The 129,254-nt window shown below is 34.4% G+C and overlaps 6 protein-coding genes across 6 annotated transcripts; 3 read left to right on the top strand and 3 right to left on the bottom strand.

Annotated features, from left to right (window-relative positions):
• The first annotated feature begins 7,756 nt into the window (after positions 1-7,756).
• On the top strand, positions 7,757-13,396 carry LOC132560158 (kxDL motif-containing protein 1-like). Its single transcript, XM_060224810.1, has 4 exons — positions 7,757-7,896; positions 9,554-9,706; positions 10,527-10,573; positions 11,589-13,396. The coding sequence occupies exons 1-4, from the start codon at positions 7,757-7,759 to the stop codon at positions 11,705-11,707; spliced, it is 459 nt and encodes a 152-aa protein (XP_060080793.1). The 3' UTR covers positions 11,708-13,396.
• A 3,951-nt stretch (positions 13,397-17,347) lies between these two features.
• On the bottom strand, positions 17,348-18,112 carry LOC132560153 (uncharacterized). Its single transcript, XM_060224805.1, has one exon. The coding sequence runs from the start codon at positions 18,110-18,112 to the stop codon at positions 17,348-17,350; it is 765 nt and encodes a 254-aa protein (XP_060080788.1).
• Positions 18,113-22,044: 3,932 nt separating this feature from the next.
• LOC132560168 (arrestin domain-containing protein 3-like) lies at positions 22,045-30,763 on the top strand. The gene is made up of 7 exons (XM_060224819.1): positions 22,045-22,159; positions 22,769-22,888; positions 23,329-23,549; positions 24,820-25,002; positions 25,988-26,170; positions 29,897-30,128; positions 30,633-30,763. The coding sequence occupies exons 1-7, from the start codon at positions 22,045-22,047 to the stop codon at positions 30,761-30,763; spliced, it is 1,185 nt and encodes a 394-aa protein (XP_060080802.1).
• Positions 30,764-35,737: 4,974 nt separating this feature from the next.
• Positions 35,738-45,308, bottom strand: LOC132560161 (N-acetylgalactosamine kinase-like). The gene is made up of 9 exons (XM_060224813.1): positions 45,259-45,308; positions 44,204-44,292; positions 43,789-43,915; positions 43,195-43,432; positions 42,255-42,353; positions 41,345-41,497; positions 39,439-39,649; positions 38,547-38,748; positions 35,738-36,710 (listed from the first exon to the last, which is right to left on the bottom strand). The coding sequence occupies exons 1-9, from the start codon at positions 45,306-45,308 to the stop codon at positions 36,506-36,508; spliced, it is 1,374 nt and encodes a 457-aa protein (XP_060080796.1). The 3' UTR covers positions 35,738-36,505.
• Positions 45,309-46,987: 1,679 nt separating this feature from the next.
• Positions 46,988-58,515, top strand: LOC132560169 (calcium/calmodulin-dependent protein kinase type IV-like). The gene is made up of 12 exons (XM_060224821.1): positions 46,988-47,082; positions 50,198-50,276; positions 50,490-50,561; positions 52,386-52,468; positions 53,750-53,822; positions 54,215-54,253; positions 54,884-54,935; positions 55,502-55,576; positions 55,948-56,023; positions 56,660-56,774; positions 57,127-57,285; positions 58,441-58,515. Exons 1-12 carry the CDS (start codon positions 46,988-46,990, stop codon positions 58,513-58,515), a joined length of 993 nt encoding a protein of 330 aa, XP_060080804.1.
• Positions 58,516-72,986: 14,471 nt separating this feature from the next.
• LOC132560164 (neuronal acetylcholine receptor subunit alpha-9-like) lies at positions 72,987-90,750 on the bottom strand. The gene is made up of 6 exons (XM_060224816.1): positions 90,681-90,750; positions 80,621-80,784; positions 80,066-80,110; positions 79,761-79,870; positions 77,028-77,563; positions 72,987-73,549 (listed from the first exon to the last, which is right to left on the bottom strand). Exons 1-6 carry the CDS (start codon positions 90,748-90,750, stop codon positions 72,987-72,989), a joined length of 1,488 nt encoding a protein of 495 aa, XP_060080799.1.
• Between the last annotated feature and the right edge of the window lie 38,504 nt (positions 90,751-129,254).

Below are 129,254 nucleotides of genomic sequence, written 5' to 3'. Positions count from 1 at the left end.
TAATATCACAGCCAGAAAGGAAAATTACCTGTCGTGAAATTAAATCACATCAACAGCTTAGACATAATTGAAATTAATTACTGCACAAAATGGCGTTTCATAAAGCCACACAATAGAAAAGTTTTAAATGATAGTATATACATATGATTAACAGGGATGTTTGAGGTATTTAATTAATAAAGGTATATTAATTAGAATGGGTTGAGAGCAAATTCAATTTTGGTTTATGTATTAAGAAGCGCCTGATAAAAGACATTTTTTACAAATAGGTGTATTTCCACAATCATGAAAGCAAATATTCAAGTCAGATAATATACAGCGTGTAACCTGATAAGTACAGCACCGGTGAATCTACACATTACATCCTGCGCTGTTTCTAATCAAATGCGGGTAGGATAGAAATTTAAGATCAAATGATTACAAATTAGATAAAGGAACGAAGACTATCTTCAAAATCTAGAGAGACATCAAAACATTTTATTTTTTTTAAATTTTAAATGGTTACTTCGTAAAAGTTGACATTGATACTAAAGACTGGGGAATCAAAACCTTTGAAAAATCATGTTTCAAACAGATGCCTGGTCATAACATGCAGCAAAACAATAATAAACAACAAAGAATGATTCATTCCCCCCTCCCCGTATTATTTTCCCTCGTGTTGTTTTTTCTAGGGTTTAGGTAGATGGAATCTTTCCATGGTGGACTTGAAAGACAACGGAATAGTAAAGCGACAGTAAGGAAGGTAGAATGTATTTGTGAAGGTATTGTTTGTAAGCAGCAGCGGTTATGTTAAGAATAAACCTTGTCCGCAGTTGTCTCTTTCATAGTTTAAGTAACAATATCGGGGCTCTGATGGTAATTTTGTATAAAGTAGTATGGTCTATGATTGGTTAGATTGACCAGAAGAAGCTCAACAACTTGTCTACTAAACAGAAAATGAACACACAGCAAAATCGTTCTGACAAAGGGGCAAATGTGATTTTAAGATCTTGAACGTAACAAAATGGAAGAAATATCGCTTTGATTCCAGAAGACAGTTACATAATAATCGCAGGCAAATTATATGATGTCAATGGTTGTAACATCTTCACCAGTAAGTCAGCATTGTCGCTTCAAAATCAGTGTGTCGTGGATGTTTAGATAAATATCACGTACCATTCTATTCAGTAGTCTCGATAGAATTCTTTATATTCATTTCTAAGGCCATCCTATTGTGTCGCTTGACATCAAATGCATTAGTCTCTACTGTTCCGTGTATACATATAGATCACCTTATAAGATAGATCGGTAGGTCTCAGCAATAATGTATAGCTGAACACCCTTCTCTGTGTACATTGTACAACATCAACTTTCAATTGCATAAATAATGTTCGGGGTATATTTAGAAGAAAATTCAGGGATTAAACTGACTGAAACTTACTTTGCTGGCATGAAAACATTGTTGCGCGATCAATTAATGAAAAATATAATTTCTCATAGTACCATTTTCACAATGGCGAATGTCGTTGTGGATGTAGAGGGCGCTTTGCCAAACTGGTCTTATTTTCTTCTTTTTTTTTTTTTTTTTTTTTCCTTATTTTCAAAAGTCCTCGTTTAAATTATTTCTTTGTTCATTTTGGTCACATTTTAGCGATTGGAGTCAAATAACTTTTCTAAATATTTTGCTGACAGGACTGAATATTCTCTGTTTGGATTTTGTTAAGATAGCATGTCTTGCATATTGCATTATTTCGGATTGAAATAGACAATATGTGAATATTATATTTCATCAACAATCGCACACTTGTATGCCAAATCTGAATTTAAAGTCCAAATTTGTATCCTTAAATCAACAAAAGTAAAACATCTCGTGTCGTACCAGATTTTCGGCTATTCTATTTTTCAAAACAGTGTACGTAATTATGCTGTTTAAAAGTCTAGTATAATGTATTTCATTGATAGGTTTGACAGAATACTGAATATATGTAACGTTTATCTAAATATTCTGTTAAAACCATTTAATTTGCTATTTATAAATGAATTCCTCTTAAATGAGCTATGCTATAGACTCAATTACTTTAAAGTACTAAATCAGCTGTGCATCTCAATGACGTCAACATTGCCGTGCACACTATTTTAAACGAGGTGATCCGGCAATTATTTTTCTAAACATTTGTTTCCAATTTTTTAGAGGTGAAGTTAAAAGAAAGCTTTTATTTAGTAAATATTCAAAAGATTACTAAAACAGACATTGAGATTGATGGAATTTGCAAAATGAACTTTGCCTGTAGAGATGCGAAATATTGAACAGTAAGACATTTTATAAAAATTTCTGTTATTTCGCCCTTCAGCAATGTGTAACTTTCTGAAATCGAAAGACTCTTATCATTTTCAAATTTGAACGATATTAGTATCATAACTTGAATGGAAAAAGAAAGGCACTGGGCACTATTGTATCAAACTGAAGTCGGATATAGAAACGTTACATTTTTTTTCAGTACCGTTTTGAATCAATCATATCTAAGTTATATTCACTAAGTTTTCATTAGAAAAATCGACAAACTAAAAGTTAGTTACAGTCAGACAGATGATGTACTCCCTTAATTAACATTATTAAATACTGGACACTCATTTATTTCCGTTTGATAATTGAATAATCAATTCAATAAAACGATTCTCTATTATTTTGGATTTTGTATGCGAACAACTTAAAACTTAATGACAGCAATTCTAAGTTACAATTACATATAAATAGCATTTTATCATGTTTTCCTTAGTGCCGTGAAAGGCCTGAATATTAGTGACTACGAGAAAGCCGAAAAAACATGGGATACACCCCAACAAGTTTATTTACTTCAACATGTCTGCATTTCTACGACACAGGTGGTATACACTACTAAAACAGAACAAAATGAAAATAGAACAAAAATTTATATCGCTTTGAATCCCGAAATTAGTCTGTACAGTGTATCTGCCCCACAAGACATGTAGAGTTATCTCCCTTGTTCGTCGAGATTTAGTTTCAGAACAGGAGGGAAATGTTTCAACATTTATACAGATCTGAATGTGAAACTTAGTATCGAAGGAAAAATGTACTGATCTTGAATAAGATGCGAAATAGTAGAATTGACATTTAATCTGTATCTAAATCAGACTAAATGCGTGTCAGTCTGAATTTTGTAAACTCAGATGGGTAGTGATAGCCACATAAATCCCATATGAGTTTAGTATTTTATTGCAATACATGTATATGGCAATGACATTGAGCGAACTGACCATGAGAAGACGTAATTGCTATTCAAATTATCAAACAATTTATACATGGCACATTGAAGAAAAATCTTAAATCTTATAGGAAACAGATTTGATTCCATCACAAAATTTTGAACATATGTAAACAGGTATATATTTCTATTATCCAAAAGCGTTTCGATACCTCAAAAAAACAAATTCTGTCAGTTGTATTCTAGTAATACCTGCGAGCGGAGAATACTTTCTAGGCTGGCCTTTCTATGTAATCGCGTTTGTTTAAATGAACACTTATTATGTAACAGCCTTATTGTTGAAGTCTTTTGGAGCACGTTTTATTACAGACATTTTGAGATAACAGCAAGTGCATTTAATCTGGAATGATGCATAAAATAAAGTGTTCAAAATTAGTGTTATTAACATATATGTTACGATTGTGGGATCGCACAACGTTACACGATGCACGATGTGCGCACGATATATGCATGATGTTCGCACGACAGGATAATTGGACGAAATAAGCTATCGCACATTTGTGCGCGTTTTGTGCGGTTCTAATGCACAAATATCCGATTATAACGTGGTTGATATAAATTTAGAAATGAGTGCGGGATAGAGTTTATTTATTTTCTAAATATATAAATATACAACTGAGTATATTTCCTAATCAATCCATTTATAGGTTTGACGCTTGCAGATAAATCAGATGTTCACAGAATAGTTAGATACACTCGTAATTTTAAATGTTTGTTTACAAGGAGCCTCACGTGACCAGCCTTAGTGTACGGACACTCATTATAAATACATTATATATGTAAAATTTAAATGAAGGTTTTTTTTATGTCTACAACAATGAAGCATCTAAAATCTCATACCATCAGAAACGAAATTTTATTTTCATTACTGCTGTATAACTCTCATTTTTCTTTCATTTTCTAAACAAAATGTTACTCAGGTAAAGGGTTTAAGAGTGATGTTTTTACACAGCGAACCAGCCGGTATAGATCCGGACCTGCCACCTATATACCCGTATACAGGTAAACTTTTGTTGCCCGAGACACTACTACTCGCCACTTTCTGGGATGTGAAACTCTTTACGATAAGACTAATTAATGCAAGACAAATGTTATTTCGATAACTGTCGAATCAAACATGATTTTTATAATCACCGATCAATCTTAATGTTCATGTGATCGCTATACAGTAACAACTTCACGAATTTTCCGTTTAATTTTCAGTCCGTAATATTAGCCAACCATTTTGCCAAACAGCACAAATGCGCGATCCTATCGTACAATTCTGCGCACGATACTGGATCGTGCGTGTGTGCGCACGATGTATGCACGATCTACGCACAACGTTTTTGGGTGTGTTGTGCATTACCAAAACTGTAGTATTGCCACGGACTTAGTTATAGATAGACTTAGTCCTTATTAATTATTAGTCTGGTGTCATGTAATTACATGTACGCACGGTCATCATTATAAAGATGTATAATTCGTTTTATCATATACACACGAAAGTAAAACATCTGGAACTATTTTGTTGAAAATTTAAAAACAATTGTAACGTCCTTCTCTGGGCTTAAAGGTAATTTTGTGCTGGCATAAGACACGTACAGCAACCATGCCTGATGGGTGCTGCCCTCGAAGTGAACGTTTTGCAGCGATGTTCGTACATGTATGACATGAGTCCAACAAACACCTAACAAACATTTAGCAAGATACCGTTATTGATTATTTGTAGAACGAGTACTGACATCAACATATATGCATCAAATGATAATTGGAACATGCGACATCTTTACAAGTATCAATTAATCAAGAAATCGATATTACTAGGCTCAACTGACAGTTGTTTGACTGTCTAACAAGTAGTACACTCGATAGATGTCGCTCCGAGGTCTCATAATGGTGATCTATATTAGACTGCTGACGAAATGTGATCCGAACGTTAATGACGTAATATACTATGACAGTGACATGGTTACTGAAAACGTTATCTATAATCTGTATGTCTGTATAAAAAGCAGTGACGTATTTATTCACTGTTCATACTCGATCGGCAGGGTTTTCTATAGACACGAATCATCGTATGTTTCTTACATTCATTGCGATACGACAGTAGTCAAACAGTTATCATAACATTTAGACAGTTAGATGTTTTATTTTATTATTCATTGGCAACTAAAAAAATGTTTAGATTGATAGGTCACAGTGAACTTCGGCTACAGGTAGCAGGAAACAGTTAATTTACATTTTTCCAGAAATTATTAGTCATGTTTGAGATGCACAGGAATAGCAGATTGGTTATGAAAAATACATCATTACATGTTTATATCTTTATAAACTACATAACAATTACATTAATAGTAGAGAGAATAAATTTGTATAATAAAAATTCCCTCTGATTTCTGACATGTGATTGCTATGGTTACCTATTGGAAAATTCCAACCTAACACTACAACTTTCTAGAAGAAATTTATTTCTAAACACCTATCTTAAAATCAACAACACTGTCATGGTAACAAAGTACTTACATTTCAGCAAATTCCAACTCGGAAATTCTTCATAACATGACCACATGTAAACACTATGAAAATTTCACTTCTTGTAAATCTGGGATTTGGTGCGTAGACACAGATTCAAGACTGCCCAAATAGTAATCTCCAACACATAGCTAAAATATCATTCTGAAAAAAATGAAACCCCACATTGACCGCTTTAACACGACTAGACCAATTTTAGCAAGGATTTTTTGTTTCAATTTTAATTAAAACCTTTATAATGGGGTAATCTAATGAACAAAAAAAATCACCCATGGCCACACCGAGAAACTGTGAACAGCTACCACAGATTTTGGTTACAAAAGCCTTCATTATGCAGATATACGGTAGCTGACCGATCACAAATCCAAATGTTAGCTAACTATATATATATAGAAATTGTCACGAAATTGAAACGCATCGGGTGCCTGTTTTGGCCATTAGATGTCCGTCATCGTTATGGTTTATCTTGAGACCTTTCATGTAAAAGTATCTAGTCCATAACTTTTGTAAGAGATAATTATTCTAGGGAGATAAAATGTATGGTCCCAGTGATTAAAATGTAAGTAAGGTAGCGCATTCAGAGAAGTTCTGATCTTGGGGAAAAAAGTTGCTAAAACATCAATATATAGCCGCTCCACGTTTTCCAACGACTGTTTAAGTTTATATAGGCAGATGGGGAAATCATTCAGGATTACCATCCTACATTGTAAACAGCGAACACGTAAATCCGTGCTTAAACATTGTTCTTGTGTCACCAATAACCATTCTCGGGCCCGATTGTCTGTGGTGCTCATCTGACAAAGTGAAACGAAGGGCAGTAACTCTTGGAGATCAAACACCAATAACAGGCTGAGAATAAAACGAAACCGGGTTCAGAATATCAATCCGTGAAATTTTTTAGGACATATAATTCACATGTACATTATGTAACACGTGTAGCTATGGGAATTAATACGATTTTACCACTTGTTTCTAACGAAATCCATAATTGCCTAAGTCAAACCATACATCACCAAAATTGTCGGAACGTCAAAGAAAAACAAAAATACGCGTATACAGCAACATACTTAATTCTAAAATTTTGCATCGTTATAAATATTGATTTTTTTATTCAACGACAAAGGAGTTAGGTGTTCATATATGTCGTATCAGAGTGAACTCCAGCAACATTAAAGTTACAAATTACCTCGGATAACTTCGGCTGTGTATGATATTTCTGTCAGTTATACATGTATATGTTCTATCATTATTGATTATCTAAACACTATACATATATATCTAATAAAAAGACGAGAGATATCTTATGTTTCTTGTAGGTAAAATTTATATGGTAACCCTGGCAATCCTCATATAAAGTTCAAATGCACCAAAAGAAAATACAGACTTAAAATACACGACTAAAATAATCTAATTTATTCATATACAAATACATTTTGTCTTCTACTACAATATCTCATTATCATTGTACTAATCACTAGTAGTGTATATACTAGTCAATTTGTAGGAGATTACTAACTCTGAACTTTGAGAGGGTACAAGCATGTTGTCAATTCCTTTTTCGCTTCTGCTTATTCTGTGTCTTCTTCTGGTACTTCATCGTTGAAATAATATATTATTTAAACTTGTATACTCCGTGTACAAATAATCCAGTACATCATCGTATTCTTCGCTCAGCATCAAATATCTCGAATACTGCATTCTGATTATCCCAGTCAATGTCAAATTCATAGGGCAGAATTTTGTTCAGTGCCTATTCTAGGCACATAAGAATAATATATATATACATATTTTCTACTTGCCAGTTTCTCATGATCAATATTGTAGAGAATGATAGCCAAACAACACTTCTTTCCGTTTTATATTCACAAGTTCGACATGCTTCCAAATATCCGGAAAAAGACGGGTTTACTTTTATAGTTTGTCATTAAACGCTAAAGAGATCTAGATCTAATCGCGGTCACATAAACACTTAAAGCAAAATGGAAACTGAAAGTGAAGGTTTATCCCGAATCTCTGACGATGAAGGATGCTGTCCGTCCTCTGTAGCATTCACCGAAGCCTTAATGGAACAAATTAAGGGAGCTGACGTGGCAGCTATGGTAGAACTACAACGAGACATGTACGATTAATCTTCTGACTTGCATGAAACATTTTTAGCAGAAAATTTTGAACCCCGTTTATCAGATTGAGGAAAACCACGAATTTAGATGTAATATGCAAACTGGCTTTATTATGCGCCATTTGGATTGTGAATTTGTATTTGATAACACCTAAATTGTTTTTATCCCAGATTTGTGCAGTATTTTATCAGAATTCGCATTAATTTATGAAAAGATAGTTACTGAATGTGTTGCCTTCTTTGAAGCTTGATGTAGATTCATCCCCGTAGTAGCTGTAATATCGTAACAAAGGCCAGAGGTACTGCCTATATTTTCGGTACCTTCCCACATGTAACAATTCGAGTTCAAAGTGATTTTTGTTATTTTTGGTCACAAATCTCCACCCAAATTGGCATATGATAGACTAGTATGTATTTGATATGCAAATGTGTGGTTTTCACAAACTTACCCTGGTCACGCAAATATCCTATGGAAATATGACGATTAACTGGAAAATTCAATGCATCCCCTGAACTCCATTGCTAGTTGTTAACCAGACTTACAGCTTTGACAAATAACAAATTATTTTGAGTTAACTGGCCTTGCTGTATTTAGATATCAATTTCCTCAAAAAGTGCATATATATATATATAACTTATTCAAAATGAACAGTAGTAGAAAGCTAAATGGTTTTGAGATTGAATTATGTGATGTGTGTATGTATAACTATATATATAGCTTTACATGTACATGAATTTTGATTTTCCATGTTTCACTAAATAATATTACAACAGAGAACACCAGCACAAAAAAACAAATTCATTGAAATATGTACACAAGGTACTTTGTTCTGTAGGTAGTGATATAAGAGGTGGCCTTTTTAACGATAATTCCAAATATATGATCTTGTCTTCATTTCATGCTTTGGTTACAAGTGATGTCAATACAATGTTCACCAATGACTGCAATTTGACTAGAAAGGGTATAAAAATAAAATACCTTCTTTCTTCATTCTTTCATTTATAAAAGGTCACATACTTTCTCCTTAATATTACTTTTACAATCACTTTTCTATAAAAAAAATTCAGCAATACTTTTCTTTGTTAAAACATGATAGAATGTTTGTGTAGTTGCATGGCATCATTTCCTAAGATTTTTTATCGTCTCATTTTTAATTTTAAAAAGAGATGGTGAGGAAGACAGAAGACATTGGCTCAAAATTGCCATAGTTACTATTAAATACTTATTGATTTTCTTTAAAGGGATATTAGGATTTTATTAGATGTACAAAATTGTCTACTTATATTCATAAGAAAATTCATACACCTCAATTTCTCATTTGAATATATATATATATAATTTGTGGAAATTCTTTATAGCTAGGTCAATTTACAAACATTCAAGCAACCCTACTTGAGTCATTAACAATTTGTGTTGTTTTAGATGAACAGAATGAAATATTGAGGTAAATTATAAAATCAACAGAAAATAAGCCTGCTGAAGTTATCAACTTGCAACCCCAGCAGATATTTTAGTGAACATCATACACACTTATGTATTTACCCAATTTATTGGTATATTGCAGCTGGTATTTTACAGGGTTACATATATCTAAATGTTATAATGCTTTTTATCAGTTATGAAATGAAATTCTTACCATATTCTACTGTTTTTCAGGCTATCCAGATATGAGAAAACAAACGAAATGCTTATCAACTTTAACATGTTGTCCTCCACACGATTTGATGCTACTAGTCAGGCATTCAGGTCACACACTCTGTTGCTATATGATATGAAGAAAGACCTAGATGCTGTCTTCAGACGAATCAGGTAGTATTTATTTTTTCATAGGGTTGAATTACCTCCCTTGGCATAGAGTAGTTGCATTGGTGTAATTCTTGCATAATTTTTTTCCTTTAACCTTAATTGTGCTACTGACCAAAGCAAGTTCCCTATGTGTATTAGATTAATGAATTAGATCAAAGTCACATGTGACAGTCTGTCATACACATAGAACAACATGTTGGTACATTTAAATTTTCAGCCCTGATGTATACTGTACAGGGATGCAGCCATGAAGTACAAAAACCAAATCAGTACTTTATTTCATATTCGGAACATATTCATGAAGAACCTCAAAAATTGAAAATTTATCATTTCATCTCTATCTGTTTAATTCAAAATGGCGGTTTCCTTTAGAACTTAAGCAAATTTTTTAAAAATGTGATTTTTTATATGAAATCCTGTATGTTCTTAATGTGTTAATATTCACCAGCAATGTGATTTCATTGTCTACAATTACTAGTTGTTTTTAAATTATAAAGTTAGTTTACTAGGCAAATTCAATATCACAAATTTCAAAAAGATGAAGTATTATCATTAAATTAGCTTGATTTAATGTAAAGTACATTGTACCAGGTCAGGCAATCCGAGTGACATTAATCGGCCATATTAAGTCATATTATAACGGGGCAGTTGGAAGCAGTAACAGGATATTTAGTACTATTTAAATTTCTTCAATGATTCATTATGCCTTTCATGTTTATCTCAAGAGCTTGAAATAAGACAAGCAATGACTAAGATTAATTATCAGCCAACTCAACATTGAACTTTTGTTGTTTTTTTATACTTCTTTTCATATTTTTTTCAGATCTTTAAAACAAAGACTGAGTAAGATGTATCCTGAAGCTTTTTCAGGTAAAAAAAAATGATTTTCTTACATTGAGTGTATACATGAAATTTGAATTGTAAAATGGAAACATTATCTTTATACTGCTGTAGTTTTGTTATAAAGTTAGAAACAAACAATCCAATCATGTAATTTTTTTTCCAAATGTTTAGCTCAAAGGATTTGTAATGATTCAAGAAAAGGCAAGATAAGGTGTTTGATATAGACATAAAATGTTATGCCTGTACTTATCTACATGTATATGATTAAAGAATAATTTTCAATGCCTTATAACAAAACAAGCAACAAACTTTTTGTATGTTTGAGTGATGCTTTGGCTTGACATATTGTGTCATCATCTAAAGTTGATATTCGCCAACAGTGACCAATACCTGCTTTTCTATAGTTTGTTTCTGACACACATCTCAGTGTGTCACAGAAATTCTGACACACATCTCAGTGTGCCACAGAAATTCTGACACACATCTCAGTGTGTCACAGAAATTCTGACACACATCTCAGTGTGCCACAGAAATAAACATAAAACAACCAAACCAATAATAAGAAAAGTTAATTGTTTGTTCACTTTGATTTGTCAATCCCATTGATGAAAGTTTGAAAACAAACATGAAAGAGTTTGCCAAGTCGCTTTATATTGTCAGGAAATAATCTCTTGTTTCTGTCATTAACCTGTTTAATGCTTTTATGCTTGATGATGTTGTAAGAAAATACAGATGATTTGATAGATATATAGGCCACAGGGACTTGGTACAAATTCACAAACTTTATTCATATATACCAGGTACGTATTATAGTGATATCACTATAATATGGATGGGAATTCTCGCCAAGTCATTGTGATATAGGCATAATATATAGCAGAGCTTACAATAGCTGCATACAAAATTCACCTGACCTTGAACTCAGGTCAGATGATATGCTATCCTGGGCCTCAGGAATTGTTCCATATTTACAGATATCCTATTCGGGAAATGAATTTTTAAATTAATGTTGTAAATTGTTTTTCCTTGTCCACTTTTTCAGCCTGTAGTGACGTATATAATGTTTTAGAAGATGGAGAGGAAGAATTTAAACAACCGAATGATGACGAAAAAAAAGAGGAAAGAGATGAAAATGATTCAGCAGAAGATAATGGTGGATAAACAATTTGCAATATTAGATATCGAATATAGTTTTATTACAGAAAAATGTTAGAATAGATCCAATGAATTAATATTAAGTCCTTGTACAACGCAACTCGCCCTGCTCAGGGCTCCATTGTAGACTGTATTGTCGTGATCTTGTTTTGTGGGTACTTTTGTTAGTTGTTGAGTTAATCCATTATGAATTGATATCATTCCTAACTGCTCTTAATTGTATTTCATTTAATTATTGCTTTGAATTTGTTTACTTCTGAAGGGATCAGAATTAGAATTCTGGAGATGTCCAGTTTGAAATCTTCCAAAAAACTAGAGATTGTTCATTATGTTGATTAAATTCAATCATGTTTATGTTTAAACATTTTAATACATGTACTACCTATGTACTGAAATGAAGTTTGTTTAAAAAAAAAGACATTTAATTTCCCCATCAACTGTCAGGGTCATTTTGAATTGAGGTCTCCTTGTGGTAGCTGATGGCTCCCTTACTGAACAACATATGAGAGGTCTGTCACACGCCATCAAGCACTATTGGAGTAAAGTGTTGTGCCAAAGAACACAACCATGACAGCACAGGACAATTTAATTTTTCAGCTTCCACAGAAACACAAATCAGATTATGTTGGTGTGAAGAAAAAGTAATATGTATATCAAAAGTGTTACTGTGTTGTATATAAATATCAAAAAAGAGCATTTTAGATAGAAATATGTTGTTTTGTTTATTTTTTTTTCTATTTATATGTATGGTATACATTTAGAAAGAATAATTGATTTTATGATGTGTAATGACACTACATCCCCTGTCCGTTGTCTATCCATCATCTGTCAAAAATTCTTGTGCAAGATGGATCTTTCTCAAATTACATATGTAGGTTCTCCGTAGTCCCTATTTGTGACCATGTGACAGGAAGTTATGTTATATTTTGATTATGAATGTTCATCATTACTATTTCTTGAGAAGTATTGCGTATCCTTTTTTCTAAATAGTTCCTTCATGTGTTATCCTTGGTCTGTATACCTGCCATGCTGAATTTTTGGAATGATGAGAGAAATAGAATGGACAATCATTGATTTTTTGACATTTATAGATTGTTATCCTGATTTGTTAAGTGGAAATATCAAATCACATGTAATTCAGAGCAAAAGCAAACGAAAGAATAGAAAAGAAAGGGAAAGGTCCAACGTTTACGGAACTTTTGAAGACAAAGCAAAAGAGGGTGCCAGGAACTTTCTAGGAGCCCTTTTCTTTTTTGTGTCCTAAAGGTTTACAAGTGTGTCAGAATATCTGCATTGTGTGTAAAGTAAAAATGTGTATTATAATAGTTATATGTTGAAGATGTAAATGTACAGTAATACATCTTGATACTTAAATGTGTATTAAGATGAAAATGTATGCCTAAACACAAAAATGTTCATCATGTATCTTAGAAACATCCTGATACAATCTTAATCAGAATATCTGTACATGTATCTTAAGATGTAAATGTGTCTGAATATCTGTACATGCATCTTAAGATGTAAATGTGTCTGAATATCTGTACATGCATCTTAAGATGTAAATGTGTCTGAATATCTGTACATGCATCTTAAGATGTAAATGTGTCTGAATATCTGTAAATGCATCTTAAGATATAAATGTGTTTGAATATCTGTACATGCATCTTAAGATGTAAATGTGTCTGAATATCTGTACATGCATCTTAAGATATGTGTCTGAATGTGTTATAAATGTGTTTGAATATCTGTACATATATGTGTCTGAATATCTGTAAATGCATCTTAAGATATAAATGTGTTTGAATATCTGTACATATATCTTAAGATTTAATGTGTCTGAATATCTGTACATGCATCTTAAGGTATGTAGGTGTGTGTGTGTGAATATTGTTATAAGTATCCTAAGATATAAATGTGTGTTGGAATATTCATACATATGTCTTAAGGTATACATGTGTGTCTGAATACTTGCCTATGTGTCTTAAGATATAAAGGTATCTCTTAATATCAGTATTTATCATAGGATATGTGTGACTGTAAATGTGTCTGAATATTTATTGGTGTGTCTGTGTTGAGTGAACTTGAACCAAAAACATAAGCCACCCACATATCATTTTTTTCATAAGAAATGATGACAATGTATTTAATAAATCTATATATGAAATTATGAATTTTTAATCAATTTGAACCAACGTGAGCCAGGTTTCTGACAATGGTCACCTGAATATTGTTTGGATGTTTGTTTTATCGCATTTCTTAATTGAATAAATATGTGGTTTTAAGAACCTCTTCTCTAGTTTTGCTTGTATGTGTATATTAGGGGATCAGTGTGTCACTCGATGTACACGGTGTATCTATTATCTGTCTGTAGCTCTCATATTACCATTAGTAGATGTCAGATGAAAGTCACAAATATGTCACTTTTTATTTGCATTCTAAAGTTCTTCTGCTGACATACACTAGATTGCTTGCAAAGTCGTTATCCTATCTCAAATTAAGAACGAGAATCTGCATTATATGCTGCCAGTTCTGTTCTATATCAAAGGGGTTTGGGATCACTTCCTATACACCATCTCATCTGTGCACTTCTAGAAGAAACAGCATTCACAAGGCTGTAAACGCAGTGAAATAATCATTGTCATAGAGACACCAATCTCACGTAGAGGTACAACATCGATCTATTACCCGTTATAGAGACACCAGTCTCACGTAGAGGTACAGCATCGATCTATTACCTGTTATAGAGACACCAATCTCACGCAGAGGTACAGCATTAACCATTACCTGTTATAGAGACACCAATCTCACGCCGAGGTACAGCATTAACCATTATCTGCAATAGAGACACCAATCTCACGCCGAGGTACAGCATTAACCATTACCTGTTATAGAGACACCAATCTCACGCCGAGGTACAGCATCGATCTATTACCTGTTATAGAGACACCAATCTCACGCCAAGGTACAGCATTAACCATTACCTGTTGTAGAGACACCAATCTTACGCCGAGGTACAGCATTAACCATTACCCGTTATAGAGGCACCAGTCTCACGCCGAGGTACAGCATCGATCTATTACCTGTTATAGAGACACCAATCTCACGCCGAGGTACAACATCGATATATTACCTGTTATAGAGACACCAATCTCACGTAGAGGTACAACATCGATCTATTACCTGTCATAGAGACACAAATCTCACGCCGAGGTACAACATCGATCTATTACCTGTTATAGAGACACAAATCTCACGCCGAGGTACAACATCGATCTATTACCTGATATAGAGACACCAATCTCACGTAGAGATACAGCATCGATCTATTACCTGATACAGAGACACTAATCCCACGTAGAGGTACATTGCTAACCCTTTACTTGGTACGGAGACACCAATCTCACGCAGAGGTACAGCATCGATCTATTACCTGATACGGAGACACCAATCCCACGTAGAGGTACAGCATCGATCTATTACCTGATACGGAGACACCAATCCCACGTAGAGGTACAACATTATGACTTTACCTGACAGAGAATGTAATTCTACTGTAACAAAACATACTCTCGATTGGCTGACATTTCTTTTCGGACTTTTGTCAATGTAGATCTCCCAAGTCGTACTCACGAGATCCGCCAGTATTTAGAATTTATGTTATTTTTTTCTAAAATCTATTTAGTATTTCATATGTGCATTTGCAAATAATGTTGATGATTTTACGGCACATTTGAAAGAAAATGTCGTTTTTATCTATGATAAAGAAAAACTAATTTGCAGTTCATGTCTTTATTAATTATATTGGTACAATCTTGCATTTCTTTACAGAAATTCTTAACAATCCATTGATCCGTCTGGTACCTTTTTGACCTCACACTGAAAGAAAGAAAAACAATCATATTAGCATAATGATAACTCTAAGAAAAGATAGACAGAAAAATAAAACGAAAAAGAGAGGAGGAAAACAAACATGATTCTGTATGATTTGGGTACACTATAACCTGATAATAAAATCTATGTGTGTTTACAGAAACTTTTCATTACAAATAAAAGACGAAATAAATGCTAAAAAATAAAGCTGATTAATTCTGAAATGTAAAAAATAACCAGCTCCGCATAAATATTACAAAACACGAACTTATTACAGAATATCCTTAAATATGGCTGAAGATTTATACATTTATTTGCATTGTACATGAAATTTGTAACCAATTTATTTCAACTGAGCGAAGAAATAAACTACAAAAAACATACCCAAGTTATGTTCTATGTATTCATTGTGTGCCGAGATCTTAAAAATCTCGTGTTTCATCCAAAACATGGTGCCTATAGTGTAGGTTAGAGAAAACTCTTTCGCATATTTTTGGAAAAAAGTTAATGTTGTTGAACACATCAGTTTCATCGCTGAATATAACTTTATATCAGTCAGATGTTCCGAGTGTTGTTAACATGAAATAGTGAACTCGTTGTCATACTTCTGTGGCCTATTTTCAGAAGCTGATATTACTTTTCCATTTATATGGCGGTAGCTGTTCAGTTTTGTGTGGTTTGTATAATCCTTCCGAAGCCATTTTCTCATTTTTAATGACAGTTCCTTCCTTTCTACAAGTGCATGAAATGTTCATTGTATTTCTATAATGTGGATAATTATCAAGTATCAAGAAGCAGTAATTGGCTGATATTTCAACAACGTCAACCGTGAGGTCATTATCGACAAAATGACGTCACAAAAGAGAGCATTTTTGGTGTTTTGAGGGGTTCTTTTGCTTGTTTGTTTTTTTTCTTCTTTTTTATATAAAGATTTTAAAGCAATTAGCATTAATTGTAAAAAAGTGAAAACTAATATGTTTTCCATTTCCTGTGATATTCATGTTAACGAGCATAAAACGTTTTGTATATTAAGAACGAGGTAAAACGAAAAAAAACTTGTTGCGAGTTTCACAAGATCACGCCGCAAGATCTGATATACTATTGCAACCAGTCATGACAAGATTTAGATTGACAATATTCTCACTCATTTTTACGCGCGTAATACTGGTCTGTCCATGGCAGTACACCCATGCTCGCTGCGTTCGCATCACACACCCACCATGCAGAACAGGTACGCGCGTGTAAACGTGTAGAAATGTGACGTGTCCCTTCCCAATTGACGTCATCGCCTGATACAATGAATACAACATCTAGGCAGAAGGAAATGTGAGAGAAAAATACTCTTCTATATGTCGGGGTGAAAAATGGGATATTTCACCCTCGAGTTCACAAAATGTGTAAGAACCTTTGGCAGAGCCTCAGGTTGTCAACATTTTGTGTCATATCTTGTGGAATATCCCTATCCTACACCCCGACATATGAAAGAGTCTTCTAACATGTTTCTGTTCTGATGTCACATTATATATGACGTCATTAAGTTATGACGTCACAATTGATACAATCACAATTTTCAACCAGTCACAGATCCACTAGGTGCTGTGACACATATTACCAACACAATTAATTTGATATGTAAAATGATATTGACAACAGGTTAATTCTATGATAAAGGTTAAGATAACCTTAAATGTATTAGATATATTACCATGTCATTATTTCAAACTTACCTGATCTATGATTGAGGTTACGGAGATTGTCCATTTTTTTTGGCGAGTCTCAAACAGTCGGTTTCCTCGAGGCTATTAACTGGGCTTTTAATGTTTGGATTTCGTCTCTGTTACGCCTGTAGGCCATAGTGAGGGTCGACTGGAGAAGATTCACTGATGATTTCAGACCTTGTAATTGCGATGAGATGGGTGGGTTAGTTTCCAGTTCATGTAACCTATTACGGAGGTCGTCAAGTATTTCCTGTTGTCCAGCATTTTGCACTTTGAAGTCCTCTGATTCTTTCTTCAATAATATGAGATTTTGCGCTTGGTGGGCCAGCTGGCTTGTCTGAGCAACGATCATTGCTTGAGCATGATCAGATACTTTGGCAGATTCATTCTGAAACTTCTCCACAATTGCCATCATACGTTCTTGCAACGCCGAGAATTTTGGTTCCAAGGATTCTTTCGAATTCGTTATCATATCTCGAAGACTTTTCACCTCCTCTGCAAGAGGCGCCATGCCAGTCACCATGGATTGGATTTTTTGAAGATCCATACGGAGCATTGTGCTAACATTTCTCATGGTTTCAGCTCCAATGTCCAGTTTTGAAATTTCTCTCGAGAATGATTCTGACATTGCTTGCTGCCTGCGTTCAGCGATAATGAGTTCACCATTGATATGATCAATGGAAGACTTCATTTGAAAACTCTCTTCTCCACTGCATTTGACGCCAGAAGATTCGGGTACTGTGAATTGGTAATTACAGTTTTCTGTCTTCACATTTCCTACCATAATGGTAGCCAGAAGAAAGAAGATCGCCATCCGAAGCATTGTAGTCGCTCAAACGTCTAGACCCGGAATGACACTTCCTACGCATGGTCATTGATAAAGTAGTGGTGGTGCTCGTTTGTTTGCGTCGACAATCATCTTATCTCTTTATGGAACCGATGTTAAAAACGGTCACTACAAATTTCAGTGAAGATGATACTCATAAATGACTACAACATATATTATGCATTTAAAGATGTTTAAATGAATACAAATATAAGTCATAGTTCACACCAATGCCAAACATCTGTTTCGAATGCAAAATACTTATCATATTTGTATATCAATTTAAATAGTTATGGGCGTGTCTTTCACCCATCAGCAATTATTGGTATGTTTATAAAAAATGGGTGTGTTTTTTTTCATTTTAAAGGCAAAAGATTAAAACGAAAGTGATGTGAGATATCGTATACATTACAATTAACATTCGCATAATCTAACTTAAACAAACATGGGTGGAACGCATGTCTGTGTCGACAGTCACTTGTCTCTGTCCAGTCTATCTACGGACGGATTGGAGATTTCCCTTCGTGAGATAAGAGTCATATTTAGGTGTCTCATATAATCCGAGTCACGAAGCAACAAATATACCATCAAAATATTTCAGATGAAATCGTTTCAAATCCATACCCATATACACAGCGTATCAAACGTTGCCAGTGTTGTAAATCTTACGGGTTTGATTTTAAACTCAAAATTTATAATCAGAATTTTTAATATGTAAATCTTCCTATTCTTATTTCTAATTGTTTTTATGTTCCAAAATATGTGTTTTGCCTTTATTAAAACAATGAAGAATAAAATAGCACAATACATGATACAAATAAGATAAAAAATAGATAATGTGATTACCAGAAAAAAATAATATAAGAATATACAAACAACGTATACATATATAAAAACAACTCTATTTTCCGCCCCCGCTAGAATGTAATGTAGCACTTTGTGGAAAGTTTTAAAAGCCTCCTGAAAGGAAACTGATGGAAATAAAATCTATCTCAACTTGTAGACAAGGTAAATAAGCTATACATAGGAACTCAGATTTAAAAAGATTTGGAATGGAAGCAGGGATTAGCGTGTTTATTCTCCGAACTGAAACATTATTGGGATGACAATGGTGTCTAGTTACGATTTACGGCTCACTGATGGATGATAACACGAGCTTCAAGAGCTAGCAAATGACTTGTTTTGATAGAAAACCAAATAAGGTAGAGATACCATAGGACTCACAGAATACTTCCTAAGTAACGGTTGATCGCTATAGTTATGTACCTGTATTAACATACATATCAGCATGTTCTAGATATCGGCCACAACATGTAGAGTAGATAAATGACGACAGAAGCCAGGATGACAGGAATGTAGATTGACAAAACAGAAACAAATAAGTCTCGCTTGTAAAAACTATTTAGCTTTCAGAATGAATTCCAAACATAACGATTGAAGCGTCTTTTGAAACTTTCGTGCTTGAATGCCGCAAATTTACTTTTTATTGTTACGTATAACACCAATCTCTCAGATTTACAATGCATTTAACGTATCTAATTAGAAGACAATTACTGTCCTTGTTTATCTTCTTGGGCGTTGCTAATGATCTCTGCGTAAATATTTTGTTGTTCATATTTTGCTCTAGTTTCATCGCAATCCAATTCTTTCAAGATTATCACATCCAACAAGTATACTTTAAAATATTTACGTATTTGTTCATTGCATTTCAGAAATTCATTAATGTGTATATGATTGTTTCTATTCAAAATATAGTATTTTCAACAGGTCGGAAGTTCATGGTACGTTTTTCAGAAAGTTCCAGCGGGCCAGTCGTCCAAAGTATCTCACATGTACACTTAATTAGGTTCTGTTGAGTTCTACATTCAACCACATTGAATTTCTTAACTTTATACATACCATTAACAGCTCACTTCCCTCGTAATGGGTAGATAAAATGAGGTCGATTTGGTGATAAAAAGTTAACAGTTTTTGGTATCACTGAAAGATACTCGGCATAGGGTTTTAAAACCTTGATAATTAGTAATTAAAGAATTAATTGAATATGCTGGACAAAATTCTATATAATGCAATCACTTCGTGCATGCATTTATTTTCACTGATGACATTTTTACGTATTTCCCCTCTCACTGTTGCATAGCATAAACATTGTATTGAAAATCTTAATGATAAACAATACCACATACTGTACCTATATTGTAAATATATAGAGGCAGTTTGGTCATGAATGGGCTACTTCATAGAGAGATCGTTTATCATCAAGGGCTGAGTTTCCCTATCGGATGTGAAACATAATGGGGTCACGTGAATCAGACCTTGTAAGTTGATGTTCTGAACCTGCAACCACAAGAACATCCCCAAAACATTAGCACGCGAATAAAGATTGATATTCAAACTCAGAATCGATAACATGAGGATAAACTATGACAACGGAAAATATTTACGTAGCGGCACTTGAGACAACAACAAAGATCAAGTAGAATTTTCAGGAAGGTTAAGCGTCTTCTGCTTCATTGGCGACATCTGTCACGTGATTCTATAATTCAATCCGAAGTCACGTGTACATGTGTAAAAAATGACACGTTCTCAAAGGTTGAGCCGGGTTATAAAACGATATAATCATCGATCACATCGCAACGCATGTCATTCAAGAATGGAGACTGTTTCTCAGTCCGTCACGTAATTTTAATTAACCCCTTCAAGCTTAAGTTTTTCAGTGTCAATAATTTGAGAGCCTTTTTGGTGCAAATGTTAAAAAAGAATTTGTGTTTCTACGTGATTTTAAAAGTATTTCCCATTTGTGTTACACATTTATTACTCAAAGCATCAAAGATCACTCAGTGCAATACTATCACCCATATATAAGGTTGACTGTTGTATCAGGTTATGGTTATAATGCCGCATATCAAGCTTTTTGTGCACTGTGCTTCCATTCCGTGACATGACAGGTGCGTTCGTTCGAAACAAATTCTGATATGACGGAAAGTTCCTAGTTCACGAGTAATAGATTTCAATAGCGTATGCCTATAAAATCTTTTCGGTGTCTTTTCAGATGAAAAAACAAGAACAAAACACGACATTTCCTTTTACAAACAAACGAAACATGCTTATCTGTACATTATGCATTCGACGCGTTCGAATAACAACTTGTTTACTTCCGGTTTGAACAGATTCACCTATCTGAAATGTGTCTCATGATAATTAAAGCTCGTACCTGGTATGATGTCATTAGCGTGTATAGAAGTTGAAGTAACTTATATCTGGTAACTCAATCTACCAATAGTCTGACTGTTGTAATAAGTTTGTTTTCGTTTTGATACACGTCTCCTAATGAGTCAATGCGTTAATTCAACGGAAATAACAATTATTCAAATAATTTCTAAAGTGGCAGTACTAACCTCATTTTTTTACTATTTTTTCAAATGTAAAAAAATCTTCGGGGGCGGGGGAATCGTCGTTTACGAATTTATATTGAATTAGCTCACTTTGACTAATTATGCTTAGTTCATGTTTAATAGATTAAGCACATGTCTTTAAATAAATAGTATGGTTCATAAACATGTATGAATTGACCCATACCAGCTGAGTATTAAGCGCAGGGACTGTGATAGTGATTATACAATGCTGTATATACATCTGTAAGGGCCTCAAGATATAGACAAAAACATTGTTACATGCCCCAAACATAATCATATAATTACATAATTGTATATGTTGGTAAGTTAAAATCTGGTGTAAGCCAGTAAAATGTGTCACAATATTTTATAAAAATGTATAACTTGTCTTGATTGTTGTTGAAAAATGTAACATTCAGATTTATTTGTTGATTTTTGGAGTTTAAGTACATGTATATGTTAATATTGGTGCAGTCTTGTTTTTTTATCTATCTAGATATTAGCCTCTAAGACTAGTGGATACACCTTGACACCATGGTGGTAAATCTATTAATCAAGATAGAGAATAATGAGAGAGTGGTATATTTTCCCGGACAAACTGTGCAGGCATGTGTTCAGTTATTCCTAACAGAAGGAACTCATGTGAAAGGTGAGATTGCATTCTTTTCTGTTATACTTCATGTGACATTAAGATCCAAGGGTTCTGCATTTGAGTTATCATATTTTCTCGTGGTATATCTCATGACATTAGATGAAAAAGGTGCTGTATGATTCTGACTATCTATCTTCAATTTTATTTTGTCTTTGCTGCAGTTGACCAAGACAACATTTTAAAAATAATGCAGATGAATTATTAGTCAGAGCCTTTCAGACTACTTATGGTTGTACTGTTATCTAAATAAGATTTTTTATTCACTTCCAAAAATAAAACCTTTCACTTGTCAATCTGCAAGTACAAAATATGGATCTTTTATAAGGGCAAATTTTTAACATTTTTTGTTTGGTTTTTTGTTTTTGTTTTTCTACCAACCTGATGTCTATACCTAGTATATGTTGTATACTTGTATTTATATGATGTAGGGGTCATACAAATCTTTGAATCCACTATTAAAAGAGAAAATGTCTATATGTGGGACTTCAAATGCTTATTTTCAGTCAGCTATTATTAAGATTTGTTTTCCATATTCTAATATACATCATGCCTGTAAATGGACAGTTGTATTTAATTATAAATAGCACAGTCTATAATACCTTGCAGGCATATATGCAAAATTTAAAGGAATAGCTTGCACAAGTTGGACCGAAGGGACTGGGGACACCAGAAAAAGTCACAGAGAAACTGAACAATACTTCAAAACAGAGATACCACTAGTACAAGGTTTGATATATCTTACAGTGCCATGTCTACCCCCCAACTAAACCCAAACAGCCGGAAAATATCCGACTCAAACTCAGTGGAAGTGCTATAGTTCAGTGAAATTGAGTGTCTGTTGAAAGATAAATATATATGTGTATAGATATCTTTTATATATATATATTATCAGGTATAAGGGCTTATTGTTAGACATATGTCTTGATTTTGTATGAGTTATCTCCCTTATGATCTCAGTTAACATTTGAGAGTGACAGTTGTCATTGCCAAGGTAGGATTAATTAACCTTTATTTTGTAATGAATTTACTTTGGAATAACCAGCTGATACAAAAATAAAAAATTGTTACAGGTTTTCCTAATTTGAAACTCTTATAAAAGATATGTGAGACTACAATATCCACCTCTAAGGCTTGGTATGTCAGCGGTCCAGTTTCTTCTGTTTCAGCTGTGGATGGTGACTATGTGGACACACAGCCTGGTGATTATAAATACCCTGTTGATTATGTATTACCTTCACTTCTACCCTCTTCCTTTGAGGGTCGCCATGGCTCTGTCCGTTACATGATCAAAGCCAAGATGAAGACAAGGGGTGGAAATGTGTACAGAGTCCAGTATCCATTCACGGTCATCTACAAGCTTGACCTCAATGCAATATCAGGGGCAAGGGTCAGTGTGAAACCTTATACATTGAAAAAAAATTATTATTAGGAATCACCATGTTTGAATTACATAGGTTAGATGATAATTACAGAACCAAATATAGAAGGAAGGTGCACGTGGTGAGGAACTGGATGAGGTATGGGGTTGAGAAGGGACATGACTATGGTTTTAAAAACTCATCTGTTTCAAGTTATTATGCTATAATGTAATATCTGACATAATTTTTTCCCCATGTTAATATCTTCATGGTGCAGAGTACTGATATTCGGCTTGTAGAATTTGTTTGAAGGTAGGACCTAGATCCACTTTCATGGTCAAAGGGATAACATGTATTAAAATTTCCAAACACCATCTTAAGAAGCACAACACCCAGGGTGCTGATGATAAGCCTATTAAAAAGGGCTACCAAGTTAGTTCAAATGAATGACCTTGAACTATCATTGTTGTCATAAGGGTCAAAGTTGTTCATCTTCTCAATATCCAAGAGAATCAGGGTTCTAATATTGTAGCATGCTTCAATTAAGGACTGCTAAGTTATGTCAATGAATGACTTTAGCCCTTTTCCAAAGTCACAAGGGTATAATTTGTTAAAAACTTAGAGCAACATTTCTCAGTGACTTAAAGGCTAAGGATACTTATATTGGATCTTTAGCATGCATGGAAGAAGGTCTACAAAGTTCAAGGTCACAGAGTTCAGAATTTATTTTTTTTTGATATCCAGTTAGGTTCTTTGTCATGTTTGTATAGTATCATGCTTGAGAAAGGGACTAACATGTTTGTAGAAACTGCAGAAACCTTGCTTAAAGAAACACGGAAGTCTTCTTTGAAAACTGCAGAAACAGGAAAGGGATTTAGGCCCATTAGGTCTCTTGTACTTTAACTAACAGTATCTAGTTTAGAAAGTTTCACTGAGAAATTTTCAATTAATTTCAACCATGTTTGCCTAGATATCATAGGAAACTGATTCTAAATTATAGGACTTATTCTTGTTACGGAATAAGTATAGAATATTAAATGAGACTTCATTTCATAAGAGATTATGTGAAACAAATCTTTGAAGTTTTTATTGGGTTAGCAAAAATTAAAACTTTGAGACATGTTTCATAAAAGAACATATGAAATAAGAAAAAATTAAAGATACATTTTGACGAGTTTTAAAGTGAAAATAATGAAGACGACACTAAATGGAGGCAGCCATATTGTTGCACTATTTATAATGTAAAATCCTTGTCCATATTATGACATCATAATCGACACTTTAAATTATTTTTACTAGATGCCGACCCAGATGCAGGACACTAAAACTGGATGTTGTTTGTGCTGTAAAACAGGTCCTGTCTCCTGTATGATGTGTTTGGACAAACAGGGCTATGTTTGTGGAGAGAATATCAACATCAGCGCTGAGATAACTAATAATGGTTCTTCATTAATACGAAAAACGACAGTTCAGCTGCTCATGGTAAATTATCAGTTAGAACCTATTTTGCATATGGACAAAGTCTCATGGTAACCTATTGCGCTCGCCTTTTGTCCAGTGTCATACATCTTTAACATTAAAAATTTTTGACTTTTTCTGGAAAATCCCAGAACCGATTTTATTGGAATTTTATGGAAACCTTCCATTGCCAAAGGTGCAAATTTTTTTTTGATTACATGGTTCCACCTCCCAGAGGTCGGAGTGATGAGGCCAAAAAGGGTCAAATTGATGGAAGCGTTGAAGAAATCTTCTTCTCAATAACCAAGTATCAAAGTACTCTTCATGGATGGAGTTGCCTAATGGTACTTTACCAAAATGATAAATTTCATGACCTTAGGGTCTCACATTTCCCCATAGGGAGAGTGTAAAGTTTACTATAGTTCATATAGGAAAATTACATAGAAATAAATAAAACATATTTAGAATTGATATTATAGAAAGACAGTTTATGATAGGCGTATATTGACCCTTGCTGACCCCATGGGCTGATCGGAGGGGCCAAAAGGGGTCAAATTTAATCAACTTTCAAAAGATCTTTTCAATACCCAGATATGATAGAATCTATTAAATACTGTTGATGGATGGAAGAGTCATAGGGAAATGACACTTACGACTGTACTGACATGCATAGCATAGGATGGCAGTTCATATTATGCACAATTTACATTTACATTACATGTACAATGTCATTCAAGTTAACATGATTATTTCTATGACATGTTAAAAGAAGAACAACAATGTTGTAACTCTGGTGACCATTAAGGCCACTGAGCCTCTTGTTATCATTTCTTTAAAGAGAGAGGAGAACTACCTTTGTCATAAAATACTTTGAAAATTGATTAAGTAATTTCAGCAATCAATATGACCTTTGTCATAAAGTTCTATAAAAAATTGATTAAGTAATTATTAGCAATCAGTATGAATTTTGGAATTACTCAATATACATGTCCACTATGGTCTGTTTCAGAATACAACATTCAAGGCCTACGGTAGTTCTACACACGATAGAAAAGTTATATCAACAGTTTCCCATGGGACCATTGGTCCAGGAGAATCTGACATTTGGAATGGTGATGTGCTTCCTGTTCTTTCCACACCACCATCTTATTTATACGGATGTTCACTCATTGATATTCAATACTCATGTGAGGTAAGGGATTTCAGGCCAGATTGAAGTGACTGATTGAAGTGAAATGCTGTCTCCTGGTGTGACATTTTTGTTTGTATTAGTTAAAGCAACAAAGATACAATATCTAAAGTTTAAGGTTGTGTTGTCAACAGATTCCAAATACAATACACACGAAATAAGATCACTGCAGCCATTTTTTATACTTTAATAACTAAAATAATTTTTGGTTATATTTGCCTTTCAGTTGCAATAGCACACATGTAGATCATAACCAAATTTAGCAAACTGTGTTGTTATAAGGTCAATATTACATTGTATGTGAGGGACTTATTTTTGTTGCTTCTGTAAATATCTCTTTCTCAATATTCATAATTTTCTTTCATATTAGTTGATAGTTCAATAACAGGTTTAAAAAAGATATCATTTACATATCAGAAAGATGTGTTGCTCTGAGGTCAAAATTAGGTATATGTTACATATGAACTAAAGTCACTGTGACCTAGTTTTATTGCTTAAGTAAATTCAATATTCCTTAATGTGCATCTCCTTATTATTTCAGTCATAGTTCACTAATGTGTACATTGAATAATATATACACCTATCAGTTATGACAGGTAGTACCTGTGTACATTGAACATGATATACACTGCATCAGTTATGACAGGTAGTACCTGTGTACATTGAACAATATATACACCTATCAGTTATGACAGGTAGTACCTGTGTACATTGAACATAATATACTGTATCAGTTGTGACAGGTAGTACCTGTGTACATTGAACATAATATACTGTATCAGTTGTGACAGGTAGTACCTGTGTACATTGAACATAATATACTGTATCAGTTGTGACAGGTAGTACCTGTGTACATTGAACATAATATACTGTATCAGTTGTGACAGGTAGTACCTGTGTACATTGAACATAATATACTGTATCAGTTGTGACAGGTAGTACCTGTGTACATTGAACATTATATACTGTATCAGTTATGACAGGTAGTGCCTGTGTACATTGAACAATATATACACCTATCAGTTATGACAGGTAGTACCTGTGTACATTGAACATGATATACACTGCATCAGTTATGACAGGTAGTACCTGTGTACATTGAACATGATATACACTGCATCAGTTATGACAGGTATTACCTGTGTACATTGAACATTATATACTGTATCTGTTATGACAGGTAGTGTACATTGAACATTATATACACTCTATCAGTTATCACAGGTAGTACCTGTGTACATTGAACATTATATAATGTATCTGTTATGACAGGTAGTACCTGTGTACATTGAACATGATATACACTGCATCAGTTATGACAGGTATTACCTGTGTACATTGAACATTATATACTGTATCTGTTATGACAGGTAGTACCTGTGTTCATTGAACATGATATACACTGCATCAGTTATGACAGGTAGTACCTGTGTACATTGAACATTATATACACTCTATCAGTTGTGACAGGTAGTACCTGTGTACATTGAACATTATATACTGTATCAGTTATGACAGGTAGTACCTGTGTACATTGAACATTATATACTGTATCAGTTATGACAGGTAGTACCTGTGTACATTGAATATTATATACTCTATCAGTTATGACAGGTAGTACCTGTGTACATTGAACATTATATACACTCTATCAGTTATGACAGGTAGTACCTGTGTACATTGAACATTATATACTGTATCAGTTATGACAGGTAGTACCTGTGTACATTGAACATTATATACTGTATCTGTTATGACAGGTAGTGCCTGTGTACATTGAACATGATATACACTCTATCAGTTGTGACAGGTAGTACCTGTGTACATTGAATATTATATACTGTATCAGTTATGACAGGTAGTACCTGTGTACATTGAACATTATATACTGTATCAGTTATGACAGGTAGTGCCTGTGTACATTGAACATGATATACACTCTATCAGTTGTGACAGGTAGTACCTGTGTACATTGAATATTATATACTCTATCAGTTATGACAGGTAGTACCTGTGTACATTGAACATTATATACTCTATCAGTTATGACAGGTAGTGCCTGTGTACATTGAACATTATATACTGTATCAGTTATGACAGGTAGTACCTGTGTACATTGAACATTATATACTGTATCAGTTATGACAGGTAGTACCTGTGTACATTGAATATTATATACTCTATCAGTTATGACAGGTATTACCTGTGTACATTGAACATTACATATTCTGTATCATTTATGACTGGTAGTGTCTGTGTTACAAGAACTTTCAGATTATGTTGTATGCCATTTGTGTCATTGTTCTAGAACAAATTATTCATGCATTAGCAACACAAAACATTTAGGCATTTTGTAACCTCATACTTTTGTCAAGTAATGTGAACAATTGAGATTTTGATGTTAATTTGCATTTCAAATAATTTGTATGCTTAATAAATCTGTGTATAGATTTTTGAGGTAAGAGTGCCAACAACATACAGAATTCAACCAATCATTGTTTTACAACATCAAGTCTACTCTGTATTCATCATGCATCAAATCATAGCCCTGTACACACACCCACGTAAACACACATACCACTGCACACGCCCACGTAAACATACCACTACACACACCTATGTAAACACACCATTACACAGACCCACGTAAAAACACCACTACACACCACCACAAACACCCACGTAAACACACCACTACACAGGCCCACGTAAACACACCACTACACAGACCCATGTAAACACACCACTACACAGGCCCACGTAAACACACCACTACACAGACCCATGTAAATACACCACTAGACATGCCCACATAAACACACCACTACACACACCCATGTAAACACACCACTACACACACCCATGTAAACACACCACCACACAGGCCCATGTAAACACACCACTACACATGCCCACGTAAACACACCACTACACACGCCCACGTAAACACACCACCACACAGGCCCGCGTAAACACACCACTACACACACCCACGTAAACGCATTACTACACACGCCCACGTAAACACACCACTACACATGCCCACATAAACTCACCACTACACACACCCATGTAAACATACCACTACACATGCCCACGTAAACACACCACTACACACGCCCACGTAAACACACCACCACACAGGCCCGCGTAAACACACCACTACACACACCCACGTAAACGCATTACTACACACGCCCACGTAAACACACCACTACACATGCCCACATAAACTCACCACTACACACACCCATGTAAACATACCACTACACATGCCCACATAAACACACCACTACACACACCCACGTAAACACACCACTACACACACCCACATAAACACACCACTACACACACCCACATAAACACACCACTACACACACCCACGTAAACACACCACTACACACACCCACATAAACACACCACTACACACACCCACATAAACACACCACCACACACACCCATATAAACACACCATCACACACACCAACCCACAAACAAACTCGAACTCGAAGTGGACAGGTGGACTAAGTGCTTAAAATGGGTCTAATGGGTTTGCTGGATGAATATATTTTCTTGTAATATTTCAATGCATTGTTATACTGGTAATGTTGATTGATATTAGTTGAATTCACATTAAACTACATATATGTACATGTAGGTACGATGTGTATTTCCGTGATCAGTATAACATGTCACCCACATTTTACCCAGTCTTCCTGCTGGTCACAGCTTGTTGCAGATATGGATGGGTCTTTGCTAAATATTGTATTTGATTTGCCAATCATAATCGGCACCATTCCATTATGTCCCCTGGAACATCAACCTCAACCGCCTGTCTTGCTACGCCAACATCCGACAGATCGTGACTGGGCACTAACCAATGAACAAGCTGGCAACATCTCATTGGATAACATCACAATTGCTGAACCAATCACATCACAGATAGTTCATCAACCTGCAGGTGATATACAGTATACAAGCATTGCCTTTTATTCTGAAAAAATATAGATTATTGCAGCTGGGACTGACTTTATATTCCATGTAGACCTGCAACAATTCACAAGCTTGTTGACCAAAGTTTCTCAACTTAAGACAAATTCATCGCCTTACAAAATTTGTTGACTAGAAGATTGGACACTATAATTGAAGTTTGGAATTCTGTAATAGTTTTCTCTGGACATTTTAAGTAAAGATACTTTCAGTTCAGAAGCATCATTATACTGGAAAGTGCTTAATACCAATTACCAAAATGTTCGTAAAGATTAAAAAAGTTGTAATTATTCAATTTATCATTCAATAACAGATAAGCCTGGTGGTGTACTGTGTGTTATTCCGGAGAGATCTTAGATAAGATTTTCATAACATTTTCTGTAATTCTTCAGTGAGTCAAATCTAACTGACCTACAAGGTATTTTCTTTTGAAACCAAGCTGCCTTGATTTCTTTAATCAGTTTTGTATTTACAGCCCCACCAAGCTATGAGGAATGTATGACAACAGATAGAGTCCGGATTATGCGTCAAAACAGCAACAGTACAGACCAAGAAGATCAATTCACCAACTTCACACCCTCCTACCCATATTACAAGCAGAATTAAAAGTTCAAGTGCTTGGTTGTAGTGGAAACAAGGACCATAACTCCTCATAATAATGAACATGTGGAACTTTTCCTTTTTGAGGTAAATAATACATGTAAATGTGATAAATCCATCTTCAAGTGCATTCCATTCAACCTATATTACAAGCAGAAGACATGCATGTAGTTCTTCATTGACAGAGAAACAAGTGCAATTGCTAAATGTGCCATACAAAGAACACTTCTGTGTTTTAGGGAAGTTAAGTGTTTTATGAAATATTGTTCTTTTCGTTTCCGTTTATCATGCTGATTTGTGAACCTGTACTTGTGATGATTCTGCACACCTTAACATGTCTTCATATAAGACAAACAGAATCACTCAAATATTCCTGATATTAATGTAGTGTGCTGGTGTTAGATCAGACAGTGAAACAACACCTGATCCATATATTCAGAATAGATATGGTTTTATTACAGTTTGCATTGAATCTGATGCACTTTATTATACATGCATGCCTGTATGCAAAGACACCAATGTATGCACATGCACAAAATTTCATCCTCTGAGCTAATCCTAATTGCAATGACCGAAAAATGTATGCCCCCTTTGAAGTTAAACAAATTGACAGTAGCAATGGTCTAAAACTGAGAACAATTCACTTTGTATATAGTGATTACTTATCCCCAGGCATGCAGGGAGTATTGCTATATATATCGATGACTTATCCCCAGGCATGCAGGGAGTATTGCTATATATATGGATGACTTATCCCCAGGCATGCAGGGAGTATTGCTATATATATTGATGACTTATCCCCAGGCATGCAGGGAGTATTGCTATATATAGTGATGACTTATCCCCAGGCATGCAGGGAGTATTGCTATATATAGTGATGACTTATCCCCAGGCATGCAGGGAGTATTGCTATATATGGTGATGACTTATCCCCAGGCATGCAGGGAGTATTGCTATATATAGTGATGACTTATCCCCAGGCATGCAGGGAGTATTGCTATATATGGTGATGACTTATCCCCAGGCATGCAGGGAGTATTGCTATATATGGTGATGACTTATCCCCAGGCATGCAGGGAGTATTGCTATATATGGTGATGACTTATCCCCAGGCATGCAGGGAGTATTGCTATATATGGTGATGACTTATCCCCAGGCATGCATGGAGTATTGCTATATATGGTGATGACTTATCCCCTGGCATGCAGGGAGTATTGCTATATATAGTGATGACTTATCCCCAGGCATGCAGGGAGTATTGCTATATATAGTGATGACTTATCCCCTGGCATGCAGGGAGTATTGCTATATATGGTGATGACTTATCCCCAGGCATGCAGGGAGTATTGCTATATATGGTGATGACTTATCCCCAGGCATGCAGGGAGTATTGCTATATATAGTGATGACTTATCCCCAGGCATGCAGGGAGTATTGCTATATATGGTGATGACTTATCCCCAGGCATGCTGGGAGTATTGCTATATATAGTGATGACTTATCCCCAGGCATGCAGGGAGTATTGCTATATATGGTGATGACTATAGTGATCCCCTGGCATGCAGGGAGTATTGCTATATATGGTGATGACTTATCCCCAGGCATGCAGGGAGTATTGCTATATATGGTGATGACTTATCCCCAGGCATGCAGGGAGTATTGCTATATATATTGATGACTTATCCCCAGGCATGCAGGGTGTATTGCTATATATGGTGATGACTTATCCCCAGGCATGCAGGGTGTATTGCTATATATGGTGATGACTATATATGGTGATGACTTATCCCCAGGCATGCAGGGTGTATTGCTATATATGGTGATGACTTATCCCCAGGCAAGCAGGGTGTATTGCTATATATAGTGATGACTTATCCCCAGGCATGCAGGGAGTATTGCTATATATAGTGATGACTTATCCCCAGGCATGCAGGGAGTATTGCTATATATAGTGATGACTTATCCCCAGGCAAGCAGGGTGTATTGCCAGACATTACAGTAAGAGATGGGTTTATATTTAGTATTGTTTACTAGTCATTTACTGTTAATTGGCATTTGTTTGTTTTGTTTTTGTTTATTTGTTGTTCTCGTAAATATCTTTATATATTGTAAATATCTTTATATATTTGGTTGTGAACAAATATCTACGAGGTTTTTCTTCGTATTTTTATTACTGGTGCTGGAAAAGTTGTTTATACATTTTATACATGTTGCTGGTTTTTGATTTTTTGATATTTTCTTAATATTATTATTTGTATACACATATTTTAGAGAATATGACTTACAGCTTATTCTGTGGTGCTGCATGTGTCATCCAACATTGTCCATCCATCTCTTTGGTATCAACATTTCCTTTTGAATGACTTGTACTCAATATTCAAAAGGCCCAGTGTAGCAATATTGGGTAAGTTGTATAAGCATACTGGGATAATGTGCGTTTTCAATGTCACAGGAGTGAAATATCTTAAAAAGACTTCAAATGACTCTTTGTCAATAGTAAGATGAAGGTTTGTTTAAATAAGTCACACAGGTCACAGTATAAAATGTTGTTAAAGGAGCATTTTGCCATTAAAGCTCTTTGAAGTTACAAGAATATAAATGAAAAAAACTTTATTTTTCTACGATTGTGAAGGTTATTTACTTTACACTAATGAACCATTTAAAATTTTAATGTAATCCTAAGTTCTTAAATCACAAAACAAATTTTGAAATGTAAACTTTGACCAGAAGCATGAAGATTAATCCCACCAGCAACTTTTTTGCTTGTGTCAGCCAGACAACAGTCTGAGAACTAGAGAAAATTAATCCATAGTTAAGCTGTTGAAAGGTAGACAATGATTGTAACAATGTATTTTCTGTGCAATTCAATGCTTATTTCATCACTGTTAAGCACGTGTATTAACAGGTCCTGATTTAGATACTGTAGACAATGGATAGTATAGCTTATTTCGGACAATGAACAAAGGAATACTCATTATAATATTAGGGTAGTAGCATTCTGAAATGAAAAGCTATAAATTTTGTATGAATGAACTTGAACCACTTTCATAATCACAAAAGTTGAATTATTAAACAATTGCTCCTCAAGGGACACATGAAACTGTTATGAGGCCAATGCTGTGCTTGAATAAAGGGCTAACCTAACCCATTTTCAAGGACACAGGTCAAATGCGTTCAAACCTTTTAATGATTTCTCCTCAATTAATAATAAGCACAGGGTGATGATATATGGCCAGTATATATCATGCTTGAGATGAAGGGCTAACAAGTTTGTTCAAATGAATAAACTTGTACCACTCTCATGGTCACAATGATCAAACATGTTACAGAACATGAAACTTCTTCCATGAATCTGCTGTGGCTCGAGGTATTTGTGTAGAAACAAGTTTGAAAAATAGACTTTTTGGTAAATTTTAAAGTAACTGACAAAGTTTCATTTTCAGCTGCCGAACAGGCGAGCAACTCGGGGCCAATAGGCCTCTTGTCTCTATGACTTAATCGATCATATGGAAATTGTATTAATGAATATTTCTGAGTAGATTGTAGCTGTAATGTAGACATTCTTTTACTTATATAGTCTACAGTTTCTACGCTTTTATTTATATTTTTATGAATATACATGTATGTGCAATATACTGGTATTAGTGGTTGTATTTTTATCCTACAACATGTGTATCTGAGTGGGATTGTTTTAAATCTCCAACATATATATTTTATTGATAGATTCCTCAGCTGTGATGATATCACTTGAAGGTTGTTTGGAAATATTTAAATATCATGTTACTTTCAGAATATTTTATAAATTAAAGATTTGACTGTTAGTATTAGAAATGTGTCTATTTTGTCAATATGTTAAATTATCAACTGATATCTATATTTTAGTGAACAAAAACATTGTTTGTGGTTTTATATACAGAATAAACCATAAATTGAAAAAAAAAGAATATAGTTTCTAAAAAAAAAAAAGTTTTCTTTCTTTTCTTTTTGTCTGCAAACTAACTTTAAGTTTGAAACTGGAAGATTTGTTATTGAAAACTATGCTTAACCCTTAATAAATTAAATTAACACTCAAATAGATGAAATGTTGACTAAGTACCAAGCAGAGTTCCATAATTGTATGCTTCGTTTCAGCCGTTTATCATGATAAAAAATATTGATTGTGTAACAGCTCATCGAGTAATACCTTTTTAACATAAGCTTGGATCAGAGTTGTTCTGTTATCAAAGATTGATTTCAAAATAATTTTTTTGCGGGAAAATGCCCAGTCATTATTCCATTGTAATTTTTTGTCTGCTTATTTACTCTTAGATAAATGCTGTATATCATTTTAAATGTATATATAGAACTGTTATTTGTCATGTAGTTGTATACCCAGGTAATGATAATATATACAGTGAAAGTCAAGTTCGCATTTGGTTGAGGGAAATTCTTTTTTCTAGTTATGGTCACTGATCATTAATTTTCAATTAAAATTTTCACAACAACTGTAAGACTAATATATCAGAAAACCTAACTCCAGTAGGAACTAAGTAGTAAGCAGATTTCAAAATTCTTTAACACTGCTTATCCAGGAAAGACTTCAGTTGAATTCATAAGTCATTAGCTAGTATAAGTAGGTACACCTTGTTGCAAGATGGCTGCCTGCCAGCCATTTTGTTTTTCAGATCAGTCAAAATCTAAAGAGCATGACAACGGACCTAGGTGAAACTACATCTGAATTTCTTGGAGATTTGTCCAGTACTTCTCAAGAAATAGATATAACTTTCATTATAAGAATGAAAGAGGACTCAAAATATCGCCACCAACATCTATGACATAAATCAGTTTTGTGCTTGAATTGTGTTACTTTTAAAAATAGATCACCAGATATATTGATGTAAAGGAACTGGTACCTGCATTTTGTGTATCAAAACGAAATGAGCAAAAAAAGATTCAACTAAGAATTTGATAATCAATATATTTTATCAGTGCAATCTACTTTTTTTTTCTTCTCAATTTATTGCGATTACAAACCAAATCATCCCTCTTTGATAACACCTTGGCCCCAAAAATCATATAATATCAATACAAAATAAATATATACTGATACTCAACATTTTGTTGTAAAATATAAATGCAAGTTCATCAATTGATAAAGACTACAATAACATGCCCACATATAAGACAAAAACAAATCCCACGTCCCAAACATTAGGAAAGTATATGAGGTAAGGCATAGAAGTTTTCCCACACTACACAAGTAAATATAAATCCACTATTAAGTCATTCTCCTTTTCCATATGGCACTTTTAACATACTAAAATTGATATAATCTCATTGCTTGAATATTTCTATACAATTAACATAGTGATGAAAGGCAAAATTTCAAGTTCCATCAATGAAACTGGAAAATCAAAAATCTACTTAGCAACCCCATTGTCTGAATTAGAAATGTTTCCTGTTTCAACTTAAACAATATCAATATTTAAGAAAATCACATTGCTACGTCAAGAATCCTGTCAACTGGGTAGACATTCACAGGAAATGCAAAAGTTTATATTCAGAGATAAACAATTTCAGTTTTTTGGTTGATTTTAGAATTTTTCTGGGAATCTAAAGCAAAACTAGAAATAACGTGTACACAAGTAAATGCTGCAGAAATGTTGATATTTCTGATGAGCAAATTAATTGTATGAGCTTTACACATGTAATTCAAAATACTGCAAAAATTCATTTAGAGCTTCTTTGCAGTTTTCATCAATCACTGATCTACACTTTATAGATGGCTGCCCCTCCACCAGGCTGAGTGGCAAAAACAGCAGACGACACTTTGGCAGATCTAGATGGCTCAACAGCATAGTATTTGTCCTTGACTTTTGAAATAAATTGTTCCACTTGATCCACAGGTACCATAGAAACAGCACAACCTCCCCATCCTGCACCAGTCAGGCGTGACCCAAGGGCACCTGACTCTCTGAAAATTGTTATATATATATATACCAATTGTGAGTTTACAATGTTTACAATTGTACAACTTTTGTGAGCATATTTATAACAAAGTTATTTGAGAAGAGGTCTATGTCAATACGTTCTCTCTCTTTTTAATGTCTGGGTAGATTTCCACCAAATTTGAACTTAAATATTGTTGCAGGTGGGTCATCATGTCTTAAATTCAGAAGTTGATTTGACACCAGGGGACCTGGAGAAGGGGTCCAAATGAGAAAGTTAGTCAACTACAATTTTGCCTCAAAACGCTATTCTGCCATAATGTTTGAATGGATTTAAACCAAAGAAGGCCTGAAATATCATTTAGGGAATGGAGTCATTTCTTCAATTCAGAAAATCCATTTGACCCTAGTGACTTGGGGGCAGGACTCCAAATGGGGAAGTATGTCAATATTTTGTTCCAAAATGCTGCTCTTCCTTAATGCTCATTGTAAATGGATTTAATTCAAATTTTGTCTGAAACAACAATTAGTTTTCAAATTCAGAAAGTTGATCTGACCTCTAGAGACTTGGGGAAGGGGCTCCTACAGGAGAAGTAAGACAAAATTAATTTGATCCAAAACACTATTCTTCTTAATGCCTCGATAAATTTTAACCAAAGTTGGAATGTAGTTACCTCCCCTCTTATTTCTATGACAGCTGAATACAGTACTGGGACAGGGGTGATTAAAGTGAAAGTTAGTCGCTGGCCCTGTTGGCAAGCTGGTCCAAAATAAGGAGGATGCAGACCTATAGGCAAGAGAAAGACTATTTTTTGATGGATGTTGGCCCGAACAAGGGAAATTCTCTGGGGATTTGTAGGGGAGGAGAGGTTCGCACTTGATGGATGTTGGACTGAACAAGGGAAATTCTCTGGGGATTTGTAGGGGAGGAGAGGTTCCCACTTGATGGATATTGGCCCGAACAAGGGAAATTCTCTGGGGATTTGTAGGGGAGGAGAGGTTCCCACTTGATGGATATTGGCCCGAACAAGGGGAGGAGAGGTTCGCACTTGATGGATGTTGGACTGGACAAGGGAAATTCTCTGGGGATTTGTAGGGGAGGAGAGGTTCGCACTTGATGGATGTTGGACTGGACAAGGGAAATTCTCTGGGGATTTGTAGGGGAGGAGAGGATGGATGTTGGCCTGAACAAGGGAAATTCATTTGTAGGGGAGGAGAGGTTCGCTTGATGGATGTTGGACTGGACAAGGGAAATTCTCTGGGGATTTGTAGGGGAGGAGAGGTTCGCACTTGATGGATGTTGGACTGGACAAGGGAAATTCTCTGGGGATTTGTAGGGGAGGAGAGGTTCGCACTTGATGGATGTTGGCCTGAACAAGGGAAATTCTCTGGGGATTTGTAGGGGAGGAGAGGTTCGCACTTTAAAACTTTCTAACTCCTAAATGACTGAAATGGTTTATCAGTACTTTTGAATAACAAATGACTGCAACATACACTAGACGTGATGAAACATAAACTGGACAGTTAAATATGAAGATAAGGCTGGGATGATTGGTCCAGTTAACTGTGAACCTAAATGAGTAAAAGCAACAGGCCAGTTCACAACACACTCCCCATAAATCGTATTTTGTAGCTTTTTGAAAGTCTTGACAACAATGTAACATCAGAAATTTAGCCAGTGATTCATTAACCTGAAATTTTGTTAATATATTCATTTATGGAAAATTTAATCAAAGTTTCATTTTATGTAAGAGCATCCTTCAAACAGAAGTCAGATCTACAATACAGAAATTAGCATTATAAGGTTCTGCTATAATCAATGGACTGAGCCTTAACTAACCAGTTAACAGTTTTATACTTACAAACAAATATTGACCAGCTTGTCTAGATCAGTACAGCTGCACTCGTACATGTCTCGACAGCTAGCGTGGCTTTCACTCATAAGAGTTCCAAGACGCTTGAGGGCGTCGCTTGGATTCTCATCACAGATGCGCTTAAATTGAAGGACACGGTTGGCTTCACTGAACACATGGGTTGCTCGGTCATGTAGTTTGAAAGATTGCACTGCATCAAAAACAAAAAAAACTTATGCATTGACAGTCTCATGTTAATGTGTTTATATTCAGTGATAAGTCTAAATCAGGCAACAGGTAGCTTATAATCCATCCACATCTATTGCAGTTTTACATGAATCCCCAACAAATGCTACATTGTTCTAGACAATCCTGTTTCCATATTTTGAATCAAAGTTTATCTTTTTGCCTATCCATTTTTACACTTATACAAATCAGGGATTTTGGTTTCCATGTACAAGAAATATTAAATCTATTAAAAATCAGGTCAGTATTTTTTTATTAATCTAGGTTTTAGTTAATGGACCAATTTTTCCTTATATCAACAGAAGTGTAATTGAATCAATAAATGGATATGATTTCCATCAGAAGATAAGCCTATATCCTATTTACAACACAGGAAATTTAAATCAAAGATTCACTTTCCATTACTGAGAAAACCTAATGCTGTTGAATTACAATGACATGGTAATATTACATGTGATATTTACCATTTGCTTATTACATACATTTACAGGACAAAATGGCAACTTCTGTTGATAAACAATGCTTGATCAACACTCTTTGCCCAACATACACAAATAAGGCCTGTAATACACAAAGTCATAAACAGACCTCATCAACTTATTGCCTTATTATATATAATTTATTTTCAGTCAAACATAATGATAAACTTGATTACCTGTTAGAGTATTGGTACTGAGGGTGGTTTCCGCTAGTTGTTCAGGTGTAACCTCCAGAATTCCACACACCTCTTCTTTTGTGTATGGCTCCTTGTGAAAAATTTCCCCTACAATAACTAAAGCTTCTTCCAGACTCAGACCAAGTGTTTTTTGTACATCACCAATACGTTTGAAATCCTGCCAGGTTAACCCCTTTGACTTGGCAATGATCTACAATAAAAACAAATTATTTGTATATCACACGTACTGACTTTTACTGAAGTAATGGGCCTCTGTAAGTGTGTGAAGTTTGATCGTAATCTTGCAAGGAATGAAGCCATAAGAGTGCTGATCACAATTTCCAAAAAATAGTAATGTAGGCCTTGACCTTACCACCCTGAAGCTCGAAATAAATTAAGACATTTAAGTGTTTTACAAGTATGTTAATGTTGATGAGAATTCCTCAAAGAATGAAGCAGTTAGACTGCTGACATGATCTTTGTTTAAGAAAGAAACCTTGACCTTAACCCAATAACCCTGAAACTCAAACTTGACCAAGAGACTTGGACACTTAATAAGTGTGTGAATTTTTATAAGAACCCCTCAGAAAATAATCTGCTGGAGTGTATTAACATTCCAAGATCGAGGGACAGCAGACAGAGAAGGAAAAGTGAATCATATTCTTCCCTCTTCCTCCTGCTTCAGCAGCAGTTGACTTAAAAAAAAATGTTTATATAAGGTTATGGCAGCTTTGAAAATTATTTCAGAAAAGTTTCTGGATATTTTTCATCCTTATTTTTACTATAAATGATGTAGCTTTATAACATGGCATCTTAATAAAACTGAAGGGTGATATCAATATTGAAGATCTCTTATCAAAGCACTAATATTTATTTGAATGAAAAATATAATGTTTCAACCTCTTTGTGATGTGAACCTTATCTCAATCAGAGGGTAATATTTTAGTATAATTAACTCTGATAAGCGCTAAACTTCAAATAAAAATCATTATATCGTGAGGGCTGAGACAACATTATGTCCATTACATAGAGTTGATTGATTATTTTCCCTAAACTCTCCTATTGTTTTAACTAAACTATTGGAAGTAAGATTAATAAAATCTGTTACAATTGTACCTGTAACTGAGTCAGATCGGGTTATCTCAGTCTCGGACTAAGTTCCTGCAACATAATCTCAACAGAGGCGTTAGCCGAGGTTAAGATGTTACAGGATCTTAGCCTGAGACTGAGATACCCCAGGTGATAGATTTTTTCTCGCACCTACTACTCTGAAAATTATTCAATATTTCATCAGAGTTTGGCCTATCCTGATGGAGCATCAAACTACCCACACAGCCTTTTCACTTTTAAACAATGTTTGGATAGTGTCACATAAACAATGTAGGCAGCACTTACAAAAAAATATAGCACAATTTACAATGAAGATCTTATTTTATCTACAACATCAGGAATCTCAACAACATCAAAAAGTACAATTTTAACAATGACAGCATATGATTTTGTTGAAATGTACAGGTGTAGGTGCTATCTACGCCTACACGAGGATGGATTTACTATGCGTAAAAAAATCCATGAAAACACATCTAAGAATACTAGACAGATCGGGCAAGATAGAAAAATGTAGGATTGGGTTTTAAGTGGGATATCACTGTCTGAGGTGCGAGAAACATGTGTCTTGATCAGTACATTGTCCTATTAGGAATGGCCCATGAAGAATTGCATGCTGAAATTGATACCTGTAACATACAGTGGGTAAAGAGGTGATATGGCTCTGCTGTAAGAGTTGCTTATAAAAAAAATCCCTTGAAATAAACAGATTGATCTTTCTGTAGCATAAATGGGGATGCACCTGTGAAGTGTAAAAATTTTTTGTCTGTCATTGGTTGTTGAAATAGGGTGTACACACCTGAGCTACAAGACGACATTCCACCACACGGATGTTGAAGAACGAGGTGGCAGCTTTATTCATTTCTACACAGCTGTTGGTAATTACAAATGCAGCATCACCTGGTAGCTGTACATCAGTGGTACGCAAGGGAGAAAACTCTATGTGCTTGGCCTGATTTATGGAAACAATGCAAACAAATGAATAAAAAAGGATTTCACACACAGAAAATACTACAAATATTGTCAAAAACAAAAACTAGAGGCCCAATGTGCCTGCATCGCTCACCTGGTATTCAATGGTCATCAAAAAAAGAAACTTTGATAATATAACAAATATATTGACATACACACCTTTGGCATTCAAAGTGGACATATCAAATTAATTCTAACAAACTCAATAACTAACAGCTGATCATACTTAACTCTAAGCAGTGACAGTTAGGACTTGGATTATAGGTAAATACAATTTCTTTCTCAGAACTTGTTGGGGTTTGACCTAGAAATGACTTTCCACCAAAATCCACCCGCTTCTCAGACTTTTGTTTCAGCATACATGTTTTAACAAATTTGATCCCTGTGACTTTCAATATGGGTCACAATGATTTCTTTTCTTAAATGTTGTCAGGTGTCATCCTTATAAGCCCTTTGGGTCAGGTGAGCCAAAAACAAAACTGATATACTTGCCTAGCTATTGGATAAAGTCAGCTGGAAATCTAGGTACTGATGTCCTAATAGACGTGAAAAGGCCACAGATATTGATGAAGCCTACCTTACATTATGCATTTTCTTCCAATGAAGTATCCCTGTTTCTGTGAATGCCTAAGCTGATTCACTGCATAAATAATGCAAAAATATAACTTGTCAAATAATGATATGTGCATTTATTATTAATTGAATCATTGATGTCTTATTTCTATTGGAATATTTACAGTTCCTTCTTGAGCCATGAAAGATATTGCCTGATCCATTCCACCACCTTCAGTTCCAATATGACACTCGCACTGAGCACAGATCTCTGACAACTCTTTCTGTTGACAAAATAAAATAATTAGGAGGGAAGTAATATATATGATAGTCATATTATATACTCATTCACACCCTACATCCGTGTGGAACATACTTATAAACACCAGCTCTGTATATAGTATTGATGATAATACCTGATGTATATATATACAAAGATATGGATGTCTACGTCTATATTTTGTAGCTTTCACATCATCATTCTGTATAGATAAGCAAATTTGTATGTATTAGATAATGAACATGTTTTCATTTTGACCAAGATTTCATTTTAAAACATTTATAAATTAAAAATACCTGTCAATTGTTGTGTTTTTTTCTTTTAGAGAAGAAGAAATAGAGATAATTTTAGGTAAACAAAGACAAACAAAATCAATAGACAGACACACAGACAAACGCATATATATCGACTGACACACAGACATGCAAAAAACTCAATTAACACAGGGATAAGGACAGATAGAGAAGACAGTGACAGGCTTTGGAAAATCAAAATATTGAAAATAGATAATTGAATTTTTTTTTAAATATTTGCTCAAAGATAGTACATTGACATTGTGATGGTCTTTTGCAGTATTAAATTGATTATAGAATTTATGTTTTATGGGTGAAATGATAATGTTAATTTCTTTACCAATTTTACTGCACTTATTTTTGATTCACCAGAAAATTGATTTTAGGCCTGTAATTTATTGAAAAGAAATTGTTTTAAGCAAAAGTTAACTCTATGCAGATAGACAAATGATGGATAGAAAATGATTTCCATACCACAAGATGATTCAAAATTAATTTTCAAATAAATTTTGAGGTGGAAAACACAATTTTATTGATATGTGACCGATTTACCTTAGATATGGAATAACCATGGGCATACATTGTGACCAGGGCAGAGCAGCAGACTAGAGCACTAGAACTGGACAGTCCTGAACTGGCTGGAATATTTCCACTGACCATACAATACATTCCTCTGAGTGCATTGGGCTTGGCATACTCTAAAATGCCTTTCACTCCACACAGGAAGTAATTGAACCATTTTGGGTCTGACTTACTAATTGTAAAATCTTTTATACTGCACTCAAAATCTCTGAAATCAGAATTACAGACAAAACACCTTCAAAAACTTGAAAACTGATTTCATAATCATTCTAAATTTTCATAATAAAAATGATTCATAATTTCTACTGCACCAGTACTCCTAACAGAAAACTTTCTACTTTACCATGGCAACAGAAATATGTACAATTTTTTTTGATCCTGTATGCACTTATTTTTGTGTTTATTTTTTGTAAGTTTACTTTGCAATAACCTCATGATCACTGCCTTGAATTTATTCATACAATTTATAATCATCTAGATTGTAGATTGAATTCCAATAAACAAATACAGGAGATGAATTAAACCATTATGTGAAGGCGAGGTTCCACATTCAAAATTACTTACTGATAAGAAGGATTCATGTTTGAGAGTATGATCTTGTCTGATGTGCTACTGTGCGACACTGCTATAATGATGTCCTGTTCTATAGCCATTGGCAACACTGAATAACCACAGTAGTCTACATGTTCTCCTGTAAAAAAAAAATGGTTTAAGATGGCAGAGAAATTTCAGGGGCATTGTTCATGATAATTTAAATATTTTCTTCAATCATCAATTATTGTTGTTAACCTCTGATCTACGTGTGATTACACAATGTTATATTGCTTGATGTGCATGCAAACTTTGTGGAAATGTACCACAAAATAATAGGAGTAATTTAATTACCACATTGATAAAAATTTCAAAGAAAATTAAAACAGGTTAGTAAAGTAAGACATAAATTACATTTGATGCACCACAAAATACATGGATGACATACCTATGATATTCACTCTGCCAGAGGCTCTGGCAAAAAATTCTGGGGGATTTCCAAACTTCTTGAGAAAATTATTTTTGATATCATCATATCTGTAAGACAAAAGTGGTATTGGTAATTACTGTATCACAACATCAAGATAATAAAATGCAGAGTTTGTCTTATTACTATATCAAACAGATTATTAATCACTTTATGGGAACTGATTGAATATATTTGTTGAATGAAATACTATTGAAATGTACTAACAACAAAGTCAAGCATCCCTGATTTGAGTGTTAACATTTATCTATGCAGAAGACATAGCTCATCATTTTAAAAACCCAAATAGTTCATAATTGTAAAATTATTAAAATCATTAAACTATTTTAACTTTTTAGATACTTACAAAGCTACATATATGTACATGTAGTGAAAAGACTATATTTAACAATTAACAAGATCATTAACACTATATACTGCAAGATATTTTACCAATGATCAATCTACATCTAAATTCCAAGTCCTGCACTCAGGCAACTTTAATGACACTGTAAGAATTTCTGGAAATATTTAAGATTTCACATTGTGAGAGCCATTATTTTCAGCAATAAACTGGATATTACTCAATAATTAAGTCATATGTCGATTAATGTTGTACATGTACCGTTAGGCCTAGTACAAAGGTTGAAAACGCCCCATCATTAAGTACCAATACGCACAGGCACATGTAACCAGGGGGACTGCCCATATACGGAGGAGTTGACGCTATAAAGCGGCATTATGCGTACCTCACTTGTGTACTACTAGAGCCCTGAGTGTGAATATTAGTCTACAATAAACTGTAGGTGTTCATAGCTACATAAAACTAGTATAAAGTTGCAATGTGGAGAGAGTGCTATATATATGATATAGCTGATAGTATACATGTACATGTAGCTTTGTACACGTTTTAACGTCAGTTCACGATCTGATACAAAACAAGTGGGTAACCTTATGCAAATGCAATAGGGATGTGCAGTTCTAAGTACATGTACATGATTAATGCATTAATATCAAAGCATACTATCACAGCATACCGTTTCTGTTTTTGTTGTGGAATATCAGACACCGGCGGTACGGCCTCCATCTTGCGATCATGTGATCATATTTTCATGGTCACGCAGACGCTTAAACGAAGAAAGATTGCAAAAAAAAATTATGAATAAGTATGTACAGGGACGTATATATATCACAGACTATCAATGACCATCCGAACAGGCTTACGCATTATATTAATGAATAATTTCTTCAAATTGGCCCAAATACATTCCTCATTATAATGCGAGGTCATTGTTGTAAAATGGAAATCGGAATAATAATTTAAACCAATGCAAGTCATATACTAACTTCCAAGTTCGTCGTGCCAATAAAAAATACCCCCTGCCCACTTTCTGACGTCCCTGTCATACCGTGGCACAGGTATAAAAGTGTATATTGATAGAGATGGATAGACAGCTGCCATTTTGTTACGCAAATTTTTTCAAGTCTGTGTGGACTATATGAACTTCCTCGTCCGGCAGAGTTTCACGTGATTCGAAAAATTGGCGGGGGGAAAAAATCGTCGACAGTATCCATTGTCGGCGGCCAATCGATGTATAGTTTGACCAGTCGGACCTTCTGATTTTATTGAGATATTTCCTTTCTATAAGCACTGGTTTTAGCATGCCCGTCCCTTTATGGCCTTTATGTCTACATCATAGGCGCTTAACTCCTCCAGAAAAATAAACTGCGGCATGTACAAGTAATAGAATGTGGTCCGCAAAACAAGCAAATATTGATTTTTTTGTCTGTGAAATGCAAATTTCTTTTGAGCAAATATAAATGCATGCATGTACATGAGTTGCTATTTGATGGGAACATAATTTGATTGATATATTACGTTCAGTCTAACCAACAGGAAAAACTGATTGACTGATACCTGTAGACAAAAAAAGGCCAAACTTTAAACTGTACCATACATGTTCGTTCAACAATCCGATCAATGTCAGGTTGTCGGAATCAGAACCGAGGTATAGGTAGTGTCAGCTAAGCTACGAGAGACACTAATTGTAAAAAACATAGAAGATCTTAGAGCAAAAAGAAAGCGGATGTTATGATTTTGACCATTAAAGTTTCCCTTAATCAAAGGTATTAAATTAGATATACTATTAGATATTGACTATACTGAAATTAGTAATGCTCTGAATGTCAGTTTCGTTAAATGACCAATGAACTAAATACCTATTTGTATTTTCAATAAAGTCGGTGTATTTCATGCAGATAAAACTATCATCTTGTTTTTTTTTTTTTTTACACGAAAGAACATAATATAAACATACTTATTTATTTTAATGATTTGAATACATCGAGGAAGATTATCTCAGCGTGGTACAATAGGAATTTTATTCTGACGTGTATGGAACGTGAGTTGGGAATTCTAGCCAAGTCCCTGTGGTCTAAATCGATTTTTTTTCCACCACATTGCAGCTTCTCGCCAGTATCAGCAGACTTACAGCCAACAACCGATTTACGATACACTTGGTCGATTGCCTTCAGCAAGTTCTTTTAAATTCAATCACCAGATGACATACACTGTAAAGCCTACTTCACAGCACCAGCCGATAAATATTTATTTTGAACAATAAACCACGTGATTAAATATTCGGTTTCACCTGGGATTTTACCTGGTGTGTATACTGTTTTGAATCCCGTAGCGACTCGACTTTTACCTGTAGTACATTCGGTTACAACACCTGAACTACAGGTATATACAACCCACCTGTGAAAATGTCGAACAGTTCTGGCGGAGGATATTGGATAAACGAAAGCATCAAAGATGAACTTTTTGAGGATCGGTACACAATTGGTCCTGAGCTGGGGAGGTAAGCTGTGAGACTGTATTTGACAGTGTTTACCCGGATGTTAAAAACCGTTTCCCCTGGTGTATATACAATGTACAGTATATACCTCCAGCCCTTACATATTCGAAACGGTGCACGATAGGCATAAAAGCGTTTGAGATTTTCTCTACACAGCAAGTCAGTAACCCACATGTTGATGATAATTCCTTTATTCATTGAAAAAAAATCTGTTCGGTCACCGAATCATTTCTATGGCAACAAAATAATATACATAGGGTTCCCAAATATGACGTATCTTAGTTAATTTGCTATCAAATCTCAATCCAGTTCACGGTAGATTTGATTTTCAGTTCTATTAATTGTTGTTTGTATTATTGATTCAATCTTGATCTTAAATTGTTTATTACGACAAGCAATAGCACAGGGAAGATAGGCTCAACCGTAAACAAGTTAGAGAAAGGTAAATAATCTTACACTGCTTACATCTGTCACGTGTACAAGTGTGTACACACGTGTGTGTAGTGTTGGTGGTGGCGGGGAGGGGGTGGGGGACTTTTATTGAAGGTTATCAAAATACCTATATATCCCTGTAAAATATTCTGCACTAAATACATTTCGTATTATCATTTGTACCGAGAGTATGTACAATGATGTAAGTGTATGATAGGTGGGAGAGGAGGGGGTGATGAGGAGGGAGATGGTGTCAGATTACAAATCAATGTATCAAAATTAAAATGTAAACGCAAATGAGCATGCATGTACGTGTACAGCTATACAAGGAGAATGTATGTAGCGAATATCTATATACATATTGGACATACATTATATCTACCCTATACTTATACATATTGGATATATAACATCACAAACCAGCTAACACATACATTATATCTACCCTATAATTACATGGTTGACCACTAAATATACAATCATTGCTTAACTTCGAAAATGAAAAAAAAGATAAATGAATAAATAAATGAATAAATGATAAATAAATAGATAAATAAATAAGGATACGGCATAGACCGATTCTACCCCTAACTGTTCACTACGTCGTACTTTATATATGGATAAATGATAAATAGATAGATAAATAAATAAGGATACGGCATAGACCGATTCTACCCCTAACTGTTCACTACGTTGTACTTTATATATGGATAAATGATAAATAAATAGATAAATAAATAAGGATACGGCATAGACCGATTCTACCCCTAACTGTTCACTACGTCGTACTTTATATATGGATATGGTAAGTTTGAACTTACTTCATTTAGACAGATTTCACGGTTGCATGTTGATCAATACAAGATTACAAAGGCTTAAATTGAATTTTAAACTTGTAACCATCTACCTATGTGTAATAATAGAGTCCTCGTGAGGAGTTGTTTATCTAATTTGTAAACGCAGATAAATACAGTTTTCTTGTAACTTAAATAGGAGTTTATAAATATTCTCTTGTCAAACTTGAAGGCTTGTATTTATGGACAGGTAGGATAAAAGGTTTAAATATCCCATGTTAGAATTTTAGAGTGACAATGACGTCACAATGTTCCCAATCAAATTAAGTACGTAGTAAGGTGAAACTCCCGATGGAATTAAACCTAGCGTCTAATACTTTCTACTTACATACCTACATTGGTATCTGGGGTCACACTAAGCCCACTTAATGCCATACATAGACACCATAGTGTACCAATGAGCAAAACATTGTTAGTTTCAGAGGAGTTTGATAAATTTTCTCTTTTTTACAATTTTGTTTAATAATTAAAACAAAATGCACGTAGACGAGTTTCGAGCAAAATAATACAAAACAAATACTAGTACGCCAAAAAATCATTTTCGCTCGAATGATTGAGTAAAAAACATTTACCTAACAAGACACGGTGAATTAAAGGTAGCTATGAAGTTCAGAGAAAAAAACTCGTTTAATATAATTATGATTTTTGAGTGCAGAATATTTACGAATCTAGTGCGCTCGTTTACATTAAACGGAAATAAAGTCCACATTCGTTGATTTCAGTTATCAGTAATCTGTGTATGATCGGCAACCTTCGATTCGAAAAAAATATCCATACATACCATACACATGTAGGGTTACCACGTCAAGCACTCGTAAATTATTTATTGTGTCATGATATTTTCAGACAAAATCGATTTTTTGTCACCATGTGCACGTGAAATGATTTAATCTTGATGCGATTTATCTGCGACGGAATATTAAGTTAGGAATATGGCAGAATTGATTTTGTGTGGACCCAACTGGAGGTCTATAGTAGTGAACTTAATAGTTTTCCTGGAAACATAAGTTAGTTCAGGGTTTTATACTTAGTCCAAAGGCAGATTAGACCATGGAGCTATATATAAGCGCCCCCCCTCCCCCCTCCCATCCCCCCCCCCCCCCCACACACACACCCGGGGTTTAAATACACCCATGCCACTAATTTTGGTAGAAAACGCACCCTTTCCTTCAACATTCTAGAGATAGGTTGCCACAAAATCCTTCTTTTCCTTCAGTATTCTGAGGATAGTTTGCCACAAAATCCTCCTTTTCCTTCAGTATTCCAAGGATAGGTTGCCACAAAACCCTCCTTTTCCTTCAGTATTCTTAGGATAAGTTGCCACAAATTCCTCCTTTCCCTTCAATATTCTAAGGATAAGTTGCCACAAATTCCTCCTTTCCCTTCAGTATTCTTAGGATATGTTGCCACAAAATCCTCCGTTGACCATAACAGAACCGCTTTCATTTTTGGTAATTTCAAGTCATATACGTAATACTTTCTGAAATTTTGTATAGTGTTACAAGAAATAAAATATATATGTAAATTCACCCGACTATTTAAAAAGGATATAAATGCATACATTTATTTTTTAACCTAGCAGTTTTGTTCGGATTGGGAAAACGAAGCCTGTATATACAAATTGGTGTTCCGAAAGTAAAATAAAGCCCACGCTTTTACGAGGTTGCACTCAATTATTCATTTTTCCATATGTTTACGGTTCTTCTGTTTAGGGAGACTTACTAGCTTAATTAAACAACCACGTTAAACACGACCCCATTCATTATCTCTAAAAATATTTAACGATCCTCTATTATTGTATGGTAATCTTTTCTTTTTCTTTTCATCTGCAGAGGCACAAATTCAGTTGTCAACAAGTGTACTAGTCGGCTGACCGATGAAGCTTGGGCGGTCAAGACCATCAACAAAAGGGTACGTACATTTGTGTTTATCGTTACTATGGCCTGAGTTGACACAGAGATGTTGGTCATCTCCTAAAGAATGTCGCAAATTCAGGAGTGAAGGCCATCAACACAGGATTTATGAGAAACAGGATTAGGACTTTGACAGTATCAGAGGTCAAGGTTTTGAAAGAAAATTTAGGATAATGTGTGTAAGTTAACACTTATTTGATGTTTGTTGTAGACACATAGATGTAGCCGAGGCGAAGTAGAGAAGGAAGTCGGCCTGCTGCTGATGCTAAGTCATCCGAATTTAGTGAGTAAAAGAACATTTCACTGTTTTGTCTTTAGGATATTGCAAAGATAATCACTTCTATTAAGTATACAAAATACCTTTCTAATGATATATTGCATATTACTTACATGGTGTGTAGTTGTGATATAATTTTAACTTTAGAAATTCCCACAAAATTTAGACACCAGAATTATTTCAATTTTCATTTTTATTTTATTTTCATTTTGGGGAAGAACAGCCTTGAATTTGTTTGTATTTTACATAACATTGATGTGGGTAGATCGCCACAATCTTGCCACACGGCCATCTCAATTTATAGGAGGAAGAAACTTAAAACTTTAAAGATCCAATCATAAAATGAGAGGAAATAATATTCGACGTATTTATGAACGCCCCATTACACACATACAATGTGGAGGATTTCACACTGGGTGATGTCATGGTATAAACACATAGAGGTGCTAATATTCATTTATATAGAAATATCTCAATATTGTAGGTGTTGATGTAATTATGCATGTCGCCTTTTCCAGACTTTTAACAAAGTACCAGACTTTGATGGAAAAAAGAAAATTGATAATGAAAATGAATATTGAATATAGGTATCAAAGCTGTCTTTTTGAAATATTACTCGCAAAGCTCCGATTTCTTTGAAAATTTTTCTTTGAGTTGAAACCGGATTTAACAAATGGTATTTAAAGCTCGTTTTATACTTTTGATATTAATATTCGGTAGCGTTTGTAACTTGTAAGGTCAAAATTAAATATGTTAATCTCAATATGAAAATCTACTTATATCCTGTAATAAGTGTAAAAAATCGTTTACTTACTCAGGACCATGGCGGCTAACATACACTTATCCAATATGGATTAACGATAAGTCATTTTCTTACTCATACCGTCGACCCAATTTTATTACAACGTTCCCTTAATAGTTTTACAGACAAGTTAGCATGAAAGAAAATTTTAGAAAACAATTTTACCATTTCAACCTTGACCCGAACAGGAATTTAACATGCATTGAAATAGAGATATATGTATAAAAATTATTCGGTGTAACAGAATAATATACATTGTAGTTTGATAACTAGATTATCTACATTTTCGCATATGCGGAATAGATATTTCTCGATTATGAACTTAAACCTTCTAATTTTAGCAATTAGTGCTTGAGAAACATAACGCCTCATGTCACGTTTTCAATGGTTTGTAAATTATACACTGTAGTTGGTGATTAACATCTTACAATATACAGTACCAAGTTCACATTACAGGATTTTTTAACTATCAAACATTAGTTCCTGTCAGGTTTTCCCACAGATTCTCTCGATATTCTTATTGTTTATTCAGGATAATTTTTTATTTCCCTAAAGTTTACCATGGCAATTTATTTTAAAGTGGCTGCTTAGAAATGTTTATTGATAAGAATTGGCAAATTTCTTATCTACCCGTGTCTGGTACTGAAACATTTACATGTATTGCTAATAATCTAAGTTAACTTCGACTACGCTGTAGTTACATTGTGCTAGTGATAACACAGTTTCGTAGATAAGGTGTTCTACAAGGAGATTCTGTTTGACATCTAGTGTTTTATGGAAGTATGAACAGATTTTTATCTATCTAGAAAAAAATATATATATAAAGCGATATTTTCAAATATTTTGAACTAAGAAAAGATAGGAATAGATATATAAAATTATCCCGTTGACCAAATATCATTGTCTTAAAATGTTTTCCATATTTAAAGATTGATCATTAGAAAGCATCGTATGTTGTTTTTGAGGAAACTAGTTATGTTACGAATGCCGAGCCAACGATAGATCAAGTGTTCCTCTTCCTTCTTTAGATACGTCTGAAAGAAATTTACGAGACACCAACACAACTGCAGCTGGTGTTGGAACTTGCTAAAGGGGGAGAACTCTTCGACAGGTAAGGACTGATTATCTTAACAAAATCAACTAAATAGGGAGATTAATCGTGTCGCTCTGATTTTAGCTAATTCCACAAAAAGTCAAAAAGTTGAAAAGAACTAATCTGACAAAAGTCGTCGAATAAATATCTAAATAAGAATAATAAATAAATACAATTGCGAAACCTCGAAACTCGTATAAGTTTAACATTAAGAGATTTTGAAGCTATTTTTACTGCGTACTGCATTGGACTCAGTTATCTATAGATCTGTATTCACAGAGTTTACTTGGCAATTCCCATCTATGAAATCAATACTTTTCTTTTGAACAAGTCTTCTATAGATAACTGAAAGAAAGTTTATATCTGTATCATTACAAATATTTACAATAGAAACATACCCAGGGTTCCTATCACAGCAGAAGTACAGCTGATTGATACTCGAGGATTGTATATTCATGATACACTATTGTTACATTGCATTACATATTTATATGACAAAATAACACTTCTATTGTTCTGAGATATATTGATCGCAACTTTCCTTACAGAATATAGATGGAACGATCTGATGATCACACACAAAGGCATTGTAAACTGTGGGTGAACGATAACATTTATATCTTTCAAATAAGTGAAAAATACATGCATCCCAACCTATGGATGAAACGGTCTGAGGATGTGCTCACAATTGCAATCTTTCAGTAATATTTTAAAAGAATAAAGAAAACAGTTATTGTGCTCATTCAGATTAACTTTTTCTTAATATTTTAACAAATTAACACCGTTCCAGCAATACTGCTAATGCTGAATATCTTGTGTCTTGGGCAAACCAAACAAAAATGAGAGCATGCAATCATGTTACATGTAAAACAGTGAAGTTAATGGAACACGAATACTCTGAACACGGTGTCACATATATTTCTATGCAGAAATTGTCCATATGTTTGATGCATTATTAGAGCTTGCAGGTGGTAGCTACGACTGGTAGATTTTATACCCAGATGTTTGCCATAACCTGCATTCTAGGTTTTGATTCATTAGAATAATGGTACGGTTTAAAATGTAAACTTATACATGTTCTTTCAGTTCTTTGAAGTAGTTCAATATTGACAAATATTTTGACATTGATTTCGACCTATTTCGTTTGTCCCTCCGATATTTGATTTATTTTCACTGCCGAGTCCAAGAAAGGTGAAAAAACATGATACAGTATTCTTCATTATTTGACTCTACGTACAATTTTCTAAGAAAACCTGTCATCCTGTCTTAACTAATTTTGGTATTTGGTTTTTTCTAAAGCATTGAGACTCGTGGTACATACACTGAGAAAGAAGCGGCACATGTCATGAGAGACATTCTGGAAGCTGTGCGGGTAATTACGTCATTTATAAATTCGATCTCACTTCGCGTGACATATTTGTTTTCGATCATTGAGTTTTTCTCATAGTTGCCTTATAGGTCCTTAAAATCACTGACGAGTCCTAAAAGGACGCACCAGCTGTATGATGCAGTTTTATTAATTATTTGGATCCAATTTTTTTAACAATATTTAATCTGTTAACTTGACTCAAAGATTCAAGAGATGACTATCCCAACAAACAGTATGTTAACTAAATAGAATTTATTTGTCGATTCAGTCAATCTTAAATGATGTAAGAGCTTTGTTGATGAATGTCTTCATTTTGAATTGGCAGTGGACATTTAAATGACAAGAATGCTAGGATATGGATTACACTGTGTAATTTGGGATTGTTTATGTTTCAGTACATGCACGAGAAAGGCATTATACACAGAAATATTAAGGTAATATACAAATCCCTGCCTCTCTATATTCTATTAGGAGATGACAATTTGCGGTTGCTGAATTTATTTTCTTGTTGACCAGTAAAGTAAAAAGTTATATCCGATGATAAGGTCTGTACCCGTTCACTTCAAATTTCACAGTCCAGTCCCCCTACCGCTCTTAGAAAAAAGAAAAAAAACATGGTCTTCCAAATTCTTTGGAACTCATTTTTGCGTTTGGAGTGTTAACTACATTTATATATTACTTTATATATTTTCCATTCCGCTGGCGCCGACATGTTCAAACTCTACCACACCATGGTTGGAACCAACATTGATCAGTGGGTGTATGCGCCTTCTCAGAATAACCCATTATGATAATCCATAAAAAAACATTTTGCATTTTGAACAAAACAAAACAATGCATCTAACTTACTGTTGTCATCTTCTGAATTGCACTATCAAGTGTTATACTGCACAGCAAACGATATGTTGTGGATTTAGGAATTTTTGCTTTGTTTGTGTGACTTTGTAACTGTTTTACCATCAACATCCACAAAGAGGTAAACTTTTCGTCGATTAATTATGACATTTGTTTTAGTTTGAATGGTTGATAACGGAAACAACACAGTGTTTTATTTTTAATTACAGCCCGAAAATCTTTTACTAGAGGATTTAAAAGATATTCCAAGAATAAAACTTGGTGAGTTTATTACCATTGTTTAATTAACATATACAATCACCTTTTAAGGGGTTGCTTGAGATTCAGGTTGAATAAGACTAGTCCACCTTATTTATGGTTCTCGGTCTGCACTCGGTTTAGTTGTCGCTGACTCGTTTCCTATTTAAAGATCCTGATATTTCTCTGATTTAGATAGGTTTAAATAGTGTGATATACACAAGACGCGGCCCTTTATTTATTCTCATCGTACTTAATATAATTTCTTTGTGGGAAATCTTGACTTTGTCCAGAATTATTCTGACATTTCTTCATTAACTCTGATTTACATGACCGTTCTGTATACTTGTTGAATCGGACAAATCATAATAGTGGCCTAAATGTTTTTTAAGCCATTCTTTAACTAATGTATCATTTCTATATTTCATACAGTATTCCAAGACAAAACAGATTCGCGTGATACAGTAATTCTATGTAATGTTGTATTCTAAAAACTGGATATGGTTGTTTTAATTAATGATTATGTGCGTCAGTTCCATTATTTAAACGTTTCCTGACTAAGAATTCTATTATGATTTCTCTGCTTTTAGCTGATTTTGGCTTGACGATGATTCAAGAAAAAGATGTACAAATGAACATGGTGTGTTCCTCTCCAGATTACAGTGGTAAGTGAATACATACTGATTACTACAAGATCAAGCCAAACATTCTTCAACTGACAAGTAGATAGGTCAGATTAACTCATTCGTGACCATTCATGGCAAAATTGACGACACAAGCTAAGTAATTTGATTGGCTTAAAGGAGTTTAAGAAAAAAAAATAATACACTCCTTAGAAATGTACAAAGGTGCGACACCTAACTTCAATGCCAGTACAACATACCGTTATGCGACATTGAGGTTCTTTTGATGTACATCAAAAGGTCAAACTGATCTTCTCGTCTTATTTAAATCAAACATGGATCCTTCAGTTTTGCCAGGGATTCAAAGGGATCGTAGCTCCTAACTGTGCTTTGTTTTTCATTTGTATTTACAGCTCCAGAAATGCTACGAGGGATATCGTGTTCTAAAGCTGTAGACATGTGGAGCTGTGGGGTCATAGCTTTTGTATTGTAAGTATGCGAAATATGTTCAAATGTGTTTCCCATTTCCTTTACATATAGGATCAGGATTCGAACAAGAATTGAAAATACAGTAAAGAATATATATGTAATACCCAGATGAATGTGTTCCATAGAAATATGTCAAATTTGAAGCAATGATTACCCTATTCGATTTTCTGTTTCGCATGAGAAACATGTTGAGGTTTGTAATTCTCGTCAGAAGATGTTGCTTCCTTCCCTTCTCTAAAGGGCCGCGATGGCCGAGTGCTTAAGGCGTCTGACTATTTTAATCACAAACCCTCAACCTCTGGGCCTTCATGACAGTTGTCAGGTAGTGACCGCAATTTGGAGGCTTTCCTCCACTACCTAAACCTGGCACGTCTTTAAGTGACACTGGCTATTGGTAGGACGTAAAGCAATTATAAACTAAACAATTAACCCTTTGATTGCATTACCAAACCTAAACAGTTATATGTCATAAAAATGTCATTTGGACTGTCTAGCTTTACAATAGTTGGGAATACGGAGAAATATTGTGAATCATACCTCTATTAAGTTGCAGAAACATATCAAAAACTCTTTTTTATAACTCGTTTGATATAATGGGTGTGAACAAAATAGTAATGACTACACATGTGTTACTAGACTTACTGGCTACGAACCTTTCCTAGAGGTGAATGGAGACACGTATAAGCGTGTAATAAAGGTAGAATACTCCTTTGATGACAACATCTGCTCAGAAATCAGTGAAAACGCAAAGGTAAGCTGTCCATTTGCAAATTCGTATCACGTCTACATTTGCGTGCCTCACATTAAATTGTTTGATGAAAAACCGACTTTTTTATACATTAAAAAATTGCCAGTGATTGGAGTTCTTGGAACTTAAACATACTTTGTTATTATCACTTGTATTTTTGTGTTAATATAAAAGGAAATGAAATACTATGATAATATCGTAAACTGTATAAATACAACGATTAAATAAGTGAACTGACGACTCTGTGATATCGGGATCCGGTCGTTGTTGTTATTGATATATATATACATCAAATATATATAACGGTTTAAGTTTTTAATGTATTACATCGACTTTGATGTTTTATTCGTGGCAGGACTTCATACGCAAGATGCTTCAGAAGGACCCGAAGAAACGATTGACAGCGACTACCGCCTTACGCCATCCCTGGGTACGAGGAGTAGCTGCAAAAAACACATGTCTTCTGCAGACACAGGAAAGCATAAAAGACTTTAATGCTAGACGGAAATTTAAGGTATGTTCTCATCTGTACAGGGTGTTGTTTAATCTGGAATCCAGATCTTTATTATTTGACGTAATTCAAGAAAAAAATTCATGTTAAGGTATTAGGTGCTTTCTTTATCTAACGTATTATCAAACACACGCAATATAGTGTCTTACCATGGGTACGGTAAATGCTTTACAAAATAACTGTTACAATGTAATCAAACATTCAACATAATTGTCTTGAACAGACTCGTATATCTGTAATGTAAGGTGTCATAAATTTGAAGGCAAACTGAGGAAGCCAAGACTAGACATTAAAAAAGATATTTGGTTTCCATCCTAATCTGACTAAAAGAGCCTTCGATTACTGTAGTGGAAACTATGGAAACGATGATAAATTTCTAATAGATATCATACTGCTGGGGAGTTTAAACTTCCACGCTGATCTAGAGTTGAACTTGGACACGGAACATAAATTTTACTGACCTGTTTTAGAAGCCCGAAGATATAAGTATGAATATCAGAAATGTTCAAACTCTGTGTAAAATTGAATTACTTGTCTGAAAGACATTTATGTATGTTATATATAAAGCATGATCAATAGTGTTTCACCAATCGCTCTTGTATACTTTCCATTTACACATACTGTTAAATTTTCACATTCGACACGTTAACAAGAACCAAATTGAGCACACGTATGGAGTTTAAAAAATGCTATATTGAGATATAAAAGTAGTGCAAAACAGATGTACTTTCAGTCAAACGATTTACCTAACCATTTTAGTTTTTGGTAAAGACGAAATCTAATATCGCATTTAGATGTTACTGCTTTAGGTGTCTTATGAAACTGTACTAAAAGTCGTGTATATTTCACCTTATATTTACATGTCATATATTTTGTCTTTTTTAATTATAAAACTGTTCCGAATCTAAACACCATTAAACATCTTCATATACCTTGATAGAGTGTCTGTATGCTTAAGCTGCAATTGGATCCACATTGTATACTTTTCATAATACATCCAAAGATTTTTAAGCTTTGTTAATGACTGCACTGTTGTCTGCAGCTATCTCGACTGAGGAAAATTTAACACGGAACATTTGAGTACGAGATGAAAAAATATTTTCTGGTCACCTGATCAATAAAATCCAATCAGATAATCAAAATTGATTATTGCATCAGGTTAATAAAGGTGAAACAGATGATAGCTCTGTGGATTCCGCCCCAGTGGTAACAGACCAAATGTCTGGACAATGACATGCTTAAACAGGGTGACATCGTGAGTACATTGGGTGGTCGCGTGTCACTGTACGGTATGGCTTGCACAACGTAAACAAGCTTTGATTGCACTATAAGCTGTAACATCTTGCTTTGTTTGGCTTTGTTTTAATAGCCATCATGTATGGTTTGCACCTAGGTTTTTCAGGTGTCTTCTACTCACGATCGTTGAGTGTTTGGTGCACGCAGCTGCATTGTTAGTCAAAGATATTACTTTCTGAATTGATTAAGATATTATTAGGAAGTCTCATGTGGGATAAACTACATCAATATTTAAATGTGGGATTTATATGGATTTATATTTAGAGTGTTAATGTTGTGAGATATTGTGATCGTTATTTTGTTGAGAACAACAATTTAAAAATACTAGGTCCGTTAGGTCCCAATATTTTGTGAGATATTTTGACTTTTCTTTGTAAAGTTGTCATGATCGTTAAGTGGATAGCATGCTTTAATGATAAGAAATCCGTTTATTGGAAAGGTTACATGCCATATCACATCTCACTTGAAAAAAACTGTCATGTCTTGTCTTGGATGGTACGCTTTCGATATTTTAAATATTTGTGGAGTGTTTGTAGTTCAAAGTCTACATAGTGTAGCGTGTCATTTTTTAAGTCAAAGTTTCCAATATGCTCTACTTTTAAGTTAAATGTGTATGCATTATGACTGATAGAACTGTCTACGATGCATAGCGTAACGTGTGGTTTTTTTTTTTTTTTTTTTGTATGGTTTGTAAGGTATATATAGTTTGGATAATAAAGTTGCCATACCACTCGATGTAACTTAACTTGAATATTGTTGTTATACATACCTTTCTTTAAACAGATTTTCATTTCTAGAAGTAGTTCTAATCCATATCAATTTTCCTTTTATACAATATGTGTATCAACTTTACTTGGATAACTATAGTTTGACGCCCATGTATGTTTACCTCCTATTAATAACCTAATTACATGAGAGGGGATACATTTCGGGAAACAAAATTAAGCAATCACTTAAAACATCTGACACCAAAAAATCGTAATACATACAAAGCTCGTCCTTTATAGTCATTGTAAATTTGAACACGTTTAATATTTCTGACGAAACCGTAATTCAAATAATTAAATATCCATTTTTTATCGTTTTGTAGTCCCTGACGCATTGTGCAATGCTTGGAGCCTGGATCACTCGGGACATGCCGGATAGATATACCACGTAGTATGGCGTCATTGTACAAATGCATCGATGAACATGTCTCATGATCACACTATAGTTACCATTATTTAAATAAAAAATAGAACGTCTTATTTACATTACCAAATTGTATACAGTGTAACTTTTTGTCAGAATAGTGACCTATTTTTGAAATGATATTCAAATTTTATTCTATATTAGTCTTAATAACTTCAAGGGAAATTCTAAGTAGGTTGTACTAATTATCATATGAACGTGTTTTGCACGGGATTTAAAGCGCTTCCTAACTTCGGTTGAAATATTGATCACGTGATTGTCAAACATAAGACTGACAAAATTTATCACTTATTCCGTCCTTTTTACCTACCAAGTATGAGGTTACATGAATAAACATGTTTTCCACTTGCATAACGTTCTTAGTATGGCAAACGCTGTCATTTGTCACTCCAAGATATTTATAGAATAGACTAAGAATAAAATAGGTCGCGTCAATTGTTGTTAACGTTTTAATATCTTGGTCTCCAAAAATAATATTACTGTAAACTTAGTTTTCTTCGCGTGCGATTTACTTTCGCGAATTTTGAGATCGAAATAAATTCACAGAAGTGAAGTAATAACGTTCATGTTAAGTGTACGCACAGAAATGTCTGGTTCTTGATATTTCATCATCAGGAACTTTCTGTAATTCCAAAATCGCTTAAGATTGCGGCTACGAGAGAAACAGGATTACTAGTAGTAACCAATTGGTATATGTTTTATGTGAATTATAAATGACAGTTTTTGCCTTTAGCATAATCTATCTGTGATATTTAGTGTGATATTTCTGGAGCATATATATTGAGTTTGCTCATGTACCTGATCTCGAAGTTTTCTGAATACTGTGGATAAAAGGGTAAGAAATAGATAAAAAGACAGCAAATATTCCGGAGCGCATTTCTTACTGGGATATAACATTAATTTAATCGCATTTCATGTTGACCTAAATGTTCCGCCCCTTTTACATGTTAAAGAACATGATTTTATAATCAAAATTTCACGATATCTCTAAAACTAAATGAGTAATGTGGTGGTCCTGCTGTTGTTAGGATCATCATGTTTGTGTTGTCCTTTACTGCATTTTCGCTGGTGATAACCTTGCCTTGGAATTTGTATGACATTTATCACGTGTGCACACTGTGATATACGGATTTCTAAAACCTTCAGGTCTTGATATGTTTCATATGTTGTCAGGTCTTGATTCTGGACTTATGTGATACGTATTGCATGTTGTCACTGATCTGTATGCACGTTTTAGTGGTACAACATGTTGCTGATCGGTGTGACCCGTATAATATATTTAATAGTCTTCAAAAATACTTATCTCATCCCTAAAACAAGTCATTGCAAGTTGATACGTACATCCAAGTTTCACAGTTGAATACGAAACCAATTCTTGGTAGGAATTTTTTGTAAAAGATTATAGATCTGAGAACCTGGAATCTCTGGCACGAAAACGGTCCTGTCTGCATGATAACAGTCGTTTATCTATCATCAACGATCCATGTACACAAGATGATTTTTTTGTGAGAGGAAAATTCGTTCGTGTTGGGAAAGCAATTCATATGACGAGGCTTTCATTTAATAACGATAAGTAAGATAAATTTGTATAAAATGGAAAACAGTGTGAGATTATATCCTAACTGAAGAATTACCAAACGAAATCAACAACTGTCCGTGATGTCATTTCGTTTATACAATTATCAGGATGATGTCATGACATCGAGTATTAAATTCTACAACATTATAATGTAATATATATATATTTATTAAGAAAAAGTGAATGGTATTTCTGAAAGTTGTTTTATCTATATTTTTGATAATGTTGCAAAGGAAAAACCTGAATTAGATATATTTACTTATTTCAATTATCTTGGAAAAGAAATCTCATTTTAGATATATATTCGGACAATCTTAAGATCTGTTAACAGTGCAGCATTGTTTGGTTGTTGATCTGATAATGTTTCCAAAGCTGAAATAAAGTATTTCAAATGAAAACATTTAGCTTTTTCTGTTAACGATGGTGGACAGTATTCTTGACAACATGAACATATTGACTATGGGGAAAATCAAGTGTACAGATCTAACGATAATGTGGCCACATCTACCGTAGATGTAACTTGACACTTAGTACTGTATAATACAAGAAATTCAAATGCCATTGGAAAGTACATAATATGTTTTAGCTTACCGTAACAATGTTTGTGGAAAAAACTTTAACAGATATTCATCCCTTTCTTCCGAGTTTTAAAGTCTATTCTGAATAACTAATTTCTAACCCGTAGTTCCAATATTCCAAATTCACGCACTTAAAGCTTATAATAAGAAAAACTATCAACTTATTGAAATGATGCAGAATTGTTATTATTATTATAAATCTTTGTAATGAAATAGATATGAAAGCAAGTCTATTATATGTTTCAATTAACAAGTGCAGAATCATCTCCCTTTACACTTTTAAATACACTGTTAGCTATCAGGCAATTTGATGCTGTAGGCGTTTTCTATAAGATTTGTTCACACATGAATAGTCAAATACACTTTATGGTAAAGAAGGATAATATCGACGGAAAACAGTGCTCATGAATCCATTGCTTTTCAATCAGATTTGGTAACTCTTTATCATAGTGTTCATTTTCGAATACATTTCGCTGAATAACTATCTCGTATGTTGCTATTTCAGTTAGCAACATATATGAATATTCTAAAATAATAACACAAAAAGCATCTGATACGAGATGTTGAAAAGATTTGAGATTTACTTAATTATTTCAAAGTTCTTTGAAATATTGGGACATACAATTTGTACATGTACATATGTTTGTAACATGTCCTGCAAAACGGACAAGTGGAATGTACGAAGAAAAATAGTTTGTGTTTTTCATGAAGCTATGAACATAAAAAGCGAACCTGAGAGTCTATCAGTTTTTATGCTTAACAAGTCGTTACTGTCTACGGGTATTAATTGCACACCAAATAAAATTTAACAGTAATTCAAAAATATATACTAATTGAGATTACCTCTCAAAAACAACTCCTTTGTCATTAAACGGAACAATAAGAAAAAAGATAGTAAAATTGCTATTCAACGTAAATTTAGAATCTAAAAGATTTGTATAAATTGATGTACAGGTGAGTAGTACTTTCAATACAAACCTTGAATTCGATGGTGATAGCATTAAATATAGGAGTTGTCTTTCTTGGTACTGTGAATGTTACGTTTTTAGGGTAATGATAATGCTTCCGTTCACAAGTAAAAGATGAATTCGAAAGAGACGAGGGCTATATCTTTCGGAAACAGATTTTCAAGAGAACTGGAGTTTTCATCATTTATTCTCCGATTTGTCTGCAGCATGCACCTGAGAATGACGAATTTGTTTACCACAATTATCGGTTGAACGGCGACCCTGGTGTGGGTTACTTATTTCCCTCTGGAAACAGTTCCATTTACATATAGATGAAGGTGGCATGTAACACTATATGCATAGACATCACTGATGGTGGCAATATCTTTTGTTCATGAACTGGACAACCAGTCTGCCACTACGCCCACAATGGCTAGGAAATGTGTACGATATCAGAACATCTTGATATTGGCTAAATTTGTATCTGGTCATCATCGAGCCTTAACCAAAATTTGTTATTGCTAGAATAACAATGTTTCGAGATGTTATGAAATCACCGAGAGACAATTCAGATATGCTATATTAAGTGAAACAACTGACCATTGTTGACTCTGTGGTATTGACACGTTAATGTTCGTACGATACTGATGATAACACTATACGCGTATATAAATTGTATGCATCACAGTGACGCGGCAAAACAGTTCCCGGTGTACAATACCCTCTCCCATATTTAATATCTTGACTCGAATTTCACAATTTTCGTAAGAGATGTCGACAGCTCATAAATAACTCTGAACAGAGGCTTTCATGAAATGCAAATTGACGAAGAACTACCGAGGCGTTTTATGGTCTCGAACGTGATGGTTTCGCTGTTATTGATCTCTTCCTGAGCTGATGTTGGTGAAGAAGGAAATGCTTACTTTCCTTTTAATTGTTACGTTGTATACGTGTATTGTTTTCCTTTTGTGCAGACACCTGGACATGTAAAAGCATACGATCACATGCTCCGTGAAGTGTACACATCAGCTGCTTTATCGACAACACCCGCCATGCAAATTGTTGTCAATCCAACTAAGTAATATCACGTTCCCAAATGAGAACAATGTATCCAATTACAGAACCAACCGGCAAACTAACAAGCATCAAACACGTCCAGCTTCGTGTCGCACAACGAATAATCATATTTTGCTACGAGATCTCCATGGCGACGGTAAAACCTCCCAATGATTTACATCAACCTGCATCTTTTGAAACCCTGTGTTACAAAATTGTCCTTAAGTTGACTTCTTGCAAGAAAATCATGATAATAGGAACAGGCCCTTGAATTTCGGGAATACAGGAATTTTGATATCCAGAAATGGAAAATTCACAATAGGTAAATTTTTGTTTTGTTCAGATTTTGCCCTGGTTTCAACGCCAAGAATCTGTTGACATATCCGTATTTTTTTTGGTTGTTTTTTTTCCTCATTGCATTGATTGTCAACAACAATAACAATTACATTACTTTAAATCCACTGAACGCATTGGTCATGGAATAATCCAAAACTCAACACGTATTATTTTCTGGTCTCCTAGGTAGCATAAAATCTTTATAATTCCATGGACACAATCATATTCTTTACAACATTCTAATGAGACAAAACTTCCGTTTCTTCATTTGCTATTGAGATCTTAGTTGCAAACTAAGTTCATTTTAAGACTAACTGATTATTTTTAGATATATGGTATAGATTTTTAAATATTTTACATCGATTGCGAAGTTGTATATTCATCATTCTGGTTAGACAGAATCAATCTAGAATGAGTTTTTCGTAATCTGAAATACTACCATGGTTGCGTAGGTGATCCCATATCATTTCATTTATGTTCGTGGAATCGAGCAATGACCATCTGAAAGAAAGGCATGTGCGTTGTCGCTGCAGCAACACCTGGGTATTATGTGGATACGTTTAGAGAAGGATGTCAGAAGGCTGTTAAGTTAGCTCAACTGACTCCACTTGTTTGACTTATTCAGAAAGAGGTACCGCCGTATGACTAGTACCTATTAAGTAAATATATCTATTAATAGACTGTCACATGCCGGGATGGGAATGTGAATCTACAGTCTATAGCATCAGTAATGGACGTTTCTGATTCATCCTTTTCTCTCACCCCAGAAAATGCATAAAATTGCTGAAATATTATGTGATGCAGTTAAAAAGTACACATGACTGTTGTTCTTAAATTCCCATTGGATTTCATAGAGTTTATCTCCCTCTCCGGGGGTATTCCTGGAAAATCTATCAGCCATTTGCTTTGTCCGACCGTTATTAAATAACCACGACGTTAGGCTGGTCCCCTGTCTGGGTGACGATAGTGGATTTCCTAGAAATCTTATTACCAGAATGGTTAATGTTTGACTTCTTCGGCCGACTTGCTTTATTTCTTTCCTGTATAATCGACTTTCTATTAGAAGTACTTCGTCACCGTGTGTTAACCACGGGGAGGCTAAATGTGTTTTGTATTGCTGACGTCAGAACTGGACAATCTACAGGTTCCTACACACACAAATCGCCTCTTTCTGTATCGCGAGCTTGTAGACAGAACCAAATAGAAACCTACATGTGAGATGAATCATATTTATACTTGATTAACACTTGCGTGAAGTTTGTGAATTTTAACAAAGTTGAAACAAAAAAAAAAAAATGAAACTCCACGTACATGATTATAACTGACAAACTAAACTGCATCATACATCTTCTTCATCCTACTAGGTCTTTCCAATAATGTTGATGGCCCTAGATTAAACCAAGTAGGCGACTTAAGAAAACCAAAATTGACCCAGGAAAAAAATCTAGATGGGAAGATGAACTAGCCTCACATTTCACTTATTCTATATTCGAAGTTTTTAATAAGGACCCATTGTTTAAACATGACGTAAATCAATCAACATATGCTTTTTCCTATCGGTAATGTTGATTCGGTTTAATTGAGAATTACTGGCAACATGAGCTATACACATAGTCAATTGCAAGTAGTTGCATGTACTATACAGTCGAGCCTCGTTATCTCGAACTTCTATAACACGAAGACACCGTTAAATACGAAATATTTCGTCTGTTACAGCCACATTTTTCACCAAACATTCGTCCGCGCTTTAATTTTCATAGAACTTTATGAGAATGAGACAGCGTTTCTTTGGACATAGAATTGCGAACAAATTAACTAATAAATATAAACTTAAATACATTAACTCTGATAATGTGTTTCAGTGTGTTTCAGAACTAATCAAACAATGGTTAGAAGCCAAAACCAATGGAGATTCGATAACAATTTTGCACTAATGCGATTGAAACAAATTTATTTTATTCGGCCGCGAAAAAAGTTAAAAACAACAGCACAGTGTATCTTTTTTTGTAACAACAATACAAATCTGTAATTATAGCTCAGAGCAATGAGACACCAAACCGTAAACTTATTTTAACAAATTATTGATATTTTAAACATGTTATTCATTTTTAAAAGTTAGATTGATTTACTAAAATGTATTCTAAATTTTCAAAATTCCAACAGTCCCTCAAACACATTTTCAAAAGAAAAGAATTCTGAGAAAAAAATCAGGGTTGATGTTCTGATTACTGTGTACTAGTGAATGACGAAGATAAAGGTAGACGGAATTACATATTTGTTAATTTCTTATAGTGCTTTATTTTCTATTTAGTTTGTAGATAAGACACACTGATATTATACCTAGGTAAGGTTTTGTAAAAAAAGATATATCAATCAAGTCCTAACCATTTTTGAATGTTCTATCTGCATCATCATTGAATAGGTACGGTTTTCAAAGGCAACATCAGACCGATATTTGAATCTCATTGAAAGTAAACAAGGTCGGAACCGAAAGGTCACAAACATTACATAACATCCGTTGTTAACCTGCAAACTATGTGCATCATACTAATCTTACATAGTTTTTTTCTGTTCATGTTCAGGGAAGGAAAACAGTTTCCGTTCATTTAAATGTCATACTGATATTGAGTTGTTGAATGACACGACATTCACGTAGACATCCGAGGTTGGATTCCTACCTACCCGGCCACGCGTATTTGCTTCGGATATTCCAGCTTCTTCACACAGAAAAACCTTCCCGCGCTTCCACACGAGTCAACAAGTGTAAAAAATTTCAATATTATACACCTTGTTGATCGATAGGTTTCATCAATGTCGTCTGCACCAGCGATATTGCGAGAGTCATAGTCGGTTTACCGTCGTCTTTGTACATTTCTTTTAAATTTACTCTTCTATCTCAGCAATTTCACAATCTGGACATTATATGGCTAGACACTGTGTCGTTCTTTTTATACCATAATAATTGTAGTGTTTCAGTGTGATGAAATTTTAATGATACCGTCTGTAGACATAATTGTACAGGGAATTTCAACTTCTTACAACGAACCCAACACACCAATCTCAGTTCTCTTCGGGCATCAAATCCTGCTGTGTTTTGATGGGTTTTTTTTCTTAAATTCGAATAAAATACAGCAGATTTTTCTTACTTCTTTATTTGCCATTAATTGCCATTCGAAATATGACCTTGGGTTAATGTTTATGTTCTATTCATTTCTTTGACTAGGCAATATGAGTTCCGAAATATGTCACTGTCTTGACGATAGAAGGTACGACTGTTTCGTCGGATTGCCACTTGTTGTATACTTTGAATCCCTCGTAAACGCGATTCGTGTGAATACTAAAGTAGGCTCCATTCATCTATCCTTTTATGGATATTTTTCTAACAACAATGTAGAAGCTGTTCAACTAATCTCGACAAATTTTTGTATACATATCAGGTTTGTACCCTCGGCGTACATTTTGATATATTTGTGCTACTGTAGAATACTATCAAAATTGACAAAGCTTGATATATATAGCAGGTATCTGCCGTATAGGCAAACTTTTACAATATATATTTTCTCTGTTCCCATGTAAACAAATAGTCCGAATTCAATAAAGGAAAACACGTATAATCTACATGAAAATATTTACGTTTGCTAAAAGGCCTATATATATGTTTGTTTGGATGTACATACCAAGAGCTTAGACACACCTGATGGCTTCTTGTTTGTTGTTGTTATCGTCGATGAAGCGGAAGACGCTTACTCATCCGCATCACCTCGTCTTATTCTCCTTGTATATTATCGGGAGTGTCCTAGATTTGTTGGATTTTTTCTTTTGAGTATGATTTTGTTGAAATGTTGTTATTGTCTTGGGTTTTTGTCAAATGTCAGTAATTTTTAGACGTAAATTCCTTTATGTTTAACCTATTGGTAACACAACGCTATGTACCGATTAATTAACTCTTCGTAATGATGGGGGTCTTAATCTTGGAACCCAGGAGGCAACTGCGGAAAATGGAAATTGGTCGCAGAAGATGTCAAGCCTCACACAATGAGTTTTACTTACCCAAATGATAGTTTTCTGTTTTCTGTTGTAGAAAGTCACAGATGCATGCATAATTTGACTACATGTCCACTTTTGATGGATGATTAAACGAAAACAGAGACAATTTAATGATTTATATAGTGTTTACTGATTGACACAATCTGTTTGGCAACACGTGATAAATACCCTGCAGCTAAGAATTGCAAATGAAATTGTCGTCCGCTTCGTTCATATATACACTATGTCATATAATATGAAAACAAGATTTCGTATCAAATGTTTCTTCTGTTCAACATGATGAGTCTGTAAGAGAGATTCATATACTGTACATGTATAATTCACTTTGTGTTGGTATCATCAAACAGGAAATGAGAAAACATAGATTAAAGCAAAATTCAATGTCATCTTCTTTTATACAAGACTAACAATTTAAGATCCTCTATCTAAACTTATTGGTGGAAATCGATACTGATAGTAGAATGATGTACCTAAACGATAAAATAATATACAAATATGGTACTTTTTCAGAATGAGAAGACATGGTAACGGAAACGGGAAAAAGTATTTTCATCAGAAAGAACACTAACAACCTTTATTGCTTCGATTAAAAACCCAAAATAAGCGACTCCCGAAAATATATGTTCTCTAGGGAAACGTTCTGCTAAAAGTATGGAGATATAATCACAGTCTGATTTAAATACAGATCAATATTATACACTACGTTATGAAGATCTGACAGTGGCCAGTAAGGGGCTATGTTTAGATAACCTCAATGCTTACAAATACAACGGGATTTGTTCAGCCAATCGAAATGCGTCGCTCATATGCGTGTTCGGCAGCATGTGCTTACTGGAGAAAATAAAGAAGCGATGTATTTTAAGATTTAAAGTGTCACTTAATTTCTATCAGTAATATACGTAGTTACAATAAAAGATAAAGATAACCCACGCGTGACGCATGCAAATTTCCAATATATATACTTGTTTGTTGGGATGCGGCTTGCAAAGGGTGTTGCCATATTGGTTTGATTGCGAATCGAAACACATTGATATCATTTATCTAATGATGGTCAGCTATGATAAAAGCTGAAGAAAAACGTGATCAGACACGATTTTGCATTTTGATTGGTTGGTTGAAGTTTTCTGATGGTAGTCCTTTACCGGCCACTGTAAGATCTTTATACCATTGTATTATAATGACTTTTATCTAATCCGGTTGACAAAATTATTGACTATGAGCAATTGAATCAACGGCAATGACAGACGGTTATCTGTCTAAATCTGAGAGAAATTCTTCGGTTGTTGATATATGATGGAACTAAAAGTGCATACCTTTTCGCAATAAAGTCGACTATAAAATAAGTTTGTGTTTACTATTTGGAAAAAAAAAAACTATTACTCTAGGGGCATCAAGTCATAAGCATAAATTCATTAACAATCAACACTATCATATTACCCGAGTATCAAGTCCTATGAGTCAATTTGTCATACTTTCCGAGGTCCAACTCGGTTTTGTGATAATCTTCAAAGCCGATGTCCGTCACTTTGTTTCCTTGGTGACAAGTCAATTTAACATTCGCACATTTTCACGCGATTATTAACTCTGTCATGCACCCAGAGCTATGCCGACTTTGTCATATTCAGTGTTTTGTACCATATCCCCCATGTTCAAATTAAAATTCAAATTGACCCAATGGCCAAGTCTACTGTGCATTATGTCCTGAGGGTGTAGCAGCTTGAGAATCATTTCCCGAAGACTTGATCAGCTTGATAATATATCCCAAGGGTCAAATCGGTAGGTCATAAACCCAACGGACCATTTCAACTCTAACACTATCCCACAGGACTGAATCAGCTTCACAGTAATTTGACATATCTCCCGAAACATTTATATTTCTCAATAATCACATTTATACGTGTCAAAATGCTACTATGATATAAAAAACGGAGATTTATACGATTCTGATATACAATCATGAGCTACCAAATCGAATACTATTTATAAACCTGAAGTTGTATTTTGTACCCTCGGACTCCCAGACAGGCTTCTAATCAAACGTAACACTTCTTCATTGGTTAATCATATTTTAAAAAAAATTTTCTGTGTGTACTTCTGCCTGTTTCAATGCAGAACTTAGATTTTTTAATTGATCTGCTCCAAGGGAGGATAATAAAATTCAGTGCAAAGACGGATTTCTGGGACACATCAGAGGTTCTGGAAATTGAAACCAACTGTAGGATGCAAATCTAATCGCAATTCTCTAATTACAATGTTTCGCTTTTGTTTGATTTACAATACTTTCATCTTGAGGTAATTTCCGGGTTTTTAATTAAAGGAAACAGTGTCGTTTCCTATCGAAATTCTCGATGTACAGAAAAAAAACCAAACGACAATAATATATTTTTTTTCTGTTTCGTTTTGATTAGAACCGATTCATTAACACTGTGTTTCACTCCTAAATAAACGTGATACGTCATTCAACAAAAATAACGCTCTAAAATAGAATGCAAACGGACGTTTTGCTATGACAAATATAAGTTTTTCATATGCTAATTTACAAAGTTGATTTCAAAGCATTTTGTATACCTCGATTTGACGTTGTCCTTAAAACAGACGCAATTGATATTGATTACAATGCATTGTATATTCGATGTAATGAATACATGATAAGCAAGAACGGAAATTGCTTCAAGGTAAATAGTTCAAAGCAAACCCCACAACAATGGCTTTAGCTATTGATTCTTTAAGTCTTTTTAACCAATACCTTTGGGGTCTTTGACGGAACTTACAAATTGTCGTTAAGATTAAAATGCCAATGATAAGAACGGAGAGAATTATCAGGGTTTTGTTATCATTATTGCTGGTGGGATTTCAACTTCCGGTATCCATATTTGTGATCCAGCTTCTAAATTGTTCAACAAAGATAAATAAGTACAAAGTTTACCCGCACATGATATTCCGAGTACTTTCTAACACCACTCAAAATTTTGCCCAGATTTTATAGAAATCATCACTTCTGTATACTGTAATCTAACTGCCTGAATGAATGAAATTAAAATAAATTGCCATTGGTATTGATACTGGAATCACAAAGTTATCTTGGAAACGCGAAATCTGCAGTCATAATCTAACTAAAATACCGATTCTTTACAATCAAGCAGTGTGCTGCTCTTTTCTCAAATATAAGAAGTGGACGTCCTCTTTGTCAAAACTTTAGAGAAGACATCAAAGGACTTAAGCGAATCACCTAAGTATTATATTACAATAATCATATTTTGATTATATGCACCAAGTTTGAAACGTGTCTAATATTCAAGAAAAACAAATCATAAAAGAATTTTAGTAAGCCAAGGGAAATGTGAAATGTTTGGGTAATGAAATTCTTTGTTACAGCTCCCCAAACCCCTTATATCTGTTTGATACTTCTTTTTCAGAAGGTGTTTGAATTTCCTTCAATTTGTCATCTATTCACCACACCTCTTTGGGTCTCTGGTGGACATCCAGGGTCAATACATGTAGAAGCAAACAATCAAACTGCTGTCGGATAAGTACAAATTACGCTCCCTAATGTAAGTATTATTTAGTATTCTGTTCTGGTTTGGTCCGGGCTATGAACCCTTGGATGTCAACTGAGATCAATATGTGCATACTGTCGAAATACCTTACAAAACTTCTGAATCATTTTTTTCTCATAAACATTATCCTGTGTTTTGTGAACAATGTACAAGGTGCAATAGATTTTACCCCATCCATATGAGCAAATGAAAGAGCAGGGTACTGAAAGTCGCAATTATGGCAAAGCACTTCAACACACTTCCATATATGATATGTACTTCATGACTCTATCTTATCTTGGTCTTTAGAAAAGAGGTTTTGAAATGTATGCCAATTAGGCCTTGAGGAAAGTATCGCATATTTTTACTTACTTTTCGCGATGTCACTTTTCAAGAAATTCAGTTTAATTTGTATCAGTATTTATAAAAAACAGATAGTGAGTGTATCGACGATAAACAAAAGATGATTGCAAAAGGTCATTTGGAACCCCGTCTCAGGCGACCTAAAATGAATGATATTAACTCTAATAAGATACTGTAGTGATAGTGATAATTTCGGTATTGTTATATTCGTGCGTAGTTTAATATAAATATAAACATGCATATCTATTTCGAACAACACAGGTTACTATTGATATAAATTCATGTCACAGAACAGCGATAGGAAATCAAATTCAGCCGGGTTCATAAAGCATCTTCGTGAATTAATGCTGCAGTATTTGACAATGCACGTAATTCGAAGTGCTAACCTGTAATTTCCGGAAACTCCTAAGTGCTGAAATGTCACCTTAATCCAAACCGATATTGTCAAATTATGACAAGTCAGATATCTATCCACGTAGAAACATGCTGACACTTTCACGTCACGTAAATCTAAACCAGAGTCTGCTTACATCTAAGGAGTCACATAAAGCCCCCTTCCGTCGGAAATTTGCGACTTCTAATGGGTAACACATATCCACATTAGAAAATTCCGACTCGCCACAAACCATTGATAAATCCATTTTTTTTTTTTCGAAAATATATCGAGTCATCTTGATCCGTATCGGAAATCACTGACGCGTGACAAAATTCAAACATGCGTGAATCAAACGCAAGGAAGACGCAGGATTTTGATCTGTTACAGCTATGGTTTGTCTCAGCTGTCAACTGACACTTCCTTGATAGTCGGATATATAATCAACAGAAATACGGAAGAAATCACAGTTCCAAAGACAAAAACCCAAAACAAAAACCGATCTATCACTTCCGACGCTTCCATCCAACGTTTTGCCAATGTGTCTGATTTTTCTTTCTCTTCCTCTTTTTGAATAAGAATTTGAAGACGATTTAAAATCTCCTGGAGTTCCCAATTTCGATCTCCCGGATTAAGTCTTGCATTAGCATTTCCTGATGCTCGAGGCTCGCCATTTTCATATTCAATCAAGTTACAGCCAGAATCGTTCGAAAAAGTAGTTTTCATATGTCGTGCATAGTTATCCCTCATGCCATTTCGAATCTGTTCTAACTTGACTTCGTCCAGGTTTTCGTAATTTATATGTGCGAGTTTCATGCACATTGTTTTGCTGAGGAATATGATAAATCCTTTTAAGAATGATGGTAGATCTGTTTCTTTGAAACCGCGTTGGTTGATGTTTGACGTCACAACGGCCAGAATGACAGACATCGAGGTCAGTGCCATTACTGTAGTTAAGTAAATTCCTGAAAGAAATAACATAGACTTGCATTAATCATAAATCTAAAAATATTCACAAAAAAAAACGACCAGATAAAAGAAGGAAATCCCTTCACAACCCGAGTTCAAACGAACTATTGAAGAAATGAAATGGAATTATGTAACCAATATGCCACCTATATAGCGCCAAATAAGGATCGTAAAGTCATTCAATAGAACTAAAGAAGAGGGCAAAACTTTTCTGCCAATCAGTAAACATATTTCATCCACGTGATCCACAACAACTATCACTAGTGAGCGAAATCTTTGACGAATGATATTTACCAACAGGGGGAAATGTGTTGAACCATTATGATACATTATGTTATCAGAAAAGAGCGATAAAGCGATAGTTATTGTAGAAATCGGGCCAAGAGGATAAACAATGTATCTGTTAGCACGAAAGGGCGGACTACTGAACGAAATAATTTGCTTTAATAAAGACGTTGGTACATTTTCTACATTTAAAGTGCTTAATTTTTCATACCATACTTATACATATGTCTACAAAAACAAACACACTAATGTCATAATCAAATATATTCATGGAATAAAAACGAAAAAAATAAATAAACAAAAAATAATTCATTTTGTTTGTTTTTCCTATATCTGCATGTTTCATATTCCGTTTTGTCTTTTAACCTAACCTAGCCCATAAATTTAGTTCCCGGCGTCTACATATGTACTTGGTGTTATATAAGAATTATCATATATACGGAAATTACCAAATGAAATATAAGGTTCCTTATTCAAATGTCAATACTTCATATGCTTGAAGGTTTAGACTCTTAGCATCACTGCTGAATCCTTGATGGACGGAATATGCTATTTACTTCATTGCTTGGATGGTACGTATCTAATTATCTAAGTATTAAAAAATGTCATGATCTTTCCCGTATTTTCTCAATAGACTCCTTTCCATTTGATGTTTCCCTCAGAGCGTCACCAAAATAGAATCTCGACTTTTCTCAGACCATCAACTGTCTCCAGTGCATTCTACAAAAGGTGCATCGCAATCTATTCTGATAGCCGTGCTTATTAAGTTTTAAGTCTCAGTATTGCTACCGTCGTCAAATGTATTCATATATTTTTTTCTCTTCTAGTATTCCTGAGGGCTTTGTAATTTTCCTACAAAATCTACTGATTGAAATGTCCTGTAGCCATGTGACTCTCTTCCACCAGACAAAGGCATAACGACTGTTGAGCAGCAAAGTCGACTTGAAAAGTCCTAAAACTTCATTCACGCTGTCAAACCAATTACAATGCATGAGATCTTGATGGCGACAGAAGTAACGAATATCTAAAGGAATTAAGAATACCAAGGCAAAAATAAGTAGTCGTTGATGGTTTCCGTTCAGGGCCACTTCAGTTCGAATCTTCCTAGCATTCATTAATTATGGCGTGTCTAAACCCTTAGCAGGTACAGTTTGAACTAGTGATGACTAGTGAGGAAATGGGCGATATAAGACCTTCCCTGATTTATACTCGTGTTTTAGTCAAAGTGTTCAAATCCATGGACTAATTAACATATTGATATTTTATGTCTTATGACAAACTAAAGATATACATTGCATAACAGGTATGATTATTTTATTTTGAACTAGATTTTCACGGCGAGTTGTCAGTATTGCTGACGATTAATACGAAATTCTTCTCTAATTCTCTTGTTTTCTTTCCTCATTCTAACATTCCTTTTACAAACATATTTCGCCCGCGTCTTATTGATTATAAGACCAATGGAAGGAACCCTTTTGGGTTTCCACCCTAACATGTAAGCAGACATACTGTTAATCAACTGTTAATGTGTAGTCTTCAAAATATACATATCATTAACACGAGGCCATGAGGTATTCTCATAATTGGTTAAGAGTATAAGAAATTAAGGAGAAAACCTCTGCATCATGTTTCTGGTGCTTGATTTTGATATGTTTAAACATGTTTAAGACATAATGGATAAAAACCATCACTTAAATATAACCTGAACGACAATAACTTCATTGAAAAGATTTTCTAATTATTAATTAAATTATCATTAAAACAATAAATATCAAATAAACTGTCCTCACCGATTTTACATGATTGCCGCTATTAAGATTTCTGATAATCAAGGGCCTGTTCCCATTATTAGATGTTCGCGCAAGAAGTTGTCAACAGACGGAAAAACTCATAACATAGGGTTGATGGAAATTATGGGGAAGTTTCACGGTCATCATTCAGATCTCACTGCAAACTGATCTGCTTTTTGTTCAACAAGAAGCTGTACGGTTGTGATATTCGTTAGTTTGCCGGTGGGTTCTGTTGTTGTATACATTGTTTTCATGGGAGAACGTGACATTACTTCCTCGGATCGACCAAGACTGGTGTCGTTGATGAACCAGAAGACGCTTAATCTTTTTGCACATCTGGTAATATTATCCGTGTACTAAATCTTTCATTTGTTCATATCTTGCACTAGTTTGTAATTGCATTTGAGTCAGGATTATTATTATGTTGACATGTTATTGATTTCGTTTTGTTTATTCAGTAAACTAGAAATTTTAATCTATCGATACCAGGTATCCTTGCAGATTTTATTATTGCAGTGACGAAACGGTATCGTTAATATAGTAATTTATTGAGTGTACAAAAAGTCAAAAACTATAATGATCATTTTCTTTTCTAAAAATAAAATAAAAAAAAAAAAAATCGCAAACACAAAGAAAATTTTGACAAAACATGAAACGAATTCTTAACCTCTTATATCCGATCGAACAGTAATTCCATTAATAAGACATGAATATGATTTATTATTTTTCATACTTATACTCTCTTAGGTTTTCTTTAACCCATTTTAGTTAGATTGTCATGTACATAACAGGCATTCCAGTTTGTAAGCTATCTTCAAAAGAATGTTCTAAAGGATATTTCAAAAAGTCACTTTACGTGGAACAAACACAGACTGCATTATTAATTTCAGGCGTAACAAGACTGTAATTACCTAAACCCAGTATCTTTTATTGATATGCAGGAATGTTGCAGATTTAGGTCAGAGTTTTGAAGATATACATTGTATATCACGCTTCATTTGTTCAGTGTGATTACATCATACATTTGTACCATTGTTTCGTCCTTCTAGGACTCGTCAGTGATGCTGAGGGCCTAAAAATTCGAAGTCTGGGAGGCAACTGAGGAAACTTCAAAGTGGACGAAAGTAAAGCAAAAATCTAAACTAGGAAATACAGCAGTCTGATAATTAGATATATTGTTTTTATATTTATCAGATAATTTAAGAACAGTGTCAAGTACATATTTATATTCAGAATCGTAACATAATTCGAATGAATTAAAACGTGAAATAAAGTTAAGGCAAACCACGGGGACTGAACGACTAACAGCAATGTCCACCACCTGCTATCTTAAAGATTGTACAAAATAAAGCATTTCCTTACACTAGTTATAGTTATGCACTGTAACGCGTTTACTTACCGATGAGTGGAACAAAACTGGATGTGGCCGGCATGTTCTCAGCAATCAATAGCATAAACACAGAAAAAGCCAGTAACACCGTTAATCCTAAAGTCACCTTCTCCCCACTGTCGGGCCTCATCCAGAACCCCAGCAACGTCAGCACAGATAACATTACACAAGGAATGATGACGTTGTAAGTATAATATAATGTCCTCCTGCTGATGTGTAATGTAAACGTCACATCCGGAAAAGATTCTGGGCAGCACTGGTACTTGACAACGTTCCGAACGGCCTTAACTCCGATGAGTTCCCACTCCCCATTGCTGACAAAATTGGACAAATCTATACTATTAGATCTGTTGAACACATCCACTTGAAAACCATCGTATGCCCATGATCCAACTTTCATTCGGCATATTTGATCATCGAAAGGGAAGTAGGTTATGTCTATTGCGCATGTGCTTCGAAGTTTGACGATGGGTGGCCAGAAAACATTACCATTACTCGAAACCATGGCTAGAGCTTCCATGAAACCTTGTGTATAATCCTCAGCACTGAAAACAGAATCCAATTGATCATCCAACTGTTGTTTATATTATTACAAAAAATATCTAAATAAATTTTCTAAGAGGAAGAGAAAATATTTCGTAAATTCGGTTTAGCTTACAAATACAATACAATTACAATACAAATTCTTTCTCCAAAATATTATAATACTTCCATAAGCTAATTGATTTTCTGAAGCTGAACAGTATTGTATTTTGCAGACCAGAAAGAGACATCCTGCAGAATATGTTTGAGAGAGAAGGGGTGAGGTAACATATGTAAACTGCGATAGAGGTACAGGAACTGATGGGAGCAATGTAGTAGTATTGCAATAAAAACATAAGTATATACTAATTTGACAGAAACTTGTTTATCCTTCGTAGTAATATCTTGATATCATGTACATCACTTAGAAGGTACCCTGCACAGTTTAATGATGAGAATGGGAATATATTTGGATTTCAGTCGGTTGCATGTTAAACAAATACATGTGGTCAAGGTGAAAGTGTTAGAAATACTTAAGGCAAAGAGGACGCATCCCCCCCCCCCCCCCCCCCCCCCCCCCCCCCCCCAAAAAAAAAAAAAAAAAAAAAAATAGTTCGTGAAACAGTTAGTTTCCTTATCTATAAGCTTCTTATCCAACAAAAATAAATACAACTTTTTCAGTAAAACGGTGCCAGCGAACGGTGTGGCTCATAAAGAATATAATTTAAATGGTATTACAAATACACAATCAATTATGTCCAAAAAGGAACCACAGTAAAGAAACTAACTTCAGTTGCAGGCAATAAGTCAGGATAAAGAGTCTATTCAGTGTTTTATGTTGTCACGGTAAGAAAATTTTGATAAGTTGTAACAGTCAGACGGACAGATTTTGTGACCCATAACGTCTGTGTCTCAGTCACACCGTCGCTCTAACCAAGTTGATCACTGTGATAGGTATTTTTGTGAGCAAAGTTGACACTTGCACACGTTCAAACCAATTGCCCCGTGTCCAGAGTGCCAAGTTACCCATAATTCGTCATTAAACAACTGACAAGCGCCGCCATAGGGGTCATCCTGATCAGTATCGCTCTTTAGTCAAGCGCCCACGTGACTCAGATTCGAATCTAAATGATGAATGATTGGGTCTACAACAACGACATTTATTCCTATGCATAGTGTCCGATATTGGAGATTATCTAAGTTCCCTCGGATCACGGAAAATTGATTTTGGAATGTTTATAAGTGAATAATATCTCCAACCGACAAAGTAACGCCAAGCTATTGACTTGCCTTATTTACACGCATCCTGACACGCTGCCGACCCCCTTGACTTATATTCGTTTGGGAATTAAAAGACAAATGCGTTATATGCTTTGTAACGTTATGGAGCAATGCTAACGTAATAAGTACCGACATGAGAATATAAGAAATGCACCTTATATTCACTACTGGGTTTAAAGTGATTACACGGTAACTATTAGAGTGGACATTTCTGGACTTTTTCACATACAATACTCGATGAGATGTAATTCTTAATAAATACAGAAATGTAGATCCAAGACACGTTGTGATTTACAAATATTGCTTATTATCATTGAAAGAAAGCTCAACATAAATTTATAAAATAATAAAACAACTTTACTGACTTGTGTACAAAATGATAAAACAAACTACATTCTAATTCCTCCTTTTGTGTATGGAATCTTGGCATGTGTTTATGCACAAAATTTGTTCCAGAGAAGTTCCGAAACGTATTCACTGTTCGTCTTTCACTGTGTTAGAAAACGTACTCGTTCCTTATATTGAATAAGGTATGAATTATTAAACATAGCATAATATGTCATTCATGACATAGTATTGGCCTTGAAAATAATAAAGCGTTTCTGGTCTCGACGGTGAGTTTTTACACTCATATTTCCTAATATCATAGTCGTCCCAAGAGAAACGGGCTGATAATGCAGCCTTTCAGTTTAAAGCAATTGGTGATGGAGCGGGCGACAGCCATGACGTGTAAGCCTGTGCGGTACACAAATCAAAACAAGGACCATATGAACGAATAAAAATACTCGTGCTATAGAAAGGTAAGAAGCCTAGACATATTTATGTCACATGCGTATATGGACGAATACGATTACACCCTGCAGAGAACGAACGGTATCAATGGACCAGTGGATGGCAAAGTCACACGACTTTTAAGGACAGATAGATGGACATACGAACCTGTTATAGAGGACGATGTCAGGAAGCCATAAACTTTTGCATGGAACTCTAAGAACGGACAGACCATTGTAATGAGCGGGGTCCCACGTCAATTTCTCGTCTTTCCATTCCTACAACAGACGATATTATCGATAGTGTTTTCTTTACAAGTGGATAGGAATTTATTTCTTAACTATTTTAAATATCAGAAGAATGAAGATATGTAACAAATGAGAGAACTATTAGAATGTAAATGTTTATGGTTTATGATAAAACAATCAAATAGCTTTCGACGTTCACGTCCATATTTACAGGACATGACTTACCTGGTCAAGCCAAATATTTGTTGTAATCACCTGATTTTTCTCGTCCTGAATAAGAAAGGGATAGAAGTTTAGGTTATACAACAAATTAAAGCTTGCATACCTCAGAACATGAAATTCATTTCCCACAAACTTTTTATGTGTTCGAAGATATCTCCAACACCATGACGTTAAAGTCTGATATTGTAAACTGATCACATGGGGTTGAATTAAAAATTCACATGTACCTTTTGACTTTAAAGCTTATCTTTACACAAACACGTACGAACACAATCAAAATAGATTGAAATGAAAAGAAAAGACAAAACCTGGACAAATGAACGCCAACAATCGCGATTTTTTTTCCTATTTGGAAATAGCCAATTCTTCAATTCGTTAAGACGAGTTTAAATTCATTTATCCGTTATTATGATGTACCAATTTTCGTTCCTTAACACTACACTTGTATAATGGACAATTATATAGGTGTTTTGTAAGGTACCGCAATGCGTTCCGGGAAAGCTTGTATTGGATACATAAAACTATTCTTATTTCATCACAATGATAAATTATACTCACTACGTCAAATATTTGCGTCAGAGTAATACCGACGGAGACATTGACTGGATGAGAGGCATTGAAAACAGGACGGGTGTTCCGATCGTAATCTTTCATCAGAACAGTGTATAAACGTTGTTCATCTGTCATCACAGGCGTGCTCTTGTTTATACAGATCTGGTATTCTGAAATGAAATGTTCCAAATTTAAAATAAAAAATCCCAAGGATAAATAATTCATAGTGAATGATAAAAATGTTTCAAATGTGCGATGTCTTCGAAACCAGTCAAAATGTATTCTGTAGATCCAAAATAATTTCTGTTTACGATTTGGAAAGACCCAAAATAATATCAATGGATGTTACAAACTGTCTGACTTGAGATCCAAACGAATGTAACTATATGTTTAGAATGTATCAATCTCTGTCACGTCAATAATAACAAGAATCACTCATTGCATCTCAATGGAGACGCGCATGTCGTGCTTCAGGAATAGAAACTATTATCACAATCCTAGATAGAAATTTTCATCAAAAGACTACTGCTGTCCTGATGATTGTTGGACTGCAAAATGCCTGCAACTTTTATTAATTTAAACATTTCCATCCGTCCTTGGAACGTACAATGTGATAAAATGCTAACAAAAAACAAAGGAGGCAGGGAAATATGGAAGTCTTCATTTTTTGCTACATGGTGATAGATCAGCTGTAAACGATTTAATTATTTAAAGGTAGCAGGCAAAAAGGAAATATCTTGTTCTGTAGAGTCCCACATATGTTGTCGTACCTCATAGATTAAATCAAATTCAAACCAAGAGGTGAAGGGCACCTTTCAACACAACAAAGAATGGATTAATTAGTATAAAGTGATAGATTAAACCCCGTCATGGAGCTGTATCGCTTTCCTAGGACTCGGAAACCACTCTAAAAGCTCAGAAATGTCAGAAACTAGATCGGAATGTGCATTAATCCTAAAATTTGATAATTGCAGAAATTTGCAACATTGAATTATTTCAAAAGCACATCAAGCATGGTGATGCAAGGTTGCTGCTGTTATTTAAGAATGATATTGGATTACTTAAAGTCATCGATAAATGATGCACACATAAAAAACGAAGTGTGCAGTCATCATACATCATAACAATTGCATCACAAAGAAATTATTCATCCTCAAGTTAACATTGGCCATTTAATCCTCTTTCTGCACATTAGATTTAACAATGATTTTTTCCCTATAACAAATTATGACATAGCATCCAAGAGGCTAGAAGTCTTGAGTAAAGGCAATAAAATACAGAAATGTTAAGCACGTTCATTTATGAAGCTCGCTTTGATCGCCAATGAGATCCGCTGACACAATGAATCTTGAATAGTTTCGTGTCAACTTTTGTCATAAAACATTATTTCTGCGAGATAACGGAAAGCGTCAATAAAGCACCCTAACCTTTGGTATTCGTGATGCGCACTAACCTTTTAATAGAACATGCACGATGTGCATAGCAGATAATCAGATCGTGCACACGTCATTTGCCCGACAGAAGTTTTCTTATAGGAGCATTAAGGTCATCAAGGTGTCAGCTGGATCATTTATCTTAAGTTGTGTTAATATTCAATGTTAGATTGAATTGCTAGCTTTCTCTTCAGAAAAAAAATAAAACATTACGTCATTTACGTGAAAAATTAAACCTTCCTACTTCTTAATATAATGTCAATAAACCAGAGAAATAGATGATGTCTCAGATAAAAATAGACGGAAGCAGTATACTAGGGCAGATCGACAGTGGAAAAAAATTATTTGTGATACAGCTTAAATATCACCAAAGTTTCCAAAATCGCTTGTGTTTTCCCTTGACACAAATGTATAGGCCTGTGTACAGATAGAATTATTAAGATTTTTAGCAATCTTTACTTCCTTTTGACAAAGTCTTTCACCTGGTATATGTCCCGATATTACAATTGAAAGCAAAGAGAAGGGGAGGGGGGATAAAATTCCACTGAAATTTAGGCGAATTTACATGGTACCGTTAACAAAGTTTTCAAAAGCCGCTCACAAATCGCTGACAAAAAGGCTTTCCGTATGACGTTATGAAAGGGAAATGTTGTTTGTGTAATGCAGGTTACGTAAATTATTATTGCATTAAACGAGTCTCGTAAACACTTGGAAAACGTATAGCGTTTCGATAGTACAATATTTAAGACATCCATCTTCTCACAGTCTGTGGTTAAAATTGATGTATAATTTCCACGAGACTGCAGATCCGTTATAGTTGGCGTTAAAATGTCTTTCTGGAGGAATTATGGACATTTGATGTCAGCAAACCATAAAATTAATATTCAACGCTGTCAGTCAGGGGTAGTTTACGTGCACATGGAAATTACTTTTTAAACAGATATAATTATAACGAAATTAGTTCTAGCATCAACAAAGAGATTCAAAAACGATTGATAACTGGTATTTATCTTAAGCGTGAAATTAATGTGAAGTAATATCTATGAAAACCTACTGCAACAAAAGATAGGTAACCATTTAAGCAAAAAGATTCACGTGGTGTCTAAATTAGTCACAAGTCACAACATCAGGATATTCAACCAGTGAAAAATTGGATGAAAGGAGAAAAAAGCCTAAACTATATCTCGGTATTACGTAAACAAAAAATATTTACGATAGAAAATAAATAAAAGACATCCTTTGATATAATTATCAGGAAAACCCACACAATTTTACGATATGTGTGTCTAATTAGATTTCGATGTCTCGTTATGAAATGCGCTATGTGAATTACAGGAAACGAATCGAAATGAGATGCACATATCTGACTTAAATTAGATTGATCCTATAAGACAACTTCATTACTGAATAAAGGGTTAATCAAAATGGTTATATATCTTGTAGTATTAATTTTGTGTTTGAGCTATATGAATTCGTTCTATTCCATTTAACCACATTACGCCTTTATTTCCATGACAACCTGGGTCAATAGCGATAAACTATTAACGTAGGTTTGTGACTGATTCACATTTTTAAAAAAAAGTTGGTTCCAGAACAGTAATGAAAGAGGGGATTATTAATGAGACATTCATTAAAGGTATACTAAATTTCTTGTTGTGAAACTGAATCGACCGCTTTTAACCTTTCATCCTAAACTGCACTATGCTTTATTGTAGCCGTTAACGACGTTTATGTACACGATCACCCAGCGAACCTCCAGAGACTATGAAAAGTACATACATCCGTCAGCAATGTCTTTTTTAAATATCGATACTTGGCTACAGACTGGTGCCTAACATGCAGCGTTATATAACGCGGTTTAACCTTACGAAGAAGCAAATACTGTATAATTTGTAATATTTGTGGTGGGTATAATTTCGCTGTAAACCATTTGTCATGTCTCTTTACATAGAAATATTAGCCCCCCCCCCCCCCCACATCCCAAATCAAACTGCTATACAGTATGTGTCATTATACTGATAACAGAGTTAGTTATGTTATAAAGGCCAAAGTTTAATAAACAAAGCACGAAAATCAATACTTGAGTAAGATAGGACCACCGCAAAACATTAGCCCCGTCTTTCGTAACATGCTGAGAATGAAACGATTTAATCTTTAATGTGTTATCAACAAGTACGACATCAATGCTGTCAACATATTAGATAAAAGTGACAACGCATATTTTGTTTACATAGTCATGGGACGTTAAGCATCACTAGCCCAAAAGTGCTGTGCCTTGTATATACCAACATGCATTCAAATGTACACCGATTAAAGGAGAGACAAATTTCAATTCAACAAATGTTTAATTAGGAATATGCTTTTCATTTCGGGAAGGTATATAAGTTACAGCTGGCCATCTTGGTTTCTCACTAATGATGCTAATGTCAGATTTAATATTTTACGGCTTTAACATCACTTGAAAATTTAACATGTCGTAAACAATTGAGCAAACGACTACATATTCTGTAATATGTCAAATGATCACGAAATTTATCAAGCAAATTTGCCAAATTTTCATAGTACACAGAATGTGTATTTGTCCTTCCCAAAATCGATGTCCATTCTCTGCAACAAAACATTGTTTGTTCTACAAGTAGTAAAGGTTATCTCGGGACGGATCACAGCTATTGTCTTCATATTATGAGCTATTGTCTGGTTAAAATACAATAATGTAATAACTTTCATCGTTCGATCCTATCATTAGTCAATTTAACACTCATAAAGAAAGATTATAATTTTGTTCCTGAAACCACTGACCTATAAAACCATTTAATGGATGGAGAATGTCCCTGTGGTATAAAGTCGTCTTTCGTTTGATCTAAACCTCTACTGGGTCACTCATGTAGATCGTTTTCGGCCCGTTGCTTTGTACAATAACACAGATAACTGACTGGAGTACGTTTTGTTTATCGGATTTGAATTCATTGTCAAATGATTTATGAAATGCCCTCCAACAAAAATTTTCCGTTCTAGACCTGAGATGATATCTGGACTTTCGGATTTACAAAATGGATACGAGGTTGAAATTTCGAGTTTACTCCTTACTCTAAATTTAAAAGACCACTGAAAGCAACAAAGGAAATAATCGTTATATTATACATAATTCTGTTGCATTCACAAAAATAGGATCTTTTGATTTTTAACTTTGAAACAATTGATGTTGTTGGGGATCTTATGGCTATCATATCATATCTTTATGCGATTTATGGTTTTGAAAAGAAATTAAGATTTGTATCAAATGATAATATCATTAGGTAAAACCGTTATTGACATTATCGATTGTGACGCATCAAGTCGTTTCTCACAATGTTATCAGTTATCTATTTTGCAGTCTTTACCAAAAGTACAGTGTGATTATTAAAGAAGTGTGTACTAGGGAACTTTAACACATTCCTACACTTGTGGCACGATGCACCCGATGTGATTATGTACTCTTAGGAGTATGTACAGGCCATTAAACATTTTACAATGTAATCAAGCATCTCAGGGATCTAGATTATATAATGTCAGAAGGTTCGCATTCCATAGTAACACGTTCATCCTCCATTTGTAGACAAACAAAGTTATAATGACCCTTTATGTGTTCTCGGAGTCATGCTGAAAAGCTCCCAAGCTCAACTTGTCTCCTCCAGGCGTAAGCTAATGGCGATTGTTGTGTCATGGAAGCCATTTACTTGAGAGTTATACTGACCAATAGTCGCTTCTATCTGCGTTAATAACCGTGCTCAATAATAGCATCCAACAACATGACATCTAACCCGCGATCACGGCCACCAGAATCAATATACCGGAAATTGGCGTCAGTTGTGTGGAAACGAAACCGGAAGTAGGAATTTCGGCGACAGTCTAATATTCCGTGCCAAATATATTCCCTGTTTTATCCAGATAAGTAGACAGAGAAATAATAGTTTTATTCCTCGGCTAGTTTGTCTCGAACACAAAAGATCGGATTTTGTCGGCGCTTGATTGGCTAAGACTCGATTGATGTAAAGAGGGACGATAGACGGTCGCAGTAATAGGCGAGGTATTCAGACACACATGCCTTCATCTGTTTTGAACCAATTCCCATGTTTGTTTCTGATTCCAGGGAGTCAACGTTTCCCACCCATCTGTACACACTGCTTTCAAGTTGATGAAAGAATATTATTTCTGAGTCATTATATTTCTTTCATTCCCATAGACTGTTTTTTATCAAAACATACTTTAGCAAAGGGACGAATTATCAAAAGACAAAACAGCTGTGTGCTGCAGTATACTACTCGTGAAAAATTGTGTTAATCACTCCGTGCATGCTTAAAGGTGCAATAAACATGTGCATGCGTTTTACATATGAACTTTAAAATCGAAACATAAACTTGTACTATTCTTGAAATGTAAGAGTCTGCTCACCAATCCGAACAACATCTAAGTTTATCCTCAGTAGATACATATTATAAGTTGCTTTTTACGGTACCTACCGAACCCATCCTGGAAGACTATAATTATATTTACTGGTGAATTAGATATAGAAGTGATTCAAAGATTAATTTTAGATGCAGATCGACTTCACACACCTAAAAAGATTTCGTCTAAATGTACATTTTCCCATCGTGATGACTGGCAGTAAAAACATCTGACATTTATTTCTTGATATCTTACAGAATGATACCTGCATGTTATCCTACAAAGATATGTAGGATAGAGACATGTCAATTTTATATTATATCAGAGAACGAACCATGCTTTTGATTTGAAATATCAGGAAATGTTGTATTTTTCATATGAATTTGTACAGTGATTCATAGATCTAAATTAAGTTGAAATGTAAACATTTTAATGAGATATAATTTTACTAGGCCTAACGTATCCAAAACACTTGTCTATGTACTTGTACTGGTCTCCGAAGTTTATAAGCAAGTGGGACTTAAGTTTTAATATACATGATATATCTTATGCTGCGTCTTAAACTGAAGACAGAAAAGCTAGCAGAAAATGAACTGATAAATTCCTTTAAGTAGAAGCTGTATCGCCACCACACGTAGGCCTCCTTATACAAAATGTACATGCATTAGACAACAGCGACGTTCGGTATTCTTCTATTGGTTCAGGAGAAAGCACTTTTATTTAAAAAAAAACAAAAAACAAAACAAAAACAAAAACAAAAAACAAACAAAAAAAAAAAAAAAAAAAAAGACATGGCGGGGGGAAGGGGGAGATAAACCAATGCTGAATTCTTTGGCTCTCCGATTCGTTACCATAGATTATGTAAGCCGGACTTCAATTTTACTTCACAGGTTATGTGTACACCGCTTTAAAAAGTCTCCTACAAAATTCCAAACATTTCCTTGTTTGATGGAGGAGACATTCCTGTCATGGCGATACAACTAGAATTCATCAGTTTATTCTTCTTCTAGGACTTCTGTCTTTAGTTTAAAACATAGGAAAAGGTACATCATGTTCACCAATTATCATAAAGCCAAACCTATCAACATGGAAAAAATATCTAAGACACCGTGTTTGGTAATATATTATGTATTTGTTTAAACAGGGATACGATGAATGATAAAGGAAGTTTGAAGGACATATATCACTAGGGGTATCTTTATTAACGGAAGCATTGTGAATTAGTGACAGACAGGTTATTTCCTACATAATTTGGCAAGGAAGTATCTTGACATTTCCTCGTGTTTTTTTATTATTTGATAACCTAAGTTTACGCAAAATATGGATAATCAGACAAAATACCATTAGTGTTTAAAAGAACTTGAATGGAATAATAATAACAGTAAGGTACAAATAAGGTACGAATATATTGGAATTTCAATTTTATATCAAATCCGATAAAAATAGCGTAAAATATAAACATCAGAATGATTCATACAAGACCTCATGAAAACAGGAGTTTCGGATGGGTCAGCGTTTTTGCTTCCTCAATCAGCAACCTCCGCCACAAAAATCTTAGTCAATCCAAGTAACTAACAAAGGAACCATCAGATATACTATCTATGTTTAGATCTGCATCGGAAAACCTCTATAAAACAGGACAGAAATGTCATTTAAAGCATCATAAATGACAATCCAATACGTGACTATTATGACGTCGATTTTGTGAGTATAGAAAAGGCAACGATTAACCGCCAAAATGGCAGGTTCTCTTGACGTGTATCACAGTCGATAATCGAATATTGTTCAAATAAGTCAAAACCGGCTTTATCCGGCCACATTATGTGGAACACGTAAATGGACATTTTAGTTTTGGAGCCGGTACTATAATTTAATGCAATTATCTTGAAGTACCGTCTATAAATTATACAAGTTTAAAAATGAACATACCCAGTGAAATATCACTATATACCATACAGTCTCATAGCTATACTATTCATGCATTGCAATATAAAAAAATGTAATTTCGGTAGAGTGGCGTTACGGACCTTGTCACCTTAAAACACAGGGCAACAATAATATATATTTCAGCAACAACGTTCCATTACCAATATCATATAAATTTTGTAAACTACAAATAAGAGAATACTTTACTATCGAAAGTTTAAAGTCCTGTTTGTGTTTATTGACCTGTTTATACCTGAAGGGAACTCCGTGACCCTTTTTGATCGTTTTACTATAATATCAGATTCGTCATTTCGTCTATTTTGCACCAACTACGTCATTACACCGAAGAGACAACGATACGAAACCAGCTGCCCGAAGCAGGCATTATCAAACAGGTCACCATGGCGATTAAACATTTCTCATACTGAAGTGAGTTCTAGAATAGTTCAATAGGAGAGTCGGGATTACATCGACCGTTTTTTTTTTTTTTTTTTTATGCACGCTTGGACGTACTCGTGTTTCATCAAGATAATGGCAATTTCTTTCTTTTATATCATGTGTCTTGTTTGGCGATTTGGTTGTCGATGAGGTCCAGTATGATGGACGTATCAGTACCGACCTGTCAAGCTCTACACGCCTAGTGCAACATTGGATACTTTAAGTGCTGGTTTAGATTGATTTCCCCTCTAAAATGATGTTTTCGGTTCTCATTCTCTTGTGATACTTGTCTGTAATATTCCATACGTCACACCGGACGCTACTACGCATATGCGAAACCGGCGTCAGAGAATTGCCAGCTTGACTAAGACTTTCTGTAATCTTTTTTTTAAATCAAAATTTCTTTGTTTCTAATTGAACGTAAATTCAAACTGCTATTAAGTAAATGTATGTGAAAGTTTACTTTGTCATTTAAAACAATATTTGTTAAGAAAATAATTGCTATCATTCGTTTTAAAGCTAACCATACTGGATCTAACTAGGTACTATTGAACAGTCACGTCATATGCCATAATTCTGCTATTTTACTTTTTTGGATGGATAAACACATGATTTTACGAGAATTAAGTAATGATTTGGATGGTATGCAGTCAAGCATACACCATTATGAGATCATGTAAAAGTATATTCCTATTTTCTTACGTAATAGCCCAAAATTAACATAGAAATCTTAACATAGGAGTCTCAACTTACAGCATTTACATTATTGATGTATATTGTCATAGTGAACGTTTTCAGTAGTGAAAAAACAGATGTACTCACCATCTGATTTGCTCGAAACGCTATTCGCTAAATATATACTTCTATGTTCTATGTACCGCAATGAACAACATACATTGACTTTCTATGGTGTTTCTACTTAGAATCATCATAAGTATCTTATAATTTCGATATTGCAGTTTTGCTTTTCTATATATTCATTTCATGCCTTTTATTAATGATACAGTCAGGATTTGTGGCATTCATGACAATAGTTATACAGCTAAATCCTTTTCATGTTAACTTTCCTTCACCAAATTCTTATAACGTTTTAGACACTAATGAAAAACAAAAGTTTAGATAATTATTCAATAACATCCAAGCACGATTTTGTGTTAACTTTAAGAAATCCCTTTACATAGACATTAATGTTAAATTGGCTCCATTGTATAAACATTCGTTGATATCAATAGTCCCCCATATCAACATTCATATTCATGACAAACATCGGACAGTAATTAACCTAAAAAAAGCATTATTTTCTATTTGCCGAGTCTAATGCTATCGATTTCCATATTTTCATGTGTATATTGCCCTGCTCATTACAGTAGCATTTTTTTTTTTGTAAATCCATCCGAAATCAAGAATAACATTCAAGAATACAAAAAGATATTTTCGCAGATTTTTGAATTTCTGAATCAGCAATGAAAAAACGACTCTTGAAAAGCAATGATTTCAGTTATATGTACCTATATACAGTGTAGTGTATAAACGAGGACATATCTTTCACTATGATGCATAGAGTATCATCATCATTACCAATAAAATTGAAGGTAACACCATGTCAAGTAATGTATTTATAATGTAAATGATATAAATAGAACTGTATAACTGTCTTATCTATGAAAACAGATAAAAAAATCTAATATCAAGTTATAATATCACTAGATCTATCGATATTGTGTAATTTGTCCCCTTTGTATTTACTATTTACAAACTTGTATTCTGTCATTTTAAATATATATCCTTTTAAAGAAGTTGAAGATAAAGAGTGTTTGTTTTTGTAAGATAACAATATGCCTTACCGGAAGTCACCTTGAGCGGAACACACAATAGAAATACACCAATCAGAGCCAAGGTTACGTATAACAGCATCTCCGAAATATCAAAACGAATGGTGACGTCACGCTTCTCTCAAATCACAGCGGATATCGCTTACGCTACCTGCAAAAAATGCATGAAAATAATAACGATGCACTGATTTGTAGGCTCACATGCTTGGAACATAAAAAGGATATCACAAGTTTATTGTGAAAGAACATTTGGGTTTATTTGCAATTTTATGGATTCCATCGAAAGGTGCCATACCTCTCCATTATCCGTGTTTTAAGCATCAGTTTTTATTAGTTATTAGCGACAAAGTTTGTCATACGGATACAGCGCCATAACTCAATAATTAACTCAATAATTAAAGATCTAAACAGCTCTATTTTACAACATTACGGTATCGTGTTGCTAACTAGAAAAAAACAATCGCTTGGTGATTGCATAATATTGATGAATAAGGATATTTGTCATCCCCTTACTGTGATTCAGAATACAAAGTAATCGGAAGACAGATGAGAAGAAGTTTTTAAGAAATCGTCTTTGCTATTATCTGTATAGAACTCTTTGACAACCCTATATTTCAAAGATATACTAATTTAAATTTATATATCTGTGCACGATATACATTTTCATCTGATACATAATATTAAAATATAGTGTACACTGTATAGTGTACATATATATCATCATTAAGTGGAGATGACAAATGAGCCATCACTGCGCACTGTTTGCTAGATCGCAGATGAAGTTTGGAAACTTTTTGACAGATGTAGCTATGATTTTACATCAGCTAGAATTCATAAATATTTTATTTTGGTATATGGTCTACTAAAATTGATTTTTTAAAATCTGTTTTTTGTATTACTGTTTCCTTCCCCAGAACAACGTTCGTCGAATTCCAAATTTAATGACAAATTATGCTTCGTAAAGATATGAGTGTGCTTCATAATCTTTCCTGGCAGTTTAATTCCATATTTGACTCTATTGTATCTCATTCTAAATTTGTATTGAAAGGTGCAATTTACTTGTGTGACTTCGACATTCAGGTGATAGGCATTGTTGGTGGATTTTAGGTAACCTGTGTGCAACGTTTGAGTAAATATCACTGTTCAGGATATATACGTGTACTTGATTTTCCTTCAATGATTTTTTCTCAATCGCCTCTTTTTCTTGAGAAGTAGTCATTTAGGATCACTGAAGAATTATAGAAGGACGAACGTAATGTATGATGCAGTTTTTAACTTTAAATTTGTTTTTCAAAGTGTCGTTAATTGGCGTGTCTTTGAGGTTATCTTCTTGAATTATCAGACAAGAGTAGTCATCAAAATTTAATAAGTTATTGGGTTAGTGCACATTCCGATCTAAATTTTGACCTTTCTTTCGCTCGCATTAGATATACCTCCCTCGCCTCCTCACATCATAGGTTTAAAAAAGTACAATGATAGTTGCTCCGGAACAATAGTGTGTCTTCTGCATCATTGGCGACACCAGCCATGTTGATCGACGTCATTCTAAATAAGTAATGCCAAGTTCTTAAAAGATTTACAACAAACAACTAACAAGCTTGAAACACTTCAGGATTCATGAAAAATTAGAATATTTCTTCACGAGATCACTCTTTCGACCGTTGAACTTCCCCACTGATGTTGCTATCAAGAAATGGAAAATTCACAATATGAAAATTGAAATATCACATTAGTGATATAGCTTAATGGAAAGCTGTCCATGTTGGTTTCGTTGTAGGGAAAGATCGGGATATATAGCTGACGTAGAAGAATCTGGTGTGTCGTTAATGTTTAATGTTCATTAGTATACCTGGTGGCTTTGCTGTTTGGCCAAGTTCTCGGTAAAGAACAAGGTGTTACTTACTTATATTTATATATATTTTCATGACATGTCGTAGATGTCCGTGTTTCATTTGTGTACGTATCTATCCTTTTTATCGATTTTGAGTTGGGGATTAGGATTTCGTAAGCCTTCGATACTCTCTTCCGATTCCCATTGTGATCGTGTCACTTGTTTGTACAGGTGATGGTGATACAGACTGTTTGTTTCATGTGAAATAAACGACGGTTACGTAACAAAATCAATTTTAGATATCACTCATACATTCTTCCTATTATCGACCTTTCGTCTGGGCCTGAGACACTCTCATTAGTTCATACGAATGTTTCCAGTGGGAACTAATACTTAAAACCCGATTACAGAACCTGATCCATATACATTTCTCAATGAAGCCGAAAACTGCGGGTAATAGGCAGGTTTCCCAATGAAAAAGGAGTTTGTTAGAAGATAAAGAATTTACTCACTAGACAAATTCTAGACCATTATTCTGATACATAGGTGTCTAGATTGTTTGTACTTTACTATGGAAGCTAGTTTGTATAATGATCCGTATTTACGCGTCAGGCGTTTCTAACTGTCAATTATGGTTTATCATATCATTTTAGTTCAAACACGTATTTTGCCAAAGTCATACGATAAAACGAAAGCCAAGTTGATTTATTTATAGAAAGTGGACCGTATATGAATTCGGGAAATTTTCAAGTTTAAGGTTTAAATGATATATCACAATGCGATCGTATGCTTGCTTTCCTTTATTGTTTTACGAGAATCAAGTTCAGCTTGCGCTCTGTTAGCATTCTGCAACACGTGACAGTGAAAAGGTCTTAAAACTATGTTAGATTCGTAGATTTTAAGGACATGGTTACCCCGAATAAAATATAAAAGAAATACTTTTTTGATAGTTTTTTAATGATATTTGTTTAAAATTGTCGATTTGAAATCCAACAAAATTGTATTTACTTTATCGAGATAAAAGTTTAATTCGAATGAGTTAAATATTTAGATTATTTAATATGTAATCCGACAAAAAGTGCAGTTGGCTTTAATAAATGAAAGTTTCATTCAAATAAAGTTAACTGTACTTTCAGGCTAATCACACCATCAACTTTGATGGTTTGAAGTTACCAAGATTGTTTTTTTCATCTAAATACATCTATAACCTTGGTATCATTATTCTTTGTGAAGAAGTACATTACTTTAGATTTTTAAGTTGTATATCATGCTTGAAACATGTTTCAGCCTGCTTGACTAGACATTAACATGCATGTTATCACAGTGGTGTTTTCGCGAGTAAAACTAACTTGCGTCATCACCCAGTTTCTAATCACCACGTCTCTCGCCACGAATTTCCAGGTGCCTGTTTTGATGTACAATGTACTCTTGTAATTTACCATGTGTTGTTGTATGCGATAATTAAGTCGACATCGTATTTGATTTCCATAACTAGCAATAACGATTACAAAAAATATGCAACTCGACCGAAATCATGAATGAATTCTTTATAATTGGTACTTTAGGTTTTGTTTAACCTTTCCTATTTATATAGGTTTGGAGAATCCAACACTGATATCAAACTCTTTTTTTCGAATTTCACTCGGAGATAAAGTCAATGATTAGATTCTTTAATACATACGAATTTTCATGATAGACATGTGATAACAATGAACTAGACATGTTCTTTTTGTTACAGGAGAATGATTCCAGTAAGACGGCTATTCATATGCTGCATTACAGCATCCGCTTACAAACACGTGACTATGGTATTGTTTAATCTATGGTATTAAGGTAATTCAACGGGGTGGTATCATGACCGTATTTCTAATATTGGTGTTACATTTAAATGGAGCCTTGAAACATTGACATCTGAGGTGTAAGGTTCGATACTCACCCCGGGCGGTTTGTGTTTTCACGGGATCATGAATCGGCCTGCGATTATGTAATTGTGTCTCTGAGAAAGACACGTTACCCAAATTTGCACGGATATCAGATGATGGTCCTCCTGAACTTTTATCAGTGAGGATACCACTGTGGAATCGGGTTGGGTAAGGTAACAAAATTTAAATCATACCACATGTTAAGTTGGATATCAAGTCATGTTTCAATGAATTCCCGTAGCTTCATCATCGGACTCTTCGAATAATGTCCCTGGAGAAAGCAATATATTGTACTTCTTTCTTCAGTATCGCTATTCCAGATTTCTAGAACATGGAATCGTCGATCCTTTATCATTGCGAATTCTATCGGACGGAGATATAACAGCTCTCTGCTGACTTGATGCCCTTCCTGATCACCAGTTTTAGTCTCTTTGTCCTTTTTCATAATTTCCCAGAGTTTTATTGATGTTGAATTTGAATTCAGATTCCGATATTTCCAGCTTTAATTTGCTGTTTTGGACAGCCTCGTATCTCCTTCGAAAATGAAATTCAAAGGCGTAAAATATTCCATATTTCCAATCACGAAAACAAAAACAAAATTTCCATGAATAAAAACGAGTGAGTAACGATTCCAAAGACCCAATATTGTGTCTAAAGACATACGAACGCAACATAATTGTATCAAAGGAACGCAATACATACCAACAGTGTACTTTACTTAAATCTTGGCGTATTATCAATGTTTGACTCTTGACATACTGATTGCTATGTAAATAGATAGAGAATGCATTATTTGTTCTATCACGGTTAAGCGCGATAATTTCATCTCAAAAAGCGGGTAAGAATATCAGAATTAGAATATCAACATACAGATTTTAGTGTCATATTCTTATCACCAATCTCTTAACACTTTACGACAACAAAACCCTCCTTCTATCTATAACAAACAGAATCTACTTCGATTTAAGTGTCTTTTATGTATGCGCCGGTATTGATGGCAAGATATGAAGCATGCTGACCAATCTCGTATATAAAGTGAGCTGTGTCCGTTATGATATAGCGCGGGTTGGTTGTGAAAACCAATAGACATTTGATCAAATTTAGAATGACGTATGAAAGATCAAAACTGGTTAATATTGACAAATGTATGCCAGCTGTACCCATTTTCACTGGTAAAGCTATTTCTGTTCAGTTCCGTCATCATCTTTCTTCATTAAAAACACAAAGGGGGATATTTCGCTGATTATTAAACAAAAGATTACAACTGCACATGCATGATTACCGCCATAGTCGATTCATCGTGTACGGGTATTAGTATAACTGCTGTGTTATTGATACTTGTTTTAAAGGGAGCGTGATATTCAACGAACAGTATACACGTATTGGAAGAAACACACAGAATCTACTTTGTCAATAACAAAACTGCGGAATCTCCTTGATCAAGTACGCTTGAACATATTTTCCTTACTTGAGCTGTAACATGCTTTCAGATGATAAAATACAATTTATGTCTTGAAGATGATAGCATCAGACACCGTTAACCATTTTCAGAAAACCAAATAATGATATTGATGACATCAACGGTTGTTAGAAATATCAAAATTATTTTCATCAACATAACAGCAAATGTGATATTTGTTATATCATCGTTGACATTTTGTTACTTAACAAAATAACATGACTTAAACTAATCGATTTTTTAATGTATTTGACAAAAGTGTTCCCTTTCAGAACACCGACTGGAAATAAAGTGAAAGAAATTTCATTAGTTATTTTCATCACTATCAATTTGAAAGCTCTTCCGATCTACCACAGGTCATAAAAACACGTGCTTTGGACTTCAAACATGATTAAACCAGTAGTTCTTAGACATATCACAAAACCTTTATTTTCAGCACTATCATCTGACACGCACAGATGTGTTTACTTCTCCTAGGTGTTCTCTCTTACCACAATTTATATCAAACATATGTCAGGAATATGTCTGGGCGAAACTAAACAGGTTCGTGTTTCTTGTAATGACGGCTTGATAAACAAGCATACAATTACACCAGCAGCTAGCTACACGAAATTCTATGCAATTATAGACAATACTTGTGGCTAATATCAAGTTTTGATAACGGAAGAAAAGAGTGTACTTGCATTAGCTGAATATAAGGATAATGGTCAAAATATGTCATAATGAGTAAATAGGGTAGAGTCAAGCCTCACGATCTCGAGGTCGGGGGGGGGGGATATTAGTATCGTCTTCTCGTTTATAGTTTAAAAAAATATTTTTTCTCTCTATCTGAATACTGGTGATTATTGACGACCATGAAAGCTAACCATGCTGTACAAAACATTCTTGTTTTTGTCACACGGGTTTAGATGGTAATTATTACATATACAATCGCTTTCTACTTCCAGATCCTGTTTAGCGCAATTCAATACAGATTCTAAACACTTCTTCTTTTATTCTTCTTCACTCAAATTATTATAATGCAAACATACGTAAGACACAGATATTTAACCGAGTATATTTATAATGATGACTTAGACATTAATATATTACAAAACTGAGAAAAGAATGCGATCATCCACTCCAGACGTTAACATATTGATAAAAGTAGCCTATTAAATTCTTTAAAATGATATGTTAACAGGTTTTGCCTAATGTAAATGACATATGTCAATGACTGGGTCAAGTACATTTAAAACTCGTTTACCTGTCTGTACACCACCGGATTCCATTCTTGGTTTAGAATAGACAAAGATTTTTGTCATATTTAGCTGTCTACGATCTATAATTTGAATAGTCACTTTTGGAGCAGAAATAATACAACTCTAAAGAAACCAGGCGATAAACATGATAGGCAGCTTTATCTAAATATTCGACCTTCATAGTCTAATGTCTTTATACTACAGTTTCAAATTTTACCCTGAAGAAGAAAAAGTGAGACAGAAGTAAGTACTTATCTATTTACTACAAAGGTTTAAGAACCGTTCAGACATATCATAGAATAACAAATTAAAGTTAATTTGATATAATAAATTAACCAAATGAAATATTTGTTGATCTAAAAGATTCTTTTCAATGGTGAAATTTATTAGAGTTTGAAAGATTGTACAAAAGTCAAACAGGCAGGTAGAGCCTTAAAATACAAATATATGATTACGAAACAGCCAGGAAATTAATGAAACTGCATCAAACAACAGGTTGCCTTTATATAACTCGTCAGTAATGCTTAATTGGTTTGACCTATACTTTGAAGGCGACCGAGGAAGATCGAGACGGGTCGAAACGAACTCAAAATTCAACTTGTTTGATGATTTTCAATACTTCAATATTTCACGAGAATCTCAAGTACATGTGTAAATGTGTTAAACCGTGTCAATAACCGAAATAATCAAGACAGTGCGGCATGTAGCAGGGGTTAAAAATCAACCAGCAGTGTCTATCAGCTACAATATATTTGTACTAGTTTTTTATTTGCCGTTAGGTACTGTATAACGCTATCGTATTTTGTACATATTTTTTTTGTTTTGTTTATTTTTTCATTTTATCGTTTTTTTTGTTTTTATTTGTTTTCTTTGTTTTTGGAAATGTTACCAAATAGGTTTTTAAATACAAAGAAACGAATTTCATGCGGTAACGTCGCCTCCTAGTTTTGTTTAGAGTACAGCCAATCGTTAGTGGTAAGTACGGATAGGAAAATGACAACATTATCATCTAAATTACCCTGAAGTCGTTATAGAACCATAAACAGGAGATGGTTGTCTATAAACTCATTTATAAAGTGAGTAATTCGCCAATATCAAATGACAATAGATAACATGATGATTAAATTTAATCCAGTGGTAACCACATGAGAATACATGCAAGCAATCCCGAAACTTTTTCATGTACAATGCTACTATCTTTGGCTTTTAAATGTACTTAACCCCAGAAATAACGCGAAATTACCAAACAAGTCTTGATATCGGTAAATCTATCATTGAAAGGTTGATGTTAAACGCAAGGGAAAATATATCGTTTATGTTGCACCCTGGTGAATCAAATTAAATTGTTTGTACGGATTAAATGCATTTATGTATTTTTCGTAGAATAAAAGTTGAACTATTAGAGATGGATAAATAAAACTAAATATCCTTGTAATGTTTTATAATTCCAGCTGATATTACCTCTGTTGTGGTTTAAATCTGTTAAATGCTGTTAATTATTTGTCTATATCAACATCTGATCTACATGATATGTCTGTTCTAATCAATAAAAGCAGAGCATCAGCAATCAGCCTCGTTCTCGAAAGTACTTCGTAAACAAAATGGCGTTTAACTAACTGACCCAGTGAAGTCATTAGTGATTAATCAAACATGGATCTCAAACACAAATGTCATTATGTCATTGTGGTCATCGTATGAAGTTGATTGTTGGATACAGAACAAACTGTCTTTCAAGTTGTGTAACTGTGATAAATTAATGTGTCACATTAGTTGATAATACAACTGCGGGTTAATAGAGCGGTGAGTTGTTAGATATGGCTTGATGGTATTTCGTGACTTGTAACGGCAAATTTGTAGCGATATTATATAGTAATATGTGATGTTAACATCTGTAGGGTTATTTAAGTTGACTGGTACAGTTATCTGTGATGTTAAAAATTATGATGCTTTTTGAGTTGACTATGACAAGTATCTGTGATTTCAACCCATGTAGTGCTATATGAGGTGACTGACCCATCCAAGTGAGATCTCAGTATATAAAGTGCTATGTTAGGTGACTATCACATCCACTTGAGATCTCAGTACATACAGTGCTATGTTAGGTGACTAACAACTTGATATCCCAGTATATATAGTGTTATATGAGGTGACTGACCCATCAATGTGAGACCCCAGTATATATAGTGTTATGCTAGGTGACTAACACATCCAGGAGATATCCCAGTATATATAGTGTTATATGAGGTGACTGACCCATCAATGTGAGACCCCAGTATATATAGTGTTATGCTAGGTGACTAACACATCCAGGAGATATCCCAGTATTTATAGTGCTATAAGAGGTGACTAACACATCCACTTGAGATCCGTGTATATATAGTGCTATGTGAGGTGACTAACACATCAACGTGAGATCCCAATATATACAGTGCTATGTGAGGTGACCAACACATCAACGTGAGATCCCAGTATATATAGTGCTATGTTAGGTGACTAACATGACTAACACATCCACGTGTTAGATCACATCCACGTGATATCCCAGTGTGTATATAGTGCTATGTGAGGTGACTAACACACCCACGTGAGATCCCAGTATATATAGTGCTATGTGAGGTGACTAACACATCAACGTGAGATCCCAGTATATATAGTGCTATGTGAGGTGACTAACACATCAACGTGAGATCCCAGTATATATAGTGCTATGTGAGGTGACTAACACATCCACGTGAGATCCCAATATATACAGTGCTATGTGAGGTGACTGACCCATCCACGTGAGATCCCAGTATATATAGTGCTATGTTAGGTGACTAACACATGTGAGGTGACCAACACATCAACGTGAGATCCCAGTATATATAGTGCTATGTTAGGTGACTAACATATCCACGTGAGATATCAGTATATATAGTGCTATGTTAGGTGACTAACACATCCACGTGAGATCTCAGTATATATAGTGCTATGTTAGGTGACTAACACATCCACTTGAGATCCGTGTATATATAGTGCTATGTGAGGTGACTAACACATCCACGTGAGATCCCAGTATATATAGTGCTATGTTAGGTGACTAACACATCCACTTGAGATCCGTGTGTATATAGTGCTATGTGAGGTGACTAACACATCAACGTGAGATCCCAGTATATATAGTGCTATGTGAGGTGACTAACACATCCACGTGAGATCCCAGTATATATAGTGCTATGTTAGGTGACTAACACATGTGAGGTGACTAACACATCAACGTGAGATCCCAGTATATATGCTATGTTAGGTGACTAACACATCCACTTGAGATCCGTGTGTATATATATGTTAGGTGACTAACACATCCACTGTGTATATAGTGATGTGAGGTGACTAACACATCAACGTGAGATCCCAGTATATATAGTGCTATGTTAGGTGACTAACACATCCACGTGAGATCTCAGTATATATAGTGCTATGTTAGGTGACTAACACATCCACGTGATATCCCAGTATATATAGTGCTATGTTAGGTGACTAACACATCCACGTGAGATATCAGTATATATAGTGCTATGTTAGGTGACTAACACATCCACGTGATATCCCAGTATATATAGTGCTATGTTAGGTGACTAACACATCCACGTGATATCCCAGTATATATAGTGCTATGTTAGGTGACTAACACATCCACGTGATATCCCAGTATATATAGTGCTATGTTAGGTGACTAACACATCCACTTGAGATATCCCAGTATTTATAGTGCTATAAGAGGTGACTAACACATCCACTTGAGATCCGTGTGTATATAGTGCTATGTGAGGTGACTAACACATCCACGTGACATCCCAGTATATATAGTGCTATGTTAGGTGACTAACATATCCACGTGATATCCCAGTATATATAGTGCTATGTTAGGTGACTAACATATCCACGTGATATCCCAGTATATATAGTGCTATGTTAGGCTACTTACACACCCACGTGAGATCCCAGCATATATAGTGTTATGTGATGTGACTAACACATCAACGTGAGGCCCCAGTATATATAGTGTTATGTTAGGTGACTAACACATCCACATGATATCCCAGTATATATAGTGCTGTGTTAGGTGACTAACACATCGACGCGATATTCCAGTATATATAGTGCTATGTAAGGTGACTAACACATCAACTTGAGATCCTAATGTCTGTAGTGCTGTGTGAGGCCATAAAGACAGTAGCTTGCATTACGATGGTTGTAACACTACATGAATGTCAGGTTTCTAAGCTAGTGTTAATGTAGTTTCTATCTTAAATGTTACGGTAGATACTGGAGTTATTTTTCTCTCGGACACCGCCATTAAGTTTCACTGTCTGTACATAATGTTGATATAGACACTTTACATTTATCGTAGGTGTTTTTAGTCTTTAAGTCAGCTCGTTGATCATAACTATTATTAATAATAATAATAATATACAACATTAATATAACGCACTATCTATTTTGACAAAATACTCTAATGCGCTTCACAATTACATAATAATCTTACTACAAAATTTACAGAACATGTATAACACAGTAATCAACATATGTAACACAGTAACCAAATCAAGTAAGTAGTGGTGATAGTATGTATATACAGGACGTCTGCGTGAGAGTCTAAAATGCAGACGTAAACAGGTGGTTTCGAATAAAGACAGTACTATTAACATGAAGGGAGACCACTCCATTATGTAATATCCGCTATACAATATATATATATATAGTATTAAAGATATATTATCTTATTTGATACTCATTAGTTTGCCTTTTGGTTCTGTTGTTGTATACATTGTTCTCATTTTGAGGACGTGACACTGCTTACTTAGATTTACTATGACTTGCATAGTGAGAAACATCGATGAAAGCAGAATACGCTTACCTTTTCGGAACATATGGTGCTTTTCTCCTTGTCCTTTTTGTTTAAAGAAGACTCCGTGTAAATATTTCTTTCGTTCATATTTTGCCCCGGTTTTATTGAATTTAGATTTGGATTATGAATATGTTAACACGTTGGTTTTTTCTTTTTGCTTTTGCAGCGTTAACAATTTAGACATCTAATACTCACAGAATAGCTGTCAATTTATCAACATGCTGTGATCACATTTTTTTGGTATTTGAAAAAAATATGATGTATTACTCTGCACCGGCTTACATCGGTAACATTTGTTCTGTTGGTGTCGCGACTAAATTATGACCTGGTTGACATTGCTGTATCAAAATGAGAAATAACACACATCTTCGATTTTCTTGAAATCAGTTCCATTCATCAAATTGATAAATCAACAGCTTGTGGTCGAATGTTTACATAACTTCTCACACAGTTTATGTAATCAAACCTACTGACTCAAAGCCACACATCAACAACGTTATGTATAAACGCATCTCATTATGCAACAATATAAAACTAAGGACCCTTCCGGAATATTCAGAAAGTGACTTCCTCACAGAAATTTTGTGAAGATAATCTTAAACGGAAACATATATATAGAGAGCAGCTTGATACACATCATTAATACCTTAGTAAACCGTCTGTAATGACTACCACGGATTTGATTTCTGATAATGTGAAGGAAAAAAAAAAGGAAAAAATGAAAAAAAAAAAAAAAATGAAAGAAAATGGCACATAGCAAATTATGTCCAATTGTTGAAAATAAAGGAAATCAAACTGTATTTTAAGGTTTTATTTTTTATTATTTTCTAAACATTTCCAAGAGACATCTCGTTGAAACTACTATCCTAATAACCCCCATGGCTCTCCTCCACCTTCGACAACCACATTCCGGACCAATTATTGTATTTCCTGGTAGAGAAAGATTATAATCGCCTGAAAAGTAACTGTAAATTACAAAGTCATATGATTGATGTATATTGCAAATAACTTTTGAACCTGACTTGACAATACTATCCAAAAACAGCTTCAGTACCAGTTACCAATGTTGGCGTGCCTCGGGAGATTAAGTATCAGGCGATCTCTAATAGCAATGAAATTTGAATAGATTTTCTTGATCGTTGTCGGACATTTTTGATAAGGTAACGACATAATTAGATAATACCAGTTGATACTGACTATTTCGGCATTGTAACCAACTATTTCGGCATTGTAACCAACTCAGAAATTACTTGTGCCGATATTTTGGAGCATGAGTTAATGGAATTCGGGCGTTTAAATACACACTTAGATGAATATCTTAAACGGTACACGGAAGGCAAATGTCACGGAGAAAAAAAATCACGAAATGATGAATAAGAACAGAAAAAAAACATCATTTATTAAATGTAAATTGACAAATGCCTATAACGCAAATGGGATGGACAGCGGATATTGGTAGCATTTGACTTGTAACACAACTTTACATGTACAGTTTCATTTGATATCAGGAATCACGCAAGAGTCATGTAAATTTTCCGCTCATTTCACTAACACTCCTACTACCGCATACAACAAGAGTTAATTACGTTAATAAAGATTGTTAAAGAGATATTGACGTCATCGAGAATTAGTATGTACATGAGCATGAAAGCCGTCTTTCAAATGTTTAAAAAGCCTCAGTGTTTGATTTTATTATTCAAATATAAAAAATCGTAATATAAGTGTATTTCATATTGTGTACACAATGAACACGATATCCTACTTTTAATGAAATAAATTTTTATTGTAAAATACACATTAAATCTTGTACTTTCTAACCTAAAAACCAACAATAAGTTTCTTTTACGTGTCATTCTAACACATAAACAATCAATGTATTTATGCTTCTTCCTTGTTGGAGGTAAGTTAGCTTAGCATATTGACATATAAAATATTAAACATTTGATATTGTAACTATTCAATATCTACAGCTTAAGTAAATCTTGAATGATTTAAATCACCAAAGTTACGCCCTCCTTAATCTACAATACCAGAATAAAGTAATGTTTGTTTATTCTGGTTATTTTCGTGTTTCAAATAACTTTGAAAATCACGTTAACACTATATGTATTTGTGAATGTTATTTTCACAATTTACGTAAGCACATATGCTCTCTTTTGTGTTAAAATACGAGCCTGTATGACGACTTTACAATAAAAAATCAATACAACTTATGTAAACAATACAATATAACTCCATAGACGCTATACTGTTGTAAAACCCCGTAAATACATTATACTGTATAACATTGAGGACGAGTGCTAAAAAATGGGGGTTTCAAATTCCTTTACATACGTCAGATTACAATTAGTTCCAAGGGATATTTGAAATTTAATCACATTTAAATGAAAGATGTTCTATTCAAGCAAATAATTAACTTAAGTGTGCTCTAACGCCCAATCAGACGCCGATTGATTTTTTTAAAACTATATTATATGAAGAATTAAACCTATTCTTATTGTAAACCTTCACAATTGATCACGAATCACATTAAGGATTGTTAGAGTGTATTATAGGCTTTAACAGTTTACCCTTTGATCGAAACAATCGGTCGTCATCTGCAATTTAGTAAATGGAGTTAAACCGTGTAAATAGATATGCTGTTTTTCCATTACGATCAATTAAAGTTCCTACCCTTCAATTATACCTAAATTGTCTGTAGGTTTTCAAGTACGGTAATATCTATATATGAGATAGGTATGAACTTTTTTTCTTTAATTTCTTTTTTAATCCTAACGACTATTTCTCATGTTGACCTAGTTTTTAATAATACATTTTATTTATTTACTATACAACCTGTGGTAATTTTCTGGTTGATTATATAAAAATTATGTTCCAAACGGTGACAGCAGATATATTACAAAGTGTATAGTAATTACAAAGATGAACTGATATAAACTTTACGGTGGTATGACCTCTTAGCTAGATTTTTTTTCAAATAAAAATGTTTATGCATTGAGTAAACCAGAAACACATAAGAGAACGAGATTAAAACCACAACCGCGGGAATAATGTATCCACCAGACGCTAAAAATACAACAGAAAACAATGCAGTATGTGTTGTTTTGGATGGTTTATATTTTCACGGTTATAATGAATAAACAAACTGAAATCTTACACTTTACATAATTCATGCTACGTATTGAAGACTTCTAGATTAATAGGTTTTCAATGTATCCCATGTTAGTAATAACCCGCTCGGGGAAGCAGTTTTTGCCGTCAATTACGATACTCGTAACATCTGCGTTTCTCTTAAGACGTTTATCAAACCATCCGGAACGCCTTTATCGTGTACACAATTTACATCGAAAGATCTAATGAAGACCTTTTTTTTGTTCATGTGTCTGCCAAATTCATTTTTAGTTTGAATTCTCTATCATTTTACCATTCCTTGGGGGTAGAGCTTAAAAATTTTACCTGCTGCCTCATAGCATAATCATAAAAGGCGACTCTAAAGAGCTTGATATTTTCTCTCGCCTCTAATGGTCTATCTTTTTCCGATTATCTCCCTTGCCACTGCCTCGGTTTTGGTCTTCAGTTGAACCCCTTGTAAGACAAACTAGAGTTATTGAAAAGGTCTAGCGACTACTCCTTACTTAACTTTCACCATTTTGTTAAGAAGTTTGCCCATTGTCGGAATAATCTGACTAGGCGGAGTGTTCGACCGTATATTTCAACTCGGTAGCACTATAAAGTTGACTTCAGTTCCGCACTATCACAAGGAGGCATTGATTTTTGAGTTCAGGTAAATTCAATGAAAAAAAGACTTACATACAAAAAATTGAAATAACAAAGACCAAACTATTTTATCAATAGATCAACGCAGAACATGTTCAATTCTATATTAGCAATATGTATTAGCAATATCCTTACATGAAAACTTTCAACACAAGCACGTGCGTATCATGTGCGAATGTACATTGGGTGGCCGTATTAAAATCACCAGCTGTTGAGAGGACGTTAAGTAATATAAACCGAACCATATAAATAATTTTATCGTTGATTTTCTTTTATCATGTACTCCTTCTTTCTTCTATTTTAAGACCAGGTGTTCCGGAATTGTAAGCGTCTTCTTGCGATACCCGCTACTTGGTGCCTTCTGCCTTGCTTTCACTTTAAAATGAACTAAGTTATAGGCGATTGTTAATTCGCTCTATATTAGGCCGCGTTATATCCCTATTATGATTACGACATGAAAACATGTAAAATTAGTCCTCGAGAGAGAGAGTCCCCGCTGTCACTGTCTTCATTGGTAAAACCAAACCGTCCTTAATCTCGGACAAACGATTTCAAAGACATGCTACATCATCTCTTCTTAATTATACATTTGAAATGTTTCTACGTTTCAAATATATACACGATTAAAAGAATGTCATTGACATCAATCTCATCCGTCAAAATGTGATCTGGCAGATTTGTGTGATTAAACAGCCATTCCAACCATGACCTCGTTAAATACAATTTATGCTATTTTCTTTACTTGGAGATAAAACAGAGAAAAGGCCGATCTACAAATGAGATCCTCAACTACCTAATATAATACAGAATCTCTTTCTGTGGTGGTGATTCCTCCCTCTACCCAGGAGCTACAATATCTCACTAATTACGATCCTGGCAAACCAGAAACGTATCGGAATACCGTGAAACTCGAGTGTCCGTTGTGTCTTATCAGCAACTATATATAGATGTAAGCATTGAAGTGACACTGATCTAAATGTGTTACACATTCAAACAAAACACTTTTTTGACTCAGTATTAGATTGTCTCGATTAATGAATCTTACATATTTTATGATCAATACAACACGTGTTGCCTATTAATTTACTTAAACGTAACCAAACCACCGTGATTTGTAAACAATTGTAACATGCACGCAGACAAAATCAATATGACTTGTATTCTTATATCTACAATTTCGACCTTGCGCAATGGCCGATAATGAACTGTTAGGTAACCCAATGTAGCATCAATACAACTGTTTTTTTTATCTCTGTCATCATGAAAACGTGATCTAACATGGACGAACATGTAGTATACAGTTGTACATGAATTCAACGGTTTGTAGTCGTTATTTCCGTACGAGCTAACGCCTTTCTCTTACAACAGGCGTTAATGAGGTATTCTGATAAGAAGTACCAATGAACGTTTAATGCATTAACATTTTATCTTGTTTTATTTCTCAGTAAATCTGATGTTATATACTTGTATCATCACAGCACATGTATTGCGTTCCACTCTGACGTCATAGATAACGTTGTTATGACATCATAATATCGCAATTTTAATTTGGTTTTGTTTCGAGTCCCTTTATTCAGTGATGTAATATATTCCTTACAAAATTCGTATTTTCATTTTGCATTTACTAAAATGTACTTTTATTCTTATGCTTCCAAGAAGACAAACTTCCCGACTGACACCGGTTTTATCAACAAAATTGTATTGCATGAACTTGTTAATATACGCTGAAAATAACTCAGGACCACGTGGTTTTACAGGACGAATCGACTTGTAAATCTGCATTTTATTAAAGTTTTGTATTTTTTTTTATCATTCCGATATCGTCTTCCATCCACAGGTATACCGTGCATAGGAAGCAAAAACGTAATTCAGCATGTATAGTTTGTCACTGTCAAAATTGTTTACATCATATATTCAAAGAAGAAATGATTAATTCGATACCGTAATATCTACTGAATTTGACACATAACCTTTTTCATGAATTTCGTCAAACAACACACATTTTTTTTACAAGTTTTTGTAAAACCATAAAAAATTGACTCATCTAAAAACGAAATACAGCATAAGTTTCCAAAAACCTTATCCATTCATTTTCTTAAGTATAATTGAATGACTGCCAGACAACTTAAGAATCACTGAAGAGGATTCATCGATCGCGGAAACAACTGAAACAATTAATTTGTCTGTCCAGACAAAAGTACACCAGGTTGAACCTGGGCGTTAGCACATAACGATAAACGTTGTCAAGGCTGTTTCGTCCTACAAGGACTCGTCGGTGATACTAAATACCTCAATTTGAAGCCTAAAGGTAGGATTCCAATAACGAAAAAATATCCGAAGTGATCTAAAGAACGTCAAAAAAAAAAAAAAAAAAAAAACTAGCCAAGAAGGTTCATTAACCTCACGACTTAATAAATATTACATATCTGGAAATTTGAAAAGAACGACAACTGCTTGAGTCATAATTTTCGTCTTTCATTTTACATCTCCCCATCTTAAGCAAATTCTCGTGTTTTCAAAATAGTAAATTAAACTTTTCGAAAAAAGTTTTCCTGTATGATGACATGAATGTAAATATTTGTTTCTTATTTTATCACAGTTTCTATATATTTACACACAATGTCTGATATTACAAACGGATTTGTTTTCGTAGAATATCAAAAGGTGCCGAAAAGTGGCAAATCCTAAATAAGACATACTGGCTACTGTTCTAACACCTGTCAGTCAAATCAAAGACAGCTGAATTTTTAAGTCCAAAACAATTGAAAGATAAATAAAGTTGGGTTGCCGAATGTACCAGGATGCACATGGTGTTTATATGTCTCTTAATGTATGTGATAGGAATGTAAAAAAAGAGTATTTGACGAATTAGAGGTATGTATTCATGTGACATCAAATTATCTAATTTCCAGTCCATTATTTTGGTCACTAACTATACTATCTGGACATTTAGATATAAACCAAAAAAACATGAAAATCCATTTCCTTACATACCATGTATAATACTCTAGGACACACTCTATGAAATTGGCCACCTTTGTAAGTACTATCAAATCTGGGTTGTTTAAGTCAAGGAGTGGAATTAACAGTATATCGATTTTGAAAAACTCAAAACAGCTTTTCATCAATCTTCAACGCCCTCTCCTAAAACATTTCTTCGATAAGAACATTGAATTTTGTCCACCCTGCACATCACCATACCCCATTCTAAACTGAAGGAACGTCTCCTTTCCCATGGGTATGAGAGCTTTCTTCTCCACGAAAGGTGAACAGCGGTATACATATATGGTTGTGAACTATACTAAAACGTATTTCATTAAAAATACGTCCAAATAACAGAAGAGACATAAAAATGGTCGGGTTATGGTTGACAACATTTTCGTCGATGAAGCAAAAGATTCTTCCAGAACACCTGGTCTTATTCTACTTGTACGCTTTACAGCGATCTCCGTGTAAATCTTTTTTCGTTAATATTTTATTCTATTTTTTTTAAAATTTGAATTAGGAATTAGGATTATGTTGTCATGTTGGTATTTTTCTTGATGTTTTTGAGTGTCAAAGTGTGACATTCATTAGTGAAAATAAAATCGTTATATGTTAAAGTTATTTGTCAGGCCCTGTGATATTTCTTCAAACTCTTCATGACCTGTTTACTGCAAATATCGATCTTTACGGAATAATTTAATTTCAGTACTTATATTACTTTCTAACGAGTTTAAGTTGAAACAAAAATGATTAACATCTTAGACGGAAATGGAGACACAGTGCAATTGTACCTTTATGGTACAATCGAGATTGATGCACAGAGCCTGAACTCGGCATCTCATTTTGGTTAGTAGATAGATCTGCCAAATGATAAAGATATATACCATATTCCTGCCGTAGAGCGATCCCTATCAACTATAACGGTGTTGGGTAAAAGTATCATTGGCAACCAGGATCGTGTGATGATTTTCAAACAGTCTAACAGTCATGATCATTAACTGATGATTTCATTGAATGTGTTAACAAATACACAAAACTGTTTGTTTCTTTCATTTTTTAGAAAGCTTTAATCAAACTTACGAAAATTCAGCATTTTAACTTTGGAACAACCATGATAACAAAGAATCTGATTTGAAAACATGGAGACATGAGAGAGTCTTATCGGTGCTGCGAATTTATGAATGAGTCGTAAAAGGCATGAATAACATGCTTTAAAATAGATGTTTTGGATTTGGCATCCCCTTTTTGCTATTCAATCCTATTCAACATACCGGTCTCGTCCCCATTCTGTTTGATTACTAGATATAAAGCGGGATAGTTTGGCTAATTGCGGACTGGAAATTTGGGTTTTTTCATATATAACATTATGCTTGATAATCAACCCTGATTTCAAAATATCGTACAAAAATGGCTTTTTAATCAACCTGAAGCTTTGGGTGTAATTTAGCTCTTTTGTTGAGTAAATAACGCTCAGTTGGTCTCCCCGATCGATAAGATTCCTCTCAACTAATTTAGAAAACATAATTAGAAAATATTTCAATATTGCATAAAAATTGTTTTCGAATACACACTGCCGAGAATAATAGTGAATGCTCACTTGGCAACTCTTGAAGTCATTAAGATTTAAAACGTTTTACATGGCTATCAGGGTCGCGAAAGAGTTGTAATTGGTTCTTACTCTACGTCGTGTCTTCACAAACTTACATGTACATAACCATCGAATCAGACACGCCAATCAGTACAGTCATTCTCACCTATCGATTGGTGAAAACGCTAGAGAGTACCACTGTCACACGTGACGGCGAATATCCGGTGTCAAGGAAGCACGATGTAGGAATACAGCATTTAGAATGAGTTTGCGTGTACTTAACATTTAATTTTTGCACATAGTAGAGACAACTCCTGAGTTCATTCCCTGCTTAAAAATTCTGCAGTAAAGATAAAAACTGATAACTGAAGTAACCGTTTGTAAGTAAATTTTCCATATTATTCTCGTTGGGACTGAACTTTCAAATGTGTCATGCAATAGGATTCTGTTGTACACACAATCCAGTAAAACAAAAATATATAGCATGGAATTTTTATTGCACAAAGTAAATACCTTTTTATGTGACTTTATTTGTAGAACGTAAACAAGATTATTTTACGTTCTACTAAAACATTAGGTGTTGTATGAAGCGTGCTCAAACATGTGATGTTTACAGCAGGCAAAGACACATTTGTATTAAGCAGTGGTCTAGGCTACTAACATAATTATTTGATATCAAAGTACTTCGTGTCAAATACACCAAAACCAGTTTCTTAATTTTGAATTTCATAATCGAAACATAAAATTTGATTAGTTGATTGATATGTACAAATAAAGTATGATATGTCGACAGAAAAGGTCAGAGGTCATGCATGCCGATGCTTACAGCTAAGCCATAACTATCGTGTGTCAAAGCATACAATATGGACGCAGGAAACCCAGTCTGTGCCTCCTCGGGGGTTTCAATATGTACAGCCACTCTATAAAATCTGTTTTCTACCATAGCTTAATCGTAATAGACAAGTAATGCGGGGCTTTAACGACTGAATGTAGGAATCACACTGTGCTGTCTGCTCCTGTATCACTAAAATCTTCCCTGATATCCCTGCTCTAATGTCTATCCTGCAATTCCCCAAGCGAGTACATGCTCTGGTTGAATGAATATAAAACAAGTGAATGTATGAAGAATAAAATTAAGCGAATTTTGTTAAACTTCGTTGTTTAGTTGTTATGGTATTTAATTTCCCCGAAGGAATATTGCTGTAAATAAACAGGTAAAATTCTTAATGGCGGCAAAATTATACTGATAGAACTTCTACTACATTTTAGAAAATTAGGAGAATAGCAAACCCGTGACTTTGTTAGCATTCAGTCGATAATTGTGGAAAGAAATCGTCACTTTCAAATGCATCGATTTCTTTCATGAATTTAAAATAAGCTTGTTAGCTTTCTGTTTAGCTGCTGACAAAACGACTTCGACAGTTCCGCTAAACTGGTAACACACTATCAAAGGAACGATTCACACAGATATCAACGAATTTCGAGAATAGTCCGGAAAGGAAATCACTTCTGTTTCGTCAACGGCATCAGCAGCATTAATTGAGGTCAAACCCACATATTATAATGTGCTCTTAATCCAAGCCGGGTTCGTTAGAAAACACGAGGACTATTACTATCGTAGAGCGCTAGAAATAATAATGCTTCTCACTGAGCGAGAAAAGACAATAATGAATCTTCCTCGTGATGTTTTCAACCTGCATGTCTTAAAATCCGTTTAATTTGTTATGTTTCTACAATTATTTGATAAAATGTTTCGAAGAAATGGATGTATTGAGGTAAAACCTTTAACGAAATCTACTGCGAAATGTTTCTAATATTTTTACATTTGAATGTGTAAAATTGTGTTTTCAACGGCTAGGATTCGAACGATCGTACTCAAACTTCAATAGATACTGTAAGCATACAGAATGCTTTGTTTTTCCTTTTCTTAAGTAACAGAGGTAATTTTCAAAGATCGCTTTTTAATTTATGCTTAATCTTAAAACCTGACACAAAAGAAAGAAAATGCATTCTGTAATTTCGTTAAATTGTGACAGCATGTTATTGACCAACCAAGTTGTGATAATAATTTCATTTCAACCCTATTACAATATCATGCTGATGGGTTTGAAAGTTTAGTTTAAAGAATATTTCTGAATAATCTATTTTTAGATTTGTTAAAGTTCCGGATCAGTAACGACTTAATATATTATATTCCCAAATTGCATGTAATGGAAAGTGGATAGGAAATCCCAAGGGACTCCGAACATAAACTTCGATATTCACTGACCTGTTTATTTTTTTATGCGTTCTACAGACCCAGATCAGAGATAGACTAAGGTCATTTTAGAATGAATGGGAAATACCCGTGACTTAAAGAACCTACATGTATATATGTGTATATATAAATATTTACATCAATCATATTTAAGTGACACTAAGACTTCGTTAATACAATATTTATCCAATCAAAGCCATTATAAATGCTGACTTAAATATTAAATAAGAAAATAAAATATTTCATTCTACAGAAGAGAAAAAATTGTTTGTGCAAACCACATTTCTTCCACTTCTCTCAGGTATGGCTAGTAGTATCAGAGTGTTACATTTATCTCAGAGATCACATGCATGCATATGCAAGGGGACGATTGGTTCGTTATATATAACATTGTATGAATAATTTGGGAGTAAACCTCTCTTATCTTCAACCTGTCTAAATTAAACTTTTTAAAAGTCCACTCCGTCATACAGTAACTTGATCCATTCTGTTTCAAAATGTGATAAGAATTGAATCAATGAAACAGCTTAGCTCGATGTCATCATTGATTTAGGATACATCTCGAACTTCCATTATCTAAGATATCCGTGCAACTACAGGTTTTACTATCCAGTAATCCTTTGAATGCGATAGGTTCATCCAGGTTATTTCAACCTTGTTACGTACGTATGAAAATAGCATGTAGTTAGATATTAGGTTAAAAGAGATTTCATATGGAAAAAGCTTTATAATTTTGGCTACTTTAGGAGCCAATAAAGCTGGATAAACCCGTCAAAAGAAGAAATTAAACAAAACGAAAAAAGTGTCTTCCTTGTCGACCGGTTACAGAAGCGCCTGTGTTCCTAAGTTACGCCTATAGATCTACAGTGTTAAGTTAACCTGGTTGCTCAAAAATTGCCGAAATCAGAAAAACAATTCAAGTGACATAAGACAATGCAAACTATTTTAACTTCCGGTATCATAAAAATAAACTAAAAATTTAGATAAACAGTTTAAAGTTCCATTTCAGTAAAAAACGTCAATATTATAGAAAGAAGTTATATAAAGCTTTACTTACACTGAAGTTGTTGTGTAGTAAAATCCAACAATAAACATTCTATGTAAACAACAACAATGGTGTAGTTCCCCTTCCTTGTTTAAACTGCTCAAACAAATTTAATCCAGAATCGGCACAGGTGTACACTATGCATGAAAACCACCGTTGCACACTTACACACACTGTTATAGATCCTTCAAAATAAACTGGGCGTTTACTCCGCGATACAAGATACTAATGTTCACAAGCGAGTGATTTTAGCCACAACTACAAACAGACATACACGTACATGTATATACAATATACCTACATACCTACTGTTAGTACTTGAGTACATACGAAGAAAGGTTTGAATTAACGTGGTGATCACTTGGACGCTTTAAATGGTTAAGAATAGACATCACAATGCTGTAAGACTGTTGATTGTGATTTTTTCATTGTTCGATTCGCATTGTTTGATAAATAACTCAATTAACCTGTTTGTTTTTCATGTTGAATGTAAAACATTCTGAGTAGTACATATCGAGAATTTAATTCCATATTTACATATATCTGTTTGTCGATAACTGAAATAAGAATACAGCCCAGCGGACATTAACAGTAATACAATTTCTGTTCAACATACTTGTAGATATACATATTTATACAACATGCTTTTATTAAATCGTGAAATGAACGACTTCTTTTTTTACATTGCACTAACATTAATCGCCTAACAATCCACAGACATTTGTAAACCTATATGATATGTTAAGCCAGACTAATGTAACAGAACACTATAAACTGCTCAATTTAAAGTCCAGGGGTATGTAAAAATGTAGACCCTATGATTAGGTACCGTGTGATTTTGTGGAAGTGACATATAATTACTGGTCTGTTATGAATAGAATGTATGGTAAATTCTCATATTACACATCATTATCAAAGTGTGTTTAATATTACTAAGATATAATGCAAATCTATAGATAGAATACCTGATTGAAATGGTTTAAATACATGCGAAATACAGGAGACAAAATTTCAATTACTTAAAAAATTTGCAATTTGGTGCAGTTATTCAAGATGTAATAGTTAATTTCAATTTCTATGTGCTGTTGATTTATATTCATGTACTCTCTACGTTGCACATCAATAAGAGTGACGGTCTTGTATTCAAATCTGTTATAATTCACTGTAGATATGATTTGAAATTACTTTGTGTCTAAAAGTGAAGACATTTATGAGTAGTGCGTGTAACATATAGAAACATGGCAACAACGCAAATTGACAAACTGTACCGTAACGTCAACACACAAAGACAAAATGTACCACAGCTTTAACAAAGACAAGATAGAACACACTTTTAACAAAGGCAAAATATACCACAGCTTTAATAAACAATGCAAAATATACCACAGATTTAACAAAGACAAAATATAACACCGCTTTAACAAAACAAAGACAAAATGTACCACAGCTTTAAAAATACAAAGAAAAAATGTACCACAGCTTTAACAAAGACAAATATACCACAGCTTTAACACACAAAGACAAAATATACCACAGGTTTAACAAAGACAAAATTTAACACAGGTTTACCAAACAAAGACAAAATAAAACACAGGTTTAACAAACAAAGACAAAATATACCACAGGTTTAACAAAGACAAAATATACCACAGCTTTAACAAAGACAAAATATACCACAGCTTTAACAAACAAAGGCAAACTATACCATAGGTTTAACAAAGACAAAATATAACACAGGTTTAACAAAGACAAAATATACCACAGGTTTAACAAAGACAAAATATACCACAGCTTTAACAAACAAAGACAAAATATACCACAGGTTTAACAAACAAAGACAAATAAAACACAGGTTTAACAAAGACAAAATATACCACAGGTTTAACAAAGACAAAATATACCACAGCTTTAACAAACAAAAACAAAATATACCACAGGTTTAACAAAGACAAAATATACCACAGCTTTAACACACAAAGGCAAAATATACCACAGGTTTAACACACAAAGACAAAATATACCACAGCTTTAACACACAAAGACAAAATATACCACAGGTTTAACAAAGACAAAATTTAACACAGGTTTAACAAAGACAAAATATACCACAGGTTTAACAAAGACAAAATATACCACAGGTTTAACAAAGACAAAATATACCACAGGTTTAACACACAAAGACAAAATATACCACAGGTTTAACACACAAAGACAAAATATACCACAGCTTTAACACACAAAGACAAAATATACCACAGGTTTAACAAAGACAAAATTTAACACAGGTTTAACACACAAAGACAAAATATACCACAGCTTTACCAAACAAAGACAAAATATACCACAGGTTTAACAAACAAAGGCAAAATTTACCACAGGTTTAACACACAAAGACAAAATATACCACAGGTTTAACAAAGACAAAATATACCACAGGTTTAACACACAAAGACAAAATATACCACAGGTTTAACACACAAAGACAAATTATAACACAGGTTTAACAAACAAAGACAAAATATACCACAGGTTTAACAAAGACAAAATATACCACAGGTTTAACAAAGACAAAATATACCACAGGTTTAACACACAAAGACAAAATATAACTCAGGTTAAACACACAAAGACAAAATATAATACAGGTTTAACACATAAAGACAAAATATAACAGAGGTTAAACACACAAAGACAAAATATACAAAAACTGAAAAAAAAAGGCAAACTATACTAATCTGAAAGCACAGCGACAACACACTATAACATAATGTAACATAGGATGACAAACTGTAACACAACACCAACACACAGCAACAAAACTACAGCGACAACACACAGCACCAAAAATACTGCGACATCACACTATAACAAAATGTAACACAGGATGACAAACTATAACACAACGCCAACACACAGGATAACAAAATACAGCGACAACACACAGCACCAAAAATACAGCGACATCACACAATAACAAAATGTAACACAGGATGACAAACTGTAACACAACACCAACACACAGCAACAAAACTACAGAGACAACATACCATGACAAAATATAACACAAAGTCAACATCAAACGATGAAATATGACACAACGTCTACACACCAAGCCAAAACGTAACAGAGAGCGACAAAATATGACACAACGTCTACACACCAGGCCAAAACGTAACAGAGAGCGACAAAATATGACACAACGTCTACACACCAGGCCAAAACGTAACAGAGAGCGACAAAATATGATACAACGTCTACACACCAGGCCGAAAGGTAACAGAGAGCGACAAAATGTGATACAACGTCATGGATGATGATACAGACATTCCATCTTAGTAACACAGTTATATAGTCACGTGTAAATTAGAAATTGACAAACATATCTCACGCACACGTGTTTGTGTATTTTTCATAGCGCGCGTCTATTTTACTTAGCGACACACGTGTACACCATCATGTCTTTATGAACAATTGATAGGTACAAGATGTTACAGATTATAGTAACTATTTGGTTCTTTAGACAGAAAGGCTTTAAAAGCCGATAAACAGATATAATGTTACCAGAGCCATTCAAACAGACAGAGCGCAACAGATGGACATCGATTCGACTTAAAAACCGTAAAATTTCCATTGTAATTAGTTAAAGTGAATTATATTGTACGTTCAGCCCAAAGGAAAATCCATTTTCTTTACAATACTAACTATTAAGTATAGAATTCAATTTTACCAGTTAACAGTTATAAAGGTGTTTAGTAATTTATTGACAACTTCATAAACTACTTTTCTTATTACTCGCTGAATAATGATTTGACGCGTATTTAATAACTGAAAAAAACCGTAGTTACACAACTAATTGATTTTAGCTCAACACGTGTGACAATACCTAGATTTATTGATACATGAATTTGTAGTAAAGAATAAGGGAATGCCTGATTTAAAGAGCTAATATGCTATTGGTGTTACAACCTTAAAATGTCAAAAGGCGAAAATTATAAACCCAAACTCACAAGGTTCGGAATACTTCCGAATTTTTGCCTTATTAGTGTTCGTCAGAATGTATGTTCTGATATAAAGAATTTTGCAAGTAATTGTATATATAATGCATTTACAAAATGATTTAAAATTCAACAAACGAATTCCATAAGTGCAATAAATTTAAGCATGGGATTTCATTAGATAATTAGTACAGAACAAATCCGCCATCAACACAAATCCAAATAATCGCTACCAAATGCTACCAGTTTCAATTTGCGAAATTTCTAAATACGATGGTTCGATCAGTGGTATTTTCAGACATTGCGATTCCGTCAACGGCATTTCAAATAAAGCGTACCGTAGTTGGAACTTCCGAACGGTGACAATGCTACAGGCGACACCTCCAAATATAGCTGTTTCGTCAATGAAACTAACAAATCGTATATTGCCTTAAGTTCTTTCCAGAAGCAACCTCAATTAAGAATGTGATTCTGCCACAGTGCTATCGTGCGATTTCGATGATCGAGAAATAGTGATTCCATCATCGGCACAACCATATATATTGTACAATGTTATAGGAAAAATCAACCAAAGACTACATCGAATGTGTAGGTCCGAATGCTTGTTTTGATGTCATCAGTGTTTTATTGATTTGTTCATTTCCTGCATTTCTATGTAATAGGAAACGGTTTAATTCCGGTAAGGATAATATTTTTCTCCGTGTACGATTGAATAAAATGCATTTTTGTTGCATATTCTCTGGAGGATATATTACATAAAGGATATCGTAATGAATGTTTTAAAGTTCGAAAGACACTTTTTGATCTCAATCAAATTTCAAATATTCCACGTACTTTTAAGTGTACGAATTTCAATATGTGGAAAGAGGAAAACCCTAAAGCATGCCAGAATATATTAAACTTTAACGTAAAATTTGGATATAGTCCCGAATCTTTCGGTTTTAGAAGACCTGAGGTCACCTTGCTCAAAGATTACGTAAAACACGAAAGTCACGAGTTACCGCATCATGTAATGACATATCCCTACTCTTATTTCTTAAAGTGATAACTTCCCGCCTTGTAGAAGTTGTCTGCTTGGAATCTAATGATAAGCCTAGTTCCGCCGCCAAGGGTTACTTTCTTAAAATTAACGGAATTGTTACAAAGTTTACATATCTGTAAGTGTAGTCAGACATCTTCCGTACAAACAGGCATGTGTCTAGTGAGATTGGAGGGATTTGATAGATTACAACTAGCAGTTGCTTCAATTGAGTGTCTGTTTGTGCATTATGCATATAGGACAGCACGAATCTTAGCACAACCATCATTATTTGGCAATACCAAATCAATCAGTTGTAAATTACATTAAACGTGTACGTCTTTGACCCCCAAAAAAATCTTTCATGGACTATTCAAAGAATACAATACATTTACAGGTCACTGTCCGAAGTCTCCAGTTTTTCATGATTCACTCGGTTCACTCGGCAAAAGGTAAATTAACACTTATGAAACGTTTTCGTCTAATTGAGAGAGAAAAGGATTGTAAAGTTACGTAATGAGATGATGTACTGATATAACAAGTTAAACAACATAAAAAAAACCAACCACATACATGTCTAACAAACATAAACCAGACACTTTCCAGATACTATATTTAGCTTCTAATTTGAATATCTTTAAAACTGGACGTGTTTATCAGATTCCAGATTAGAGATGAATTCTACGGCGATGAAATGCATTTTGATGTTACACGTAGTTGCACTGTTGACTAACCGCTCAAAGAACGTTATCTCTTCTAACTTAATTAGTGTACAAACAATATTGCGGGGTTAATTTCACCAACAGGCTTTCTTCGTATCTCTCAAAGTAATAAGTGAATATTGATGATGTGCGACTGAAATATAATCCTCAGTACAAATAAGCGTGATACATGTGAGTGCTTGTAGTGAACTCCATACATGTAATGGGTTTAAGTAACAACACAAGTGTTTATGATGAAAACATCATACAGAGATGTTCTTGGCGATCTACTCAATCATTTACAAGAATATACCTTATCATCTTCAGCAAGTAACAATTCGTGTTAGAATAACTGAGGCTTATCGTTCCTGCTTGACACGGCGACATAATACACCAAACAAGCGTACTTCATATCGGGTTTATGTAGCGTATTTTGGTCGTGGAAATGCTCCTGCAGAATGAACCAACTAATGGAAAAAATTGAATAAGTATATTTACATCTGAGCAACTTACTAGTTCTATCTCAAAGACAAAAGAAAATCTACAGAATGCCTCGATACACATCCGGTATGTTATTTCACTTACCAGATCATCAGAGCGATTGAATACGATTAGTACTGACCTTGGCATTAATGAACAAAATATTTCTTGATCACGGATAAAATAAATACATGGTGATAATAAAGACATCACAGCAAACCCGAAATAGGGAAAACAAGATTCCAATACAAATTATATCTACACGCGATTACTAATCATGGCTTGAGCGAGTTAAGCTTGTCCCGAAGGTTATGAAATGTACGACACTTTCTGAAGGAGCAAAGTCTTGTGATTGCCTCTTGACAATTTACCTGTACTATTGGATAAAAAGTTGCAATGTTAAATTGTCTGCTTTTGGAACAGCACTACATAAAGACAGGTGTCGACCTTTTCTTAATTACCAAGAGTAATGATGATGAATTTTCACTTCGCGTAGAAATAATTTACAACATAAAGTTCAAATCTTATGTAAATTGAGTGAATGAAATTAGTGAACCATATATGCTTCATTCCGTTTAATATTCTGACCTCTAATTGCTAATTCAGAAAGCCCAGCAATTTTAAACTCGTGGCGGATATTGAGAGAGAGACAGAGAGAGACAGAGAGACAGAGAGAGATTTAAAAGAGAGATGTTGTAATCTGTGTGAGTTTATCTAGCGAAACATGGTTGTTAGGTGCGTTCCTTCAAGGCACTTTGGTTAAAACAAAGCCATTTGTAAGACATAAAAGACATCATTGTCACGAACGCAGTTCAAAGCAAAACTACCGGTATAAGGTACTTTAAAGTTAACGTTATAATCAATCAGGAATGTATTCCCTATGGAGATTCGGAGACAAGCGTTCATGCATCTAAGAGTGATTGACTTCGGAAAGCAAGATTCAGAGTACATGCGTTGTGTGTAATCTACAATGATCATACTGGAAATTGCGTTTATATAAATGTTTAAAAATCAAATCTATTTTACATTCATTTTGTTATCATAACACATTGTATGTTAAGATTTGACTATAAAATCCTTAATAATGTAACAATACTTTTTATTTTCTTAAATTGCCATAAGTTCGAAAATATCGAAATCGATCAGGTTTTTTATGCGACCTTACTGTGTAAGATATATAGATGTAATAGTTTTATAGTTATGATCAGCAAATTGGGGAAAACCCCGGTCATCTTGTCTAAATCTTCGTCCTTGTCACGGGAGATGTTGAACGGTACATGGATTTACTTGACCCTGCAACAGAGGGCGCTGATACAACTAGTTCCAACGGGATTTTATGATATTGAACCATAGTCACAGATCCTTGAAAAAAGTCTAGACCTTCTCCAGTGCGTCTCTTACTTTATAAGCATTATTTACTCGTTAACTGACCAAAGATACAGGAATGGTTTATTTTTGTCGGCGTTTCCTTTCTGACAGACCTTGTCCCAGAAAAGCAAAGTAAGCCAGTGCTGGAAAACACTACCTCTTATTAAATGAAAAGGCCATATATTGGATATTGATAACGGCACGAGATACTGACAATCAATTTGTCCACTCTGTATTAATGTGAACTAAGCTGACCATCAGGGATATTGGAATATTAGACCAGGCTTGTCGGATTTTGTGTCCCTCGTGTCAGTTCTAGATATCTAACTTACTTCCTTGTTGGCATTTCTGCCTTCGTGCAAAATGTAGAAAATGTCACAATAGAGAAAAAAAATTATTTTAGTATGGCAAATTCTATATCTTTTGACGAACGAAAATAGATATCATATGGTATAAATTCATTTAAAAGTTTTACAATTTCTGACATAGAACAATGTAATGTTCAATATTATTTTTGCAATTTCTCTTCAGGCGATGCTTTCCAGCTCTTAAAAGGTTTTTTATTCATCCAGGCTCCACTTTTATAAAACATCTCAACTTGAGATTTCCTCAGGTCGAGATTTTCCTCAGCTGATATCTACTCAAAAATGGCGTGTATCAGATTTTCTCAAGGAACAGGAGGAAGGCATCGGCTAGGATGTCCTGAAATTCCTTGAGGAATTTTAATATAAGATATATTCAAGGAGATATTAGCTGAGGAAAATCTGGGCTTGAGGAAATCTCAAGTTGAGATGTTTTATACAAGTGGGGCAAGACTCCTTTTTAAACTTTTGTCACTCTCTGCTTGCGTTCACAATTTCCTTATCTTTTTCTCTGTCAGCTACTCAACTTTCTTTAATTCTTCTGTTTCCTCAACACCACTCTCTCATTCTCTGTCCATCGTTTTCACTCTTTAGACTTTGCACATGTTTTTAGTCTACAATTCATTATCTTTGAGACAAAATGAAAACTCTTTTAAACCCTTGTTGGGTTAAAGCTGTCGTCTGTTACACAAGTACCGATAGTAATGACGTGTCTTTGTAAAGTAAGATTAGTGGTCGAAAAAGAAAGAACAACTTGTTTCAATAGGTAATATGTACAATTCACTTATATGAAATCACAGTCAACACAAAGAAAACAAACGTTCGCAGGAACGAGAACATTCTACAGGATATCTTAATTCCAACTCTCTTTTGTGTCAATTGTACATACATCTAGGGTGAGCCGTTGTTACATCCGAATAAGAATGAATATCCATTATCGCGATAGTTTAGTCAGTGAAACGTTGGCCTATAATACAATTCTAATTCTCAAGTGACGGCCCGCGGTTTGTTTGTTCGACACACTCTACCTGTTGCGGGTTCTGCTCTCATCAAGCTGAAAAACGGACCGGTCTGTGCTTACGTGGTTGTATCCTTGGGCAAGACACTTTCGCTTTTTCTGTTCAATGACGTCATCATTAGCTACTACATGTACAATGAGACCTTTCCTCAAAACGACCATATCTGTTCAAGTGGTGTGAAACCAACAAACAACTAAAATAAACAGACTCGATAATGCGTTTACTTGGGTTTCGAGGTGTTTCAATAAAGATTACAATGCGTTAACAGTCTCTTAATTGGAAAAAATATAATAAAATCGACTGATATAATTATGAAACTGTTGTTTAAGAGCTGAATTAATCGCTATACATGCAATATTCAACTTGAGTGACTCAATCGTTATTTGCGTAAAATGAATGCTTAGTTACAATCTGAAATAAAGCACTTGATTTAAAGCCAATGGACATGTAACCAACAATTTCCATGACATATTCTCGCTTTGATCACGAGTCCATTACGAAGTTCCCCTCATTTTCCTAAACATAATGATCCTAAATTGAGTTGGTATTTCTACATAATGTCCATATCCTCCATGTTTAGTTTGATTTTTATTGTCATTGTCACCATGACAGAAACTTTGACATAAATCTAACGTGTATTGTTGTGTACATGCATAGACATATCATATACAAATACTTTCCGTGCTATGAGTCGGCAACATATTTTTCCAAATCAGGCAACTAACAACCTCGTGAAAGTTGCTCTCTAACATATACAAAACGTTTACTAGTACATGTACAGTTTAGAATTTCAAGCAGTGTTTTTAAGCAACCTCGTATGGGTTTTTTTCAGGAAAAATATTTGTTACGAAAGCTCGACGCTTACTTTTCAGAAAGTTTATTGTTTCCATAGACACATATGGCTCTTGTCCTAATGTCTTAAGTCATTTTCTGAAAAGTACATATACATACGTTAACTACTAGCTAAGATAAATCTTTGATACTGGTCCATCGACCTATGGTAATAACAAGTCATTATAAAGACATATAAACATGATGGCGTTTGAAGATAATGTTTCGTGGGTGTGTATCATTAGCAATGGCCAGTCAGGAAATATTTCGATTCCTATTTGCTTAATTAGAATATAACATATCTAAAAAGGTAAGTGTATTTAATCCGTAACATTATTTTCAAAATCAACTTTTGAACATGAACGCTAAAACATAATCAACCTTTGACATTTTGCCTTTGTAAACTATAATCTTAATTCAAACTCTTCTACAACTATCACATAACACGTTAAATGATTTTATCTGTATTTTTAAAGCTGTTTCAGATAGAACAAATCATGACTATCACACAAATTGGCATAGTTTTAATCCTAGGTCAAGTAAAAAAACGATATACTATCTCAATCGTGTACAGATGATACCACTTAACCACACACTCTTTGTGGAAATTTGATAAATGAAATACTTGTAATTACTCGACAGGCTGTCTTTATCTAACCGACCTGCCATCACACTATTTGTTCACGTTAAATAGCTATCTGAGTGAACGGCACGCTTGTTTCTATTTACCTATCTTCAAGGAGCTTGTAAAAGCTACGGCGAACATGACCGGAGAAACTCTGTTTACATTTTGTTGTCAGCAGCCGAGAGAATATGGTAAATGGAATACATTCCAGGGGCATGTTAGTGACTACTGTTGCCGATAGGGGTCAGACTAGTCGGTGAAATCTACACCGATTAGCAGTGTATATTTCAATACTTTGCACGTTCTAAAGGAGACAGAGAACATATACGTTATCAGTAGAGAGCATGTCCGGGTGTAGCTGTATCGCTTGCTCTGCACTGGCACTATTACAGGACGTAGATTCGCAAATCGACTCGACTAGAAATCGAACCACATACCATGGATATTTACCGAAAGTAGCCATCGTGGTTCACATAAAGTTTGTACAAAAAAGACACACAATTGAATAACGCTTTTTAATACAAATTTAGTTAAGATATAATAGAGTCAAATAAAGCATTGTACTGCATGATACAGCTGTTTCGTCCTTTTAGGACTCATCAGTGATACTAAGGCTAATATTTAAAACTTAGGAGGCATCTGAGGGAAATCTAAAATGATCGCAAGAAATATCAAAATCTAGTTGGGAAGGTTAGCTAGCCCAATGATTAAATTAGTTTCGTAAATTCCATATATCTTATCATTTTAGAAGAATGTCAAGTACAGATGTATATTTGGAGCTGTGTCACTTTTCTCATGAATTCAAAAGTGACATGCAGGTTACGGTGAATGCTATGTGTCAGCTCGGTAATGAAAATACCACAAACATTTTATTTCCTGGTTTTAAGAGATATGTTGTTAGTAACTGGCGTTAAGGATGATTTCACGATTAAGGAAACTTTTCTTTTAATTACGAAATATTCATTTGTTATAAACACGGTGATAACTTGTGTGATATTACTAACCACTCTACTGTAGGTTTTTGCACAGTTATATGCGAACAGCTTCCCCTCACTAGTTTTGGTGCGTTCGTGGGTCACTTCATAACTGTATTGAGAGTAAATGGACCAGATCATTAAAACTTCCCGACTGCAAACCAAACACATGGCACATGTAATGCATTCTTTCAAAATTGGCAAACAGACATCTTACATTAGAGAAGCTGTATGAAGCATTTTCACTAATCTGCTTGTTTGGAAATCTTGTTCCACGACGGAAATCAGTTTAAAAGAAATGTTATTGTGTAACCTGTGATGTTTAAGAAGGTTAATCCATTTAAACTGTCTTTTCTTGAGATGGCGATAAAAAATGCTGATTTAAATGCATGATTGTGTTAGTGCAGACATTTGATAAAGATTTATGAGTAAATAATTTTATCATTACCTGATTTATTGATATTTACAGCTTTCAAGATGAAGTGTTGTAAAAAAAATGCATCTATTTGTAAATATCGTTTTTGAATATAAACACACATTCTTATATCAAATTCTTTCACAGTATAAATACATACATGCGAGGAAATGTGATGTTCATACAGTAACATGGTTCAATTCCAATCAGCGATTTGTGCTCTTCACTATTCTGCGATCACGGGTCGCCATGTTCTGTCATTGTTGTGTCTTTGGGAACAAGCTACATGGTTATGGCCAGTCTCTGGCACTGACAGCCCGCCAGCTTCAAAATTTTGGCCCATAGAATCACTTACGAGTCACAGAAGAACAATACAGCTGTATGATACAGTTTTATTCTTGTTCGATTCCAATCTATCTTTAATATAAATTATGAAAAGATGTTATTCACTTGTGCGTCTTTTGTACAATCTTTAAGATAGCAGGTGGTAGACATTGATGGTGGACTTTAAGTCCCTAAGGTTTGCCGTAACCTACTGCCATGTTTTAATTCGACCGAATAATGGCATGGTTCAGAAAATACACATGTACTTGACGCTGTTCCAAAATAATCTAATGTATGCACATCTTTGTCGATATTTTGACTTTTCTTATGATCACTTTGGATTTCCCTTAGTCGCCTCCTACGCTTAAAAATTTAGGCTCTTAGCATCACAGCTGTAAGATGCAGTTTAGTTAATTTCTTGACTCTACTGTATCTTAAATTATGAAAAGGTGCTCTCTTTAACCTCGGTCACTGAGATTCCGTCAGCTACATGGATACGGTCAACCTCGGACGCTGAGATTCCACCAGCTACAAGGTTAAGGTTATCCACGGCAATTGATATTCCACCAACTACCTATAACGATGTTGCGAAGATTTCGTCCCTTTTTCTCTCCCCATACCCGTGCGATCCCGCTACGACTAAGAGCGACAGGTATACAAATCGATCACTCCCACAGGGTTTGAGAACAAAAAACCTCAACTGTACTGTACGTATTGTTTGAGTTAGTTATTGCGTGTCACCAGCGAACATTCGACGGATAATCAGACTGGTTTGTCATTTGCTCATAAAGATCCCTTAAACCCACACTAGATCACCCACGGCAGCAATGATATGTGAAGCATGATTTGTCATTTAATTCGAGTAAGTAAACAAAACCGATCCAGAATTGGACATGATGTAGTAAAATAGTCGTTTTATTCCTGATGAGCTCCGGACTTGTGTAATACATGTATGTAACAAATAAATGACGTGGTTGTTAATGTGGCGCCTTTCAAACCTAGGCGTCGTGGATCCGATTTCCAGAACGGACGTGAAAAGGTATTGGGTCACCTTCTCGATCACGTGGTTTTTTCATCGGGTGCTCAGGTTTCCTTTCATTGTGAGAACTCTCGCGCGCTTCCATCCAGGCCAACACAAGTGATAGAAATAAACTCAAAGCCTGTTTCACAATTGTAAAATAAATAAAGAATATATATAAATGAAGTTGATCCAACTTAGCTAATCAGAAGGAAAATAAATATCTTTCTTTATACACCTCAATTGTGGTTTAAGCGTTGTTTTGACTGACTCTATCACATACACTATGCTGTTGATGTGTGTACAGTGATGTGGACCATTGCTATTAATGTACATGTTTTACTAAAGACAATAGAAGATAGCGAAAATACCAGTACCTGTCCGATAAGAACAAAACTCATGAAATATTGGACAGTCACAAGTTACTTATTGAACAGATACAAAAATCCATTTCAATCAATTTCAATTCACTGAACGTATACCGCTGTTTCAGTAGAAGTGACAGGAGTATGTCAATAACTGTTTTTATCACATACACTTGTTTGGTGAAAACATCATATAACAAAGTAAAAATCATGAGTTATAAATGTTGGGATTGGTTTACATAGACGTGAACCGTCTTTGGTAGATGATTATATCCCTTTCAATTGTGTTGCAGTGTTATTCAGAAAATATGTCGTCCCTTCACAAAAATATGAAATTTCATTTTTATTCACTGAAATCAATAATACCATTATCTTACTACATGTAGTTCTTGTGTGACGTCATTTATGTACTATTTCCCGAAGATTTATTGAGAAATTATAGGACTAAACTTTGAAACTCAAAACCATACATGACATTGACATTGACCAGACAGAATTTGAAATTAATAAATAGCCTTTACATAATAAGTCAGCAGTAGACATACAGGTACACAAAAGACAGTTTTAGCTTCTGTATCCTTACCCTATTGAACAATTCAGGCGATTGTCACTCTGGATTTTCATATCTCTCTAATGGACCATTCGAATTTGTCATTGTGACATCAAAGTCTCTATTCACGCCTAGTTATGGATGAAAAGGGGTCACTAGTCATAAAACCGTTATGGAGTCAAGAATATCTTAAATCTCGCTAACATTGATCGCTTAGGTTAAGTGCAATAAAGTCGGGCAATTTTTGAATCGCTTGTGCAAGTGCATTTTTGTGAACATCTTGTTTCAAATTACCTTGGATATTTTGCTTGGCACCGTAGGATTAAGATAAAAATCAATTCCTTTGCTTGGCTAACTTGTTTTTTCTTCATAACATGTTGAATGTGGTTTTTGAATTAGAGGAAACATAATGACAATGCTAGCACGAACAACATTCCACCAAACTGCATGATAAACATGATGATTTCAATTTCCCTGTTGTGAATTCGTTACTTCTTGATATCAACATTATTGCATCCCGGAGCTATGTGTTCAAGGGCTTCTTCCCAATATCACGGTTTTCGGGAAAGACGTCGAGAGCTGACATAGAAATTTACAATATAGATTTTCGAGAGTAGCATTTTGAAGAAAATTATGGGAAAGTTTACTGTCTTAATAACGACCTCATTGGGGAATTTAATTTCCTTGTGTGATAAGGTTGTTAATACACCTGATGGTTCTGTTTTTGTTTGCCTTTTTCGCATTTGGGAATGTGATATTACTTGCAAAATAGAAGTCGTCTATGTTGCAGAAGATTCTTACCCTTCAGGAACACCTGGTCTTATTCGCTTAGTTTTTTTATAGGGTATCCGTGTAAATGTGCGTTATTTTCATATCATGCCCTAGTTCATAAGATTGGAGTGGGCTAATGATGAACTCATTGATAGCGCAATCACATTAAAATATCATAACTTTGTCATAAAAATATGACGTTCCTTCATTGCTGAGCAAGCAGGACGGAACACGAAACACTGTTTTGATGACTTATTGTCGGAAGCCTAAAATGAATGCTGACACGGTTTCGAGAATGACGTCGACAAAATAAAACGGACAAAAAAAAAAAAAAAAAAAACAAATCAAAAGCTTAGTTTTTTTTATTACACTTCAATAAGAACAGCTAGTGTAGAACATTTTACCTGCAGGCAAGATGTTTGTGGTTAAGAGAATATACGTTTTATATAGTGGAATTCATCTGCAAATAGATGATAAAAACATATTCAAGTGCTCTGCAGCGAAAGGCCACTTGTACATAAGAGGTTAGCAACAATAAAATTGTACATATGTTCAATGTTGACGCAATTCACAAACTACAGAGACTCGTTTGTTTGCAAACGTTTATGAGACGGCAATACAAATATCAAGCCAGGATCTGCCAGAATATGCCGCAGACGAAATCAGCTCCATATATTTTCATAACACAGATGCGCATTGTATATATCATAAGACATACGAAAGTGATGATAAATTACTATGAAAGTCAAGCGACATGCAGGTTTAGATGAACCA

This window comes from Ylistrum balloti, unplaced genomic scaffold (assembly GCF_031769215.1).
Source record: "Ylistrum balloti isolate Yb309-2 unplaced genomic scaffold, AGI_CSIRO_Ybal_v1 Utg371024, whole genome shotgun sequence".
In the NCBI taxonomy this organism is placed as follows: domain Eukaryota; kingdom Metazoa; phylum Mollusca; class Bivalvia; order Pectinida; family Pectinidae; genus Ylistrum; species Ylistrum balloti.
Note: the sequence above shows the minus strand (reverse complement) of the source record. Positions and strands in the feature narration are given on the sequence as shown.

What these genes read in the sequence shown, in the direction of transcription:
- LOC132560158 (XM_060224810.1), top strand. Translation starts at nt 7,757, where the DNA reads ATGGAAACTGAAAGTGAAGGTTTATCCCGAATCTCTGACGATGAAGGA. An exon ending in GTAGAACTACAACGAGACAT is followed by an intron (nt 7,897 to 9,553) that starts GTACGATTAATC and finishes ACTGTTTTTCAG; the next exon opens with GCTATCCAGATATGAGAAAA. An exon ending in GTATCCTGAAGCTTTTTCAG is followed by an intron (nt 10,574 to 11,588) that starts GTAAAAAAAAAT and finishes CCACTTTTTCAG; the next exon opens with CCTGTAGTGACGTATATAAT.
- LOC132560153 (XM_060224805.1), bottom strand. Translation starts at nt 18,112, where the DNA reads ATGCTTCGGATGGCGATCTTCTTTCTTCTGGCTACCATTATGGTAGGA.
- LOC132560168 (XM_060224819.1), top strand. Translation starts at nt 22,045, where the DNA reads ATGGTGGTAAATCTATTAATCAAGATAGAGAATAATGAGAGAGTGGTA. An exon ending in CGACAGTTCAGCTGCTCATG is followed by an intron (nt 25,003 to 25,987) that starts GTAAATTATCAG and finishes GGTCTGTTTCAG; the next exon opens with AATACAACATTCAAGGCCTA. An exon ending in GATAGTTCATCAACCTGCAG is followed by an intron (nt 30,129 to 30,632) that starts GTGATATACAGT and finishes TTGTATTTACAG; the next exon opens with CCCCACCAAGCTATGAGGAA.
- LOC132560161 (XM_060224813.1), bottom strand. Translation starts at nt 45,308, where the DNA reads ATGGAGGCCGTACCGCCGGTGTCTGATATTCCACAACAAAAACAGAAA. An exon ending in ATGGTTATTCCATATCTAAG is followed by an intron (nt 42,354 to 43,194) that starts GTAAATCGGTCA and finishes TTTTGTCAACAG; the next exon opens with AAAGAGTTGTCAGAGATCTG. An exon ending in AAGCTGGTCAATATTTGTTT is followed by an intron (nt 36,711 to 38,546) that starts GTAAGTATAAAA and finishes AACAATTTTCAG; the next exon opens with AGAGTCAGGTGCCCTTGGGT.
- LOC132560169 (XM_060224821.1), top strand. Translation starts at nt 46,988, where the DNA reads ATGTCGAACAGTTCTGGCGGAGGATATTGGATAAACGAAAGCATCAAA. An exon ending in ATTGGTCCTGAGCTGGGGAG is followed by an intron (nt 47,083 to 50,197) that starts GTAAGCTGTGAG and finishes TTTCATCTGCAG; the next exon opens with AGGCACAAATTCAGTTGTCA. An exon ending in ATGCTAGACGGAAATTTAAG is followed by an intron (nt 57,286 to 58,440) that starts GTATGTTCTCAT and finishes TTATTGCATCAG; the next exon opens with GTTAATAAAGGTGAAACAGA.
- LOC132560164 (XM_060224816.1), bottom strand. Translation starts at nt 90,750, where the DNA reads ATGCTGTTATACGTAACCTTGGCTCTGATTGGTGTATTTCTATTGTGT. An exon ending in TCCGCTCAAGGTGACTTCCG is followed by an intron (nt 80,785 to 90,680) that starts GTAAGGCATATT and finishes ATTTCATTTCAG; the next exon opens with AATACCAGATCTGTATAAAC. An exon ending in TGACGCAAATATTTGACGTA is followed by an intron (nt 80,111 to 80,620) that starts GTGAGTATAATT and finishes TTTCTTATTCAG; the next exon opens with GACGAGAAAAATCAGGTGAT.